This window comes from Mytilus californianus, unplaced genomic scaffold (assembly GCF_021869535.1).
Source record: "Mytilus californianus isolate M0D057914Y unplaced genomic scaffold, xbMytCali1.0.p SCAF_8, whole genome shotgun sequence".
Lineage (NCBI taxonomy): Eukaryota > Metazoa > Mollusca > Bivalvia > Mytilida > Mytilidae > Mytilus > Mytilus californianus.
The window spans coordinates 19,120,967-19,265,145 of NW_026262734.1; the positions used below are offsets into that span (position 1 = coordinate 19,120,967).

Here is a 144,179-nt window from a genome sequence, read left to right on the forward strand (position 1 = left end):
CTTTGTTTGTACTCTAAAGGATTGTCCCGGTTTAACTTGTCGACTTTTATCAATTGATCTTCAGTTGACGAATTATTATATCCCTGTTTTCGCAGATGCGTTTTTCATGCCAAGACATTGCTTCCGTTGAAAGTTTGCAAACATCCCATAGAGTAAATTACACGGATGATTAGTATTGACCATTTGGTACATGGCCGTGTTCTAAGCGACACGTACATGCAGGTCATAAATTAATTTGCTGAATGAAATCAAATCTTTATCTACTAATGGTTGCCGTAGGAGGTCCACCGGAGTTTTGAGCGAGGATTTCTTGGCATGTATTTCTTCTCTTCTTCTTTTGTAATATTCTTCTGTTGAGCAAATTCTTTTAACACGAATACCAAGTTCATAAGGTATAGCATTTTTGACAGAATTTGGATGGCTCGACGAAACATGTAAGTACTGATGCTTATATGTGGATTTTGTATAAAGATCTGTTTTTAGTGTTCCGTTTTTCTATGGCTACAAAAACATCTAGAAATTCAATTTTTTCAGTTGAATAACGCATTTCAGTTTGAATTCGCGGATGTTAACTATTGGACAATTTGCGAATTTTTTTAATTCTTATAAACCGTGTTCCCATATTTTCCAGATGTCATCAACATATCTTCAATATGAATACGGCTGTAAATTACTGTTTTGAAATACATTTTCTTCCCATTGTTCGAGATAAGTACAAGCATAGTTCTAACAGACTGAAGAAAATATTCCCCGATCCGCCTATCGTAGCGTTCAAACGCAACAATTACATAAAAGACATCTTAGTGCACAAGAATCATAATTTATTATTCTATAAACAGAGTAATGGCTGTGGACCATGCGGAAAAACATGCGGCATATATATATATATGTGTTTATGTATGCAAATGCATGTATACATGTATGTGAATGCATGTATCTGTAAATGTCTTAATATGTGTGTACATGTATGTATGTAACTATATGTATGAATGTATGCATATGTATGTGTGTATGCATGCATGTAGGTAGGAAAGTTATGTATGTATGTAAGTGAAACATAAAATTAGATTGGCAAGAAAAAGGGGGGGAGGTAAATGTATTGTAGAAAAAAAGAAATATTTTTATATAATGTACATCATGTATCCTATCTTATCTGTACATGCTTATAGAAGTCAACAAAGCTTTTGTACAATGGTATTAACTTCCATATGTCTAATGATTGTTTTCTTTTTTATGTGAAACTATAAGAATATATATATAAGTATAATAAGTACAATTGTAATGTTTACAAATATAAAGGTCACGGGTAGTTAAATTGGGGTCAAATTTGTAAATAAAGTTTCATGATAAGAGCTTATAAGAAACAAACAGTATCAAATGTAACTTACCATTCTTTATTATTATCCAACACTTCCAAAAACTTGTATAAATCCAAAGGTATAAAATAACAAAAAGTATCAGAAACAGTATGTCAGTAACCACGCTGTCTTTCACATACTTCACATGTTTCAAAATTTTATTAAAAGAATCGATAACGGATTTTTCTCCGTAAATCTCACGACACAGCGTCTGTAACATCTTTACTTCGATAAGATTTTATATGATATTATGATTATTTATAAAATAATTATAGAAAAATAGAAATGTATTAAAATGACTATGTATAAAATAAAATAAGTTTTACTGTATATTCTCCCTGGATATTCAGTAATAATTGTGTATAACAGGGATACTTGATGGAATGCTGTACATCAAGTATTTTGTTAAAACAGCAAAGAGTGCAATAAAGAATTTATGAATGTTAAAAAAAAATAAAGATATAGATGTATGCATTTTTTTTATGTTCAAGTAAGCACCGACTATTCATCTTTTGTGGGCGGGAGCATGTGTATTTTCTTACAATGTTGGATCAGGACAAACATATTTTTCGACTTAAATAGACATCAACGTTTTTTCAATAACAAGCTTATTATTTTTAATTTCATTGTTCTATTATTTCCTGTTCCCTATTTATTTCTTATGAAGGTTCCTTTACCCATTTTCATACCGGATGTAAAAATTAAAAATGTTTATGAAGAACTTCCACTACAACATTTGTTCAACACGTTTTGTTTCTGTGCATTGTCAAATATGACCTTTTAGTTTTTTGTAATTTTTGCATTTAAATTTTTTTGCAATTTTGGAAAAATTTTTATCTTGTGGAAATTTTTGCAAAATGTTATCCCGGTTGAAGAAGGGTGGGGTGTTATTAACTCCCGGGTAATTAACTAATCAGATTGCAGGATTCTTGCTGCATAAGAAATAATGAATTTTACCTGCAAATGTAATGCACCGAGTTGAAGTACATCCCATATCTCTTTTCATCCATACTGGTATAATTATGCATGCGTAGAAACGTTAAAAGCTAATGTTATAGAATACTTTTTAAAAAATGAATGTGGTATAGACAATGGTTTTAGATAAAATGACAATTCAAAAAGAGGGAATAAATATAACAGTATAGCTGTCTTTTGCACTAAAAGTTATCTTATCATGTTTTCACCACAGCTGGGAATTTTTTGAACTAACTCCTTTATTAACGGATTTAAATCTTTCTCCAAAATGATTGAAACGTTGTTTTTTAGTTAAATTGCACTCTCTCATTTTTTCTATAAATTGCATTTTTGGAAGCTGACACAAGGCTGAAGCTGCAATATCAGAAACAGAAAATTGCCATTAAAACAATAATTGCATAATATATTCTCTGGTAGATCAAATATTTGAACTCCGGGTGCTCAGTACACAGTCGAGGACCCATAATTTAATCCCTTTAGCCGTATGTTCATTAGTGTAGACTCATCGTTTAAACCTAAACTTATAATTCATATTTTGACAACTTTTCAACAATGTCAGGTGTGATTTTTTTTATCTTAAAAAAAACGAGGTACCAACGTGCCAAGGTTTTAATTATCTCTATTAAAATCTGAACTATTTTCCAAACGAAAGTTACAGAATTGAGCCGGGGTTAAAGTAATTCGGGAGAAGTAGATTGGAATCAGTTATTACGTAGACGGTGTTCGTTCTAATCGTAATCATGTTTATTGACCCTAACAACGATGAATGCACATCATATAAGGACGTTTTGGCATCATATCATGAAGTAAACCGAACCACATCACATAATGATACAAGCACATAATATAATAACAAAATCACATCATATATATATACAATATTAGTATAGCGTAGAAAAATGTAGAAAATATTTGTATGAGGCTGAGAAACAGGGGAAAATGCGAGGCTTTGCCGAGCTATTTTTCCCCTGTTTCGCGTCGAGTACAAATATTTTCTATATTTTTCTACACTACACTAATATTGTTTTTATCCTGTAATTTTGTTTATTTTGGTATTTTTTTAAACAATTCAACTATTTTTAAATTTGTAAATAGTTGTTCCCCCATTTGGGGCCATTTTGCATAGAGATCTTTCCTTCTAGTGTTTACCTGTGCAATAATAACATCCCACGTTGCAAATAGTTTTCATACAGTGGCGAAATGAATGAAATTTATGAAGAACAAGTATTTTTATTCAATATGAGTCGATAAATGTAGGGTTTTATGTAAAATAAAGGTACTTGTAACAATTGAAACAGTAACACATTTGTTTTGATCGAAACCTTCAGAAATCGATCAGTTCACACATTGAGCGTTGTTTGAGAACAGAAAGAAGTCGACAAATTATCATGATCAGACTGACAGACAACGGGAGCGGAGATAGCTGACGTTGCCACGGGTCCAGTAACTGTTGATGTCCTTCTAGTTAAGTTTGAATGTTCAGACTAAGTGTGTTGTGTGTATGGCACAACCACCATGTTTTCATCTGTTGTTGTATTGCTAAGAATGCTTGATATATTCGTTTGCTGCTTTTCAGAAATAGTGCTATAATTGTTAACAGAGGCAACATTCTTGTGTCCTGAAATTTGCATAATATCTGTTCCCTGAATATTATTTTGCCTTAGCTTTTGCACGAGATACTTTCTAGCACTGTAATTTGTGAGCCGTTTATTTTTGTCTAGATCCCCACTTTCTTTCATTGTTTTCACCATTGATCCTAGTTTTCTTTCCCCAAGCTTTTGTCTTAAAAACCAGACCTGTTGTCTTCCAGGGGAATGGTGCGTGTTGCAAAATAAAAGGGAGATTCTGGTGTACTAAACCGTCTCTTTGCAGCATACAAAGTATAGAAATTAAGTGGGTTACGGTATCCTGAGCTTTGATATATTTTAGGCGAAATCTCCCGTACATCTGATATGTTTTCTCCAGTTCTTGTTTTTGTCTGTCTTTCGTCTAACTCCAAATATTGAGAACCATCTGTGGATGTATTCATGGTTACATCTCCCCATCTGAAAAAATTATAACGCTGATTATATTTATTTGTTAAAATTTTTAGGGGTGGACTGTGCATCTTGGTGCAATGAAAAAGCCTTACTGTTTGAATTGTTTAACACTAGTCATTGTGGGGCCGTTTATAGCTTGCTGTTCGGTGTGAGCCAAGGCTCCTTGTTGAAGGCCGTACTTTGACCTATAATTGTTTACTTTTGATACATTGTGACTTTGATGCAGAGTTGCTCATTGGCGCTCATACCACATCTTCTTATCTATGATTAATCAGATTTTTTTTGTGCAAACTTGTTTTGCTGGACTATTTATCTGCAATCAGCCAAAAACTAGTTATACAACAGATGATTTTGTCCTACACATATTGTACTTTATAAATATAAAGTGTCAAGGTTATGTTTTTGCATGGTAAAATATGATATATATATGTTGTTTTTTGCTGTTGAAAATATGTGAGTATAAATTATCCGCAACCCATACATTTTTTTCTCGGTGTTTTTATATAGCTCATACAAAATAAATAATAGTTGTTTGGACAACTAACTGTACTTATATTACATATAAATATCTTCTGTTTGTAGCAATTTATAAGTCGGTTATATAGAAGTGTCACTTGTTTGCTTTGTGTTACAATGTGTACAGAGAATATACAATATATAATGTTTTTCATGTTCAAATTTATTTACAAACATTCATTGTTTTCAGATTTGGTGTGACGATGGCAGTGCAAGTAATATCACTTGGATTATACACTTTATAGTGTACTAAATACATAGGAAGCTAGCCATATTATGCTCAACAAGCAGGATTAGGAATTCTAGTATAGAAGAGAAGAATAATATGGGAAAATCATTTGATTTAATGTTCCACTATTATCAATATGTGCTTGTGTGATTTATCTATTTCCTGAATGATGAATGGATTGTATGTTTTCATTTCATATATTCAAAGGACAGCGATTCAGAAAAAAACACTGTGCGGGACAAATTTGCCATTCCAGAATTGGCAAATCTGACTTTGTCGGTTTACAAGATAACACAAATATTTTTTTGGCCAAGTGATAGATAATCAAAAACATTAAATTTCCCCATATGTCCCAACATGTCACTGTTGTCACTGTTGTCACCACAGCTGATTAAAAGTACATTTCCCATCGGAAATTTAAATTCCCATGGGAATACTAGAAGTTCCCATGGGAAAATTTAAAGTTCCCATCGGAAAAAGTAGTTTTCCCATGGGAATTTTAAAGTTCCCATCGGAACTACAATTTCCCATGGGAACATTAGTAGATAGTGTCTTCCAATGGGAAATTCTAAATTTCCCATGGGAATTTTTGTTCCCAAGGGAACTAATTTTTCTTCCCATGGGAACACAATTTTACCCTTGGGAACATTTATTCTTCCCATGGGAACATTAATTCTTCCCATGGGAAGAATTATTTTTCCAAGGGAAAATTACTTTTTCCTTTATTATTTTTTTCTTCGGAATTTGTAAAAGAGCTATGAAAAATCGCAATGAACTGACGGTTACTTATAACCATGTCTGTAGCAATTTAACAAAAATATCATTTGATAAAAAATTATATGTAATAACAATAAATTAAAGGTATTTCTATCATACTTTTCCATTCAAAAGTCCTTTATTATAATTGAATAATTAATAGAAACTCTACCGTCCTACCGTCCACCATTGTTTTCGATCAATAGCATCGTGCATTTCATGTAATATTGTTCGCTGAACTGTCAAGGATCAGAGCCATGTCTGTGTTTTTCAGAATTTAATTTAAGAATTAAAATTATAAATCTGTTTTAATCTTTATAGCTGGGAAATCGCGAACTGTGTTTAAGATTGTTTTATAGTTATTATCCTTGAATTTATGAAATTGACATCATAATTATTATTAATATACTTATTCTTTTTCATCTATATGCGTGTTTTTCACCACTAGAAAGATGTGCACTGATTTTTTTAAAAGTTCATTTCATTCATTCGGTCAAATGTCCTACTTCAATGTGTAACTCGTCTACAAAATAATCAGACTTTAATCTTTTATTTGGTTTCATTTTTCGCAAACACTTTTGCAAGTTTTGTTAGATTTGTCTTTTATGATCTCTCATGTAACTATCAAAGAGAATCCAGAGTTTTCCATTTACAAGGACGGGTCAGGATTAAGTACTTTATGGTATTATATACACTTGTATATTACCCGTACGGTAGGCTGTCTTCATGTAATTTATAGTTTAAAGGAATACGAATACTTTATTTCTCATATAACTTTAATTACTAGTTATAGAGAACATACACATAACTATAAGATACAATTATTACATGCATGTGTGAATGATACAAATAAATTAATTTGGAGGACTGACTTAATTTCACATAACTTTGATAAATTTACATAGTTTTTTTCTAATATTACAATATGTTGTGAGTTAAACAGTTGATCAAATTCATAGATATTAGGGTTTGTCCAACAGTAGTACAGTAAAAATGTCTTTCTTACTACTTTAAATGTTCCACAATTAATAATGAAATGGTACTCGTCACTAATGTCGTTTGAGTCACAGAGACGGCAGATTCTGTCTTCTATCTGTTAACCCTGCCACCTTATGAATTATTTTTGTGATTGCATACAGGTAAAAGAACTATTTGATTTTTGAATTTAAGATAATAGCTAATGATTTTTTGTACGAATAGAGAACCATTCGAAATAGTTTTAATTTGTAATTTAAAAAAAAAAATAAATTCTTCCTCACAAGGTAGGTGAAATGGTGTGTAAAATTTATTCTAAATTTGCGAAACTTGCATTACTGGCATATTCTAGGCAAGTTTTATACTTCTAAGTTTGAATATAGAGTTTGAATAAAGAGTCTAAACTTTTTTTCAAATATTGATACCCAACCAAATCTCTAGTAATCTTATCCATGTTTGATATATGCTTCTTTCAAGTGCGATTGATTGGGTATTAGTTTAAGGTAGGCGTGGTTTTAGGTAAATTTCGTCCGATCAGAGACATATATACACATATATATATGCGATAAACCTGTGTGCGCTGATGCGTTAAAACTGACGGCACGTGTAATACATCTGTTTATTGTAGTATTTCTTGTCTTGTGGTCAAATTTATCTGATATACAAGTTTTAAAGATGGAAATTTAAATTTGCTTTTTGAAAGATTATTTTAGCAGTGCCCCCAAGATACGGTCATAAAGTGTTTAAACAAAACTTTAAAAGAAGGATGCATATTATAGGGGACATATAATACATGTGTATTATATGTCTCGTATTATATATCTCTGATATTAACTATAACGTGTTTTGGAAAAAAATTAAGGGTCCGAGAATTTGAATTACGCAATTAGCGCATCTCGATCCCTTTCGATAAAATAGTAATGCATTAATGTTACATCGTTGATTTTTAATATTTAGGAGTGATTTGTGACAGTTATAAGTAGAGACATCTATACGCATTCTGGTTTAAGTTTACTATGAACACACTATAAATCTTTCTATCAAATATCAATCATTTTTGGGCAGACTTGATTTTTTTATTCGTAAAAAATATCTTGCGTTTCATTTCATTTGAATGCTTCAAAATAGTATAAGCCTGTATTGGTTTTTATTAGGGCCAATGAATCCCCTCCCCACCCCAAGTAAAATAATTGTATATTTATTTATGTTGTAACCCAAATTCACTAACAAGGAGTGTTTCCATAGATCGTACAAGGTATTTAACTTGATAAATCAAAATTAAAAAAAAAATTTCTCCGCTATATTTCAAGAAACGTTTTTTTTGGGATTGTTTACTTTAATCAAAACTGGCCAGGAAAAAAAAATCAGCATTATGTTCATAACATTGAAAGTTTAAGGTTAATTGTGTAATGATTTTTTTACCATTTCATTTATTTCAGCTTTCATTCACCGGGTTTATTTTCTTTTAGCGGTTTTAATCGTTTTATTTTGTTCAATAAATAATAGTAAAATTTACTTTCCATAATATATATTTGACTTCCTAAAAAACACTTGGAAATTAATTCTGAACAATGAATGTGTCACCATTTCGCTTTGTCGTCTGCCCAACTTAGTTTGGTCCTTAATATGCATGAAATACTTTCCACTGAACGTTAAACAAACGGCAACTATCCACCAAATTGCGATACCTCCGTTACATACCCGTAATTTTGACACATGCTTGGTACTATTCTTTGAACAAATTTCGTTTTGTAAGCCGATTTTGTCCCACATTTAAATTGTTTTGTCCAGTAGTATATTCCTTGTTTAAATGTTAAACTAAATCCTATAAAATTAATTTGGTGCATTGGTTCTCTGAAACACATTTTTTTTTTATTTGAGCGTGTCAACCCCCTCATGAAGTGATGGTTTCGGTTTGTATAAACATACAACAAAAGTCTATGTTGGAATAGTAAGTTATTGTTTCATTTTACATTTTTACAATTGTCATCAAATAAAATGTTACGCATGTTTTACTTAGCCATACGTTACTATTCGTCTCTGGTATGTAAAGTTTGTATTACGAAATTTAAATATGATATTTATATTCAAACTGAAGGATCTAAAATTTAAATGCATGATTTATGTAAAAACTAATGAGTACGGAGCGGGGGTATTGCACGAAGTCAGCCAGATTACCCGAATTAAATCCAAGCCTCCGAACTTGTATGATCACCTAATTCAAAATTTAGCTTGTCAGAGGAAAAAAAAAACGCTTAGGTTTAGGACTACAGTTGAAAAGTCGCATGTGCTAAAAATCCATGCAAAATAGTAAGATGTTCGTTCCTGAGCGTATTATGCACAAAGAAAGGGTTGTTATGTACTTTTGAACTTAGTAGGGTAGTATGGCTACCATGCACCTTCCTGTTATAACAGATACAAACGACGTGTACACACACAAATTAATTGGGCTAATTTGGTCTCTGCTGCATAGTTTATTTCATTGGCAATCATAGCCCACACTTTTCATCTTTAAAATTCACTTTGCATTAAATATCTAAATGAAATTACAAAGGAATAACTTGAAGTGTATACATGTATATGTAAAAAAAAAACCAACAGAAACCAACAGCAATATTTGACGAAGACGAAATTGATGATCAATGGAATTTTAACATATTACAATGCATGTCGAACCAGAACTTGAAATTGACAATAGGTATACATAGAACCGTCGCTTTTCCAAAGTATTGACGCTTAGTTTGAATTTCACGTGCTATTTCACAAGGTTCGCATTATAGTTATACATGTACAATATAACTAACAATTGTGAGGACGAATTTCCTAAACTGTTCTGGAACGTTCTAGTTGAAATATAAATCTGTGATTTTTCTATATTCATAACTTCGACGAAGCAAAGAAAGTTAGATATAGAACTGGACTGATATGCATAAAACGATATCCAATCGTAGTATTAATTTATCGTAGAACATGAAGAAAAATCCGTCCGTTCGGAACAAATGTCACACATTATTTTGGTACTTTATTTTCTATTTCAAACGGCCTTATTATATCGATTTCTATTGTGTACATTTCGTATGCAGCATGCATATTTTATTTATTCAATTGTAACGATCTCGAAATTCGCTATAACTTTAAATGTCCGAAATATTTGTTAACATTTGAAGCATGTAAGATTATAAATTTATATTTGTCAATAATCTTTTAAACTCTAAGCTTATGCAAACATCTTACAAGTTCGTTATGCAACTTTTATTCGGTCATATCAAATACACACACAATTCAATTGATTGATGGATTGATCACCTATCGTAATTCTCTTTGATGAATTAAATCACTTAATTAAATTATTTCTGTTTACAACATGACCCCAACAAACTGTGTTGTTATAGCAACTTTATTCGGTATTTAAAGAAAGATAAATTTATATTCAGGGACTCCGTTTGGATATGCCAACGAGAGCACACGAACTGCGTTCGGATTTTCCATCGCAATCATATATATTGTTTTTGGTTTAAATAACTAATTTGTAACACTGATGTTTTATATTTGGACTTTATTAAATGAATTTGGACTTTACCAATTTGTTTATATTAATTGTATTGAACTGCCGACTTGTGTGTGAATAAAGGGCTAGTACCCCGCATTGTGAATCGTTCCCATAGACGGGTTCCCACTCAAAGCCATTCCGACAATATTTATTAGAGAAAGTGATAAATACTTTCTCATAAATTGGTGGAGTATCGAATCGATCTGAGGAACCTCTTGCAATACAACAAGCGAGTGGCATAGTAGGTTCGGGCGCCTACTCGTTGTAACAATGGACTATTTATATCAAATATCAAGATCAAGATGTTCACATAACATGCACACATCGGCATGCTGATGGAACGTTAAACCGTGGCAACCCTACCGAGAATTTCAGAGAGTGAGATCTGTGGAATATGGGAATACTTCCAAATCAAAGGAACATAACCAATCTAGAAATCGTCGTCACAAATCTAAAGCACAGAAACTTCGGGATATGAAACGACTTGATCAGTATCGACAACAAAGGGAAATTATAAACGAATTACCGTTTTCGTCGATAACCAAGAGTGATCTAGATAAATCAGTTCCAAAATGCGATACTAAAACAGAACAGATCAACAAGTTAAAAAGAGAAAATGAGGATTTGAAGAAGACAATATTGGTGTTGACACCTGCAAACGGGAATATTACAGGAAACATCCTTGGCACTGATTCAAATTCAGATAACCAAAAATTAGAACTCGAAAGACTTTCAATTGCACTACAACATCACAAAGATATCGTTGATCAGTATATAGTGTATGCTTTAGACATGGAGGAATTAACTTCAAGCTTAAAGGATGAAAATGAATTATTAAAACAAAATCAAGGAAACCTTTCTTCGTTGGGACATTCGTCTTTCCAAAATCAGCAACTCCAAAATGACCTACAAAGTGTAACAGCGGAACTGAATAAAGCTATTCGAGTTACAAACTTTTGGAAAGATAATGCATTCCGGGAAAGTAAGCAGTGTAGTGATAAGTACACAGAGATATATGAACTTGAACAAGAAATATAACAACTAAAAAGTGACAAGTTTGGATTAACTAATGAACTCGCTACGTGGAAAATAACAAGATACAAATGATACAACAGAAACTATAAAGCCGAAGAAGTAACAACCATCAACATTTTCACCCGAGACAAGGACGATATCCACGATATTGAACTCTTAGTGAACATTTCATTTTACTATTACTCATTCAATGACTCAAATTTATAAATTCGGGACGAATTTTCTTGAAAAAGGGAATAGTTGTCACACATTATTTTGGTACATAATTTTCTATTTCAAACGGCCTTATTATATCGATTTCTATTGTGTACATTTCGTATGCAGCATGCATATTTTATTTATTCAATTGTAACGATCTCGAAATTCGCTATGACTTTAAATGTCCGAAATATTTGTTAACATTTGAAACATGTAAGATTATAAATTTATATTTGTCAATAACCTTTTAAACTCTAAGCTTATGCAAACATCTTACAAGTTCGTTATGCAACTTTTATTCGGTCATATCAAATACACACACAATTCAATTGATAGATGGATTGATCACCTATCGTAATTCTCTTTGATGAATTAAATCACTTAATTAAATTATTTCTGTTTACAACATGACCCCAACAAACTGTGTTGTTATAGCAACTTTATTCGGCATTTAAAGAAAGATAAATTTATATTTGGACTTTATTAAATGAATTTGGACTTTACCAATTTGTTTATATTAATTGTATTGAACTGCCGACTTGTGTGTGAATAAAGAGCTAGTACCCCGCATTGTGAATCGTTCCCATAGACGGGATCCCACTCAAAGCCATTCCGGCAATATTTATTAGAGAAAGTGATAAATACTTTCTCATACAAATCTTAACTTTAGTACCTTTATACATATACGGGCCCTGAATTTAAATCAGATCGGTTCTGGAGGTTTTTGTCTTATTTTCAAAATACATATTTTAAATTGTGACTATCTTCAGTTTCTTATCTTTTTATCTGTATAAACCAACGATCGACAAGAGCGTACATTTTTGTGAAATGAATATTTATATGTTTTAAAAGGCCAATGATTATTGACAAGTAGTACAAATTTACATTTTTCAAATTTTACAGATGGAATTATCTCAATAAATTGTTACTTCCTCAAATCTCTGGTAGGATACACCAAAAATGTATTTCATAAACAAGTGGTAGTAAAATTGACTACACGTATGAGATTAGTAGTGTATAGTATATCACTGTCGGACTCAAGATACAAAAAAATGTACACAAGATGTATATTATAACAGATAATTTTTAAATATAAAGTTCTAAATTACCGTATACTGCGCAGCAGTAAAAAGGTGCGTGAACCTGCAGTATGTGTAATAAGAGTTTTAAAGCCCGAAAGGAAATCGCTTGAATACCTGGAAGTGTCACCTCACAGTACCTCTGGCAATAATCCCTTTAGTCATTCTGATGGTCAAGTAAGGGAATTAAATAAAGGTATTATATACAGGCTGGGACTTAATAAGATTTTATATTGTATGATAGTCCCAGATAAAAAAAGTTATGAACAAATAAGATTATTGGAAATAATTTTACACGGAACACCGCTAGTTAATTGTGGCTTTAAACTATGAGAGAATCCATAAATGAAATTGCTCTAAATTAATTCCCCTATATTTACTTGTTTCATAAAGTTAGTTATGAAAAAAGTTTAAAAATGACAGATCAAAGTTATTCAAAAAATTAGAGAATTGATATTTAGAATTTGAAATTGATGGTGATATTTTATCTAGGACAATAAAGCGTTGATATTTATGAATTTGTGCTGTTTTATACAAAATGAACAAGATGCCAATTTTTCATTTTTTTGCGGAGTTTCTCTTTAACTTTTTAGACTATTATTGCTGTATTTTTTTTTGTTGTATTGTGCTATCATGATACTATATCAAAATTCATTATTATACAACGAATGAATAATATTCTCTAAAATGGCATTGCTAATTTCTCTTTTCGGTAAATTGACTGTTCTCTGGCGCTAAAACTTCCTACTGTTTTTGCTCAATGTCCTATTTATGCGCTAAAATAGTCTCCGACGTTGATAGTGATATGAGTAGTGAATTGAATATGAATACACATCTTAACGTTATTCAGTGTAAAATAAGTTGAAATCATCACACGGTATTGTTTAAACACATGAAACTCCTAGCCGGAATATGTACAAAATGTATAGATAAGGAAAATGCATACACATATAGAAAACTTAATGAATTGTTCAAGCACAGTGCAAGATTAAATGTTCTTGAAAAATTGAAGTATGCATTATTTATAAGCTAAATAATCTTGCTCGTATAAACTTAACATTTATTATACCAATTATGGAATATGCATATGTGTTTCGGGATAGTTGTACTCAACAAGATTATAATAATTTAGAACATGCTAAATAAGAAACAGGAGGAATAGTAACTGGGTTGCCGCCCGTGTGTGTCAGTCGGGAAGCTACATATTTAGAAACAGGCCGGAAATTGCTAGTAGACAGAAGAAAGTGAAGAAAGCGAAGAAAGCTCAATGTGTTACATTCTTTACATAACGAGACTGCCATTGATTATCTCTCCGATTTAATGCTCCCACTTGTTGGTCAAATTCAAATTATGATTTACGAAATAATAACAACTATGTATAGTACCATGCGTCATAGACTAGATATAACCAGAACATCTTTTTTCTCATCTAATACAATTGAATGGAAGTCAAAACCACAACATATGGACTTCCCGAAATATAAAAATAGCCACCCTTCTACTTTAGTTCTGGTGTTAGAAAACTTGATATTATTCATGGTTCAGAAATATGCGAAGCTCTTCAAATGCAGATCTGCACCGTGTTAATATTAAACTAAATCCCGTATGCAGTAGCCATGCGGTTAAGGATTGTATTCATATTTTTGTCGAGTGCCCATTTCAAAACGAAGCAAGAGAAATATTGTTTTTGATTTAAACAAAAAAAATGCTATACCAATTGAGCTTCTATTGGCTGATCACGGTGACTTGTATACATTTCAGCAAAGTAAAGCCAATTTTGAATCTGTTCAATCTCGTATCAGAATTACACAAAGATTCAGAACTTCACATACTATTAAAATTCTGAATTCCTACTTGCTCACACTTCACGCCATTTCATATTACAACAATATTATATTGCATTTTCGTGTTTGTTTATAGTTTGTATTACATGCATTCCTATTTTGTTTTTCGTCATTATCTTATATGTATATATTTTGTGTTTAAATTGTAAAAGGAGAGGTGTTATAACTTGTATTCAATCCCATTTGCTACAAAAAAACAAAACAAAAATAAGGTAACCGGAAATTAGTCACACACAAAAACACTCAAGTGAAAAGTAACAAACTTGTATAATTGGTACATGTACGTGTATATGTAAGAAAAACAGTCACAAAAATCAATAATCCATGTCAATGCTAAGTTTTTAAAACAATATAACAGAGACTAGTAATAGGACTTTAATTTACCATTTTCAGTTCTTGTAATTCATCTACATAAACTGCCTATACAGAATATAACACGGAAAGAATCAAAATGTTGAAATAAGTCGTCCGTAGAAATACCGCAAATGACCACCTCAATATTACGTACTAGGGACTTGATGGGATGATATAGTTGTCAAAAAGGACATATAATATAAAAGTAGACTATGTTAATATAAATAAATAAATAATTCCAAATTATATCATATCGTTAGTAATTACCATGATTACAGTGGTATTAAATGTTTTATCGACACGTGCCACACTCCATTGATTCAGATTGTCATCTGTGTGTAATCGATTGAAATTCATGTTCATTCAACCAGAACCCGTTAATTACGCACGTGTATACAGATTGTAGATGAATATATTATTTCAGCATGTTATAGTGTTTTTGTTTTATGGTACTTGTATTTTGTAAAGAAAACTCAAAATTTGTGGTATTTCTACGCACCGGAAAATTTAAAAAAAAAAAATTTTCCTATAAGTTCAATAATAAAAAAAAAAAGAATATTTTGTTATCACATCACACACGCACAACTTAATTAAAAAACTTACTTGTCCTTGCTTCATATTTTACTGGATAATCAGAGTTTAATGGAAGTTGCATGTTGAGTGCAACTTTAGATACGAAACCAAATTGACATTTTGTAGGAAACCTGCATACTGCAATAATTTAACATAAATCCTGCATTTTCAACAAATTTCAATTTTTCAAGGAGAAAAACAATCAAAAGGAAAACATGTTCCATAAATAAAATATCTGTTCCCATGGGAAGAAAAATTGTTCCCATAGAGAGTAAATTTTCCATCTAACAAATAAATGTTCCCACGGGAAGAAAAATCGTTCCCATGGGAAGATAAACTGTTCCCATCGGAAAAGGTGAATTCCCATGGGAACTTTTTGTTTTCTTCTTTTCCCATGGGAACTGTAAAGTTCCGATGGGAACTATAAAATTCCCATGGGAAAAGTACTTTTTCCGATGGGAACTTTAAATTTTCCCATGAGAACTTCTAATATTCCCATGGGAATTTTAAAATTTCCCATGGGAAATTTACTTTTAATCAGCTGTGGTGACAACAGTGACAACAGTGACATGTTGGGACATATGGGGAAATTTAATTTTTTTGATTATCTATCACTTGGCCAAAAAATATTTGTGTTATCTTGTAAACCGACAAAGTCAGATTTGCCAATTCTGGAATAGCAAATTTGCCCCGCACAGTGTTAAAAGATCTTCATGTATGGACAATACTGAACAAATGCATAGGGCAAATGTATATGCCATTTGGAAGCTAACATTTATACACATGATAAACATGTAAATGTTAAATAAAGGTAGGATGATAATGAATAATTATGATCGGATGATTAATAGTGGAATAATACATACAGGCATGACAGGAGGGAGTCTTAAAAGTGCGCAATATGTTTAAAGATTTTTTAAAATGACTGAAAAATAATCAGATGAAAGTTTTAATTGCACAGTGTTGTTGCTGTTAATATTTTTTTTTATCAAGTATTAAATCAAATATTCAATATATTGATTGTTTTTTGTGTACATTATACATTATGGAAAATGGCTAGACATATGTCACAAACCCTAGTGTATAGTGTTCTTGTACACCTCGAAGTTCAAAATGGACACAGTTGTTCAGCCAGATAATCCGTAGAAGGGATTCAGGACAGCTATCACCCAAGACATTTCTTTCATAGAGAATGTTGATTTCATCATCAGTTAATGGCTGTGCTCATAGGGGCTTATTACCTATTACCTTTGCCGTTCTGTTTAAGTACCTTCTGATTTGCTTTCAGAGATTCTCTGGTTAGTCTAAAAGCCTCATCTTGGTGCGTAGCTGATCCGGCAATTGAATGGCCAAATTTGTGTCTTTTCAGTTTCCTGTCAATACTACTGACTATTGATCTCAACGTAGATGGCTCATATTCCCCTCCATCTTTCTTACGAAGAATCAATAGGTAGTTGGCCAGCAAATGGTCCAATTCAACAGGTGGAATAGTATGGAATTCTCTGTTTTCATTTTTGGCTTTCAGAAATTTATTTAGAAGGGCAATATCTCGTACTGTTTTTGTTAAAGTGTTTTTATTTTGTTGGCCTTCAATAAATTGTCCAATATCATGTTTTGTCATGTCCATATATTGGGCGTCAAAATTAATGTGGATTTACCGATGCATTTTCTAATCTTTCAGAATGACTTTCCTCCTGAACTTGATTTGCAGTGGGGTTAGGATTTTCTGGCAAATCTTTTTTTTTTTTAACAACAAATAAATATTCTGTCAAATCTTGTTCATTTGGTCTATCTAACTGGGTGAGGGTATCCTGCAGGTCTGTATCCATCAAATCATCTTCATGTCAATTCAGCATAAGGTGACCAAATTAGTCTTAATTGAGGCATGTCAATATTATTTTCTTCAGAATCAGAGGACATGTTTGGTTTTAGCAGACGAATATAATTGCAGACGAAACATTTTTGCAGCAAGCAAAATTGAAGGAGACCCCCTTTTTTACAAAATGCATCTGTTCAACCACATTTTGTTGTTCATGGGATATGAATAATACAATTCAAAAAAAATGTTTGTTTTCTTTATTTATTGTTTACGACATTATTAGGCTGGTTCCTGAGTCGGAACGTTTTTCAATATAAAAAATGTTCCGTACCAGTCAACGATAGCGGCGTTTTGTTTACATAGTTTTCAATGGTCACGTAAGGTTGAGGTGATGAGAAAAATAATTCCGGTAGCGTGTGGGCGGGACCTAATACATAATTTGCATACTATACAAATAAAGCAAAAATTTGTTTGTACACCTGTTATTTGAACAATAGAAGGCTAATTACAGGATAAAAAGATGTTTGCACATAATATAAGGGAAAATGCACATCATATAAGCAGGGTTTAAGCTAGGATTTTGAGGGCTTTAGTCACTTTTGCGCGAGATAAAAATCAACATTATTTTGGGTAACAGCAAGGGACCAAGGATGTATTCATATTACTAGCTATACATCTTTGTCAGACTTTGAAAGACTAAGGCATCAATTTACTAGGCAATAATTGCATGATTTGACTGATGTGTCACTAAAATATGAAGATTAGAATATAAGATCTGAAAATCTAGTTCAAAATTATACTGCAATTAGTTTCAGGGGGCATTCCTGATCAACAAAAGTTTGGGTTCCTTTTCTTAAAACCAGGAATCACAGTATAAATGAACTTGTTGAACTTTGTAAGACTATTACACTGCATAATCATTATCCTTATAAAACGTTAAAATCGATATTTTGGATTAATTTCTATAAAGTTGGGACCATGGATTTGTACAAATTCACATGGAACGATTCTAATAACTGTAAATTGTAAATTAATCGAGAATAAATCACGTTTACTTTCGATTTTCAAATGAAATGTAACCGGAAGTGACAAGTAGATAATAAATTCAGAATGAATCCGGATTCATCTACGGATTGGTTCGTGTTTAAAAGAACTTTAGAAGGCAGGAAATTATCATTTTCTTATTTCAATTTGCTTAGTAAGAACTATATTTGTCTCTCATTTATTTTGGCACTAAATCTATTTCGTATTTTACGTTTTAGTGTCTATAGGAATACTTTCACGCATGCGCAGTATATCGTAAAAGAAGCACCTGTTTGACTCGTTGATGATGATGGAAGTTTTTAACGTGAAAACATTTCTGAACGTTTTGAATAAAGTTCTATCTTTTTAATCGAAATTGAAAGTTTTATATCAAAAATGACGAAAATACGACCATTTGACGAAACTACGTATTGAAATTAAAAAGCGAACTGTCCGGGGGAAAACAATTTTGTTCAAATGACGAAACTACGACAAACGAACTGCAAATTGTGGTCGTTGGCCTTGAGAAATATTGAAATTAAAATGCAGACTGACTAACTTAACTGGGGAAAATAATTAACCGGATTAGTGACCCATCCGATGCCGATAAGCGGATTAGCTGTAATCACAACTTTATAACACCTGTTGTAAATGTTAATTAGCTGAGGGCCATAAACTTATCAGAAACATGTAGACAGGTAGAATTATAGCATTTTCATGCGAAAATATTTTTACACTTTCCAAATTTAAGTGACGAAATTGATTTGAAATACTTTCGTCATTTTGAAAACAGTTTCGTAAATTACGAAAGTGACGAGCGCTAGCAAAATCACTGATATAAGGATACTTGCACATCATATAATGATACTTGCACATCATATAAGGATACTTGCACATCACATTTGGACATGATATAAGTATATTTGCGCATCATTTAAGTATATTTGCACATCACATAAGTATATTTGCACATGGTATAAGGATATTTGCACATTATATAATGTCAACTGGACACCATATAAAGGTGTTTGAACAGCACATAAAGACAAGTGCACATCATATAAAGGTAAAATCACATCATATAATGGCAAATGCACATCATGTAATGAAAATTGACATATTAAGACAGTTTTGACGTTCCGTAGTATGGAATGACACGACACATTATTCAAATGTTAAAAGTATTTTGTTTTTAATGTATAACCTAGCCGTATTTGGCACAACTTTTTGGAATTTTGGGTCATCAATGCTCTTCATCTTTAGGCCTGGCACCTTTGATAACTATTAGCTTGTCGTAATGTTCTATTTTATTGTTATTTTTGAGTGTTTCTCTGTCCTGTATGTTCTTCCATTTATTTGTATTGTAGTCCTGTCATGTAATGTTGTCATTTTAGTGTTATATTTAACATTGCCATTAAAGCGGGAGGTTTGGCTAGCCACAAAACCAGGTTCAACCCACCATTTTTTCTTAAAACGTCCTGTACCAAGTCAGGAAAATGGCTATTGTTATCTTATAGTTCGTTTCTCTGTGTGTTGCATTTTAGTGTTTCTGTTGCGTCTTTGTTCTCCTCTTATATTTGATGTTTTTCCCTCAGTTTTAGTTAGTAACCCGGATTTGTTTTTTCTCAATCGATTTATGAATTTCAAACAGCGGTATACTACTGTTGCCTTTATTTACAATAATTGTCTATACTACTTTACGTATATATCAACTAATAATAATGTTATATAGTACTAAACATAATATAAATATCTACATAAATGCTGTTGATTAACTAAATAGTTTTAAACATAAGATTTAATACTGGAAAGTGTTACATGTTCCATCATCGCTATTTGGGAATTCGAATGCTATATCGAATGGGGATAAGTTAATGATAAAGTTCCGGACCAAGTGTCAAGTTGGACCATATCCGTATGGTCATTGCCGTATGCGCATATACTCATATGGTCCGACCATACGCGTATGGTCCGAGTTATTAATACGATGAACGTTGAAAAGTAGCATTTACAGAAAATTGCCTAATGTATATGAATGACCCTTGAAGCAGTCATAAATTAAGAGTTTCTACTAAAATCGAAATTTTGACTTTTAATCATACGCTAGTCATTGTAACTTGTTTAATAAAATAAAGTGGTTTTACTCAGTTAGAACTGTAGTAAATGCATTTTTCTTATAAAATACAATATGTCGATTTTGACTTTCGAAAAGAACTTGAAGAAATATCTAAATGAACCGTTAAACAAGAAATTTCCTTTTGTCACAGGGACCTTCCTTTTATTCTGTATTCTGGAGTTTACATTTTTATGTAAATTAAAATGCCTTGTTTAATTAGGAAGCTAGCATTTATTTGAAAAATACTTATATGGTCAATACATACTCATATGGTCCGGCCCGTAATTAACCAACCGGTGTCTTCTGGCTATTTCTACATTTTGTATTTTATTATTCTGGCTATTCCTACATGGGAGATTATGGGAAGAACAATAGATGTTGTTATTGCAAAATATGTTGTTTTAGTCATTAGTGTCTAATTAGGTCACAGGCAACTTTAGCTGTGGAAATTAAATAAATTTGATGATCACGTGTTGTTGGACGAGAGGGACGCACATGGAGAAGCTCCCAAGGTTTTCACCGATTTTTCACAGACAGATATCTTATCTATCTTAGTGTATAGCACCCCTCACTCAATTCACTCACCAAATTTCTAGTCCTTCATTTCCCGCAGTTAAATTCATCCCGTGTGTATATTATCCCAATTTATTTATTTTTTTCTGCCACAACCCAGTAGCCGTGCTCCCGCCATTGGCCGCCATTGTGGTTTTTTTTTTTTTTTTTTTTTTTTTTTTTTTCCGGTACTTTTGACAATCTCCTTTTGTCATTTTGAATTAATTTATTGTATATTTATTATAAACTTAACTTACATGTAAAATTATTTGCATAAATTTTTCTCATAATCAATTCGTACATGTCGTTGAGTAAGATCATCAAATTTGGCAATAAAAGCCTAGTCCCAACTCAAGGCCGGAGAACCCATAGGCCGGTTATTCTAGCAGATAGCAAAGGCATTAAATTACAGAGCCAATTTGTACATACGCAGCAAAGTAATATAACTTGATGGTGTCAAAGAGGCACAACAATACAACACACTATCGTCTGGCTCAAAGCCAACCTAGATACCGAGATACAACTCATTGGGGATATTTGGCTATTCGTCTGGATCTGTACCTGCGATCTTACATCCATTGACAAAAACACCAGATACATCTCGCTCTCTTCTTTCGACAACACAGAAATAGTTCAGCAAATAATTCAAGGGTACAAATAAATCATCGAACTCCTGGCAAAATACCCTAACTGTAGAGTAACCTTCTTAGAAACACCCTTTTATTCTATTATCAATTGGAACACCAAGCAGCACCACAAAGATCCATCTGTATTCTCCGAACAAGAACACACGCTAGAGCAACAAGTGATAGCACTCAGCAAAGAAGTAAAGGCAATCAACACCTCTCTCCATTCACACTCTCCAGACTTCAACTACGATCTATACAGGACTTCAAACTGCAAAACTTCAAAACATAAAGGCTCCACAAAACACAGAAAATTCTTCAACGTTGCACTGTACCCGGACGGTATCCATCCAGATCCAGCATTAGCAAAAGCCTTCTGCAACAAATGTTTATAAACTGCTGGTCGTCTTAGTAATACCATACGTACATTTATAGTCTATTTTTCATACATATTTCTCTTATTAGATCTAAAATTAAATAAATACTTAAAGTTTACATTGTTTCAAGATCAAGAAATACTCAATGTACAAGCTGACCTCATTTTGGATCCCCTTCAAAGTCAACAATGTGTCACCACGGCAGAAATTCATGCTATTCCTACAGAGCATACTCAAAACTCTCAGAAGTCTATTCAAAAAACAAATTATCAAACAGCTACCATAAACAATATACAATCTCCGAATAGACCAGGGGTCATCAAATCAAATTCCCCTTTTCAGGACAACTGCCTCCAGGAAAAACCTCCAGAGCAAAAGAAACAAACAGAAATTCTGAAATTACTTGTAGAACCGAGAACATCAGACTAACTACATGTAATATTGAAGGGATAAAATCCAATACATCCTTTCTGCATTCGCTTCTCAACAACTCTCACATCATCTGTCTCCAAGAACACTTCCTCTGGGACTGTCAGTCAAACTTACTTCATAATCTTTTACCTGAATGGGAAAACCACACCAGATGTCATGACTCCAACGAACCACTAGATGGATTCAAACTTCCTAGAGGTCAAGCAGGAGTATCCATTCTCTGGCCCAAACTGTGGAACAATCATATAAAAAACTCCCAGATGGAAACGACAGAATAGTCGCTATTTTGTTAACTTCAAACTGGAATATCTGCTTAATTAACGCTTATATGCCAACTATGGAAACTGACTCACAGTATGAATACGGAGACTGTCTGGATATAATCCACGCAATTATAGAGAAATATCAATCAACTCATAAAATAATTGTATGTGGAGATCTAGAACTCTTTCTATTAGAAAGAAAAATAAACATGATCGGCTTCTGAAACAATTTGTTCAAGAAATGAATTTATCTACTGTTGGAAATTATGGAGAACAGAAAACTTTCTTCCACCACTCAGGGAAATCTTCTTCTCAAATTGACTAAATACTGACCACCAACAATGATATTTATAGTAATCATGAGATCTGGGAAAATACACCATATAACATTTCCTCGCATGTACCTGTCTCGATGCTCACTAGTATTGCTATCCCTCTGCTTGAAAAATATTCCATTCAAAATAAAAAAAACTGTTCACAGACTGAAATGGAATGAGATTGATGAAGAATTGTACCGTGATACTATCGCGGAAAATTTAATTGACATAAAGGAAGACAAATCAACTTTAGAGAACATTAAAACTCTTACAGGCATCCTATTAAAAGCTTTGCATCTGCTAAAAGGTTCAAAATGGAAAGCTTCACCAAAAGTCAGGAAACAGCTTAAAACCTGCAAACAGCTAAATGGAAAACTCTGGACAAGCCAGAAAATCATCAAAGCAAGCAAGACCTTAAAATTGAAAAAAAGAAACTCCGTAGTCAACAGAGACAAGAATATTCAACTGACAGGAGAAAACTATATGAGCAAATTATGGACAATCCTTCAACCGAACTTTTCTTCAAACTCATAAATTGAAATAAATCAAAATCAAAAACGGAAACATCTGGCATGGCGATCGACGGTGTACTTGACTTATCTACTCAAAATCAAAGCCGTGCCTTCGCTAACTACTACGAAGATCTCAGCCTCCCTAAAGAGAACTCATTTGAAAACTCATATCTGGAACTCTGCCAAATAAGACAAAAAATAGTTGAAGGAACATTCAGTCAGAATATGCCATCAATCGACCCATTCACAGGAAAGGAAGTAAAACAAGCAATTGAGTACTTAAACACAGAAAAATCATCAGACGAACAGGGAATCTGTGCTGAACACCTAAAATATGCGCAACATACCGTTGTACCAGCTCTGACAAAAATTTTCAATAAAATCTTGCAGGAAAGAAAAGTCCCAGTCGACTTTAAATCCGGAATCTTGACGCCTGACTTAAAGAAAGAAAAAAATCCATCTCTAGTTAATAGTTACCGTGGCATCACCGTGACTCCAGTACTGTCTAAATTACATGAATTCTGCATTCTTGGCAAACTCTTTATTAACTCTGGTACTGATTTACAATTCGGATTTACAGCAGGTCTTTGGCCACTCTTCGCAAGTCTCATTATCTCAGAATGAAAATGTGAGATAAGCAACGCATTATCCTTATATCTTGCTACTGTCGATGTTCAATCAGCGTTTGATGTCATTCAACATACCATTCTTCTTGACAAGTTTCTAGATCGTGGAACTCAACCAGATATTTTGTTACTAATCAAAGACTTTTATAGCGGACTTACCTCGAAAGTTAAATGGCAGGGAGAATTCAGTGAGAGCTTTAACATCCAACAGGGAGTTAGACCATCCAACAGGGAGTTAGACAAGGTGGTATTCTATCAACCCACCATACAAAATATTTGTTGAGGATCTACTTAAAGAACTGGAAGAAAACTCCCTAGGATTTATATTAGGCACAATATACTATGGAGCACCAACTTGTGCTGACGATGTAGCACTATTGAGCTCAGACCCAGAAGAACTACAGGTGATGCTTAACATCCTACAAAGATATGCAAAACAACATCAGTATACTATCCATCCAACTAAATCCAAAATTATCCACTACAAATCATCAAAAAATCCCGAGCCATATTCCTGGAGCATGTCAGGAAAAGTTATCTCTGCTTCAGAAGAAACGGTACATCTGGGTATAAAACGAACCCCTAGAAAAGAATGTGAAATTAACATAGAGGAACGTATCAAATCTGCAAGAAGAACCAAGTATGCTCTAATGAACTCAGGTCTGCATGGAACTAATGGGTTAAATCCAAAAATCTCCGTTACAATGTACAAAAGCTATGTATTGCCTAGACTTTTATATGGTTTGGAAGTCCTCACTCTTACCAAAGCTCAATTAAATGGAACTATTGGAAAAGTTTCACAAAGAAACTCTCAGATCCATACAATCATTCTCTAAAAGAACGGCTATTCCTGCCATTTTTCTACTACTTGGTGTTCTACCCGTCGAAGGAGAAATCCACAGAAAGAAACTGACTCTCTTACACGCAATTCTGTCATGTGACAACTCATTCTGTCATGTGACAACTCTAAATTAAAGGAAATTCTTAAAAGACAAATATCCGTCAATTGCAATAATCCTAAAAGCTTTTTCCATCAGTCAATTTTATTACTACAACAATACAATCTGCCAAACATTCTTGTCCAAAATAGAAAACTGCCTTCTAAAGTAGTATGGAAAAAAACCCTGAGATCCACAATCAATAAATACTGGACTTCTGAATTACAAGAAACAGCAGATACACAATCATCACTAAGATTCCTAAACACAACCATTTTAGAGATAGGAAATGTTCATCCCGTCTGGGAATACGCTTCACAAAATTTATTAGATGTCAGGAAAAGCATGACCAAAGCTCGTATGCTCACCGGTAATACTTAGTACAGGCTGATAAGTACAAATTAAGCCAATACAAGATAAATGCAACATGTCTGCTGTGCCATAAGGAGGACGAAGATCTAACGCACGTCTTAACCTTCTGTCCAACTTTAAGGGAAACTCGTATGCAGTATTTTCTTCCACTCAAAGATCTTATCACAAGTATCATAGGCTGCAAGAAATGGGAACAACTCTTCAACAGCAACCAAAACGTTACGGCACTTTTACTTGACTTTTCGGTGTTCTGCGATCTGCAAAACCTCAGCAAAACTCAAAAGATGAATATTGAGTCACTGACGAGAGACTTCTGTTACAAAATACACATCTGTCGTATACAGCGCTTCTAAAGAATTAAGAAATCAAGTGAAAACAAATTCAATTATGTAAAGTGAAAACAAATTCAATTATGTAAAGTGAAAACAAATTCAATTATGTGAATTCTAGGAGAGGATGTTATAGACAATGAACTTTTAGTATTTTATGTACTTAATCGCTCTCCACATATCTTAGAATACATATGTTAAATAAGATGGTTTTAGATTTTAAGTTTCCAAACATGTATATTTTCTAATCCCCTCTGAACATATCTGCATTCCCAATCGTTTTATTTTTTTATCTTGTATTATCACTATTTGTACAGAGCACGTCGACAGGACCAATGTGTTTTTGTTTTTGATTTCAAATCCATATCTTAAATTACTTTTAAAAACTAAGAAATTTACTTTCTTACCCATTTATGTAAATATTCCCTATTACCCATTAAGGGGTGTTCCTAAGATAGGAAGCTTATACATAAGAAAGAAGAAAGAAAGATAAAAATAATCATTTATATGAAATTTATGTAAAAAAATGGTTGTCTTTTTTGTATGGAAACATGTATCAAGTGTTATAATTAAGTGTTTCTAATATGGAATTTCTTTAAAATAATTTTTTTTTAAAGAAAAGGTAGTAAAAGCATTTATTAATCTGGAAAATAAAATTATTTAAAAGAAAAATTATTAACAGCATTTAAAAGTCTGGCAAAAACTATTTAAAAGAAAAGTTAGTTAAAGCATTTAATAGTAACCTATGGAACGCCAACACTGTCTTGTGATGACCATTTTCATTATATGATGTGCATTTACCTTTATATGATGTGCACTTGTCATTATATGATGTGCAAACACCTTTATATGATGTGCAAACATCCTTATATGATGTGCAAACATCCTTATATGATGTGCAAACATCATAAAATGATGTGCAAACATACTTATATGATGTGCAAACATACTTATATGATGTGCATATATACTTATATGATGTGCAAATATACTTATATGATGTGCAAATGTACTTAAATGATGTGCGAATGTACTTATATGATGTGCAAACATTCTTATATGATGTGCAAACATTCTTATATGATGTGCAAATGTACTTATATTATGTGCAAAGATCCTTATATGATGTGCAAATATACTTATATGATGTGCAGATATACTTATATGATGTGTACATATCATTATATGATGTGCAGTTACCATTATAGTATGTGCAACTATCTTTATATGATGTGGTTGTGTCATTCAATTATGTGCTTGTAATCTTATATGATGTGGTTTGGTTTACTTCATTATATGATATCGAAACGTCATTATATGATGTGCTTTCATCGTCGTTATGGTCAATGAACATGATTACGATTAGAATGATTACTGTCTACGTCATAACTGATTCCGATCTGCTTCTGTAAACTATAAACCCAGCTCAAATATGTGTCTATCGCTAGCGAGAGTGCAATTAATAGGAAAAATGAGACAATGCAATTTAACAAAATCAATGTTTCAAACATTTCGGAGGGAGATTAAGATCAATTAATACAGGAGCTAATTGGAGAAATTTGCGGCTGTGGCGAAAATATGATAAAACAAATTTTGAGGCTCTTTATAGCTTGCTATTTGGGTTAAGCAAATGCTACGTGTTGAAGGTCGTACTTTGACCTATGATTGTTTACTCTTACAAATCATGACTTGGATGGAGAGTTTTCGCATTGGCTCTCATACCACATCTTCTTATTTCTATTCATTGCAAAATGCACCATTGAACTCACAGTCAGTTTTAAAAATATTTCACAATAGCTATAAAATTATCTACTCGTGCATAATATGGCGAGATGGTTTGTCTCATAAAATGTTATTGAATAATATAAATGGTAAGATGTATAATGTAGTGTTACTCCTACAAAACCATACAAAGTCGGAAATATTTGTGATATGACGTATACATGTAGTGTTTTGTACTTCCTTAATTTGTCTTTGAAACAATCTTTTTTCCACAGAAAAAGCCAAAATATCCAAATTTGGAGACCGCATGCTTAGTCCACGTACTGCCCGCGAAATGCGAAATGGTCAGGTTGGGTAATGTTCACATATTTGTATATACAGATTGTGTATTTTCAACTTATTTTAATGGAGATTTTTTTAATTGCTAATGAAATTCTGTAACTTGAGTATGACAACAGATTTGGAGTGGCGTGAACGGTTTCTGAGATACAGAGGGGTTGATTCCTGGTGAAGTGTTTTGGATTTTATTTTTCATCTGATTAGATGGGATTTTTTTCATTGTGTACTCATTTTGATCCTTTTCGGTAATGTCAAAGGATTTTACGTAGTTCATACGGTTATTTAGTTAAAAAGAAAAAAAAAAAACACTGAAAATCACACTTTGCCACACTTTTTCAATTTAGGGTATTTGATATTTTTATTTTCCAGCAGAGATGAATGGGGTGATGCCCGTCTTTTGCATTATGTTCCTCGTTTTCGTCTCTTTAAAGAAAAAGAATTAAATGCATTAAACGTGTCCAAATCCTTACTGTGTCCACCTTATTACTGTGTCCACCTTATTACTGTGTCCACACTCTTTGTTTCAACACTTGCCCAATTGTTCCGCGCTTTCGCTGGCATCTTCTAGTAATTATAATTCGAAATACTTTGCTTGCTTGTGACAATGGTGTTCGACAAGGAGTAAACTTATCACCTTTTCTATTTTCTTTACTTTTGATTGACTAAAAAAAAAATCTTAGTGAGTAAAAATATTACAGGACTTAACAGAACTATACCAGAAGATCTGGAAAGAGAATTAGAAATATATCTTAAATTTGTTATACCTCCTGACTAAAGACTTTTGAAACCTCTCTCTCTTGTTTTGTATATATTGCAAAGTTATTATTGTTATCTCTGTACTGATGTCATACATTGACTTTATGAGAATAAAGATATAGATTTAGAGGCCATAATTATACCGGTATGGATGATTGATTGATTAATTTGTTGATTGATTTATATTTACCGCCACTTTCAACACTTTCATGCTATTTCGTGGCGGTGAGTTTATATTGGTGGAGGAAGCCGAAGTTCCCAGAGAGACCAGCCAACCTTCGTTTGGAAAACTGACAATTCTGGTCAATTAAGATAAGAGTCGAGCTTACCTGCCACATGCGGTATTCGAACTCACACACCTAAGTGTCGACAGACAAGTGATACAGTAGTTCGACTATTCACATCACTCGACCAGCGAGCGCCCATCTCTTTCATCCGAAATGCTTTAAAGGAGATATGGAATGAACTTCAACTCGGTGTTTTTCATTTGCTTTCAGCTTTTTATTATGTTTTCGTGCATATATTTCACAACTTCAATATAGATGGTTATGTATGGATGCTTGATGTGCAGCGGCAAATTGATATGCATATTCGTACAAGAACATGTTACAGCTATTTTCCTGATGTATGTAGTTTAAAGATTTGGTTGGCTTACTTGCTTTGTTTGTATAAATGTTTGTTCAAGCATTCAATAACATCATACAAGCTGAAACCCAGCCTATCTGTTGATTAGAATTGTAAATCTTAATTAAAATGCATAAGCAAACAGTTATAAAAACAAAGCAATCAAGCCAATCAAACCTTTAAACTACATGCATTAGGAAAATAGCTGTAATGTGATATGAATATTAACCCTGCTTTGTACTAGACCGACACCCTGAGCCGGATTTTTAACATGCTAGTTCACAAGGTAACTTTCCGAAGGAAGACATGTCACCTTACTCGGACAAATTCTTCTGATTCCGAGCCGACCAGCTTTTGCTCTTATTCCTTAATTTCGCGGGCTTAGCAGGGAAGCAGCAAATATCAATTTGAAAGTTTTTGGATTTGACCCGGCCGGGGTCGAACCCATGACCTCTCCCACTCTGTGCGAACATGCTACCACGAAAGCACCACCACATGCAGTAACCCGCAATATAAAAGGTTTTGTGGGAAGCCGCTCATTTTTTGGTGAGGGGGGGAGGGGGGGGCGGGGGTGGCGGGGGGTGGCAACATTTTTGGAAAATGTTTGATTCCAAATTTCTTGAAAGAGATTTTATATTTTCAGAAGGGGAGCGAAATAGTTTGTTTCCATTTTAAATCAGGGAAAAATAAAACAATAATGAAATTAAAAAAAAAATAAATACCCCCTTTTCCAAAGACCTACACATTTCAACCCCTACGGATTTTGAAGACATCGCCATAACATTATACCGCAAATCTATAACTATATAAAATTGAATGCACCTTTCCATTAAAAAAATGATGAAATTAAAGGCCCCTTTTATTTCTTCCTATCCCTCTTTTTGGGGTTACAAATGACTGGTCCCTTATATAATCCATTACCCTATCAAAGTCCGATTTTTTCCCATTCTTTTGTGTCTATCTTGAGAATATATAAAGAGAAACTCGAACAGCTAAAATAATCAGCAAGGCAAAATTTACATTAATGTACATACTAGAAATTCGTGTATTAACTTCTTATAGATTATTTTTTTTATGGTGTACAGAAATTGACAAATATAATGCCCTCCCTTGTTAAAATGAGCATAGAGCATGAAATAAAAGAATTGTTTCTTAAATTTAATAATTTTAACCGTATGTTCATTATTGCAGACTCCGTATGTTTATTATTTTAGACCAATCGATTAAAACAAAACGTTGCCATTCATATATTTTGACATTTTTCCAACAATATCAGGTGTGATTTTTTACATCTTAAAACGAGGTACTAATATGCCAAGGTTTATCTCTTTTTAAATCTCAACCATTTTTCAAACGACAGCTATAAATTTGAGCCTGATTAATTGTTACTCCGCAGAAGCAGATCAGAATCAGTTCTGACGTAGTGAGTAATCGCTTTAATCGTAATCATGTTCATTGACCATCAGGACGATGAATTCACATCATCATAATGATGTTTCGACATCATGATAATGATGTTCTGACATCATATAAAGATGTAAACCGAACCACACCATATAACGATGTTAGCACATAACATAAGGATAAGTTCACATCATATAAAGACATCTGTACATGATATAAGATAATTTGCACATCATATAAGACCATTTGCACATCATATAAGATAATTTGCACATCATATAATATAATTTGCACATCATATAATATAATTTGCACATCAGATAATGTCAAATTGTCATCATATAAAGGTGATTGCATATCGTATAAAGGTGCATCACATAATGCCATTTCTACATCGTATAAGGAAAGCATCACATAATATAAGGACTCAATCACATAACATAATGGAAAAAGCACATCATTTAATGAATTGTGGACATGATATAAAGATGTTTGCACCTCATATAAATGTGTTTGGACAGCATATAAGGACAACTTCACATCATATAATGACAAGTGTACATCATATAAGGATAAGTGCACATCATATAATGTCATTTGCACATCATATAAGGGTAAAATGACATCATATAATGGCAAATGAACATCATATAATGAGAAATGTCATAATAAGACAGTGTCGGCGTTCAATAGTAACCTACACTTTCAACTTTAGCTTCAAAGATTTAATTAATTTCATCATTTGAATAACAAATCATTTAGAAGGTTGGCATAGTAAACTGAAGAAGTTAGTCAATGCACCTCACCCAAACATCTTCAGCATGATCAAGTTGTTGAGACAAGAAGAAGCTCTCATGCTCTTATACTTATCCAATACAGGAAACGTGTTCCAAGAAAGAGAAAATACAGAGAAATAGATGACAGACTTTATGACGTCTTTACTCTAAATTCATTTGATGTTGGATGTGTACTGATTGATATTTTAGTCTTAGATGCATGATTTTTTTCTTAGTTGTTATTGGCTTTGAACTAGCTGTCAGTAACTGCGAGTACTCTCAGATCTGTACTAAACGACCGAAATATCGTCCTTCATCTAAAATAGATTGGAAACAGTGTCGTCAGGTTATTAAAGACGCTCTGTCTGTCTACTGTAATATTCGTATATCTCATTTTGAAAACAATTCTGAAATTAGTAATAGGATCCATGATATTCCCATTTCTAGAATAAAAAAATAAACTCCAAGAACTCGCAAAGCGGTTTGTGTTCGTACCGGCAGACAAAGCAGCAAATAATGTAGTGGTGGTGTGACGCATATACTACACGGAAGTTCTCCAAAACGAAATTACAAATTCATCTACATTCAGGTCCGTACGCTCCACAGAGAGTCAAATCTTAAACAAGCATATCACTGCCACTACCCAGCTTAAAGCCTCTTCCGAACATTTGACAGTCCCTACTATGTACTGGTTACCTAAACTGCACAAAAAACATTTAAATTCCGTTTCATCTCCGCATCTAGTAAGTGTTCTACTACCAATATATCAGTGCTTCTAACTACCTCCCTTACTACTATCAAAGAACTTGTTATTAACTTTTGTAATAAAGCTTATGAAAATAATGGTATTAATTATTTTTGGAGTGTTAAAAGTTCTTTAGAGGTTTTAGATAAAATATACATGCTTATGATGGTCCTTTTAAATCTGTTTACAGTTATGATTTTTCTACTCTCTATACTAAACTTCCACACAATCTTATCAAAAAAAAGTTTTCATATTTGATTAAATGGTCTTTTGAAAAATCTCATTATAAATTTATTTGCTGTAACTCGTTTAAAGCCTTTTTCTGTAACGAAAAAGGAAAGTATGCTAGATACACTTACTGGAAAAGTGAAGATATGATTGAAGCTTTAAATTTTCTCCTGGACAACATATATGTACGTTTCGGCGATAAAGTGTATCGACAGGTAGTAGGTATTCCTATGGGCACTAACTGCGCCCCTTTAATAGCAGATTTATTCCTGTATTGCTATGAATCTCAGTTTATGACCAAACTCAGTAAAGACACGTCATTGTTAGATTTGGTTGATACATTCAACAATACCTTCCGTTATCTAGATGATATTTTTTCGTTAAATAATCCAGAGTTCTCTAAATATACTACCGAAATTTACCCAAAAGAACTTACTTTAACTAAATCTAACATAAACAGCAGTAGTTGTCCTTTTCTAGATTAGGACATTTCAATCTCTAAAGGAAAACTCCATACTAAAATTTACGACAAAAGAGACGACTTTTCATTCCCTATTGTTAATTTTCCTTTTTTAGACGGCGATGTTCCTTTGGCTCCATCATACGGTGTTTATATATTCCAACTCGTTCGTTATGCACGTGTGTGTAGTGATGTCATAGATTTTAACGAACGTAATCAATGCATCACTGGTAAATTATTAAGTCAGAAATTTCGTTACCATAAATTACGTAAACTTTTACTAAATTCTTTCATAGATACAAAGATTTGATTAGTAAATTTGGCTGTACCTGTAGAAAACTGATTAAAAACGGTATTTCACATCCTAAATTTTACGTTAATATTGTACTTAAAGCGCAGAAATCACTATGTGATCCGTGTAAACCCATCGAACCTTTAAACAAACTTATTAGTAAAGGTTATCTTACCAATGTTGTAATTAGATCTTTGAACATAGTTTACATTGGCACTAATATCGATTTTGTCATCAGCAAGTTAAAACATAACTAAATTTGTATTCTTTTCAAACGGGACGTATAAAGACACACCCACGTTCATTTTGATCTATAAAGAGGTTAACTCCTAAATATCCTACTGCCTGTCGATACATTTATTTTTGGCATTGCAGAAGTCATGTATTCTTTGACTGTCTATGGCGTTAAAATACTAAATCCCTGGGATGTGTTTTAGTTGATTTTAGTCTCTGATGCATGATTTTGTATTATTAATTGTTTTTGGCTTTTAACTAGCTGTCAGTAACTGCGAGTACTCTCAAATCGTACTTTCATGTTTATTTGACATGTTGATACTAACTGTAATGCTTTTTTGTTATCTAATGTTATTCAGGGTTAACTCTGGTCTATATACCAGCTTTGATAAGTGTTTGGTATTACTATAAATTTTCACTTCTTCGTACTATGAACATCAAAATCATTTATTTTGTAAAAATATTTCCTTTTTCCATTTGAACTGTACACGTATACCTAACAACAAAATTATTTTCATTTACCTGTGTTTAAAGTAATTGCAAATGGCTGATATTTTTGTTCAAGCATATTGTTTTTCTTAAATTGTTTAACATTTCACAGCGGTATAACATGTTACTTTAATTATTCTTCCCTTAGTTTATCTATTTTGTATTTACATTGTATCATAGATCAAATTTATTTGTTCAGTGTATGTTCACTGTTGTTAATCTGTCATTTGATTGAGTTAAGCCATTTCAATTGATATTTTATAGTGTGTCTTTCTATGTTGTGATGTTACACTATTGTTTAAGATAAGGGTGAAAGTTTGGTACCATTAAAACGTTTAATCCCGCTGCAATTGTTTGCACCTGTCCTATGTCAGGAATCTGATGTTCAGTAGTTGTCGTTTGTTGATGTGGTTCATAAGTGTTTCTCGTTTCTCGTTTTTTATATAGATTTGACCGTTGGCTTTCCCGTTTGAATGGTTCTACACTAGTAATTTTTGGGGCCCTTTATAGCTTGCTGCTCGGTGTGAGCCAAGGCTCCGTGTTGAAGACCGTACTTTGACCTGTAATGGTTTACTTTTATAAAATTTTGATTTGGATGGAGAGTTGTCTCATTGGCACTCATACCACATCTTCTTATATCTATTTAGTGTCATTTTTTTGTGGGGATGTATAAGTACCCGTCAACGTCAACTCTGTGTTCTTGTTACATGTATTTCTATTTGTATCCATCTGATGAGTTCAGCCCTTTTCAACTTATTTTTATAGTTTGTTCTTATGTTGTACTGTTACACCACTGTCCCAGGTTAGGGAGAGGGTTGGCGCCACCGCCACATTCTGTATGGCCCTGTCCCAAGTCGGGAGCCTGTAATTCAGTGGTTGTCGTTTGTTGCCGTGTAACATATTTGTTTTTTGTTCATTATTTTGTACATAAATTAGGCCGTTAGTTTTCTCGTTTGAATTGTTTTACATTTGTCATTTTATTATTTTGAATATTATTTTCACAAAATGTGCTATGAAATTATTAAATAAAATATTGTTATAGAAACTATTCTTTTTCTTTATTTTCCACAAGATTTACCTGGATTTACCTTGGTTCACTAGCTTAGTATTGTTACAACATGATCCTACATAATCCCATTGTTTACATAAAAATTCTGGGAACTCCAACATAAAATCTTACTATTTTACCCATATTTTCAAAATGTAGGAATAGCCAGAATAAACCAACCAACCGAGTATATACTTAAGGCGTAAGATTCAAGATTCAAGATTCAATAGTTTATTTAAGTCTCGCCACATATATAACATATATATTATATACAGTAAAATACAGTTCAGATGAAGAAAAAAACAAGAATTATAAACAAGTTACAATGTATGTGCCATTCTTAAAAGAATTATCATAGACAATATTCATGATATCATTACAATATATACATTTACACAAATTATAAATCACATATTTTCATAAGAATTCTAATATTTTTAAATACAAGTTATCTATATATTATAGAATTTCTTCTTATTAAAATATTGTGGCAGGTTTTTGGCAACAATATTAAAAATCATATAACTGAATAAAAATATAAATTTAAATTCGTCAGCTAATTCCATAAAATCATTATTAAAAAGTGACACTACAGTGAACATATTTTGTCTTAAATCGTTATATAGAGGACATTTTAAAATCACATGATTTTCATCTTCTATTTCGTTAGTACAGTTAAAACAGGTTCGTTCATTAACTTCTTTTCTTTCATACCTACCAGTTTCAATTTTTAATGGTGCTACTCCACATCTAAATTTAGAAAACGCACTACAATACCGCAGTGGTAAATTCTGGTTCCAAATATGGTTCAATACAAAATGAAGACTTAAAAAGCTTATATGTTCTTAACTTATAACCTTATGATCGAAATACTCATATGTGCCAGAACAATACCATTACCAAACATATTTGTAATTATCTAACTTGCATCTGACTTAACGAAAACATTCTGTTTAGACCCTGTGTAAGACAACCTTTGTTTTATGAACGAAAAACAATTACTATTTAGCTGTAATTTATTTTAAAAGGTTATTTACCCAGGCGAAATTATTTATGATTTAACGAAAGATCTTGAAGGGAGCATATAGTTTCATAGAATAGATGACAACTTGGTCCAAAGACAAATCGAACAACTCGGACACATTTTAAGACAACTTGAGCCAGTTTGAAAGAGAGGTCAGACGATTTATTGACAATTGGACATTTTCGAAAAGTTGTTTACACTGACACTTACACCGACACCGATACCTACACTGACTATAAACATATAGGGACCGTATCAAAATGTCAAAACATATTGATTGAATGACGTCGTAAAACTTGGTTGCAGATATAAAAAAAAAATTCTGTCTTTCTTCTACAATTTTCTAATATAATTTTTTATTCGGAATCGGAGCTAGAAACTCCGAATGCGCTCATTAGTTTTTGATTATTTTAAATGAATTAATATTACATCTTTCTTTTTTAATTGTCTCCGTTTGCAACCATTCAAATGGAATACAGTGTTGCGGTAGAATACACAATTGGTGAATTGAATTGCTTTAAAGTATTAGGAACATAAGTAAAGTATCGTATTTCTTATTTCTTATAAAGCAAGCGTATATTAAATCAATGTAAATCAACAAGTCTTAGGATTTGTAATGGACGTTTCGGTGAGTCAAGTATGAAATAAAAATGGTTGTAGTGTAAAATTCTACTAAAAATAAAATGCCAAAAGTAATAAATAACTGCGAAAACATATAAACGAAATGCAAAAAGTAACAAAAACTTACAAAAATTACAACAAAAAACAAACCCAAAATTTTGAAAAAAAATTTAAAAAAAACTTTTGCAGAAATTCCCAAAAATAAAATTTCAAAACTCTTAACACAAAAATAAAATTTTGACACCCCCTCTCCCCTTACAAAATAACTCCCATATGTTTATTTAAGTTATATTTGACAACGCACAGCAACACCAGTGTTGAATTGTGAAGAGGAAGTTCTTCATAAGAATTTATCAATTTTATACCCATGTATAAAATTAGTTAAGGAAAGTTTCCTAAGAAATAATATAGAAATAAGGAGATGTGGTATGATTGCCAATGAGACAACTATTCACCAAAGTTCAAATGAAGTGTATGCCATCAATTATAGGCAACCGTACGTCCTTCAACAATGAGAAAAAAACCATTTCGTATGGTCGGCTATAAAAGGCCCAGACACGAAAAATTAAAATCAATTCAATTGAGAAAACTAACGGCCTAATTTATAACAAAACAGTTTACGAAAAACAAATATGACAGACATGAACCAAAGACAACCACTGAACTACAGGCTCCTGACTTGGGACAGGCACATAAAGAATGTGGCGAGGTTAAACATGTTTGTGAGCGTTTAACCCTCCCCCTAACCTGGGACAGTGGTGTAACAGTACAACATAAGATCAAACAAACGAATTCTTTTTCTTGGTGTTATCAGGGATGTATGGATTTACAATGCATTTTCAACACCGGTGTAAAATTCCGTACACCCCTGATTACAGCAAGATAACACATACTATCATCTATATATTTATACGTTCGGATTCACGCTATAAAATAAATGACACGTTCCTATTTCTCATTAAAGTTTTACTGATTGACACAAAGCCCCCCCCCCTTTTTTTACAAAGTACAATATTAAGATCGGCCAATTCTCAGCTACTAAGCGGAGCTAATAAAGCAGCAAATCATTCAAAAGAAATGTTTCATACAGTATTTAAAAAGTAAATTAGAAAAAATATGATATAAATGCCTGTGGTCATTGTACATATTAAGATGACCCCTACTCAAAAAGGTAACCTGTAGGCCTAGGTGTAGGTGTAAGCGTCGGTATCGGATAGTTTTCGAAAATGTCTATTAGGAAGCGATCTGGCCTATAGGAAACGAATATGTAATATAAGATATATCTGTTTATATGTTCATTACATTTCAAAATAATTTTTACTTTTTAATTTTTGACAGATGTACCTGTTCTTATGCCACTGTGTGTTCTAATAAATACATTAATTCAAACAGTCGTAAAAAAATAATCACCATTGACATTTTGTTTACCACACACAACATTAAGTTATTATTTAATTCAACCAGTTAATTCATTACTCGACAATCAAAAGCATTTTAACTTATTAATTACTTTCAACGAGATTATGAGATGACCATCCTAATTCACCTTGTTAGGCATAACATATAATTAAAGGATACAGAAACATAGTAAACCAAACAAGCTTATCAAAATGCCTCAAGCCAACGAGTTGCCACATCAAGTTCAGGGTTTTCCTTAGTAAACACTTAAGTTAAGGAAACTCCGCCCTTTTTACCTAAGTGGTATGCATAAAAAATCTTAAACTAAGTATTTCCTTAGGAAAATCTTAGTTGTTTAAAGTCACGCCCATAAAACTTAAGTGGTATGCATAAAACCCCTTATACTTAGAAAACGCCTAAGATTACACTTAAGTCTAAGGTACCTATAGTGCTACCTTAAATTTTCAAAAATAGTTAAAAATGAGTCGAAAGTATGCGTTTTCTGCATTTTCTGCAAAACATTTATATATTAGCTACAATTTGATCGGTTGAATTTTCAATTATTTAGTTCTATTCTTAAAATGTAGGGCAAATTTACAAAATCGGAAAGTTTTAAAATCCTACCCAGAAGCGGATTTAAGGGAGGGGGAAGGGAAATCCCTTTTGAGGGAACAATTTGGTTGGTTATTTAGGAAATCATTTGAGCTCTTAGTGCAGTCTGTGCCCCCCCCCCCCCCCCCCCCTTATGCAAATTTATGAATCCGCCACTACTACCCCATGCAGGGGCGGATCCAGCCATTTTCAAAAGGGGGGTTCCCAACTCAGGATAAAGGGGGGTTCAAACTATTATGGTCCGCATTCAAATTCATTGATCGTCAAAAAGGGGGATTTCAACCCGAGGAACCCCCCTCCCCACCCCGGGATCCGCCACTGCCATGGTATTCGAAGTTTATATAACGTATTTATGATAGTTTTTTTCATGTTCCCTTATATATTCAGTGATATATTGCTGTTAACGAAAATATTGCTAAGTACACTAAGATGATGATAATACCTTACCGTAAACATATGAATCTAATAATGTGTTTTAGTAAAGATTTTAGGACTTTTGAAAAATGCCCTTGTTTTTATATGGATTTGTGGAAAATTGATCCTACCACCCCCTTGGATTTTTTAGGGAAGTGATAAAAATGTTTATTTCACATCGAAATAGATTTTTTAAAACCCTAAAAGAAAATGTAAGCAGGAGTTCTGAAAGGGTGGACGGCAGCCCACAAGAAGCTGAACGATTATAGTAAAATTGTTCTTGAAAAAAAGTGCTATTAACTCATATGTAAGCACATGCTTACAATGCTACACTGGTGCTACGCCATTGAAACCTTTATCATATTTTGTTAGAGTTTAAATGATATTGTCATGATTGTTGTCTCTAGAAAATATAACATCCATGAAAGATGAATTAAAGATTATGTAGTGGTAAGTTTTGGAAACATCCAAACGTCAACCTTTTCTCTTATGCGTCAATTTTTCATCTGTTTCAAAATTGTACTATGTTACGTATTATTGAATTGTTTTATATACCGACATCAATTTAACCCAGCTCCGAATAAAAGCATGTATTGATCAATCAATGTAAATAATCATAACAAACTTTTACACAGATAATCAGTACATGCGATATATATATCATACGGTAATTAGAGAAAGGTTCCGAGTCAAGTATTCCTTAGTTAAGTGAAGACTTAAGTAAATTTATGCATACGACTTAAGATTTTTACTTAACTAAGGGAATTCTTAGTGAAATCTAAGTATTAGATACAATAGAAAGGTAACAAAGAAACAGGCCGGTAACAACCGTTGCCGGATAGTTTTTCTGCAAGAGTAGTCAGGTGAAGGTCCGAGGCGATAGCCGAGGACCTTGACCTGACTACAAGTGCAGAAAAACTATACGGCAGTTTGTTTCCGGCCTGTTTTTTTTGTTATTTGTTTTGTATCTGACTTGTACGACGTTTCAAGAAAGAAGTAGTTAATGTAAGTTACATTTTAAACACAACTTTTTTCCCTTTCCCTTCAGCCGAGAGTTTTTTTCTCAAGAAATTCAAGAATCTAATAATTGTATAAAAAAAGAACCATGTCAAGTAAAAGATGAATGTCGTACACATTAGAGACTTTTTAAAATGCATCTTCGCAAGTAAGTAATGTATAAAAAAGATTTCAGAGGTAAGCAAGCTAACATTTGATTTTTATTTGGGGAAAAACGGAAAAGGTGGTTGGGGGTTAAAATAAATTTAAAATAAACAGGCTTGATCCTTTTTTAGTTGAAAAAATCCAGGATTTGCCATTCCATTCCCCCATTCCCCCTTAAAAAATAATAAAAATCGTACGTTTGCTCCCAAATATATGAATTCAATATATATGAATTCAATAAATGAATTCAATAACAATATAAATGTATAAAAAGAATGAATTTTCTATTTCATTACACTGTAAAAATGGTGTTTAGAGTCTAAACATAATCCTAAACGCGAATTTTGTTCTCACTTGAGCACATGTTTAACCCTAAACATGTTCTACTTTGTGCAAATGTTTAGGTTTAGAACACCATAATACTGTCCCCTAAGAACATGTTTAACCCTAAACATGTTTAACCCTCTAGAACATGTTTAGCCTCTATGTGTTCCTTTCCTAAACATGTTTAACCTCCATCATGTTCCAATCCTAAACATATTTAGCCTCCATCATGTTCCCATCCTAAACACGTTTAGCCTCCTTTATGTTCCCATCCTAAACATGTTTAACGGGCATATTTGTTCTCTAGTACTGGTAGTAAATACTTGTGTGACAAGAGTCATCCCATCAATCATCAAAGACCATACAATTACTCCAAAACTGATCTACTGTCGGTGTCTAACATTACATTGGAATCTTTAGATGTGCAAGCAGTTGCAACCTGAAACAGATTAAAACAATCCACAAAGTATCATGTTTAAAATACCTCAATTTTAATTGTACAGAAAGTGTTGGTACACGCGTGTCATTTTCTGTCTGATTGCTTCAATACTATACACGTTTCATATAATTTATTACAAGAATTATAATTAAATGTGCTTTATTTCATCCTTTAAGATATGTATGTAGTTTTGATATGCAAACTGGGAAGACGTAAATGGGTTCAGAACCTTATCGATGTAAAATATTTGCTTAAATATAATTATACAATACGTTTATTTGCGATTCCTTTTATAAATAATTTAAAGAAAACGTGAATCCACATGTGTAGATTTAAAACGAATTTAAAATAGTATGCCTAGCTCCCCCTTTTTGTCAATATTGTATCTAACCTTGTGGTGTTTGAAATATCCTGTAAGGACACTCTCTAGCTTCACCTAATTACATTGTAATAGACAGTTATATTAGATAATACTTATCTGACATTTCCGTTGTCGCTTTTTGAACCTTCCATGACATGGATTGTTGGTCTTCTGCATCCCGGAATTTCAATTTTTCAAATGCATGATTATGTGCGCACACGTAATTCTGCTTCCTAATGTTTGTTGTGTTCTAAACCTAAACATGTTTAGGCAATTGTCATGTTTAGCTTATAGTTATATATAACTTCAAGTGTCTTGTGTTCTAACCCTAAACATGTTTAGAGGAATACGAGTATCACGTTTAACATTGAAGTGTTTAGAATTAGAACACTATCCTAAACATGTTTAGATCTAAACATGTGCTCAAAGTGTTCTATCTCTTAACTCCTTATTTACAGTGTAGTGAATGAAATGTTATGAAAAAATTGATTTTTTTCTTGTTATTAGATATGTATAGTCATATATTTTGGATTTAAAAAAAAAAAAAATTCATACTTATAGGTTTTTATATGTCTCTTATGGTGTTGATCAGGAGTTAACAAGTGTCACAATATGATCCAATCGCAGCTTACCGTCCAAAATTGGTGACATAAGTTGAATGATTTTCTTCAAGATTTGTTGCCTATTTGAACATGTGTTACACGGACACTTTTTATTTATTGGATCAATCGTGCATTGGTGAGTTGATAGGGATTTTATCTTTTGATTAGATTTGATTTTTTTTATATATATATTACTTGTCTTTTTTATTGAAATATAAACGTCGGTACTAGCATTTCTTTACTTTCAGCATTGTCCAGAATACTATTCATGTCCATATATTGAAAGAAAAAAAAATACAATATGATCCAATCGCAGCTTACCGTCCAAAATTGGTGACATAAGTTGAATGATTTTCTTCAAGATTTGTTGCCTATTTGAACATGTGTTACACGGACACTTTTTATTTATTGGATCAATCGTGCATTGGTGAGTTGATAGGGATTTTATCTTTTGATTAGAATTGATTTTTTTTATATATATATTTCCTGTCTTTTTTATTGAAATATAAACGTCGGTACTAGCATTTCTTTACTTTCAGCATTGTCCAGAATACTATTCATGTCCATATATTGAAAGAAAAAAAAATTACGGACCGACATTTAGCTTCAAAAGGGGGGTATGTTTTTTAAATATTTTAATAAAAAAGACAGGAAATATGTCGGTGAAACAAATAGTTCAAATCTAATTGAAATTTAAAGTGCCCATGAACTCACTGATCATGCACGAGTGATTCTATTCATAAAAAGTGTCCGTGTAACAACTAAAAAGTGTCCGTGTATCATATTAAAAGTGTCCGTGTATCATATAAAAAGTGTCCGTGTAACACCCGTTAATGTACTGTTTTTCTATAGCTCTGCTGGGGGCAAAGTCGTACAAGTCTAAGGAACACTTAAGTTAAGATGTTTTATGCATACGGGCCAAGATGGTCAGAAGGGAAACTGAAAACAAGAAAAACCAAGATAAAAAAAACAAACAAAAATCATACTAGTAAACGTGATACCATCAATCTATCAGATGGGTTCCGCTAAGTGACAAACGTTATAATCTAGAATGAACGCGGTTGATAGTTTATAAAAAATATTTGATCAAAAACCCTTTGCCTATTTTACATGCCGGCGACTATAGACGTATATTTTCAAGTGCATTCCAAGAAAGAGTTTGAGGAACTCAAAAAAAAAAAAGGATGACGTACATTTTGTATTTCAATAAGGCAACCTTTTGACTTTAGGATGACAGCTCTATGTTTAAATCTAAAATAGGGATCCCTCTGTTAATGGAGTTTTAATATAACAAGCATAATATAAAAGAACAGAGTTCCAATGACCGATGCTTTGATTTTGCGCCAATTGGCATTTCATTTGCGCTAATTGGCATTTCATTTGCGCCAAATAATCTTTCATTTGCCCCACAAACCATATTTCATTTGCGCCAATAATACATGTAAATACAGGTAAATAGTATAAAAAATAGTTTTATTCAAAAGAGACTTTTAATAATAACTTTAAAACACAGTTTTTGATTGCATAATAAAACATATTCATCCGAAGTCAGTCATCGTAACCATTATGAAAGCACTAGACACTAAATTAATACGTTCCTAATAAGAGACTTTTCTTAATAATGTTAAAACACAGTTCTGTTATAAATTAACGAGATCATAAAACCTAAAAGAAAGCACTATACACTTGAGTAAAAACCAAGAGTTAAACTTTGTTCTGACATAAGACCTGTAAGCAACGGCTCGGATGTACTCATTTACGCTGGATAACCTATATGTGTAGTAATATAAAAATACAGATTTATTTCCTGTATATACAAATAAGGAGATGTGGATTGATTGCCAATGAGACAACTATCCACCAAAGTTCAAATGAAGTGGATGGAAGCCATCATAGATAACCGTACGGCCTCCAAAAAACATTCCGCATAGTTGGCTATAAAGGGCTCCAACATGATAAATACGAAACAATCCAATTCTGAGAAGACTAACGGCCTATTTGTCTCAGAATTGACAATGTCCATCTTGACAACTCAAATATGTGAACACTATATAATTTTAAGCCTAAGTGACTCTCAGTTTTATATTAAAAAAATAGTATGAACTTACTTTGTTACCCAGGGAGAATACTTACAAAAAAATCTTATTCACGATGTAGCAATGAATATTTAAAACTTTTCCGTTATATGTTACCTGTAAAATGGCGCAAATGTAGTTTTAATTTTTTTGGCGCAAATGAAATTTAACATTGTGGAGCAAATGAAAGATTGAAATTTGCGCAAAGCCCCCAATGACCCCCGCGTTGCACATATTTTATATGTCCAAGGGCAATAAAATAAAAAACACCTTTGTATTGGTTCTGTAAAACGTTTAATAACTATCTTATAGAAATGATAGCTTGAGAGCAAATGCAATGCAATTTACGACATGATTAATTTTTCCAAGGGGCTAACCTCTTGGAACACGGATTTTCGAAAATATCCGAAACATTGCTGATATAAACCTTTGATATAAATTTCATAAAAATCTGGCAAAAAATTGTACACGTGAGAGCACTGAAAATGCAATTTTCCATGTCATTAATATGTTCAAGTTTGGGAAAAAATTTGTCTAAATCTCAGTAAAATGGATATTAATAGAAAAGTAAAGGAATTTCAATAGAAATGTATACATAGGATAATATCCGAAAACAGACTGCAAATAATGCATATGTCAAACGGAAAATGTCACTTGTGTGATGAAAATAATAATATTGCAATTCTTGAGCATTTACTTATCAATGTAACAATGGCTAGGCTCAAGCTAGCAGCCACTCCGCTAGCAGCCAGTTTTCAGATATGCCTATAAACCCAAAAGTTGCATAAGACTCAAATGTTTTTCTATACTATATATATAACGCTTTTTAGTTTAACAATCGAAGACACTATGAATGCGTTTTAGGGGTGGATCCAAGAATTTTGAAGGGGGAAAAGGGAGGGGGGGGGGGGAAATGGCAAAAAACGATATATAAATATATATATACCGCCGAATGGAGGGATACAAAAAATTGTTGGACGATTTTATGCAAAAAATAAGAAGATATTTTTCCGTTGGAAGAGGAGGGTGGCGTACGCCCTCCACGCCTAATCTGAATCCGCAACTGACATTTACATTTTCATTTCTTAATCAAGAATTAAAAGACATTTGTATATTTTATCAGCACACCGCGCTGCACGCGTTGAAAAAGTGAGACATAGATAAAAAAATATATACATAGTACACTGCAAGAGTGGAGAAATAAGGAAATACTTTTTTAAAACACAATGTTAAGCAGAATTTTTTTCGCAATTTAAATTGTAACCCTCAAAAACATGGAAATGTGGAATACAATTTTTGTTAAAAATCTTTAAAAAATATGATTTACCTCCCTTTAAAACTTACTACTTTAGAATAATTAAAATATTAGGTCTTCTTTGATGCGTAAAACTACAAATACTTGTATCATAAGGTGTCAAACATTTATTCATTAAATATTAATGATCATGTAACAAACAGTTACAGAAATTATATATAATTAAGCTAATTTCGGTTTCATTTTATGCCTATTTCATGAGACTCATTGTGAATATTCATGAAGTTCGAATAACATTTTCACAGCTTCGGAAACACATTCAGCATTTATCCACAAATGATATCAGAAGGAAAGGACTACTATCTATACCATTAAACGAGAAGACCTCATGTTGTGTGTCGCTTCTCTTCCTTCCACAATAAATTAATCATCATGCATCAGTGTCCTATAGGTACCATGCATAGTCGCATTTGTCATCCTCTCTTATGATTATTCAGTTTGGGTTATTTTGGGAGGAAAACGAAAATAAAGGCGTCCGGATATTGTTTCCGTCATCGGACGGACTTTTAAGTCATAGAAAAGACTTCCGTTTAGGACTGTTTTAGAATTACACATAATTTTCATAGGGGACAGGACAATTATTTTCGCGTTTTTCTGTATACTATGATCATACATATACTATAAATAAAGTGTATTTGCTATTTACTATCTATTCCAAGTTTACTATCCACGGCTGTCACTGATATATTATATAGAGAGTCTCTATATTATATATCAGTGACCACCGGTGGATAGTAAACTTGGAATTGATAGTAAAATAGCAAATACACTATATTTAAAGTATAGTTATGTTCATAGTATACAGAAAAACAGAAAACAAAAATTAACGGACTTTGGAATAAAAGGGGGAAGTCTAAAAAAAATTGTCCTGTCCCCAAGTACCAATGACTTTTGATACCTTTCCTGAAAAAAATGGAAAACAACACGTTTAATAATTTCATGCGTCCGAAGCGCTTTCCTGGATTTACCTTCATCTCCAGTCATGAATCTTTTACAAAAATTCATCCTACAACAGTTCACATACCTTCAATTACGCTCTTCGTTCTAGTTTACTTTTAATTCTGTTGGTGAATTTTAGTTAGTTTGAACTGAATATAAGCAATGAAATGAATAAGCTGTCATAGACAAAGCGAGAACTAAACATAACCCATCTTGTCGAAAACAGGATGAAATGAATATTCTATCCAAAATAAAGAATTATTGTGTACGAAATCGAAAGTAAATTTTTGCGCGGCTTTGCCGGCCTCAAAAATTACTATTGTGAAGCTAGCCGGCGATAACAGTCGGCACCTTTCTATCCAATCTGCAAAAATATTCATGAGCCTGCGATAATATTCATGAGATGACCTGGGTTCGATTAAGCGTTGTAAGGAAATGTCGTTTATTAGGATAAAATCATGTTTGCTGTTTATATTTGATATTGCTATAAATAACAATAAAATCTGAACACTATGGGTGTCTTCTTCGAGGTCTGCGTTTACTTAATCAATTATAAAAGGGGAACGCTTACGGAGAACCGATAATTACAAATATTTTTTCGGTAAATTATATAAAATGCCAATTGAAACATCAATGAATAGCCTTTTATATAAAAACATTAAGCTGAACCATAAATACAATCTACAGATGCTTCTCGGTAAAGACACGTTCCATATAGAATTACAAAATGGTTGTTATTAAATTCTCTTACATGCCGACGTGACATTTTTTACTGGTTTTGAATCACTTTCATAATTATACAGTACTCCTATTATAAACAATCGTTTTCGACCATATTTAACAGCTCAGACTAAAAGGTAAGACCAGGTACCCCTACCCTATGCTGACAAACTGGTACGGATAGGGCATAGGTTCTATGAGCCACTTTAAAGGCAACAACTGGTACCAACGTGAATAATATCTAGGTTTGGCCAGCCGACAGAGGTGAAGTTGGACTATGTGACATATCAGGATACAAGGACCCCCCCCCCCCCCAAACCACCAAACATGTTAACAAACTCTAAAGCAACACACCCTTCGTTTAATAGTGACAAGCTCGTATGGGTCAAGGGCATAAGTGCCCAGAGCCATGTTAGAGGCAATGTCTTCATCTTCTTCTTGTTTCATGGCCAACGTGGTGAATCTCTTAGTGTGGCCAGCCGGCAATAGTTAAGTCGAATTATGTGACATACCCGGTAACCCGACTCCCTCGCCCTATGCTGACACAATTAGTTTGACTTGCCAGCAATAGTTAAGTCAGAGTATGACATACTAGGTATCCCCACCCCATCCTTCGCCCAAAGCTGACAAGGTCTTAAGGGTCAAGGGCATAAGTCATAAGGGCCATTTTAGAGGCAATGTCTTCTTCTAATTCTTGTATCATGACTAACGTGAATACTATCTAGGTTTGGCCAGCCGACAGTAGTGAAGTTGGACTATGTGACATATCAGGATACAAGCCCCCCACCCCAACTACCACTCATGCTAACAAATACGTACGGGTCTAAAGCATACGTGCTATGGGCCTTTTTAAAGTTGGACAATGAGAGGTCCCCCTAATCCAATACTGAAAACTCGTACGGTTCTAGGCCATCGGTGCTATAGGCCATTTTAAAGGCAATGCATACATCTACTTCTGGTATCATGGTCAACGTGAATAATCTTTTAGTTTGTCCAGCCGGCAATAGTTAAATTGGACTATGTTACATATTAGGTGCCCCTTTTTATCCAATGATGACGAACTCGTACGAGTCTACGACATAAGTACTATGATGCATTTCAGAGGCAATATCTACCTCTGGTACCATGGCCAACGTGAAGAATGTCTTAGTTTGATCAGTTGGACAATAAGACATATCAGAAAACGGGAGCGATGAGGGATCGGTTTTTAATTAGATTGACCAGCTACCCCCACCCTATGCTGACAAACGTGTATGGGTCTAGGGCATAAGTGTTATAGACCATTTTTGAGGCAATGTCACCATCTACCTCTGGTAGTATTGATTTTAGAGAATAAAGTATTGTATGGTACCATGGCCAACGTGGAGTATCTTTTAGATTGGCCATCCACCAAAAGTTAAATCGGACTATGAGATATAACAAGTTCGCCCCATCCGATGCTGACAAACTCATACAGGTTTAGGGCATTAGTGCTCAGAACCATTTTAGAGGCAATGTCTACCTATATCTCTAGTAACATGGCCAACGTGGAGAATTTCTTCTTTTGGCCAGCCGGCAATAGTTAAGTTGGTCTATGTGATATATGGCAGGTAACCCCCATCACCCCCACCCCCCCTCTCCTTTTCACGATATGCTTGCAAATTGTACGGTTATAGTGCTTCAGTGCTATGAGCCATTTAAGAGGCACTGTCTTCTCCTTCCTCTGATATCATGGCCAACGAAGTGAATCTCTTAGTTTGGCCACCCGGCAATAGTTTACTCGGAATATGTGACATACATGGTACCCTAATTCACCCCATCCCTCACACTTATGCTGACAGGCTCGTATGGGTTATTATTTAGGGGCATACGTGCTAAAAGCCAATTTAGAGGCAATTTCTACTTCTACGTCTAGTTCCATTGCCAACGTGTCTTGGCCAGCCCGAAATAGTTAAGTTTGACTACGTGACATACCAGTATCCCCCTCATAACCATATGCTGACAATATCGTTCGGGTCTAGGGCATAAGTGCTATTGGCCATATTAGAGGCAATGTATGACTCTACCTCTAGTACCATGGCCAAAGTGGAGAATCTTTTATTTTTGCCAGCTGGCTCACTCTAGTTTGCTGACAAACTCATACGGGTCTAAGACATAAGTGCGAAAGGCCATTTTAGAGGCAATGTCTACCTGTACCTCTGGTACAAAGGCCAACTTGGAGAATTTCTTAGTTTGGTAGGCCTTCGATAGTCAAGATGGACTATGTGTTATATAGCAGGTACCCCCTCTTTTTAACCATATGCTGATAAAAGTGTACGGGTATAGGGCATCAGTGCTATGAGCCTTTTTTGAGGCAATGTCTTCTTCTACCTCTGGTATCATTACCAACTTAGAGAATATCTTAGTTTGGCCAGCCGGTCATAGACAAGTCGGACTATGTGACATACCAGGTACCCCCAACCCTATGTCGACAAGCTTGTACGGGTCTAGGGCATAAGTGCTATAGACCATCTAAGAAGTAATGTCACCCTTTGCCTCTTGTAGTATTGAATTTTAGATTAAAAAAGTATTGAATGATACAATGGCCAACATAGAGAATCTTTTAATTTGGCTTACTTGCAATACGTAAGTTAGACTATGTGACATTCCTTGTACCTCCCTTTTACCTGATGCTGACAAACTCGTATGGGTCTAGGGAATAAGTGCTTAAGGGCATTTCAGAGGCAATGTCTACCTATACCTCTTCCACTTCCTTTGGTATCATGGCCAACGTGGTGAATCTCTTAGTTTGGCATACTGAAAATAGTTATTTTTAACTATGTGACATATTAGGTACCCACAGCCCTATGCTGACAAACTGGTACGAGACTAGATCATACGTGCTAAAGACAATTTTAGGGCAATGTCTAATTTTACCTCTGCTACCATTGCCAACGAGAAGAATGTCTAAGTTTGGCCTGTCGCAATAGTTATTTGGAATATGTAACACACCAGGTACTCCTCACCCTATGGTGACAAATTCGTACGGGTCTAGGGCAGAAGTGCTATTGGCCATTTTAGAGGCAATGCCTACCTCTATCTCTGGTACCATGAGAAACGTGGAGAATGTCTTAGATTGGCCAGCCGGCTCATAATTACCAGACTTGGGAACTTAGTAATTTTCCAGCAAATTGAAGGAGGGTACAAGTTTTGTGTAATTACCTCGTCCTACAGTTTTCAAGCTAGTCTCCTGAAACTTTGCAGGACGTTTGTACATATATGGAAGCTATTATTGAATTGTTTGGGGATTTTTCTCTAATTTTTCAAGACATTGGAAATCATTCATTTTTCAGCAACATTTATTCAAATAATTGCAACCCGACCATTAAGGACTGTGACCTATTTTTACGAGGTAAATTTAGAGTGGTTAGGGGGTTATTTATGTCAGACATTGACCTATGTAGAAGACTTTCCGTTGGTTGTACCACCAGGGATTTTTCGTCAAGGAAGCCTGTGGCCTCGTGCAGATAATGAATTGCCGTAGAGAAATAAAAGGGAAGAGGCACAATGTCAGATCCCGATATAGGACCTCATTAGGTCACTGGCTTTCATTTGAACATAGTGCGAAACAAGAATTGCTATAGGGAACGATTTAAATTTAGGCCAAATACAGTTTGTCTGTAATGTCAGACCCCGATATTGGACATTCCTGGATTGTCCCAACTAGTCCTTTGTATGGTGTAGACCTTCCGTGAGTTGTTTGGGCATTTTGATCCAGGAAATAAAAGTTCACTGCCTTTGATTGGAATTTAGTGCATATAAAATAATATCAAAGAGGTTTTTTCCGGATTAAATTTAGGGCGAGTGACGGGGGTCAGTAATGTAAGACCCCGATATTGGGCATGTGGTGAAGACCTTCGGTGAGTTTTCTTACCTGGGCCTTTGTCCAGGAAACCTTAGGCCTCTCGTTTGCATTTATACCTTGTGGAGATCAAATGAAAGTATGGTCATAAGGATTTGTTTATGAGTTAGATTAAAGTTGGATGAGTCATACCTTGATATTGGATCCATGGTATAGACCTTCTGTGAATTGTCACCCTTGAGCTTTTTGGTCCAGGAAATATAGGGCTATTCGATTGTATTTGAACATTATAGTGCAGATGAAAGCATTGCCGTATTGATTTTTCTTTTACGAATGGAAATATGGTTGATAGGGTCAGTTATGTAATTCCGATATTCTATGTTCTATAGATTATATATGGTTTAGACATTCCGTGAAGTATCCTATCTGGGCTTCTTGATTAAATAATCCATAAACCATGCCTTTCATTTGCATCTAGGGCGTAAAAGGTATCCCACTAGACAATTTGATATAGAAAACTGTAGGCCACTAGCTTTTATTTGTACCATTTGTGAATAAAAAGCCTTATAGGATCGATTTTTTTTTGGGGGGGAGGGGGCGGTGGCATGGGGGAGGGGGGAGGGTTGAAATTAGGGTAGGTATGGGTTCAGGTATTTCATACCAAGATTTGAAACCAATACTGTAGACCTTCCTTTAGTTGTCTCGCCTAGGCCTTTTAGTCCAATAAATATTTGGCCTCTGTCTTTCATATGCGCCTAGGGCAAATAAAATTATGGACGTAGGAATCTTTTCACAGATTAAATTCAGGCTGTGAAAAGAGATACCATGATTAAAATTTTGTACGCCAGACCCGCGTTTCGTCTACAAAAGTCTCGTTAGTGACGCTCAAAATCAAAAAGTTTAAAATGGTAAATTAAAGTACAAAGTTGAAGAGCATTGAGGACCAAACAATTCCGAAAGGTTTTGCAAATACAGCTTATTTATAAGGTAGCCTATTCCTGAGGTAGAAATCCTTTTTTATAAAAGTTTAAAGTTTTGTTAATTTATGATTATGACCATATTTATCAATGATAATTCATATCAACCCACAGAGGTCATTAACGTCAGAACTCGATAATAGAAATGTGTTGTAGACCTTCCAAGAGTTGTGTCAAAATGTGCAATTTGACTCAAGAAACCGTAGGTCACTTGTTTGATTTTTATACTAGTGTGAATAAAAGCATTGACGTATGGAGTTAGATTTAGAGTAGCTTAGGGGTCTGTTATATCAGACCCCCATATTCAACATATAAGGTAGTCCTTGTGCGAGTCCTCATACCGGGACATTTTAGTCTAGGAAACCTGAAGTCATTGCCTTTAGGTGTCAGACCTAAAATTCACTCACTCCAATCTAGAACGTAAAAATAGCCCATTTCTTGAATAAAAATAGTGCTTTTGATGTCATTGTTTACTTAAACTGACCAATATATTTGCAGAAATGAAACTGTTGATGAAAGAAAAATATATATTGAGCCAAAATTTACTTGTCCATAAGTTTGCATTAAAAATTGAGGATTAACGCGCTCCATAGTATACTTATTCAAGATTTCCAGAAAACCAGGGGTTATTGACAGTAGTAGTTACTTTCGGAACGTTGGTATTTTACTACAAGACTTTAAAGAGAGGCGAAAGGGACATTCAAATTCATAAGTCAAAATAAACAGACAACGCCATGGCTAAAAAAGAAAAAGACAAACAGAAAACAACAGTAAACAAAACACAACATAGAAAACTAAAGACTAACCAACACGAACCCTACCAAAAATTAGGGGTGATCTCAGGAGCTCCGGAAGGGTAAGCAGATACTGCTCCATATGTGGCACCCGTCGTGTTGCTCATGTTGGAACCCAGTAATAAGTCTAATTCGGTAGGTCATATTCGGGGAAAGCGAGGACGGGATTGTAGTTATGACAATCGGAACATATCCGTTATCGGTTATCATCTGTGAATCGGATATTCCATACCGGTCAACCAACACGTGATGGCGTCCGTAAAATTTATGAAGGGATGACTTCAACTTCACCACTTGGAACTCTTGGTTTAGAAGTTTCCTTGTGAGTAGCAACCCTCTATCAAGGAAATCATGACAGGAAATACAAGCCCTGGAATATCGTATCAACTTGGAGATATATACTCCGTATGCAGGCGCTGCTGGATGAGTTGAACATGGATTGAAAATTAGCATGTAGAAAGGTGATACATGTACAATTCAAGATATAACTGGTTTCCATGAAGTTAATCTTAAGGTAAAATATTTCGAAAGCTGTGAAAATGGAAAAAAATGGTTGAATAGATGGGGATTTTGAATTGGTGGTCTGACATCTTTAATTTGCATCATGTGCGGATCAAAATATTGTCGTAAGAATCTTTTTAATTAAGTGATGGTAAGGGGTCAGTAATCTCAGACCCCGATTTGTAGCCTATGATGTGGATCTTCTGTTAGGAAACACATCTTGGCCTTTTGGTCGGTAAAACCTTATAGTCTATCTGTCATATGCTATAGTCAGGATAAAAGTACTGGAGTTGGGATCTTTTTCGAATTAGATTTAGACCATAGGAAGGAGGTAAGTATTATCAGACCTCGATATTGGATCTGTGGTGAGATCTATCGAGGGTTTTTTGCCCTGGGTATTTTGTTCCAGAAAACATTAGGCCAGTACTATACAATTGACAGTGTGGCTGCACAAAAACATAGCACTGGGTTTTAAAATATTAACCCGAAACATTAACCCTTAACCATTACAAATAATAGTCTAGTTCGAAAGAACAATTGACCTGGCATGAGAATGATTAAATTGAGAAATACAATAAAGACATGGCATTAAAAAATAAAATGGAAAGTGAGGGAAATTACAGAATTGGATGTAAAATTCTGACAGAGTAAAATTTTTAATTCTTAGGAATAGAAGAACTGAAAATTAATACAGTCTGGGCTTTCACTAGACTAGAAAAAAATAAAATGAATTTTTGGGAACCTATGTTAAAAGTAACGGTTTACAAATAAACCCTAAATCATAATAGGCTTATTTCCCCTCCTTGTTGATAAGTAACTGGTATCGGGGTAGGTATACAAAAATTATTAAATAAACTTTGAAATGATAAAAACAAATGTTTAGAGGCATGATAAAAATATATACAATAGCGAAATGGCATTAACAAAAAGAAGGATGCTGGATGTTGAAATAGTAAAACAGTTATTGCAAAGAAACAACTGCTTGAAAAAATTAAAAATTTAGAAAAAGCTCATATAATTGAACTGATTCAAACTAAACGGACAAAAAGGAAAGGAAAGGAAAAGACATACAGGGAACTTTAAAGGTGGACCCGGAAACAGAGAATGAAGGTTGTTAATGGAATGAAAAAGACTGCTTTGTTAAAAAGTGTTGTGGAGAAACCAGAAGAAACAAGGAACAATCGTAAGAGAAGTAGGAAACCCTAGGAAAAAACCTTGGATGGGTTATTTGCCTCAAGGACAATTAAACTCACAGTCTATATGAATTATGTGATTTTACATTGTATGATTGAAAAGATGGTTGGTGATAAGAAGGAAGAAGAAGAAGCTTAGTAATTATGCATTGCTGGACAAAGTATTCACAAAGGCGACCAACTTCAAAGATATGTTGAAAACGATGTGTAATAGCTTTGGAGAGAAATTTGCAAGTTGGACATAGGATAAAAGTGATGAGGCACTGAAAGAGGTGATTAGTATAAAATTTGATATCGGCAAATATAGATCCATTGACGGATCTCAATACTAAGTCTTACATAATTGGCTGGCAGACAATAAAGCGATCATGGATGTGAGAACCAGGACGAGCAATGTTTTGGCATCAATACACCACGAATAATAGACCGTTAAAGTCACGGCCGGGTGAACAAGTACCAGCGATGGGAGATGAGTTAACGTTGAAAGGATTGATTTCCCAGTGAATCTCAAGAACATTACCAAGTATGAGAAAAACAATCCAAATATATTCATCAACTTGAATGGTTTAGAAAAGAAAAGGATCTACCCACTGATGATATCGGACACTGCAAAAATGAGAACTGAATGTGGACTTGTTGACGATTGAGAAAGACGGATTGACACATTGCTTTGTGTACTTGTTTATTTTTTCATCGTGCTTTGTTTTTTGCCATGGCCTTTACAGTTTGTTTTCGACTTGTGAGTTTAAATGTCTCTTTGGTATCTTTCGCCTCTCTTTTAATCACTTCCAAAGTGACCCTATCCCAGCAAAAAGAGTAAGATAATAACAAGATAACTGTGAATGTTAAGATGCCTGATCAAGGGGCTTAACAAGATTTTAAAAACCACATGAGATCAATGAAGGTTCCATTATTTCGTAGTGTACGCAGAATTTGACTGCTTTACTGAGTGTCATGAAAATAGCGCAAACTACGTTCCTCTTTTATTGTACTTTCGTTTGTCGACGACGGTACGTAAATGACGTCGGCTTGGGCAGAAGTCGAAATAAGATGTTATCAAATGGTAAACTTGAACGACTGTATATTTTACATGTCTCGTATCGCCACTGCATTTTGGTGTCGTGAATGTTGGAAATGATGGATTCGAAGTTGAAAGCAGTACGGGCAGGACACAGAGGACAAGTGACAAGGTAACTAAAGAAATTTGAGGACATTGAAAAGAATTCGGACTTAGACAAAGATGAAGTGAAACTGATAGCGGATGCCATTGAACAGAAACAGAGGACTATCGTGGCATTAAATGAAAAGATACTGGATTCAACGTCGGAGGAGGATGTAGCGGAGGAAATACAAGAGTCTGATGAGTATATGTTTAATCAAGAGTCCAAGCTTCGGAAATTCGAAAAAAACTGTCAAACATTGATTCCTTGTCTCAAAATGTAAGAGTCGCATCAACGTCTTTAGATCCAAATGCAAACAGTTTTACGCCAACTTACCCGACGAATTCATCGCTTACCAATGACAATGTCATACACAGCAATGGAAATGGAATAAATGTACAAAAAACACATTTTGATAATTGCCGCTCCATGCTAAATACCCATCGTGACTTGCAGTCTACAAGTAATTTGTACAACCAAGGCTTTTCTTCGGTATCAAATAGCAGTCAAAACCACAGATTATCGAAACTAGATTTACCGCACTTTGATGGGGACATTTTACAATGGCAAACCTTTTAGGATTCTTATGAATCAACTATCCATTACAACAGTAATTTGACCGAGATACAGACATTAGGTTACCAGAAGGCCCAACTCTATGGTCACGTCGCCCAAACAATTGAAGGTTTCGCACTGACAAATGAAAATTACACCACAGCCATCAATTTACTCAAAGAGAGTTTTGGACAGCCCAATAAGATAATTCATACCTACATGATAGCGTTAATGTAGTACATCATCTCCCGAAAACTTGCACAAGCTGAAAATGTACTGGACAAAGACACCAAAACGAAAATACTTGGACTACGTTGGGATACAACAACAGACAAACTAGTCCGGAAGTAAATTGAACCAGGAAATCGGGAATATCACAAAGCGGGAGATTCTTAGCCAGTCTTCAGGGATTTACGATCCGTTAAGTCCTATTACTGTGTGAGCCAAACTGCTAATGCAAGATTTATAGAGACAGAAAAAGGACTGGGACAAACCTCTACCGTCGGAACTACAACATCTATGGATAAAACTTGCTAAATATTTAAAGATCTCAACAACTGGAGAACTGAGACACTATTTCACAAGCTCGTCAGTCAACATCGACCAAAATGAACTACATATTTTCGTCGATGCAAGTATGGGCGCATATGGAGCAGTAGCATATATTGGTAATGAAAGTAATTTAGCAGTAGTAATGGCAAATAATCGTGTAGCACCACTAAAGAAGTTGACTCTTCCACAACAAGAACTAATGGAAGCACTTATCGGCGCTCGCCTCGCTAGCCACATCAGGACAACCCTATCTAGCAAAAAAGTGGTATTTTGGTCAGACAGCCAAATTGTTCTACACTGGTTAAATACGTCGAGACAGTTAAAACGATTCGTTCAGAAAAGAATTGATGAGTAAAAAAAGTTGACTGCACAGGATGAGTGGAGATATTGTCCAACTAAAGAGAATCCAGCAGACTTACTGACTCGAGGAATGACTGCGAAACAGTTTTTATAGAACACACTCTTGTTTAACGGACCCGAATGGCTAACAGATGAGAAAAAATGGCCGACATGGAACTCACAAGTAGTACCGTATAATCATCCTTCGTAGAACACGACAACATGGACAACACACCAACAGAATAAAAAAACAGTCTAAAGGAAACAGGAATTGATATTATTATGAACATTACTCGGTACAGCACCTTATACAAAACGATCCGAGTGACCGCCTTTATTCTGAGATTTGTAGACAACTGTAAAATTCCAAAATCACAGAGAAAAACAGACAAGCTACTTGATACTAGTGAACTACAACAACTTGAAGTCACAGACCAGCAAAAGATTGTCACTCGTGAAACAGTTAAGATTATTTTTTTTATTCAAATGGAACTCTTCGTTGCGGTGGGAGGATTCACAAAGAACCACTGACAGAGACTGCTAGATTCCCTTATTTATTACCTATAGATTCCCCACTTACTCCATTGGTTGTACATGATGTACATGAAACATTGAAACATTCTGGTGTACTAGCTTCAGTAACTCAGATAAGACAAACATATTGGGATCCATGCATTCGCCAGTCCGCGAAGAAGGTTCTACACAAACGTATAACTTCCCGAAAAGTTAGCGGGAAACAACACAGAGAAACTGACCCGCCACCATTGCCGAAAATCAGATTGACAGAAGAATGAGTACGAGCGAATGAAAGAATTCACAAGTGGATACACGGACAATAATTTGTGAAAGTTAAAGTTAAATTCAGTGAAATCTAATATTGACAGTTTAAAGTTAATTTCACTTTCTGCCGTAACCATGGACATGTTTTGAGAATTATTTGATTTAAAGTCATTAATTGGTAACTGGGAATTTTTTTTTTTTATATAATTGTATTTATTTTCTTTGCGTGCCCGGATAATGTCGCGAAAATAGCGCGAACTACGTTCCTCTTTTATTATACTTTTGTTTGTTGACGTCGGTACGTCGTCTTGGGCGGAAGTCAAAATAAGATGTTATTAAATGGTTGACTTGAACGGCTGCATATTTTATGTCTTCATCGCCACTACACTGAAGACGTCAAGTCAAAAAATTGAGGGATCGAAGAGAAATCAAGCCAAAGACTTTGTAAAATAAATCAATGAACAGAAAGAGATCTCAGCCGCAGAAATCATGAGTCACTGGTGCCGAATGAATGACTGCATACCAGACATCAAACCCTACCAGAAGCACACACCGCTCGGAATTTGCTATATCATTAAGTGCTATGACGACAGGGTGTTAACTAGAGAACCACTTTGTTATACACATTGTACAATGCAGTGGACAAGATCTTTGTGAATAAACTTGAATAAGATTTTTTGGCGCTGTACCAGAAAGATAAATATCAAAAATCCAATGATATATTGACGGAGAATAAGCAACGGGTCTACAGTATAAGTGCTAAAGTCCATTTAGAGGTAATGCTTCCCTCTACCTCTGGTACTATGGCCAACAAGGAGAATATCTAAGTTTGGACAATCGGCAATAGTTATTGGACTACTAGTATGTTACACACCAGGTACCCCTCACACTAATTTTACAATTTCGTATGGGTCTAGTGCATAAGTGCTATTGGCCATTTTAGAGGCAATATCTACCTTTATCTCTGGTACAATGGGCATCGTGGAGAATATCTTAGATTAGCCAGCCGGCTCGTTAAAGATTCCAAGAACTTTCTTGTTGACCTTAGTCTAAACTTTGGATTTATGGTCAGTCGGGTAATTGGAGATCTCGTACCACTGAGAACATGTTTATATATGTATTTGTAAATGTCTGTGGTCTGAATATTGCAAACGAGACTTAGTATTGTGTGTGAAGCAGATCGTGGCTCGCGTTCGGTATTTGGTTTTTAGGTAGTCTTATTCATAATCAGTCATCAGTGTTTTTAGCAGGTCCAAAATCTCCAAACGTAGGTAGATTGGTTTGTCAAATATCAGCTTGGTTCGTGTCCTGTGGATTACAGCCAATAAATCATTAAATATGGTCCCTTTCTTGAATTTTGGGATGATTGCTAGTTTTAAAGCTTTCGTGTTGTTACGGATACCAACACGGTTCCGGATTTTGTCAATGATTTTGCAAACACTTTCATCATCCTATTGAATTCTTGTTTAAATGTTGCCATATGTTCGGCTCGGAGTTTCGTTTTCTTGTCAATGTAAGGTTTCAACCGTGGGCTTTGGTTGAACATGATCACTTTATGTAGATTCCTAAGTTTCAAACCCGTGGCCAGATATCTCTTTAAGTGCACATGATGCACCACATATGTTGTCTTGTTCTGAAGATTAGCTACTGGTTCTTGATTTGACTCCGTTCATTTACAAAGATTGTGGAGCCAGTAGACAATCATTAGGTAACCTTTCTTTTGCTATCATATCTCCATCGATTTCCTTAACAGGAAACGTGATGTCACAATCAATTACTTTTTATTTTCTGGGAACACCATTGATTAATCAAGGCAGTCTGTTGCGTGATATATATTCTTTGCGAAAAAATTAATCCATCGAACACAAAAGATGGTACATTTATTCAAACCTCAGCCAAGGTATGTAGTTTTCGACAAAGTAAAGGCCAGTAAAATTTGGTGACCATTCTTCGTGTAAATCTCATACATGTGGTCTTAGCAAATTAAAGTGTGTGTCTAATTTTTCCAGCTTATATTTTGAAATCCGAGTTTTACCGCAGTCCAGTATCATAAGAAAAACCCTTCTACTGCAAGTAACGCAATACACATTTATCATTGAGGCTGGCTAGGTAGTCGCGTATTCATGTTTACTGGGTAGTCGTGTCTACTGTAATACGTTTAATATAGCAAGCCCTTAGGCTAAGTTGGAATTCATCCGGATCAAGTGAAAATTTCTCTAAACACTTTCCGTACACTATGATTGGAACTTTCATTTATCTCATATGGTTTTTAAAATCTTTGTAGGTTCCTTGATCCGGCACCGTTACATTCGCAGTCATCTTTTTTTATAACAGTATTCTCTTTGCTAGGTTAGGGTCTGCTCTTTTTGTGATTAAAAGAGAGGCGAAAGATGCCAAAAGGATATTTTTAAAGGGTAAGCAAATCATGTTCCACATGTGACACCCGGCGTGTTACTCCTATAAAATATGTTCATTAACTATATCAAAATGAAAAGAAGATTTATGAGCTTGTTGAAAGCATGTTCTCGATGGGTAAAAAAAACTTAAATACATCGACAGAGTGATTGTTCAATTGAAACATACGACTGAATCTGAACGATCACGTAACACAGACGATGACAAAATAAGTGGTTAGCCTCATCAAAGTCCTTTTTCCCATACTAGGTACAAACGAAAGTTGGGGAACTAAGGTCTGCTTGAGAAAGAACATCCAGGGTGAAGAATCTCTTAGATTTTTTAGAATGGGTTCAAAGTTGGGGTCCGACCCCCTACCCCACCCTAACTTTAAAAGTTAATAAAAAATTTCCTACGGCAATACTTTTTTCCACACTAGGTGCAAATGAAAGTTGGGACCCTTAGGCACGCTTGACTAAAAAATCCAGGTGGGGTATAGCACGGATTTTTTTTAAAATTGGTCCAAAGTTGGGGTCCGACCCCCTACCCCACCCTAACTTTAAAAGCTAATAAAAAATTTCCTACGGCAATATTTTTTTCCACACTATGTGCAAATGAAAGTTGGGACCCTTAGGCATGCTTGACTAAAAAATCCAGGTGTGGTATAGCACGGATTTTTTTTTAATATTGGTAATTAGTAATATCCCTGCACACCATACTTTGATTACTAAAAATAAACCCTGCGTGTCATCAAAACTGCGCGAAACCCATTGTTATAGAAAGAGAATGATTCGCTAAAACAGATTTAGCTGACATGAAAGTATTTAAGTACGAACGCAACTATGAATTCTTGTAGCGTAGAAATATTGTTACTTTTTAGAAACTATTTTACAGGATGCCGAAAATATGGAAAGCTATTTCACACAATATCGAACAACAATTTTCTGATGGAAAAGTAAGAAAATTTTGCCAATATTTAAATAATTTCATTTTGTCAGTGTTGACAGTTGAAGTCTTAAAGCGTGCAGCACGATGTTGAAAGCACATAATACTGTTTTTAAAATATTGAACAGGAAATGAAATTTCAAAATTCATTGAATAATGTTTTCGACTGCTAAATTCAAGTTAAAACATGTATTGTTGTGGTTATATAAAACACTAACGTTTTAGTAAGTTTGAATCTTATGCAACTTTTGGGTTTATAGACATATCTGAAAACTGGCTGCTAGCGGAGTGGCTGCTAGCGAGTGGCTGCTAGCTTGAGTCTAGCGTAACAATGTTAAACCATTGATAGAAACAGTTGTCAGAAATTTACAACTTTGTAACTTAATTGATAACGAGGCACTCACTGAAAAAGATATTCTATTAGGAATCTGTACTGATAATTCCAATGATACAATTTTTAACGCAATAATAATATTTTATTTTGAATGGGCTATTTGGAAGATACGTAATAAAAGCAAATTCGATAAAATTAAACTGAATATGCAGTCTATACGGCTTTGCTGAAATTGCACATGAAAAACGAATTAAAACTACTCTTGCTACGCTCGGATATAATGTATATATGCAGAGCAAAAGTTGAACTCTTTATCGAAAAAATATAGGAAAATATACTTAGATCTACTGGTCTAAACTAAAGGTGTGTTCGATTCCATATGTAATAATCTTATTGTATCATTGGGTAAACTTGGTGAAAAGTATTTAGTTATTTTTGACAAAAAGAAAACTAATATTTTTATTGTAATCGATATTTGAATCTATGTTTGTGCATATTATGTATATTATATAAGTAAATTACCACATATATCATGCTTCATACTACTTTAGTACTTATATATTACAGTATAATTTCTAAATTTTGTCTATCACATGAATATTTTCCAATTCAAATTATAACTCTCATTTTTAACAATAAAATATACAGTTTTCAATGTTAAATCAACACATGGTAGTCAGTGAACCGGATTTGCGATAATGATTATCCGGTAAAAACAATTGTACTGGTTATTTAATATATGTATGTAAAACTTTTGGAGTTTAAACTCATTTGATTTTTCCCTGGTCAAGTGAGGCCGTTGAAAATACAGGGGTCCCTAAGTATGCGACCTGGGCTACTTAGGTATTTATATATCAGGAAATGTTTGAATAAAAATATTTGTTATCGTTAAAAAAAAGAAATATGTTCAAGAGGCAGAACTCTTTAAAAAATAATTGATCGGAACTGATTTTCAAACTTATCGGAAACATTGCTGATATAAACCTATGATATAAGTTTCATAAAAATATGGCAGGAATTGTACACATGAGAGCGCTAACAATACAATTTGCCATATAGTTAATATTTTTAAGGGCATACCTCTTTTAAAATTAGTTGATCGGCACTGATTTTCGGATTTGTCTGTGACACTGCTGATACATGTATGATGATAGGATATAAGTTTTATAAAAATCTGACAAGAATTGTACACGCGACAAGACAGGACGGACAGACGCACGGACGAATGGACAAACGACACAGATATTTTTATTTCATCTAAAAACTATACGCTCGGTATTTCTATGTCCCCGGCAACCCGTCTAATATTGGCTGATTGACGTTAGGCATGAATTTAAATCATAAAATATTTCTACTCTTTCAAAAGTGAAAAAAATAGATTCGGCGACATAATTAATTTTAAAGATCATTTAAGGCTTTTCCATTCGTTCATTTCATCTCGGATTATAAAATTATTGATATTGTAACCGCTCTGTTTCCTTTAACGTATGATATACTTTCAGAAATAACATCCCTTATTAATGCGACATAGTAATACAATTTATGCTTTCCATCTACAACCCAAACAAACCACCAGATGTTTAACATTCACTAGTATGAATCAACGAGTACCTCATGTATTTTACATTCTATTGGGCAATGCATAAATGAAAAGAGAAAGGTGAATTGTGAAATGTTTACTTATTGGGGACTTATTCAGAGTAAAAAATTTTCTCATATAAAATAACAGTATATACATTGTTCATATACATTTGTACAACAAGATAATAATGATTGAAAAATTTAAAACGATAATACAATAATACAGAATACAATAGCTTGGCCAAGTAAAGGGTCAACTAAGCCACATACAAATATTGAAATGTTAAGTGTAACATATGTACATAACATTCACAGATGAAGATGCTCACAACTTAAAACTGGCATATTATTTACAAAAAAACATTTGTAATGGACCACAACTGTAGATGAACATCTAACAAACATCAAAATAAACAAAATAAAGCTTACGGTGGTGAAAGCGGATGGAGGGAGCGAAAATTTATAAATTCAAACATAAAAGTCTTGGTTATAAATTATCGATCTGTAGATCAGCACGATATATTGTGTAGAAACTGAACAAAGGTCATCCAGCCAAAAGATCGTAATGCAGGACTTCCCGAAAGGTGTAAAAAAAAATTTGAATTTCAAATCAAATTATGATCTCTTTCGTCTGCATAAAAATAGTTAGTAAAATAACGTGCCTATACACACTGTATATATTTTTACAATCTTCTTTTTTAGTATATGTTGTTATATACTTTCAATTCTTATTTCATTTAATATTAGAATTTGACAATTGTTATTTCTTACTATAGATATAAATATGATAATTTGAAAGTCTCAAGTTTTGTTTACCACATCATCTTTATTCAAAAGTCAGGAGGTCTATGATTTTATATCCCATTTTTCATTCAAGTTTTGAATTTGCCCTAATGAAAACGAAGTACATTGACATTTTTCAATTTGATGACGTTGGTAGAAAACTGAAAACGTTGTCCACTTAATTTTGACAAATAACAAAAACTCAAAAACTTACAAGAAAAAATTTCATCCAAATGACGGTTTTTATTTTGTTTTATGAAAACAAAATAATTTTCAATTTTGATTTTTCTAAATAGATATGTCTATTTTTAGGTGACTCAAGGCCTATTAGATACAGTATTTGTGTCTTCTATGGAGAAAGCTATACCATTGACAGATTTGTTGACAGCTTTATTGAAAACAATATGAGTTTTGTTAAAAAGAAAATAAATACCAAAATTTGCTTTGAAAAAGCTTTAAAATTTGGACTACTGAAAAGACCAAGTACACATTTTTCTAATAAGATTGAATACAAAGGATAAGATTAAGCCATTTCGATCATTGTTCTTCAAAAGTTTCTTTCGTTTTCAACAAGTTCAAGAAAATCAGGTGTCGATAAATGTTGTCTGATAATGTAATGCTGCTTTTTCATATCGCCAAAATTTAAGGACATTGCTAATTTTATACTTTCGAAGTACACTGACTTTCATATTTTGGTATACATCGAGGAGTGAGCTGAGTCAATTCGGTATCCCTTGCTTGTTGGCTTACAGGATAAGAAATACTTTCTGATATATTAAAATGTTGAACATCTTCATATCCACTGCTTGACTCGTACGAGTCATTATCGTTACAATCTACTTGGCTCACAGGTATGTATCTAAAAATAAAACGAATGCTCATCCTAATTAACAAAATACAAAGAAACACACCCTCACACACCCCGGGGACCCACAAACAGTTCCTGATTGGCCAGTCCCTAACTATGTCAATGAAATCCGTAGTTTCATAGGCTTGGCATGATATGAAAAGAGATTTAACCTTGATTTTTAAGAAGAAGCATATCTGCGGACAAATTTATATTAAAAAGCATGAAATTTAAATGGAATAAAGAGGGTCAAAATGTATTTGAACATTTGGAGGAAGAGCTTAATTCTACACCTTTTTTAATGTACATTTTAAGGGGAAGGTCAATTCATTTTAGTCACAGATGCCAGAAGTCATGCAGTATACTGTAAAAGTCGTGCTTAGAAATTAAACACTTGTATTACATGTTTAGATCTAAACGTGCTTAGGATTGTGTTTAATTTCAAAACACATTTCTCAGTAAGCACATAATATCTAAACATGTCTTGAATTTAAACACTTTTACTGTGTTTAAAAATGAAAGTGTTTAGAAATTAAACACTTTTTTCTAAGCTAAACACAATTCTAAACACAATCCTAAACACATTGTACTGAGACACGTTTAAATCTAAACATGTAAAAAAAAGTGCACAAAAGATGTGCTTAGAAATGTGTTTAGGATCTAAACACCATTTTTACAGTGTAGGTGCAGCAGGGTAAAGAAAAAGGCGATTGTCTGTGCTAGTAGGATTTTAAGAGACTCACAACTGAACTATTGTACCATTAATTGGGAACTTTTGTCAAATATTACTTTTGTCAACTATTTTCGCTATTAATTGTTAGATCAGACTTTTAAAATTCGCACATAGCATGCTTCTTTTATTTAGTTGATGAATTTTAAACACCCTGAAGGCATCGTTGCTATGTGAATTTTTGCATTTGACACTTATAAGTATCTAAAAAAGGTACCAAGCATACGAATGCTGATGTTTTGATCAGACTACCTTAAAAGCTGTGTAAACGGCGTGAAGATTGTCCTGGGTGTGATACAAATCGAGCAAGTCTGTGTTGCTTAACCCAGTTGTATGTGTTCAAGCACCTCTTATACCTGAAACTAGTGACTGAAATTAAAAAAAAAAAACACCACTTTATAAATTATATGCGTCTGAAGCGCTATCTGGACTTACTTTCATCAGGAACGCACAAAACCAAAAATTCTAATGCTAAGGATTACTAACAGTGGAAGAGCTATATGACCAAAAAGGACCTAACATAGCTAAATCAATATAAGATCTACTGTGCGTGAGGAAGCTTAACAATTTAAGAAAGATTTATTATAAATCATGTCAGTACCGATATACGTGAAACTGAATTAAACTATATCCTATATCAAAGCTGCAAGTATATCGATGAAAATGAGTAAGAATTGCCTCAAATTTCAAATTGGTTTATAGTTTGGACAAATGAAAAGAATGTATCATGGCAGGTAAATGACCCTGACATTTCAAAATTTTAAAGAGCTGCTGAATCAGTTTGATCAAACTGCTAGTAAAAAACAAGATTCCGGTTGTGCATATGAAGTTAAGGACACATAACTTGTTGCACTTATAAAATGTTGTTTGGTTGTGAAATGGTTTACCCATTAGATATTATGGCAGAAAATTCTTCAAACCACCCATACACTGTGTCCAGTTGAATTTCAATTACTTCTTTAGTAAAACGTTTGTTATGGAAAACTTCAAAATCAAAAGCTACTAGAAAAAATATGACAAGGGACTTCAACCTAGACAGTATTATTCAAATCCCTACTTTAGAAATATTGCTGCCACATGGTAATTTCCTGAAATTGACGATGGAATACAGTCGAATGAATCTGACATTAAACCAGCTTCAGTTAATAATATGTTAGATCCTGATCACTTTGGTTAGGAAACAGATATTCCCGTTAATAGTTATTTAACTCCTCAAACCATGTGAAGGAACATTAAGTCACCGTTCATCATATCACCAAGCATCATGCAAATACAATGTTGCCAACTGTAAAGGCTAAAATGGTCAAACATAAAGAGTTCGCTAAACCAAAACATTGTTTGCCGCCCATTAATGAGGTAAAGTTCTGATTGTGATAGATGAGAAGTATGTATATGTAGATGCTTTGGAATAAATTCAATACAGGGAAGGTGTACCCAGTGACACGGAGTACGAGTTAAGGAAATAAGTGAGGAAGAAAGACTTTTCTATTTTGAATATTTGTTAAATAGATTTGCATCCTTTTATTTTTAGACAATCTCAATTTTTTTCAATGGTCTAGTTGAGGGGAATGTGGCGGTTAAATTTTCCATGTTTCAAAAAATATTTTCACGAAATTACACGCTGTCGGGTGCTTTTCATGTTTTAATACGACTTGAGAATATGTACGCTTTCCCATACTTTTACTCTAACTTGTGATCACCTTGTATTTTAGTCATTTAGTGATTTATATTTTCTAATTGAGAATATCTAATTCAAATATGGCCATGTTTTTTTTTGTATAGAGAAGTTCCGAGCTGTAATGCAGTATATGTCTAGATTTTTCAATCGAATGCGTTTAGAGACTTGGTTTGTTTTTATATTTTATAAATCGAGGCAAAACAAGTTTGAAAAAAAAACTACTTTCGTTTGTTGAAATTTTGTGTTATGAAATCTATTTGGATTTAATATATCTAGAAATATAAGTATACAAGCCCTATAATATTTTAAATCCTTTTTTTTTTCTTCCGAGAGCCATTGTCAGCACAAGACTTTTAATCAGGACTGTTTGCCCCGCGCCAGTTTCAGTATGACTGGACATTTCGGCTTAGATATTGAAACTGTGGCTTTTTTCTAAATGTGTCCGATCACATCTTGTTCTTCTTTACTTGGATTAGACCTTGTAACTAAATTAGTTTAGTATTTAATTACATTTCTTTTTTTATGAATAAGAAAAATTCCTAAAAATGAAATAAAAAGGGAAATATATTTTTGCCGTTTTTCCCCTTATATTGTGATTTTATAAGTTGTACTTGCAACTTGAAATGTACAATTTTGTTTTGTTTGACATGAGCATTTGTCTATATTGCAATATCTAACATGTCTGACTTTCGTTGAATTTTAATACCATGAGGATTCTGAGACCTAAGACCGAACTCTTGAAAACAACAACAGCTAATCTACGCTCTGTTTGTATGGTTAAATTTGTGAATATTGCATTAATAAGTATTTGGTCATTGTTTTAGGTTTTCCATGTTTGTCAGTAATCAATATGGTGTCTCATCAGATCAGAGCAAAATATGGTGTACATTAAACAAAATTTGTTATAAATTAAACCGACATCTTACGAAGACATAAAAGAATATCATCTAATATCAACCAACTGTTGAAACCGCTGAGGTTATATACAAAACAACGACACCTGACTATATTCTTTTTGTCAAAATTAAATCTATTCTGAAGAGTACAAACAATAACCCCAAAATAAAACAGGTCTGATGTTAAGAGTAGTCTTGGATCCAGACACAATACTCCCATTACCGTAAGCGGACTTATATTTTAACTGAAACTTGCGACATCGAAAACATTTCACCAGGACAAAGACATTTTATCCATAAGAGAAATAGGTTAAAATGGGTACGACTCGTGCGAATTGAATATCGCTTGATATCAACTTTATTATCGTTATTTTCTTTTTAAAATAATAGTAAGCTCATAAAAATCTCATTTATTACTATATTGAAATTTAATAACTCGAATTGACATCAGGCAATATCATATTCTCACTCTTTATTAAACCTATAAACATCTTTTAAATATCATTTTAAATATCAAATACTTTTCTTTAGAGGTAATTTGGTGAAATGAGATTCTACGTGTCGAGACTGATAAGCACAACAATATATTAATCGGACTCGGACTTCTCTTAAACTGAGTTTTACTGTGCGTACTGTTGTACGTTTGTTTTTTCTACATTGGCTAGAGGTATATGGGGAGGGTTGAGATCTCAAAAAACATGTTTAACCCCGCCGCTTTTTTGCGCTTGTCCCAAGTCAGGAGCCTCTGGCCTTTGTTAGTCTTGTATTATTTTTAATTTTAGTTTCTTGTGTATAATTTGGAGTTTAGTATGACGTCTATTATCACTGAACTAGTATACATATTTGTTAAGGGGCCAGCTGAAGGACGCCTCCGGGTGCGGGAGTTTCTCACCCATTGGTGGACTTCGGCTGTTGTCTGCTCTATGGTCGGGTTGTTGTCTCTTTGACACATTCCCCATTTCCATTCTCAATTTTATGTTATCATAATTTGATATCCTTATCAACTTACTGTCTTTCATTTGTTTGTTGCACAGGAGGAACCGTTTCTTCATCTAAAATTCAAAATATGACTTCACTGATATACCGTTAATTTGATAATGTTGACAACTAAAATCACAATAAAAATCATCTATGTATGCACATTGATATCTCATACAACAAATAGTTATTATAGAATTTCTCCTTAACTGGAGTTGCTTTTTTGTAGAGCGAAAGGGGCTCGCATAACAGACGCCTTTGTCACTAAGATATTGATGGACCTGATAATGAACCATCACGTTACTTTTACTACAAAAGGTTTGCTTGCGGTAATTACTTATTTTAAAATAAATTTGTAAAAACGCCGATATTTAATATTCTGCGTTACAGTAAAATAAAAAAATTCAAAATGAAACGATAACGTCCATTATCTTACTGGTTTCACCTTCAATCATCAAAGATAATGAAATTGTCATTGAAACCGTCGTTATGGACGACGTTTGATTGTTTTTATACCACGTTACTTTATCCCCGGCTTAGTATGGGCTCGAAAATGTTTATGCATTTCTTTTTCTTTTACTTTTTTTGGTCTCAGTTAATGCATGACGACTTTATATCGGGAAAAATTTGAATTGTGGATTTTGGTCTATGGCTCAGTTTCCTATATGTCCACTCCGATAACTTTTGGAGTTTTCTTGTTGACGTCTGTTGTGTGTGAACTGTAACTCATCTCCTTAGATTGCAAGTTTTTCCAATGTAATTTTCATTGCAGCCATTGCATCATTGCATGTTATTGCATATATATGTAAGACTCAGATCGACGTCCGGTCTCTAATCGACGTTCGTTCCTCAAATCGACGTCAAAATCTGAAGTGATAATAAACCAAATCGACGGCCAATTTTCTGCCCCTCTTCAATCTCCGGCGCAGAGTTCATATCCGTTCCATACATGCTCCGCAACACTGCACTTAATATGACCTCAGGTCATATTGAGTGTAGTGTTACGAAGTATTGAACGGAACGGATATGATCTTTGCGCCGGAGATTGGCCCCTCTTATCGACGTCTTTTTTGTTGTTCTCAAATCGACGTCCAATATTTGGATTCTCTAATCGACGTCCGTTTTATGGACTTGCCGCAATGACGTCATAGCTTTATTAAATAATAATGATAATAATTAATAATAATGTTTGATTTAAAGAGGGTTACAGAGTTAGCTATAAAACTAATTTTCCCTGACTGAGGCCCCCTGTCAGCTTTCAACGTGTCCATGCAGAAAAGTGTTATTCAGATAAAAGATAATAGAATATAGCTAGCTATTGGATGTATATACTATATATGGTTTTGTATATATATATTTTTTTAAATTAGGAATAATTGCATTGTAAACAATGTTAAGCTGATAAGAATTACTCAAAAATACTCCTAAAAAAAGATTTCTGCTATCACAAAAAATGACGTCGTTGATGGCTTCAATAATGGAACAAGACACACACTGTAAATAAAAGTGCTAAGAATCTGAACACTTTTTGAACGCACTTTTGTAATACTTCTGGAACGCGTGTTCTAAATATTAACATTGGTGTTCAAATTTTTAACATCATGTGTGCATCTTTCGAACATTATGTGTGTAATTCTGGAACGGATAGTGTGTACTCCTTGAACGCGTAGTGTTTGATTCTGGAACATGTCCTTGTGAGCAAAATTGTACGCCGTTACGCGTTCCAAGCCTGGTAACACTTCTGGAAAGCTAGGACTGTGTTCCAGAAATATGTGTTAATATCCTGAACGCATAGGGTGTACTACTGGAACACTTTTTTACATGTTACAGAAAAAAGTGTTCCATTATCTGAAACATTTTTTGTGGTCAAGTAAAAATTATAATTGAATAATTAAAAAAAAACTTTAATAGATTAAAAGAGGCAAAATGTAAAAAAGAATACAATGAGAAACGTTTCAAAATTACAAGTTGGACAAGTTAGAAAGACAACATTCGAAATAGCATTATAATTAAATTAACAAAAATGTGTCCAAATTTATATATAGTGCACATTTTTACATGTTCCATTCTTTGAAACATTCTTGTGGTCTTGTAAAAACAATAATCAAATTAATTAAAAAAACATCTTTAATTAAGTAAAAGAGGCAAAATTTAAAAAAAGTACAATACAATGTGAAACATTGAAGCAACTTCAAAATTACAAGTTAACAAGACAAGTTAGAAACATAACATATGATAACCAGTTTCGAAATTACACTATAATTTAATTGGCAAAATGTGTCTATATTTATTGCAGATTCTCTTCCTCACGTCGCCTATCTTTGTTGTTTTAATCATGAAAAAGCTTTGTCACATTAAAAATTATCATATTACAAAAAAATATCATATTACAAGAAAGTCTACTGGCTTATAAACTCATCGTTTGCAACCTCTAAAGTCAAGCACTGTCCTGCATTTCTTTACAAAAAACTCAGAGGTCTATGACTGATTCATCACCAATATTTTCCATAATCCACTGCCCTCATAGCACTTCAGATAGTCAATATCAAACATAAAATACCTTGTATATATGCTGCTAGTTATTGAGTCAGTTCTCATGTAACACTGCTATCTTTGCATACAAAACATAATTTAAGTCGCCTAAAATTGTTTTTGAGCTTCCCTTTTTAAGAGAATTCGTCTACTTTGGTTATGGCTACTCCTTAATCTTGTTATCCACCAACTGTAAGTTCTGAAATGTCAAATAAAAAGTGTATGAGTAAAAATATTATTGTTCATGTCGATAATTTTTTTTTATACTGTTTAATATTTTTTACTGTTTGATTTTTAAAGAGTGGTATATTTTCAAGTATCGGACTCTAATGTTCTATTGCTTTTTGAAATAAAGATGATAGGAAGTATACATCAAATTGACATAGGTATTTTATGCAAAATTTTTTCGTTAGATATGTCACTTAATTGACTACTAACATCTCAAGAAACTAATGATCATTTGCTTTAATCTATGATATTTCAAGTCCTGTTTTCAAAAAAATGCGTAGGAAATTCATCATTGATCTGTATACGTCTAATGCCACCATTTGATTATCAAAATACTTCCCTAGATTAAATTTGAAGTAAATTGTATATAGATTTCTGCTAAAATAGTTTTCTGATTCATTTCCACAAGTGTTTGTGAAGGTGCACATTTTATTGACAAATCTGCATGAACAAAACTCCAACTTGAAAATTGTAAGAAGTCAATGGGCACTCGTCAAATTCTTAAACTTACATAAAATACTTTTATGGTGATGGATAAGTAGCCATCTCCAAGGTTACAGGAACGCGAAATTTTCTATGAATTCTCCAGGTATGCACGTACAATTACCTCTAAGTGGTTATGTTTGTACCCTATAAAAGTAGCAAAGGAATACAATACAATATGAAGTGCATAATGGTGCACATTTGCTGAAATGAATTACTTAGAATTAAGTATTTAAGAATGAGAAAGCTATCAATACCATATTCATTAGAAAATTAAAATTATATGTCTTTTTACAACTTACTGTCTTGATATTGACTGTACTTGTATATGTGAACAAACCCTTATGCATTGTTTTTATTTTAATCTAACAAATGAACATCCTCAAAAGTGTGGATAATCGCCTAATCTAATTGTTGCTTTCTATACACATGATGTGCTTTATGTGCCTTGATTTTCCAGATGGCAATTTAGAACTTGTATATACCAATTGTGATTGATAGGGTAAATTAAAACGTCACGTGCTATTATTTACGCGGAAATGTTTGGAACACATGGTCACGCAGGGAAAATGATAAGTTGGAACGCATGATGTTCGAGACCAGAACGTTTTTACAATGGCAACGATATCATCAGCATTTACGTTTTAACATCGGTTAACAAATAAGAAAATAGGATCATTTTCATGTATTCTCACAAAGAACCTCCTAATTTCTTTGAACCAAATTATGGCATAACCACCACGTTACAAACGAATACACCTTATCGCTATTTGTCCGCCATTACTGGACATCACAAAGGTTCCCGTAAAATTTTGACGTCATAATAGAAAATATCTGACGCCACAATGGAAAAGTGATTGGTGTATGACGTCAAAAGTTCAAACGGGACAGATTTCCAAATAGCGATAAGGTGTATTGTTCTGTGTTCAAACAAAATGTTCTGTCAAAGGAGGAATTTGTTGATTAAATATTTAAAAAATAATTTTTTAAATTCGTAATGTATTATAAATTTAAAATAGATATACATACCTTCAAATCAAGTTTTGTTGCTAATTTTCTTCACTGACGTTTCCTCAATTCATAACAAGCGCGCTCAAAAAACAAACTTCCGGTACATTAATACGTCACGTGCTTTATTTAAACAGACATGTTTGGAACACATGGCGTTCAGAAAAAATGATTAGTTGGAACGCATCATGTTCGCGACCAGAACGCTTTTAAAATACCAACGATTTCATTATCATTTACGTATTGACATTGGTTAAAAAATTTACCCAAAGATCTTAAGTCTTTTGGAAAAAGATATATCTTAAAAATCGACCATTTCCACGCTTATAAATACGCTACTGTGACATGTTTCAAAGTTTATTTTACCCAACTATAATTTGGTTATGTGGATACAGCTAAAATACAGTTATCGTCAAATTATGATATTAACCATCCTTATTCATCGTCTTTTTGACTCTAAAGCTATGAAATATTATTTCACCCCCATTACAGTATTAGAACACTAAAGTGTTCAAATTCAGAACACTGTTCTTGAACATGTACGTTAAAAGACTGAACACAATGTGTTATACTTTTTAACGCTTGTGTTCAATGTGGAACACGAGTGTTAATAACCGAACATATTGTGTTTAAAATTGGAACGCGTCCGGACGCGTCAGGCGTCCGCAAAATTTACAGTGCAGTACCTAAAGAAGGATATGTTTTGAAGAGAAAAAAAAAAAAAAAAAAACGGAATAAGCAAAGATCCAAACGCCGAAACATGTTGGGTCGACATGTCGGTTGTTGACTTATTGTCATTTTCTAATGTTTGTCCTTTTATTTTTAAATAAGATATTAGAAAACAATTCGTTTCTTTATGCAGCTTTACATAAAGACAAAACGATACAGATGATATAAATAAAGATCAATCTAATAACAATAATACTACGTCGGATAGAAATCGACCTTATATGCAAATGAATATCAATACATCTGTCACCTATTTCGGGTTGAACAAATCTCAATGGAAAGTCTTTAACTGTTTGAAAATTGAGTTGTTATAAGAACCCTACAAAAGAGATTTTATTTCGTACTTGAATGTTCCAAAATCAATCAAAGTCTTATACATGTACATGTAAACGTGCAGTAATTTATTATCTATTAATTTTGGACATCGATTAGAAAAGACTACAATCGATTGGACGTTGTTTTGGCAATACATGATGTCACATTGGACGTCGATTAGAGGGTTACAATATTGGACACTGATTTGAGAATGTGACGTCAGATTTGGACGTCGATTTGAGGAACGGACGTCGATTAGAGACCGGACGTCGATCTGAGTCTAACATATATATTATTTCAAGACAGGAAAAATCAATCTCATATTTTTAGTTTAATAACAAGTACCACAGTTTGGTCTTCAACATCTTTTTTGTTTCAGAATAGTGTTGGCCAGTCAAATTTGGTTTTGGTACATAGTAATTTTTAAAGGCATATAATTTTCATTTACGGTTAATCGTATTTTAAAGTACAGTGTTCATTTTTCGATGTGTTTGAAGTATTTGGGAAATATTCCGAATAAGTTGATAATGTGCTGGGTTCTTAGAATCGAAAGACGATATATAAGGCATTACACGTCTTTTGTTATTTATATTCTATGGTTTTCTCATATCTTGTTTTTCAATTGATCTTGCATTCTCTTTTGCTCTATTTGTTAATTTTTTGGGATAATAACGACTTAGAAGGAAACATTATAGTTCGCTTAAACGTTTGAGTATATTACATCCAAAACAATGGTACATATGGTTCTTGCCAAATTGAGAAGTATATTGTTATAAGTGTGCCATGGCGGCATGAGTTACCCAAACAAATTTTGTTTTGTACCCGTAGGTTTGTAGTATATATAATATCGATTGATACTTTTCTGTAATTACATTTTACGAATACATCTAAAAAGAAAAATATGTCTTACTTTTTGCATTACCGTGAAAGTTATGTCTTTGTGTATAAGTTATTTTAGATACAGTCAAACTTTTGTAGTTAGTCGTTGTTTTTATTATGTACGTGTATATATTGAACTTGAATCTGCATCCACACAAGTAGAAGTATAAGAAAAAATAATTTTAAATGCACTATAAGTCCTTTAATTAATTTCCATTTTCCTCCGTAACCATTTACTTCATTTACATTGTTTCATCAATGATTATCACAGACTTGTGAAACCGGTTGGAGGAAAACGTAATTAATCAAAGCGCTTAAAGTGTATTTCGTGACAAGCAAAGGTAACACTACCATAGTGAAACTTGCTCTTTCGAGGATTGGATCTGGTGTAGTGGTAAGAACCCCTATCTTTACATGCTACGCGCATGATTGTCGAAGGATGTATAAAATGGTTGTAAGTTCGTCTCTCGAGAGATGACTTAAAAATCAAATATGTGTGTACAGACCATTTTTTGGGTGGATATATATGTTTCTTGCTTCTAGATAGTTGAACTGTTATATATCACTCTGTAGCATGTTTACTTGTACATTGTAATCCCTGAAAACTTACCCGTCATTGTTTTTCGACATATCACCACACAACTAACAGCTACTATAATTATAAAAATTAATATTCCAAATGATATCTGGAAATAAAGTGCGGATCCAAACTTTATACCTGTAATAAACATTTGAACGATAAATGACTTATTTCACCGGATTTGATATTGATCGTCATGAATATTGTGTTTTTATACTTATTAGTCCATTGTAATAACTTAAAAAATATAGTTCATTTATCAGTTTACCAATGAAAGGAAAAAAAATATATACTGAAGAAACGTGTCATTATATAAATGTATTCCAGACGCTACATTTTTTTTCTTTACAAATTTAAATTTTAAATCATGAACTTTTTATAGCTTCCTGTATATATTCCTTCAGGTAATCATCTATTCTGCGATTATTAATTAAGAAAGGAATTTGTTCCCGTTTTTCTCCAATTTTTTTTTTTTTTTTTTTTTGCTTTTACATTTTACTACGAACGGTTATTTGGCTAATATCACCAAGCGGGTTGTAAATCATAAATTATTGTTTTACTTAACACTTAGATTTTAATCAGTTGATCTTTGTCGAAACGTCTCCAGATGTGGCTACTATTTCGAACATTTGGTATTTTGAGGTGGATATTCGCATGAATTCCGCCATCTTTAAGTTGACTAAGAACGAGTTTTAAAGTATTTCAACAGCTCTTCCTTTTGTTTAAAGCTTAATGAATCTTTAGTCAAGTTTCTGTTATATCAGATGGATGGTCATTCAAGTGTTGTTAGTAATAATGCGTTCAATATTTGTGGCGAGCATGTAAAATAAACATGTAAAACTTTTATTATGGTATCTCAAACAATACTCATGTGTTATAATCTGCTCCGATCAATAGTTCTTTTTTAAACATTTCATCGTCGGCCATTGAATGCGCTAACTTCAGTACACACAAGTGTTTCGTGATTTCAGCAGCGGATATCAGGTCAGTTTAGTAGTGTTGTCATTTCCTGAATAAAATGAACATTCATTTCGCCCCCATCTGTTTGAATGAATGCTGTTGCCGATTATGTCTTTTAAAATCCGGAAATATTATTTCGTCGATTCCACTGATTGCTTAATTTAACTATTAAGTTGGTGTCAGTGTTATCAGTGAACTTAGCGCACCTCCGTAAGAATATAGACTTTTGTAATTTGTTTTGCCAGACTAACATTAGCAACTACAGCATTTAACAATATATGTGTGGTTCTCTGTATGAGTGAAGAGTTTGATTCTTTATTATTATCTATTTCTTTTGCTTGCGGTTTGTTAGATTCCTCTGAACTTTCATCCTTACTTCATAAGTTAGCGTAAAACCGTTTTTTACAATTTCTGCAGTTACCATGGGATTTATTAACAGTCACGTAGCTTATGGTGACCTCTGTTGTTGAAGAACAGTCTTTCTTACTTGAATACCTAAGCGCTTTAGCGGTTGTGACCTATGTGAAGCTGACAGATTAGTATTATTTCATGACAAAATGAGCATGGTTTTGTGTTTATTTTTATCTCAGAAAATAACTTTTCTTTAATGCTGATTTTGTGGGTGATTAAATTCATTTGTCAATAAGTTATAGATATTTCATATCTTTTAGATAGTTTTGCGGTGTTTCATATAAAATTATACCATAGCTTTTGTTGAAACCCCCGGCAATAACCTTGCCGAGGGGTTTCAACAAAAAAACTATGATATAATTTACGATTCACCGAAAAATTATTCCAAAAATATGGAATATCTGTTTTAACCTATCGCATCTTTTGCTGTTTAAAATTGTATATTTCAAATATTTTTGTTTGTTTACTTTAAAAATAATTTTGATAAGAATCAGTTAAATAACCCTTTTCGGGCCTTAGGTAGCACTCCACAGTTATAATATAAGATTAAAAATGAACCACAAAATATTTTATCATCTCCTATTCCTGGATTTCTAATACATTAACCTAACTGTTTGTGTTGTAGATGTGCATATGTATGTAATCAGTATCTGCCATAGATTTGATTTTCAAAAGTAAAAAGGGTGAAATATAATTCCTTCTATGTGTATCCATGGCAACATTCTGCATTTATTAACCATAAAATATTGCAAAAAGGGGGGTGAAAATGTCACATATCCCCCCAAAATTTGGATCAAACTAGAATTTCAATGCCAATGAGTGATACCTTTTTAGAAACTGGTGACATTAATCTTCCTAATAATCAAATAAAAAATGGGTGTCTTTCGCTTCATTTTTTCGTAAAATTTAATTACAAAGTTCGTGCGACAAAAAGTTGGAAAAAAACATTACAATAATTGCCGGACCAATGTATGGTATGTATATGTAAATACGGACTGTCATACAGAAAACAGCCTATATAACATACATTACATAATCTTGATGTTCATATAAACCCAATAGGAAGGCTATTTTAATCCTCAGCTATCCAAAAATGAATTTTATTGCACACTAGCTCTCATATTTGAAAAATTCACAGGGGCCAAAATGCGAAACTACACACCTAACTGTGGAGTGCTACCTTAAGATGAAATTTTCCCCCTCCTGCCTCAATTTTTAGTATATTTTCTGTGTTCTACTAGCTGTTACGATTAAAATGGTACCTTAGTTTTTAAAATTGGTCCAGTAATAAAGATTTTATGAAGGTTAGCAGTTGATGTTCAAACGCGACAAAAAGTGATTTAAAAATTAATGCCAGATCATAGTGAAAAACCTCAAGTCTGTCTCATTTTTGGGGTAAATTTCTAAAACTGTTCCCTTATTTCTGTTTAAAATCTTAAAATTACCTTAAAAGAGGAAAAATTGTACAATTTTTAGGTATTTGAAAGCACTCATAGGTCAATTTTGCTGTAAATAGCATACCAAACCTTGGTTTAGAAGCTCTCAAGCAGGGTATAAATTTCTAACAGTTCTGGCATCATTAAATTTAATTAATGCCAAATTATAATATAAAATCCTGCTAAAAATGTTTATTTGACTTATTCGCATTCAAAAATATAAAGCGATACATTCTGAGGATATCATATAAAGCGCAATCTTTGGTTACAAGGGCGAAGCTAATGGAGTACAAATTTAAGATCGCAACATGTCTAAGTGTCAAAATGTGTATCTTTGGTTGCTAAGGACAGTAAACAATAAAATAAACATGAATTGCAATCCTAGCAGATTTTTTACCTTCAGAACTAAAACAAGAACCTAAAAGACTAAAGATTTGTGGTCAAATTTATCTTTAAAAAGGCATTTCTGTGCTTTCTGGTGTGCCTTAAGATGAAATTTCCCCCCTCCTGCCTCAATCTTTAGTATATTTTCTGTGTTTTACTAGCTGTTACGATTAAAATGGTACCTTAGTTTTTAAAATTGGTCCAGTAATAAAGATTTTATGAAGGTTAGCAGTTGATGTTCAAACGCGACAAAAAGTGATTTAAAAATGAATGCCAGATCATAGGGAAAAACCTCAAGTCTGTCTCATTTTTGGGGTAAATTTCTAAAACATTTCCCTTATTTCTGTTTAAAATCTTAAAATTACCTTAAAAGAGGAAAAAGTGTACAATTTTTAGGTATTTGAAAGCACTCATAGGTCAATTTTGCTGTAAATAGCATACCAAACCTTGGTTTAGAAGCTCTCAAGCAGGGTATAAATTTCTAACAGTTCTGGCATCATTAAATTTAATTAATGCCAAATTATAATATAAAATCCTGCTAAAAATGTTTATTTGACTTATTCGCATTCAAAAATATAAAGCGATACATTCTGAGGATATCATATAAAGCGCAATCTTTGGTTACAAGGGCGAAGCTAATGGAGTACAAATTTAAGATCGCAACATGTCTAAGTGTCAAAATGTGTATCTTTGGTTGCTAAGGACAGTAAACAATAAAATAAACATGAATTGCAATCCTAGCAGATTTTTTACCTTCAGAACTAAAACAAGAACCTAAAAGACTAAAGATTTGTGGTCAAATTTATCTTTAAAAAGGCATTTCTGTGCTTTCTGGTGTGCCATAAGGTAGCACTCCACAGTTAGAATATAAGATTAAAAATGAACCACAAAATATTTTATCATCTCCTATTCCTGGATTTCTAATACATTAACCTAACTGTTTGTGTTGTACATGTGCATATGTATGTAATCAGTATCTTCCATAGATTTGATTTTCAAAAGTTAAAAGGGTGAAATATAATTCCTTCTATGTGTATCCATGGCAACATTCTGCATTTATTAACCATAAAATATTGCAAAAAGGGGGGTGAAAATGTCACATATCCCCCCCCCCCCCCCCAAATTTGGATCAAACTAGAATTTCAATGCCAATGAGTAATACCTTTTTAGAAACTGGTGACATTAATCTTCCTAATAATCAAATAAAAAATGGGTGTCTTTTGCCTCATTTTTTCGTAAAATTTAATTACAAAGTTCGTGCGACAAAAAGTTGGAAAAAAACATTACAATAATTGCCGGACCAATGTATGGTATGGATATGCAAATACGGACTGTCATACAGAAAACAGCCTATATTACATACATTACATAATCTTGATGTTCATATAAACCCAATAGGAAGGCTATTTTAATCCTCAGCTATCCAAAAATGAATTTTATTGCACACTAGCTCTCATATTTGAAAAATTCACAGGGGCCAAAATGCGAAACTACACACCTAACTGTGGAGTGCTACCTTAAGATGAAATTTTCCCCCTCCTGCCTCAATTTTTAGTATATTTTCTGTGTTCTACTAGCTGTTACGATTAAAATGGTACCTTAGTTTTTAAAATTGGTCCAGTAATAAAGATTTTATGAAGGTTAGCAGTTGATGTTTAAACGCGACAAAAAGTGATTTAAAAATGAATGCCAGATCATAGTGAAAAACCTCAAGTCTGTCTCATTTTTGGGGTAAATTTCTAAAACTTTTCCCTTATTTCTGTTTAAAATCTTAAAATTACCTTAAAAGAGGAAAAATTGTACAATTTTTAGGTATTTGAAAGCACTCATAGGTCAATTTTGCTGTAAATAGCATACCAAACCTTGGTTTAGAAGCTCTCAAGCAGGGTATAAATTTCTAACAGTTCTGGCATCATTAAATTTAATTAATGCCAAATTATAATATAAAATCCTGCTAAAAATGTTTATTTGACTTATTCGCATTCAAAAATATAAAGCGATACATTCTGAGGATATCATATAAAGCGCAATCTTTGGTTAAAAGGGCGAAACTAATGGAGTACAAATTTAAGATCGCAACATGTCTAAGTGTCAAAATGTGTATCTTTGGTTGCTAAGGACAGTAAACAATAAAATAAACATGAATTGCAATCCTAGCAGATTTTTTACCTTCAGAACTAAAACAAGAACCTAAAAGACTAAAGATTTGTGGTCAAATTTATCTTTAAAAAGGCATTTCTGTGCTTTCTGGTGTGCCTTAAGGTGAAATTTCCCCCCTCCTGCCTCAATCTTTAGTATATTTTCTGTGTTTTACTAGCTGTTACGATTAAAATGGTACCTTAGTTTTTAAAATTGGTCCAGTAATAAAGATTTTATGAAGGTTAGCAGTTGATGTTCAAACGCGACAAAAAGTGATTTAAAAATGAATGCCAGATCATAGGGAAAAACCTCAAGTCTGTCTCATTTTTGGGGTAAATTTCTAAAACATTTCCCTTATTTCTGTTTAAAATCTTAAAATTACCTTAAAAGAGGAAAAAGTGTACAATTTTTAGGTATTTGAAAGCACTCATAGGTCAATTTTGCTGTAAATAGCATACCAAACCTTGGTTTAGAAGCTCTCAAGCAGGGTATAAATTTCTAACAGTTCTGGCATCATTAAATTTAATTAATGCCAAATTATAATATAAAATCCTGCTAAAAATGTTTATTTGACTTATTCGCATTCAAAAATATAAAGCGATACATTCTGAGGATATCATATAAAGCGCAATCTTTGGTTACAAGGGCGAAGCTAATGGAGTACAAATTTAAGATCGCAACATGTCTAAGTGTCAAAATGTGTATCTTTGGTTGCTAAGGACAGTAAACAATAAAATAAACATGAATTGCAATCCTAGCAGATTTTTTACCTTCAGAACTAAAACAAGAACCTAAAAGACTAAAGATTTGTGGTCAAATTTATCTTTAAAAAGGCATTTCTGTGCTTTCTGGTGTGCCATAAGGTAGCACTCCACAGTTAGAATATAAGATTAAAAATGAACCACAAAATATTTTATCATCTCCTATTCCTGGATTTCTAATACATTAACCTAACTGTTTGTGTTGTACATGTGCATATGTATGTAATCAGTATCTTCCATAGATTTGATTTTCAAAAGTTAAAAGGGTGAAATATAATTCCTTCTATGTGTATCCATGGCAACATTCTGCATTTATTAACCATAAAATATTGCAAAAAGGGGGGTGAAAATGTCACATATCCCCCCCCCCCCCCCCCAAATTTGGATCAAACTAGAATTTCAATGCCAATGAGTAATACCTTTTTAGAAACTGGTGACATTAATCTTCCTAATAATCAAATAAAAAATGGGTGTCTTTTGCCTCATTTTTTCGTAAAATTTAATTACAAAGTTCGTGCGACAAAAAGTTGGAAAAAAACATTACAATAATTGCCGGACCAATGTATGGTATGGATATGCAAATACGGACTGTCATACAGAAAACAGCCTATATTACATACATTACATAATCTTGATGTTCATATAAACCCAATAGGAAGGCTATTTTAATCCTCAGCTATCCAAAAATGAATTTTATTGCACACTAGCTCTCATATTTGAAAAATTCACAGGGGCCAAAATGCGAAACTACACACCTAACTGTGGAGTGCTACCTTAAGATGAAATTTTCCCCCTCCTGCCTCAATTTTTAGTATATTTTCTGTGTTCTACTAGCTGTTACGATTAAAATGGTACCTTAGTTTTTAAAATTGGTCCAGTAATAAAGATTTTATGAAGGTTAGCAGTTGATGTTTAAACGCGACAAAAAGTGATTTAAAAATGAATGCCAGATCATAGTGAAAAACCTCAAGTCTGTCTCATTTTTGGGGTAAATTTCTAAAACTTTTCCCTTATTTCTGTTTAAAATCTTAAAATTACCTTAAAAGAGGAAAAAGTGTACAATTTTTAGGTATTTGAAAGCACTCATAGGTCAATTTTGCTGTAAATAGCATACCAAACCTTGGTTTAGAAGCTCTCAAGCAGGGTATAAATTTCTAACAGTTCTGGCATCATTAAATTTAATTAATGCCAAATTATAATATAAAATCCTGCTAAAAATGTTTATTTGACTTATTCGCATTCAAAAATATAAAGCGATACATTCTGAGGATATCATATAAAGCGCAATCTTTGGTTAAAAGGGCGAAACTAATGGAGTACAAATTTAAGATCGCAACATGTCTAAGTGTCAAAATGTGTATCTTTGGTTGCTAAGGACAGTAAACAATAAAATAAACATGAATTGCAATCCTAGCAGATTTTTTACCTTCAGAACTAAAACAAGAACCTAAAAGACTAAAGATTTGTGGTCAAATTTATCTTTAAAAAGGCATTTCTGTGCTTTCTGGTGTGCCTTAAGATGAAATTTTCCCCCTCCTGCCTCAATTTTTAGTATATTTTCTGTGTTTTACTAGCTGTTACGATTAAAATGGTACCTTAGTTTTTAAAATTGGTCCAGTAATAAAGATTTTATGAAGGTTAGCAGTTGATGTTCAAACGCGACAAAAAGTGATTTAAAAATGAATGCCAGATCATAGTGAAAAACCTCAAGTCTAGTCTGTCTCATTTTTGGGGTAAATTTCTAAAACTTTTCCCTTATTTCTGTTTAAAATCTTAAAATTACCTTAAAAGAGGAAAAATTGTACAATTTTTAGGTATTTGAAAGCACTCATAGGTCAATTTTGCTGTAAATAGCATACCAAACCTTGGTTTAGAAGCTCTCAAGCAGGGTATAAATTTCTAACAGTTCTGGCATCATTAAATTTAATTAATGCCAAATTATAATATAAAATCCTGCTAAAAATGTTTATTTGACTTATTCGCATTCAAAAATATAAAGCGATACATTCTGAGGATATCATATAAAGCGCAATCTTTGGTTACAAGGGCGAAGCTAATGGAGTACAAATTTAAGATTGCAACATGTCTAAGTGTCAAAATGTGTATCTTTGGTTGCTAAGGACAGTAAACAATAAAATAAACATGAATTGCAATCCTAGCAGATTTTTTACCTTCAGAACTAAAACAAGAACCTAAAAGACTAAAGATTTGTGGTCAAATTTATCTTTAAAAAGGCATTTCTGTGCTTTCTGGTGTGCCATAAGGTAGCACTCCACAGTTAGAATATAAGATTAAAAATGAACCACAAAATATTTTATCATCTCCTATTCCTGGATTTCTAATACATTAACCTAACTGTTTGTATTGTACATGTGCATATGTATGTAATCAGTATCTTCCATAGATTTGATTTTCAAAAGTTAAAAGGGTGAAATATAATTCTTTCTATGTGTATCCATGGCAACATTCTGCATTTATTAACCATAAAATATTGCAAAAAGATGGGTGAAAATGTCACATATCCCCCCCAAATTTGGATCAAACTAGAATTTCAATGCCAATGAGTAATACCTTTTTAGAAACTGGTGACATTAATCTTCCTAATAATCAAATAAAAAATGGGTGTCTTTTGCCTCATTTTTTCGTAAAATTTAATTACAAAGTTCGTGCGACAAAAAGTTGGAAAAAAACATTACAATAATTGCCGGACCAATGTATGGTATGGATATGCAAATACGGACTGTCATACAGAAAACAGCCTATATTACATACATTACATAATCTTGATGTTCATATAAATTTAAACCCAATAGGAAGGCTATTTTAATCCTCAGCTATCCAAAAATGAATTTCATTGCACACTAGCTCTCATATTTGAAAAATTCACAGGGGCCAAAATGCGAAACTACACACCTAACTGTGGAGTGCTACCTTAAGATGAAATTTTCCCCCTCCTGCCTCAATTTTTAGTATATTTTCTGTGTTCTACTAGCTGTTACGATTAAAATGGTACCTTAGTTTTTAAAATTGGTCCAGTAATAAAGATTTTATGAAGGTTAGCAGTTGATGTTTAAACGCGACAAAAAGTGATTTAAAAATGAATGCCAGATCATAGTGAAAAACCTCAAGTCTGTCTCATTTTTGGGGTAAATTTCTAAAACTTTTCCCTTATTTCTGTTTAAAATCTTAAAATTACCTTAAAAGAGGAAAAAGTGTACAATTTTTAGGTATTTGAAAGCACTCATAGGTCAATTTTGCTGTAAATAGCATACCAAACCTTGGTTTAGAAGCTCTCAAGCAGGGTATAAATTTCTAACAGTTCTGGCATCATTAAATTTAATTAATGCCAAATTATAATATAAAATCCTGCTAAAAATGTTTATTTGACTTATTCGCATTCAAAAATATAAAGCGATACATTCTGAGGATATCATATAAAGCGCAATCTTTGGTTACAAGGGCGAAACTAATGGAGTACAAATTTAAGATCGCAACATGTCTAAGTGTCAAAATGTGTATCTTTGGTTGCTAAGGACAGTAAACAATAAAATAAACATGAATTGCAATCCTAGCAGATTTTTTACCTTCAGAACTAAAACAAGAACCTAAAAGACTAAAGATTTGTGGTCAAATTTATCTTTAAAAAGGCATTTCTGTGCTTTCTGGTGTGCCTAAAGATGAAATTTTCCCCCTCCTGCCTCAATTTTTAGTATATTTTCTGTGTTCTACTAGCTGTTACGATTAAAATGGTACCTTAGTTTTTAAAATTGGTCCAGTAATAAAGATTTTATGAAGGTTAGCAGTTGATGTTTAAACGCGACAAAAAGTGATTTAAAAATGAATGCCAGATCATAGTGAAAACCCTCAAGTCTGTCTCATTTTTGGGGTAAATTTCTAAAACTTTTCCCTTATTTCTGTTTAAAATCTTAAAATTACCTTAAAAGAGGAAAAAGTGTACAATTTTTAGGTATTTGAAAGCACTCATAGGTCAATTTTGCTGTAAATAGCATACCAAACCTTGGTTTAGAAGCTCTCAAGCAGGGTATAAATTTCTAACAGTTCTGGCATCATTAAATTTAATTAATGCCAAATTATAATATAAAATCCTGCTAAAAATGTTTATTTGACTTATTCGCATTCAAAAATATAAAGCGATACATTCTGAGGATATCATATAAAGCGCAATCTTTGGTTACAAGGGCGAAACTAATGGAGTACAAATTTAAGATCGCAACATGTCTAAGTGTCAAAATGTGTATCTTTGGTTGCTAAGGACAGTAAACAATAAAATAAACATGAATTGCAATCCTAGCAGATTTTTTACCTTCAGAACTAAAACAAGAACCTAAAAGACTAAAGATTTGTGGTCAAATTTATCTTTAAAAAGGCATTTCTGTGCTTTCTGGTGTGCCTTAAGATGAAATTTTCCCCCTCCTGCCTCAATTTTTAGTATATTTTCTGTGTTCTACTAGCTGTTACGATTAAAATGGTACCTTAGTTTTTAAAATTGGTCCAGTAATTAAGATTTTATGAAGGTTAGCAGTTGATGTTCAAACGCGACAAAAAGTGATTTAAAAATGAATGCCAGATCCTAGTGAAAAACCTCAAGTCTAGTCTGTCTCATTTTTGGGGTAAATTTCTAAAACTTTTCCCTTTTTTCTGTTTAAAATCTTAAAATTACCTTAAAAGAGGAAAAATTGTACAATTTTTAGGTATTTGAAAGCACTCATAGGTCAATTTTGCTGTAAATAGCATACCAAACCTTGGTTTAGAAGCTCTCAAGCAGGGTATAAATTTCTAACAGTTCTGGCATCATTAAATTTAATTAATGCCAAATTATAATATAAAATCCTGCTAAAAATGTTTATTTGACTTATTCGCATTCAAAAATATAAAGCGATACATTCTGAGGATATCATATAAAGCGCAATCTTTGGTTACAAGGGCGAAGCTAATGGAGTACAAATTTAAGATTGCAACATGTCTAAGTGTCAAAATGTGTATCTTTGGTTGCTAAGGACAGTAAACAATAAAATAAACATGAATTGCAATCCTAGCAGATTTTTTACCTTCAGAACTAAAACAAGAACCTAAAAGACTAAAGATTTGTGGTCAAATTTATCTTTAAAAAGGCATTTCTGTGCTTTCTGGTGTGCCATAAGGTAGCACTCCACAGTTAGAATATAAGATTAAAAATGAACCACAAAATATTTTATCATCTCCTATTCCTGGATTTCTAATACATTAACCTAACTGTTTGTATTGTACATGTGCATATGTATGTAATCAGTATCTTCCATAGATTTGATTTTCAAAAGTTAAAAGGGTGAAATATAATTCCTTCTATGTGTATCCATGGCAACATTCTGCATTTATTAACCATAAAATATTGCAAAAAGATGGGTGAAAATGTCACATATCCCCCCCAAATTTGGATCAAACTAGAATTTCAATGCCAATGAGTAATACCTTTTTAGAAACTGGTGACATTAATCTTCCTAATAATCAAATAAAAAATGGGTGTCTTTTGCCTCATTTTTTCGTAAAATTTAATTACAAAGTTCGTGCGACAAAAAGTTGGAAAAAAACATTACAATAATTGCCGGACCAATGTATGGTATGGATATGCAAATACGGACTGTCATACAGAAAACAGCCTATATTACATACATTACATAATCTTGATGTTCATATAAATTTAAACCCAATAGGAAGGCTATTTTAATCCTCAGCTATCCAAAAATGAATTTCATTGCACACTAGCTCTCATATTTGAAAAATTCACAGGGGCCAAAATGCGAAACTACACACCTAACTGTGGAGTGCTACCTTAAGATGAAATTTTCCCCCTCCTGCCTCAATTTTTAGTATATTTTCTGTGTTCTACTAGCTGTTACGATTAAAATGGTACCTTAGTTTTTAAAATTGGTCCAGTAATAAAGATTTTATGAAGGTTAGCAGTTGATGTTCAAACGCGACAAAAAGTGATTTAAAAATGAATGCCAGATCATAGTGAAAAACCTCAAGTCTGTCTCATTTTTGGGGTAAATTTCTAAAACTTTTCCCTTATTTCTGTTTAAAATCTTAAAATTACCTTAAAAGAGGAAAAATTGTACAATTTTTAGGTATTTGAAAGCACTCATAGGTCAATTTTGCTGTAAATAGCATACCAAACCTTGGTTTAGAAGCTCTCAAGCAGGGTATAAATTTCTAACAGTTCTGGCATCATTAAATTTAATTAATGCCAAATTATAATATAAAATCCTGCTAAAAATGTTTATTTGATTTATTCGCATTCAAAAATATAAAGCGATACATTCTGAGGATATCATATAAAGCGCAATCTTTGGTTACAAGTGCGAAGCTAATGGAGTACAAATTTAAGATTGCAACATGTCTAAGTGTCAAAATGTGTATCTTTGGTTGCTAAGGACAGTAAACAATAAAATAAACATGAATTGCAATCCTAGCAGATTTTGTACCTTCAGAACTAAAACAAGAACCTAAAAGACTAAAGATTTGTGGTCAAATTTATCTTTAAAAAGGCATTTCTGTGCTTTCTGGTGTGCCATAAGGTAGCACTCCACAGTTAGAATATAAGATTAAAAATGAACCACAAAATATTTTATCATCTCCTATTCCTGGATTTCTAATACATTAACCTAACTGTTTGTGTTGTACATGTGCATATGTATGTAATCAGTATCTTCCATAGATTTGATTTTCAAAAGTTAAAAGGGTGAAATATAATTCCTTCTATGTGTATCCATGGCAACATTCTGCATTTATTAACCATAAAATATTGCAAAAAGGGGGGTGAAAATGTCACATACTCCCCCCAAATTTGGATCAAACTAGAATTTCAATGCCAATGAGTGATACCTTTTTAGAAACTGGTGACATTAATCTTCCTAATAATCAAATAAAAAATGGGTGTCTTTTGCCTCATTTTTTCGTAAAATTTAATTACAAAGTTCGTGCGACAAAAAGTTGGAAAAAAACATTACAATAATTGCCGGACCAATGTATGGTATGGATATGCAAATACGGACTGTCATACAGAAAACAGCCTATATTACATACATTACATAATCTTGATGTTCATATAAACCCAATAGGAAGGCTATTTTAATCCTCAGCTATCCAAAAATGAATTTTATTGCACACTAGCTCTCATATTTGAACAATTCACAGGGGCCAAAATGCGAAACTACACACCTAACTGTGGAGTGCTACCTTAAGATGAAATTTTCCCCCTCCTGCCTCAATTTTTAGTATATTTTCTGTGTTCTACTAGCTGTTACGATTAAAATGGTACCTTAGTTTTTAAAATTGGTCCAATAATAAAGATTTTATGAAGGTTAGCAGTTGATGTTCAAACGCGACAAAAAGTGATTTAAAAATGAATGCCAGATCATAGTGAAAAACCTCAAGTCTGTCTCATTTTTGGGGTAAATTTCTAAAACTTTTCCCTTATTTCTGTTTAAAATCTTAAAATTACCTTAAAAGAGGAAAAATTGTACAATTTTTAGGTATTTGAAAGCACTCATAGGTCAATTTTGCTGTAAATGGCATACCAAACCTTGGTTTAGAAGCTCTCAAGCAGGGTATAAATTTCTAACAGTTCTGGCATCATTAAATATAATTAATGCCAAATTATAATATAAAATCCTGCTAAAAATGTTTATTTGACTTATTCGCATTCAAAAATATAAAGCGATACACTCTGAGGATATCATATAAAGCGCAATCTTTGGTTACAAGGGCGAAGCTTATGGAGTACAAATTTAAGATCGCAACATGTCTAAGTGTCAAAATGTGTATCTTTGGTTGCTAAGGACAGTAAACAATAAAATAAACATGAATTGCAATCCTAGCAGATTTTTTACCTTCAGAACTAAAACAAGAACCTAAAAGACTAAAGATTTGTGGTCAAATTTATCTTTAAAAAGGCATTTCTGTGCTTTCTGGTGTGCCTTAAGATGAAATTTCCCCCCTCCTGCCTCAATTGTTAGTATATTTTCTGTGTTCTACTAGCTGTTACGATTAAAATGGTACCTTAGTTTTTAAAATTGGTCCAGTAATAAAGATTTTATGAAGGTTAGCAGTTGATGTTCAAACGCGACAAAAAGTGATTTAAAAATGAATGCCAGATCATAGTGAAAAACCTCAAGTCTAGTCTGTCTCATTTTTGGGGTAAATTTCTAAAACTTTTCCCTTATTTCTGTTTAAAATCTTAAAATTACCTTAAAAGAGGAAAAATTGTACAATTTTTAGGTATTTGAAAGCACTCATAGGTCAATTTTGCTGTAAATAGCATACCAAACCTTGGTTTAGAAGCTCTCAAGCAGGGCATAAATTTCTAACAGTTCTGGCATCATTAAATTTAATTAATGCCAAATTATAATATAAAATCCTGCTAAAAATGTTTATTTGACTTATTCGCATACAAAAATATAAAGCGATACATTCTGAGGATATCATATAAAGCGCAATCTTTGGTTACAAGGGCGAAACTAATGGAGTACAAATTTAAGATCGCAACATGTCTAAGTGTCAAAATGTGTATCTTTGGTTGCTAAGGACAGTAAACAATAAAATAAACATGAATTGCAATCCTAGCAGATTTTTTACCTTCAGAACTAAAACAAGAACCTAAAAGACTAAAGATTTGTGGTCAAATTTATCTTTAAAAAGGCATTTCTGTGCTTTCTGGTGTGCCTTAAGATGAAATTTCCCCCCTCCTGCCTCAATTTTTAGTATATTTTCTGTGTTCTACTAGCTGTTACGATTAAAATGGTACCTTAGTTTTTAAAATTGGTCCAGTAATAAAGATTTTATGAAGGTTAGCAGTTGATGTTCAAACGCGACAAAAAGTGATTTAAAAATGAATGCCAGATCATAGTGAAAAACCTCAAGTCTAGTCTGTCTCATTTTTGGAGTAAATTTCTAAAACTTTTCCCTTATTTCTGTTTAAAATCTTAAAATTACCTTAAAAGAGGAAAAATTGTACAATTTTTAGGTATTTGAAAGCACTCATAGGTCAATTTTACTGTAAATAGCATACCAAACCTTGGTTTAGAAGCTCTCAAGCAGGGTATAAATTTCTAACAGTTCTGGCATCATTAAATTTAATTAATGCCAAATTATAATATAAAATCCTGCTAAAAATGTTTATTTGACTTATTCGCATTCAAAAATATAAAGCGATACATTCTGAGGATATCATATAAAGCGCAATCTTTGGTTACAAGGGCGAAACTAATGGAGTACACATTTAAGATCGCAACATGTCTAAGTGTCAAAATGTGTATCTTTGGTTGCTAAGGACAGTAAACAATAAAATAAACATGAATTGCAATCCTAGCAGATTTTTTACCTTCAGAACTAAAACAAGAACCTAAAAGACTAAAGATTTGTGGTAAAATTTATCTTTAAAAAGGCATTTCTGTGCTTTCTGGTGTGCTTTAAGATGACATTTCCCCCCTCCTGCCTCAATTTTTAGTATATTTTCTGTGTTCTACTAGCTGTTACGATTAAAATGGTACCTTAGTTGTTAAAATTGGTCCAGTAATAAAGATTTTATGAAGGTTAGCAGTTGATGTTCAAACGCGACAAAAAGTGATTTAAAAATGAATGCCAGATCATAGTGAAAAACCTCAAGTCTAGTCTGTCTCATTTTTGGGGTAAATTTCTAAAACTTTTCCCTTATTTCTGTTTAAAATCTTAAAATTACCTTAAAAGAGGAAAAAGTGTACAATTTTTAGGTATTTGAAAGCACTCATAGGTCAATTTTGCTGTAAATAGCATACCAAACCTTGGTTTAGAAGCTCTCAAGCAGGGTATAAATTTCTAACAGTTCTGGCATCATTAAATTTAATTAATGCCAAATTATAATATAAAATCCTGCTAAAAATGTTTATTTGACTTATTCGCATTCAAAAATATAAAGCGATACATTCTGAGGATATCATATAAAGCGCAATCTTTGGTTACAAGGGCGAAACTAATGGAGTACAAATTTAAGATCGCAACATGTCTAAGTGTCAAAATGTGTATCTTTGGTTGCTAAGGACAGTAAACAATAAAATAAACATGAATTGCAATCCTAGCAGATTTTTTACCTTCAGAACTAAAACAAGAACCTAAAAGACTAAAGATTTGTGGTCAAATTTATCTTTAAAAAGGCATTTCTGTGCTTTCTGGTGTGCCTTAAGATGAAATTTCCCCCCTCCTGCCTCAATTTTTAGTATATTTTCTGTGTTCTACTAGCTGTTACGATTAAAATGGTACCTTAGTTTTTAAAATTGGTCCAGTAATAAAGATTTTATGAAGGTTAGCAGTTGATGTTCAAACGCGACAAAAAGTGATTTAAAAATGAATGCCAGATCATAGTGAAAAACCTCAAGTCTAGTCTGTCTCATTTTTGGAGTAAATTTCTAAAACTTTTCCCTTATTTCTGTTTAAAATCTTAAAATTACCTTAAAAGAGGAAAAATTGTACAATTTTTAGGTATTTGAAAGCACTCATAGGTCAATTTTGCTGTAAATAGCATACCAAACCTTGGTTTAGAAGCTCTCAAGCAGGGTATAAATTTCTAACAGTTCTGGCATCATTAAATTTAATTAATGCCAAATTATAATATAAAATCCTGCTAAAAATGTTTATTTGACTTATTCGCATTCAAAAATATAAAGCGATACATTCTGAGGATATCATATAAAGCGCAATCTTTGGTTACAAGGGCGAAACTAATGGAGTACAAATTTAAGATCGCAACATGTCTAAGTGTCAAAATGTGTATCTTTGGTTGCTAAGGACAGTAAACAATAAAATAAACATGAATTGCAATCCTAGCAGATTTTTTACCTTCAGAACTAAAACAAGAACCTAAAAGACTAAAGATTTGTGGTCAAATTTATCTTTAAAAAGGCATTTCTGTGCTTTCTGGTGTGCCTTAAGATGACATTTTCCCCCTCCTGCCTCAATTTTTAGTATATTTTCTGTGTTCTACTAGCTGTTACGATTAAAATGGTACCTTAGTTTTTAAAATTGGTCCAGTAATAAAGATTTTATGAAGGTTAGCAGTTGATGTTCAAACGCGACAAAAAGTGATTTAAAAATGAATGCCAGATCATAGTGAAAAACCTCAAGTCTGTCTCATTTTTGGGGTAAATTTCTAAAACTTTTCCCTTATTTCTGTTTAAAATCTTAAAATTACCTTAAAAGAGGAAAAATTGTACAATTTTTAGGTATTTGAAAGCACTCATAGGTCAATTTTGCTGTAAATAGCATACCAAACCTTGGTTTAGAAGCTCTCAAGCAGGGTATAAATTTCTAACAGTTCTGGCATCATTAAATTTAATTAATGCCAAATTATAATATAAAATCCTGCTAAAAATGTTTATTTGACTTATTCGCATTCAAAAATATAAAGCGATACATTCTGAGGATATCATATAAAGCGCAATCTTTGGTTACAAGGGCGAAACTAATGGAGTACAAATTTAAGATCGCAACATGTCTAAGTGTCAAAATGTGTATCTTTGGTTGCTAAGGACAGTAAACAATAAAATAAACATGAATTGCAATCCTAGCAGATTTTTTACCTTCAGAACTAAAATAAGAACCTAAAAGACTAAAGATTTGTGGTCAAATTTATCTTTAAAAAGGCATTTCTGTGCTTTCTGGTGTGCCATAAGGTAGCACTCCACAGTTAGAATATAAGATTAAAAATGAACCACAAAATATTTTATCATCTCCTATTCCTGGATTTCTAATACATTAACCTAACTGTTTGTGTTGTACATGTGCATATGTATGTAATCAGTATCTTCCATAGATTTGATTTTCAAAAGTTAAAAGGGTGAAATATAATTCCTTCTATGTGTATCCATGGCAACATTCTACATTTATTAACCATAAAATATTGCAAAAAGGGGGGTGAAAATGTCACATATCCCCCCCAAATTTGGATCAAACTAGAATTTCAATGCCAATGAGTAATACCTTTTTAGAAACTGGTGACATTAATCTTCCTAATAATCAAATAAAAAATGGGTGTCTTTTGCCTCATTTTTTCGTAAAATTTAATTACAAAGTTCGTGCGACAAAAAGTTGGAAAAAAACATTACAATAATTGCCGGACCAATGTATGGTATGGATATGCAAATACGGACTGTCATACAGAAAACAGCCTATATTACATACATCACATAATCTTGATGTTCATATAAACCCAATAGGAAGGCTATTTTAATCCTCAGCTATCCAAAAATGAATTTTATTGCACACTAGCTCTCATATTTGAAAAATTCACAGGGGCAAAAATGCGAAACTACACACCTAACTGTGGAGTGCTACCTTAAGATGAAATTTTCCCCCTCCTGCCTCAATTTTTAGTATATTTTCTGTGTTCTACTAGCTGTTACGATTAAAATGGTACCTTAGTTTTTAAAATTGGTCCAATAATAAAGATTTTATGAAGGTTAGCAGTTGATGTTCAAACGCGACAAAAAGTGATTTAAAAATGAATGCCAGATCATAGTGAAAAACCTCAAGTCTAGTCTGTCTCATTTTTGGGGTAAATTTCTAAAACTTTTCCCTTATTTCTGTTTAAAATCTTAAAATTACCTTAAAAGAGGAAAAATTGTACAATTTTTAGGTATTTGAAAGCACTCATAGGTCAATTTTGCTGTAAATAGCATACCAAACCTTGGTTTAGAAGCTCTCAAGCAGGGCATAAATTTCTAACAGTTCTGGCATCATTAAATTTAATTAATGCCAAATTATAATATAAAATCCTGCTAAAAATGTTTATTTGACTTATTCGCATACAAAAATATAAAGCGATACATTCTGAGGATATCATATAAAGCGCAATCTTTGGTTACAAGGGCGAAACTAATGGAGTACAAATTTAAGATCGCAACATGTCTAAGTGTCAAAATGTGTATCTTTGGTTGCTAAGGACAGTAAACAATAAAATAAACATGAATTGCAATCCTAGCAGATTTTTTACCTTCAGAACTAAAACAAGAACCTAAAAGACTAAAGATTTGTGGTCAAATTTATCTTTAAAAAGGCATTTCTGTGCTTTCTGGTGTGCCTTAAGATGAAATTTCCCCCCTCCTGCCTCAATTTTTAGTATATTTTCTGTGTTCTACTAGCTGTTACGATTAAAATGGTACCTTAGTTTTTAAAATTGGTCCAGTAATAAAGATTTTATGAAGGTTAGCAGTTGATGTTCAAACGCGACAAAAAGTGATTTAAAAATGAATGCCAGATCATAGTGAAAAACCTCAAGTCTAGTCTGTCTCATTTTTGGAGTAAATTTCTAAAACTTTTCCCTTATTTCTGTTTAAAATCTTAAAATTACCTTAAAAGAGGAAAAATTGTACAATTTTTAGGTATTTGAAAGCACTCATAGGTCAATTTTACTGTAAATAGCATACCAAACCTTGGTTTAGAAGCTCTCAAGCAGGGTATAAATTTCTAACAGTTCTGGCATCATTAAATTTAATTAATGCCAAATTATAATATAAAATCCTGCTAAAAATGTTTATTTGACTTATTCGCATTCAAAAATATAAAGCGATACATTCTGAGGATATCATATAAAGCGCAATCTTTGGTTACAAGGGCGAAACTAATGGAGTACACATTTAAGATCGCAACATGTCTAAGTGTCAAAATGTGTATCTTTGGTTGCTAAGGACAGTAAACAATAAAATAAACATGAATTGCAATCCTAGCAGATTTTTTACCTTCAGAACTAAAACAAGAACCTAAAAGACTAAAGATTTGTGGTCAAATTTATCTTTAAAAAGGCATTTCTGTGCTTTCTGGTGTGCCTTAAGATGACATTTTCCCCCTCCTGCCTCAATTTTTAGTATATTTTCTGTGTTCTACTAGCTGTTACGATTAAAATGGTACCTTAGTTTTTAAAATTGGTCCAGTAATAAAGATTTTATGAAGGTTAGCAGTTGATGTTCAAACGCGACAAAAAGTGATTTAAAAATGAATGCCAGATCATAGTGAAAAACCTCAAGTCTGTCTCATTTTTGGGGTAAATTTCTAAAACTTTTCCCTTATTTCTGTTTAAAATCTTAAAATTACCTTAAAAGAGGAAAAATTGTACAATTTTTAGGTATTTGAAAGCACTCATAGGTCAATTTTGCTGTAAATAGCATACCAAACCTTGGTTTAGAAGCTCTCAAGCAGGGTATAAATTTCTAACAGTTCTGGCATCATTAAATTTATTTAATGCCAAATTATAATATAAAATCCTGCTAAAAATGTTTATTTGACTTATTCGCATTCAAAAATATAAAGCGATACATTCTGAGGATATCATATAAAGCGCAATCTTTGGTTACAAGGGCGAAACTAATGGAGTACAAATTTAAGATCGCAACATGTCTAAGTGTCAAAATGTGTATCTTTGGTTGCTAAGGACAGTAAACAATAAAATAAACATGAATTGCAATCCTAGCAGATTTTTTACCTTCAGAACTAAAATAAGAACCTAAAAGACTAAAGATTTGTGGTCAAATTTATCTTTAAAAAGGCATTTCTGTGCTTTCTGGTGTGCCATAAGGTAGCACTCCACAGTTAGAATATAAGATTAAAAATGAACCACAAAATATTTTATCATCTCCTATTCCTGGATTTCTAATACATTAACCTAACTGTTTGTGTTGTACATGTGCATATGTATGTAATCAGTATCTTCCATAGATTTGATTTTCAAAAGTTAAAAGGGTGAAATATAATTCCTTCTATGTGTATCCATGGCAACATTCTACATTTATTAACCATAAAATATTGCAAAAAGGGGGATGAAAATGTCACATATCCCCCCCAAATTTGGATCAAACTAGAATTTCAATGCCAATGAGTAATACCTTTTTAGAAACTGGTGACATTAATCTTCCTAATAATCAAATAAAAAATGGGTGTCTTTTGCCTCATTTTTTCGTAAAATTTAATTACAAAGTTCGTGCGACAAAAAGTTGGAAAAAAACATTACAATAATTGCCGGACCAATGTATGGTATGGATATGCAAATACGGACTGTCATACAGAAAACAGCCTATATTACATACATCACATAATCTTGATGTTCATATAAACCCAATAGGAAGGCTATTTTAATCCTCAGCTATCCAAAAATGAATTTTATTGCACACTAGCTCTCATATTTGAAAAATTCACAGGGGCAAAAATGCGAAACTACACACCTAACTGTGGAGTGCTACCTTAAGATGAAATTTTCCCCCTCCTGCCTCAATTTTTAGTATATTTTCTGTGTTCTACTAGCTGTTACGATTAAAATGGTACCTTAGTTTTTAAAATTGGTCCAATAATAAAGATTTTATGAAGGTTAGCAGTTGATGTTCAAACGCGACAAAAAGTGATTTAAAAATGAATGCCAGATCATAGTGAAAAACCTCAAGTCTGTCTCATTTTTGGGGTAAATTTCTAAAACTTTTCCCTTATTTCTGTTTAAAATCTTAAAATTACCTTAAAAGAGGAAAAATTGTACAATTTTTAGGTATTTGAAAGCACTCATAGGTCAATTTTGCTGTAAATAGCATACCAAACCTTGGTTTAGAAGCTCTCAAGCAGGGTATAAATTTCTAACAGTTCTGGCATCATTAAATTTAATTAATGCCAAATTATAATATAAAATCCTGCTAAAAATGTTTATTTGACTTATTCGCATTCAAAAATATAAAGCGATACATTCTGAGGATATCATATAAAGCGCAATCTTTGGTTACAAGGGCGAAACTAATGGAGTACAAATTTAAGATCGCAACATGTCTAAGTGTCAAAATGTGTATCTTTGGTTGCTAAGGACAGTAAACAATAAAATAAACATGAATTGCAATCCTAGCAGATTTTTTACCTTCAGAACTAAAACAAGAACCTAAAAGACTAAAGATTTGTGGTCAAATTTATCTTTAAAAAGGCATTTCTGTGCTTTCTGGTGTGCCATAAGGTAGCACTCCACAGTTAGAATATAAGATTAAAAATGAACCACAAAATATTTTATCATCTCCTATTCCTGGATTTCTAATACATTAACCTAACTGTTTGTGTTGTACATGTGCATATGTATGTAATCAGTATCTTCCATAGATTTGATTTTCAAAAGTTAAAAGGGTGAAATATAATTCCTTCTATGTGTATCCATGGCAACATTCTGCATTTATTAACCATAAAATATTGCAAAAAGGGGGATGAAAATGTCACATATCCCCCCAAAATTTGGATCAAACTAGAATTTCAATGCCAATGAGTGATACCTTTTTAGAAACTGGTGACATTAATCTTCCTAATAATCAAATAAAAAATGGGTGTCTTTTGCCTCATTTTTTCGTAAAATTTAATTACAAAGTTCGTGCGACAAAAAGTTGGAAAAAAACATTACAATAATTGCCGGACCAATGTATGGTATGGATATGCAAATACGGACTGTCATACAGAAAACAGCCTATATTACATACATCACATAATCTTGATGTTCATATAAACCCAATAGGAAGGCTATTTTAATCCTCAGCTATCCAAAAATGAATTTTATTGCACACTAGCTCTCATATTTGAAAAATTCACAGGGGCCAAAATGCGAAACTACACACCTAACTGTGGAGTGCTACCTTAAGATGAAATTTTCCCCCTCCTGCCTCAATTTTTAGTATATTTTCTGTGTTCTACTAGCTGTTACGATTAAAATGGTACCTTAGTTTTTAAAATTGGTCCAATAATAAAGATTTTATGAAGGTTAGCAGTTGATGTTCAAACGCGACAAAAAGTGATTTAAAAATGAATGCCAGATCATAGTGAAAAACCTCAAGTCTGTCTCATTTTTGGGGTAAATTTCTAAAACTTTTCCCTTATTTCTGTTTAAAATCTTAAAATTACCTTAAAAGAGGAAAAATTGTACAATTTTTAGGTATTTGAAAGCACTCATAGGTCAATTTTGCTGTAAATAGCATACCAAACCTTGGTTTAGAAGCTCTCAAGCAGGGTATAAATTTCTAACAGTTCTGGCATCATTAAATTTAATTAATGCCAAATTATAATATAAAATCCTGCTAAAAATGTTTATTTGACTTATTCGCATTCAAAAATATAAAGCGATACATTCTGAGGATATCATATAAAGCGCAATCTTTGGTTACAAGGGCGAAACTAATGGAGTACAAATTTAAGATCGCAACATGTCTAAGTGTCAAAATGTGTATCTTTGGTTGCTAAGGACAGTAAACAATAAAATAAACATGAATTGCAATCCTAGCAGATTTTTTACCTTCAGAACTAAAACAAGAACCTAAAAGACTAAAGATTTGTGGTCAAATTTATCTTTAAAAAGGCATTTCTGTGCTTTCTGGTGTGCCATAAGGTAGCACTCCACAGTTAGAATATAAGATTAAAAATGAACCACAAAATATTTTATCATCTCCTATTCCTGGATTTCTAATACATTAACCTAACTGTTTGTGTTGTACATGTGCATATGTATGTAATCAGTATCTTCCATAGATTTGATTTTCAAAAGTTAAAAGGGTGAAATATAATTCCTTCTATGTGTATCCATGGCAACATTCTGCATTTATTAACCATAAAATATTGCAAAAAGGGGGATGAAAATGTCACATATCCCCCCAAAATTTGGATCAAACTAGAATTTCAATGCCAATGAGTGATACCTTTTTAGAAACTGGTGACATTAATCTTCCTAATAATCAAATAAAAAATGGGTGTCTTTTGCCTCATTTTTTCGTAAAATTTAATTACAAAGTTCGTGCGACAAAAAGTTGGAAAAAAACATTACAATAATTGCCGGACCAATGTATGGTATGGATATGCAAATACGGACTGTCATACAGAAAACAGCCTATATTACATACATCACATAATCTTGATGTTCATATAAACCCAATAGGAAGGCTATTTTAATCCTCAGCTATCCAAAAATGAATTTTATTGCACACTAGCTCTCATATTTGAAAAATTCACAGGGGCCAAAATGCGAAACTACACACCTAACTGTGGAGTGCTACCTTAAGATGAAATTTTCCCCCTCCTGCCTCAATTTTTAGTATATTTTCTGTGTTCTACTAGCTGTTACGATTAAAATGGTACCTTAGTTTTTAAAATTGGTCCAATAATAAAGATTTTATGAAGGTTAGCAGTTGATGTTCAAACGCGACAAAAAGTGATTTAAAAATGAATGCCAGATCATAGTGAAAAACCTCAAGTCTGTCTCATTTTTGGGGTAAATTTCTAAAACTTTTCCCTTATTTCTGTTTAAAATCTTAAAATTACCTTAAAAGAGGAAAAATTGTACAATTGTTAGGTATTTGAAAGCACTCATAGGTCAATTTTGCTGTAAATAGCATACCAAACCTTGGTTTAGAAGCTCTCAAGCAGGGTATAAATTTCTAACAGTTCTGGCATCATTAAATTTAATTAATGCCAAATTATAATATAAAATCCTGCTAAAAATGTTTATTTGACTTATTCGCATTCAAAAATATAAAGCGATACATTCTGAGGATATCATATAAAGCGCAATCTTTGGTTACAAGGGCGAAGCTAATGGAGTACAAATTTAAGATCGCAACATGTCTAAGTGTCAAAATGTGTATCTTTGGTTGCTAAGGACAGTAAACAATAAAAAAAACATGAATTGCAATCCTAGCAGATTTTTTACCTTCAGAACTAAAACAAGAACCTAAAAGACTAAAGATTTGTGGTCAAATTTATCTTTAAAAAGGCATTTCTGTGCTTTCTGGTGTGCCTTAAGATGACATTTTCCCCCTCCTGCCTCAATTTTTAGTATATTTTCTGTGTTCTACTAGCTGTTACGATTAAAATGGTACCTTAGTTTTTAAAATTGGTCCAATAATAAAGATTTTATGAAGGTTAGCAGTTGATGTTCAAACGCGACAAAAAGTGATTTAAAAATGAATGCCAGATCATAGTGAAAAACCTCAAGTCTGTCTCATTTTTGGGGTAAATTTCTAAAACTTTTCCCTTATTTCTGTTTAAAATCTTAAAATTACCTTAAAAGAGGAAAAATTGTACAATTGTTAGGTATTTGAAAGCACTCATAGGTCAATTTTGCTGTAAATAGCATACCAAACCTTGGTTTAGAAGCTCTCAAGCAGGGTATAAATTTCTAACAGTTCTGGCATCATTAAATTTAATTAATGCCAAATTATAATATAAAATCCTGCTAAAAATGTTTATTTGACTTATTCGCATTCAAAAATATAAAGCGATACATTCTGAGGATATCATATAAAGCGCAATCTTTGGTTACAAGGGCGAAGCTAATGGAGTACAAATTTAAGATCGCAACATGTCTAAGTGTCAAAATGTGTATCTTTGGTTGCTAAGGACAGTAAACAATAAAAAAAACATGAATTGCAATCCTAGCAGATTTTTTACCTTCAGAACTAAAACAAGAACCTAAAAGACTAAAGATTTGTGGTCAAATTTATCTTTAAAAAGGCATTTCTGTGCTTTCTGGTGTGCCTTAAGATGACATTTTCCCCCTCCTGCCTCAATTTTTAGTATATTTTCTGTGTTCTACTAGCTGTTACGATTAAAATGGTACCTTAGTTTTTAAAATTGGTCCAGTAATAAAGATTTTATGAAGGTTAGCAGTTGATGTTCAAACGCGACAAAAAGTGATTTAAAAATGAATGCCAGATCATAGTGAAAAACCTCAAGTCTGTCTCATTTTTGGGGTAAATTTCTAAAACTTTTCCCTTATTTCTGTTTAAAATCTTAAAATTACCTTAAAAGAGGAAAAATTGTACAATTTTTAGGTATTTGAAAGCACTCATAGGTCAATTTTGCTGTAAATAGCATACCAAACCTTGGTTTAGAAGCTCTCAAGCAGGGTATAAATTTCTAACAGTTCTGGCATCATTAAATTTAATTAATGCCAAATTATAATATAAAATCCTGCTAAAAATGTTTATTTGACTTATTCGCATTCAAAAATATAAAGCGATACATTCTGAGGATATCATATAAAGCGCAATCTTTGGTTACAAGGGCGAAACTAATGGAGTACAAATTTAAGATCGCAACATGTCTAAGTGTCAAAATGTGTATCTTTGGTTGCTAAGGACAGTAAACAATAAAATAAACATGAATTGCAATCCTAGCAGATTTTTTACCTTCAGAACTAAAACAAGAACCTAAAAGACTAAAGATTTGTGGTCAAATTTATCTTTAAAAAGGCATTTCTGTGCTTTCTGGTGTGCCATAAGGTAGCACTCCACAGTTAGAATATAAGATTAAAAATGAACCACAAAATATTTTATCATCTCCTATTCCTGGATTTCTAATACATTAACCTAACTGTTTGTGTTGTACATGTGCATATGTATGTAATCAGTATCTTCCATAGATTTGATTTTCAAAAGTTAAAAGGGTGAAATATAATTCCTTCTATGTGTATCCATGGCAACATTCTGCATTTATTAACCATAAAATATTGCAAAAAGGGGGATGAAAATGTCACATATCCCCCCAAAATTTGGATCAAACTAGAATTTCAATGCCAATGAGTGATACCTTTTTAGAAACTGGTGACATTAATCTTCCTAATAATCAAATAAAAAATGGGTGTCTTTTGCCTCATTTTTTCGTAAAATTTAATTACAAAGTTCGTGCGACAAAAAGTTGGAAAAAAACATTACAATAATTGCCGGACCAATGTATGGTATGGATATGCAAATACGGACTGTCATACAGAAAACAGCCTATATTACATACATTACATAATCTTGATGTTCATATAAACCCAATAGGAAGGCTATTTTAATCCTCAGCTATCCAAAAATGAATTTTATTGCACACTAGCTCTCATGTTTGAAAAATTCACAGGGGCCAAAATGCGAAACTACACACCTAACTGTGGAGTGCTACCTTACACACAAAGCTCCGCCTACTTTCTAAAATAAGAACGGGCTTCTGAAACAGCGGGAATGTCAGTTAGACTTGATATTTCGACGATGATGGATGCACGTTTACATTGGTGACGGATAACGTTACAGACGAAAAAATGTTGAAGGAATTAGATGTTCTGGATATGGACGCACGAGACTTCAGATTTTCAGATATTTTAAAACATTTCTGGAATCCCAGATTAAAAGTTGAACTGCAAAGGGTTAGTTTTTGTTATTTTATCAAAATGTTCAAAATATTTTAACTTTTTAATATTAATTTATAATTCTGGGGAAATTAATTTCACAAGAATCTTTCTGAGAGTTTGGATGAATCATTCCACGTTTTGATTTGTACCAGAAGCCCAAGTTGTACATTGATTAAAAGGGAATTCAAAATGTTCACGATTAAAATCACATGTTGACTATAGGTAATTTAAACAAAAAAAATAAGCTTCATTTAGAGTAACCAGACATTATCTAATTTTAACGGTCCAACATTGTTGTTATTACTTAAGCAACCTCGTTAAGTCCAGATGTCAGCAGTGTATAACAAATCGGATCCAGGATTTTGAAAAGGGGGGGATCTAACAAGCCAACATTTTAAATAATACTATGAAAAAGTCTATGCATTCACCGTTTATGAAGCTCCTTAAAAGGGATGTGCCCCCTGCCCCCCTTAAAAAAGTCCGCCTCGGCAAATTCAAACCTATGCATGAAGCTGTACAGTGGAGCCTATGGGGACACAACCCAAGTATTTTGATAACCGAAAATCAACGTATATTTCCAATATAATATATAAATCTTAACATATCTATACATTTTTTGAAACTTTATTTGTTTGTTCTAGGATCGAATTTTTGTTCATTTAAAAATATAGGACAACGTAGTTGGTGTACGTGGGTTCGATTCCCACCCTAGGCATTCATTTATATCGGCTGGTGCAAAGCGCGCAGTTTAGCATAGTGGCCCCGTACTGACTATGTTGTTCCTATGTAAAAAAATTCAGGAGGCCGCGGCCAGGTCTTGCTATCTTTCTTTTTCTTTTTCGAATACCATATACAACAAAACCAAGGTATAATTGTGAAAATTATACCATAGATAGCTATGGTATAATTTTCGGTTATTGAGATTTATACTCGGGTTGCATTCACATAGGTTCCATTGTACAGCTATAGGTTAATATAGCGATAGCGTCCGAGTATGTTCTATAATTAAAGTTTGCAATATTTCTGTGGGTAGCTTGTTAAGAATAAGTGGAACAAGAAGTGAACCATACGTGACATCCGTCCGTTCGAGTTACTCTACGTAAGTTTGTGTTTAGTTGTAATAACTGTCACGGCTAATTAATTACAAATAGACGGCAGCATTTCATGCAGAGCTAGCATTCGTGTTTGTATTATCGTATGGATCTGTCCCCACCGCTCTTGAAGCAATAAAATAGCGTTGCGAAGTTAGTGTTGGCCATAGAAACTCTTGATAGTATTTATAATACTCCGCCCAGTAGATATGACTTCAAGATGAATGTGGAATTTGTGTCGGAAGCCGTCTCATAAGAATCCAAAAAGTATTGCAAATTTGATATATACTCTTCATAAGTAGCTTTAACATTGGAAGGTTGTGGTAATGCCTAGTTGCATAAGAGGACGAACGTAAAAAGGACCGTGATACAGTGGGGTTGATGTAATTGCCTAATTGCTGCATTTGTGTGTACATGCGATGACGATGAAACATGCAGGCGGATCCATGGTCTGTATGAGTATATCAAAAAGGGTAACAGTATCCAAAAGGTAAAGGCCTTACTGTATTTCTTCTGATTATTATTCTTCCGCCAAACTTTGCCAAACTTTGACAAAATTTGCCTCCGTAATCGTAAGACATGGCACAATTAAGTTAACACTTTGTATCGGTGTCACAAATATCTATCTGGAACTCACTCGGTGAGTCGTAAAATTTGTTGGTCTGGAGTTATCTGCCCAAAACCTGAACCAATGGGGTCTTTTGCAATAAAATCTGGGACCAATGACCTTAACAAAGGTCATAAGGTTAAAAGGTCAAGGTCATGTCCTAGATAACGAATTTGTGTTTTGACCCTATTTTAAGGGTTGTATGTGTGTTTAAAAAGCTTTTCAATCCATTTTATGTCTTTTAAAACACATATTTTACGATATGAAAAGGAAAGACCTCTCAATTGTTCACGAATAATTGACATTTTAATTGCATCTTTGTGTCTTCTACGGTAGCTTGCTGTTGGAGATAGATAAATTTTTGCAAGTCTTAATTGTTTTGAAAACGTTACCGGAAAACTAAATTTTGGCAGATTTTAATAACTAATTTCGTGATAGAATAACACATATTTGTCACTTACCATTTAGTTTAACTTTGTCTCATATGATTATGGAAGTACATAGTCGTTTAACAGTAACAAACAAATTGATATTCTATTTTCCGTCATATATGTAGTATAAGTTGAACCTAGAACCTAGAAATTGATTTGAATTCAAAATATGGGATTTTATATTTTGCACAATTCTGTCCGTCGCTTTTGTATTCACTGCAATGTGTTCGTATATTTTTATTAGTAAATTATTTAACTTTTAAGGTCCAAATCTACAAATACAATAACTATATTAGTTGTGTACTCCACTGTTACGACGAGACGTTGTTATATAACGTGAATACAGCTATATTCAATCTTTGATTAAATTTGAAATAGAAAATTAAAAAAACAATATTTTGTTATCAATGCTTGTTCTTTTCAAAGCCCCTCCTTTTTTTTTAACAAAATATTGATTTAATGTTTATTGAAATTTTTCGAACAGTTTTTCATTTGCCTCTGTCTTTTTTATTTCTTGTTTACAATCGTTAATTGTTACATATAGATATATTCTAATTAGTAAAGTATCTGATGTTAAATACATCTGTGAACATCTCTTATTTAACATAGTCTTCCAGACAACCTTGTTGGCTATATTCTTTAAAAAGCTTCTACCGTCTATCGACTTTGGATTGATTTCTTAGTGTGTTTACAATAGTACTGGTATAAGGTCAGATCACCTGCATGATGGTGTGGATTTTTTTCAGAAATTCTCGATAACTTTGTTTACACGAGGGGAACGATGACACGTAGAGACCCGACCCTCCTCTTATACTGCTTTGCGCATGGAGAATAACCATGAGATGAATTGAAAAGATGGAAGGAGAAACATTTACAAGTAGCGCACTACCCACAGTGGGAACCATAATTGAAGTAATGTTGCATATAGTCAACTAAACATGTATCTTCACTATTCAAACGTACTTGTTTCTGTGCAGTTCAAAATTGTGTCGAACTGGAATATAGTAAGTGATAGAAGAGTACAAATCACTTTTACGTTTTGGTCACATTGGCTTATTTTCATGTCAGTTTTCCTAAGAAGTGATGCATCAAAGAACATTCCATTAGGCTTTGTGTCTAAGAAATTGTCCACCCAATTTTCATGCTACAGGAAAGGAGAAAACTGTTTTAAATATTGTACAATAAACAAATGCACCACCTTTATTTCTTTATAAAACAAGTGTTCTATTGTACAATATAATTATATTGTTTTTCGTTAATAAAGAAACTAATGATTGATGATTGTTGTTTGCTTGAGGTCCAGTGGCAAACATTTTATGCATAAACAGGATAAAGGATCATGTGGCTTGAAGAATTCTATTGACATTGTGGTGACACATGTATATCTGGAGCTTATTCATATGTCATTAATGGATAAATCTGTTCTCTCTACATATGACAGAACCATTACCACAAGCTTGAGCATCTGTATGTGACCAGTTAGAAAAGTCAGCTACTATACAACATATCTCTCTCCAGAGGCAGTCCAAATATTCATGCTATTCAGCTCAGACAACGTACCTTGGAGTTCATGCATTGATTGTTTTGATATTTTATTCTTTACATTTACTATCACGCAATATTTGCTTTTAGACGCTCAGCAAACAAAATCAATACATTGAAATATTTTATTTTTATTTTTGTTCATTTTGACTTAGAAACATTATAGTAATTACGATTCCATATCATAACTTAATGGATACAATTAAATTGTGTTTTATTAATTATGATAACTGCGTTTTTTATTATAATTTATAAATAAAAAAAAAAAATGAACATTTACCCCGATCTCAACCTTGCACTTAGGGATTGGGTACACATTGTGAAACTGGATCTGAAGGTTCAACTCTGTTTGCGTTTGGCCAAGGTTGAAACTAATATCGTTTTCAGAAGGTACCCCTGTAAACAATTAACCATATTTATTGAACTGTTATAATATATGTCTGAACTGTAATGTGTATTTCCTTGATACAAAGTAATTCGTTAGTCAAATGAAGGTATGGACAATTTGTTAATAATTCATAATTGTTTGACTAATAATTGTAAATATTTGAATTTGGCTCAATTTAATATTAAGTTAGGTTGAATACTTACCGTAGTCGTCTGTGTACATTTTATGCACCATGGTCAAAGTATGCACAAAACACATTGAAATGCAGTTTAATGTTATCAATTTATATTTGTCTTATAGGTTAGATAATACTTGATCATGTTTTATGAATATTTAAAGCCCGAGGCGAGATGATTTAATTCAACTTTTAGTGAAAAATATATCATCAAATTAACAATGATTAAAGAAACCAATTGAAAAACATTTCGCTAAAAAATACCAAAATAAATATAGCGTATGACATACCATATTTGAAGCTGAATTAAATGCACTAGCGTTGGAGGTATATAACCAATTTGACAATATTTTAATCTTTCAAAGACGAACTAAAACGTCGTCGGTACATGAAATCTGGTATTTATTGATTATGCATTTATATCGCAGTTGACTTCACAGAAACTACGTGAAAAATTAATCAACAAGTCACTACAACTTTTATATCCGTTTTATAATTTCAACATGACAGCAATTTAAAAAAAGCGACGATCTTCGGCAATCCGGGTTAACCCCTTCATTTTAATTTAATGTTTCTTGCATTGAATTTGATATCGTAAAAGAGAGGCAAAAAATACCAAAGGGAATGACAAACTGACAACGCCATGGCAACACAAAAGGAAAATGCCCAAAAGGACAGGCTTTAATTTCTTTATGAAATAAGCTTATTGTGCTAATTTCTAATCTGGGTAGAAATCTTGTTTTAATAATAAGAAAAAATAAGGTAAAATAATTGTACATAATTTACTTGTTTTCTAATCTAAGATTTATTTAGATTTGCAAGTGGCAAGTATAGTATTTGGAAAAATTCTTTATCAAGTAAGATAACCATTAGTGTGGTCTAATTTATGAGAAACGAAACAATATCGAATGTCCGAAGACAAAACAAAATACAGGTTTTATACCAGTTCGTAAGTTTTACGGACATCATCACGAGTTGGTTGACCGTTATGGAATATCAATTTCACAGATGATAGCGGATATGTTCCTGATGTCGTAACTACAATCCCGTCCCATTTTCCCAAATGTAACTTACCGAATTATACTTTTTACCGGGTTTGTACTAACAAGAGCAACACGACGGGTGCCACATGTAGAGCAGGATCTGCTTACCCTTCCGGAGCACCTGATATCACCCCAAGTTTTTGGTGGGGTTCGTGTTGCTCAGTCGTTAGTTTTCTATGTTTTGTTTTGTGTACTATTGTTTATCTGTTTGTCTTTTTCTTTTTTAGCCATGGCGTTGTCAGTTTATTTTCGACTTATGAGTTTGAATGTCCCTCTGGTATCTTTCACCTCTCTTTTTCCTCTAATTCACTACACATTTCACTTCACCAATTATGTGTAGCCAAACCCAACATTTCCAGGTTAAAAAGATTCAAATAGAAAGCATGTATGTTATGACTAGGATCTTTGCAGTTATATTTTATTTTTCATAGGGATTTGCTATGCAAGAAAACAAAAACAGACCATACCAATAAAATGTCGTGAATCTAATGTCAGCATCTGACGACTAGTTTCAAAATCCAAAGAACACCTATATTCACAGTTTACATCGTTCATCCCGAAATCCATTATGACTAGGGAAAAGTTGTAACATGGTCGATAGGCAACTTCGTAATATTTAGATGCGTTCGTAGAATGTCCATTTATCAACAATATGTTCTTGTTAAGACCACCATCCCATCTACGAGTTGCTTCACTGTCACAATTGTCTTTTTGTTCAACCATACAAGTCAGTGTTGCGCTGTCACCAAACACAACTGGAGTTTTCAGTACCCAATAAACTAAACAAACAACTATTAATTAACTGTGTATTGACATTCAGGTATTACAGATCAAATTTGTTCGTTCATTGTGTGTTAATTTAAGTTTTTTGATTGAGTTAAGCCTTCCAATTGATATTTTATAGTGTGTCTTTCTGTGTTGTGATGTTGTACTATTGTTTCAGAAAAGGGAGAAGGTTTGGTACCATTAAAACGTTTAATCCCGCTGCAAATGTTTGCACCTGTTCTAAGTCAGGAATCTGATGTACAGTAGTTGTCGTCTGTTTATGTAGTTCATACGTGTTTCTCGTTTCTCGTTTTTATATAGATTAGACCGTTGGTTTTCCCGTTTGAATGGTTTTACACTAGTAATTTTTGGGGCCCTTTATAGCTTGCTGTTCGGTGTGAGCGAATGCTCCGTGTTGAAGGCCGTACCTTGATCTATAATGGTTTACTTTTATTAATTGTTACTTGGATGGAGAGTTGTCTCATTGGCACTCATACCACATCTTCCTATATCTAACCAACACATGAATGAAGAATGTGTAAAAGAATGTAACAAGAAGCTGGTTACCATTTTCTGCTGTATAGTATGTAAAACAATCTTTTAAGAATTTATGATATTTTTAGTTATTCATTCTTTTAAATTTTTTCTTGGAATAATCTTGAGGTATATGTGTCACTGATGAGTCTTTTGTACACAAAACGCGCGTCTGGTGTACAAAATTTTAAGCCTGGTATCTATGATGAGTTTATTTCTATAACAAATCGCATCAATCTCTATATAGGCTAGGACGCATGTACATGTATACGTTCCAAGTTACTTTGCAGATTATATTAGACTGAACTCACTTCTTTTTTAAACGTCCGTAAAGTAATTGGTGTTTAATGCCACTTTCAACACTATTTTGCTATTTTGTAGCGGTCAGTTTTTATTGGTGGACGAAGCAAGAATGCCCGGAGGGAACTACCGACCTACGGTAGGAAAACTGACTGTCGATTAAGTTGGAGTCGAGCGTACCTGCTACGTGCTAGCTTCGAACTCACAACTTCAGGGTTGACAGGCAAATGGTACAGTTGTTTGACTACGTAGATACTCGACAACCGAGCCCTCCCCCTCGTACACTATGATTGATAAGTTGATTGCAATAAATAATGCCAACATAAGTATGATATTAATCTACCATATTACTTTGTTATCCATCATTTAGGATATCCCTGCTAAAATTATTATGAACGATTTATTATATGGACTTCCTTATGAATTCTTAAAATGTTTGTAAAACGCATTGGAATTTCTCTTCGCACATTCGTATTCCAAATTCGTTACAAGAACGCATATTCTGTTAATCTTAGACTTAAATAGTCTACTTTCATACTCCTTGTTGTATGTTTCAGATTACGCTAATTTAAGTTATTCTCATTAACTGTTTGTTAAGTAGTTTTTAGCTATAATGGCATGCAACATATAGGAGAATTTTCAGTGATTTTTCCTTATCATTTCGAAGTCAATTTGATACGCACTTCCGAAATATGCAAAGACATTAATATCTACGTTTCCTACTTACAGAGATGTTTCGGTTTGATTTTGGACTGATCGAAGTAAAATCACAAATTTTCATATTTCGATACTTTGCCAAACTTAGAAAAACGATATATCTTTACCTGCATTTTTGTTCCTTAGTTAATAGGCTTTTAATGAACTTATCATTTTAAAGGCAAAAAACAATTATTGTAAAATCAAGCATTTATCGGTGATAGAAAACGATGGACAGCAGTCTGTCCAACACAAATGCATGCAGAAAAAAATGTACCGTTGATTTTTTCTAGCTATTATGGTATAATATTCTCGAAGCTGTACACAATCAAATGCAATAGAAACAAGGATCTAATATGTGGTTGTATTTTTAGTTGTGCGAAAAGCCTCATTTTCGAATGCTGTAGACAGCATTTCTTTTGTTTGTAAACTCAACATCGTCATTAAACTTGTCACACACCGGCTGTATACCCTAATGTAGAACAGCACATGCAAATGCTGGCTATGTTTGACACGGGGTGGCGGTTTTGAAGTAGAGAAAAAGCGATCAAAGTAAGTAAAAGTATCAAAATTTCTATTTAAGAATTGTTAGCACCAAATTATGTGTTGCACAGAAGAAACCGAACCAGAATCCCTTTCCATCAAGCAGAAGCAGACGTTTTCAGTGCTTTTTTTGTCAAACACTTTTTTTTCCGTATGATTTATTTAGATATTAATTCCTATCATACAATTTAACCAAATGTCAGCTTCTTAGTCAAAATTAATTGGTTTAGAAGTTAATTTTTCATCGAAATCTAATGTGTCGCTCGGTGTGTCAATTTTGCGTCTCAAGGGGGTGAGGCATTTATTAAAACAAGGATAAATTTGTCTATAATTCGGTCTTTATCTGATAGGTTGTAATTCAAACTCACCCATTTTGTTAAGATGACTCATCACTAAATTAAAGTATTTCATTTGGCCGATATTTTTATTTTTGGAGTAATGTGCATTTTTAATGTTAGAAATAGAGAAAAAGTTTTAAAGTTTTATTGTTTTATACCTGAACATGATTTGCTTTCCTTTTCATTTACTATAATGGCCATGAATTCAAAGAAATCACGGCTATGGCCTAATGCTTTGTAACATGGAGCCAAAGCAGACCTCCGTATAAGATTTGGCCGAGGCCGAAGCCACCAACACCTAAACTTTATCAAATTTCTTCACCAGTTTTGTCTACAAAGCAAACGTGCACGCCGCAAAAAGGATTAATTTTACTCCGAAACATTTGCTTACTCACTCCACTGAAATACTCACTGGCATCAATATTTATATTCTTTTCCTTAAAGAAAGTATAAAGAAAGATCATGTTGGCATACATCTGTTTCTATGGTCATTATGTTGGCATACATCTGTTTCTATGGTTATTATATTGGCAAACATCTGTTTCTATGGTCATTATGTTGGTATACATCTGTTAATAGTGAAATGCAGCTGCATATTTTGATACTTGTATTATCTGTTATGATTATTCATACATATATTGTAGTATTGAGCTACATTATGCACGCCAACAAAGAAAAAAGGGAGTAAATATTGTCCAATAGAAATTTGTTTTTTTTTACAATTAATTTGGATACATGAAAGAAAATCAATCGCCAGATTATGTTCTTCTAGATTTTTAATTGCTATTTTGAAATCGTTTAAAATTGATGTGTCGTCTTCTTCAGGTCTCCTGATAGCGTTGTTGTCATTTGTGAATATAGATGCCGGTGAGTATTTCTATGGAGTGAGTAAGCCAATTCGTTTAAGAGTAAGCCCATTTTGCGACGTGCACGTGTGCTTTGTAGAAAAAACTGGTGAAGAAATTTGAAGAAGTTCAGGTGTTGGTGCTTCGACTTCGGGCAAATCTTAAATGAAGGTCTGCTCATCATTTGAGTTTGCTCCATGTTTTGGTGCATTACACCATATCCGTGACTTCTCCCTGACCATAATAGTAACTGACATGGAAAACAAATCATGTTCATGTATAAAACAAAATTCTTGGAGGCTTTTTCTCTGTTTCTAACATTAAAAGCACATTACTTAAAAAACTAAAGTATGGGACAATCAAAATACTTTAAGTTTGTGATGAGTCGTCTTTTGTCCCCTTTGCTTTGTCAATACTTTTGACTTATGCGATTTGAATGTCCCCCTGATATCTCACACCTGATTTGTAATGGCTACACGTACGTCGCGAAATTAATGCGTTCAATTTGGATGAGATAGTATCTTCCCATGCTACTGTATTATATGACCGTAAGTATATATTTTACAGCTATTCTAAATTGTACACGTTATAAAGTCATGTACATTCAACATCAAATATCATTACCTGCATTCGAAGCAGCAATTTCAACTATAACGATTAAGATGTTGAAAACCTGGTTCTTCATAGCTAGGAGAGTCTTTGAGCAAAATTGGGCAAAGTGCATTACCATTCTACCTAAAAGAATTAGTCATATCACATCAAATAACCAGATTATTTTGAAAATGACATCTTTACGTATTCTTTTTATTGATTCGAACATAACATTTCGAAAATGATATTTAGACCAGTGTCCAACAAAAAGACAAAATCAAAAGGCAGGACCTCAAAGTTTGAAATAAAACTCATCAAAGACACAAGGCTTATAATTCTGTACGGCAGACGCGAGTTTCGTCTACAAAAGTGACGATCGAATAAACAAGTTGAAGGTCAAAATCTATTGAAATCTCTCCGTCACTTTCAATGACATTGAATCTCCTAGTGAAGTATTATAGTACAAAAAATCCAGATGATTATAATAACTGTTTTGTCAAGGGACACTAAAAACATGACAGGTTAAGTAAATCAATTATCCCGTGTACACGTACACTGTAACAGTGTTACATCCAAGAGATATCGGTTGTTTATTTAAAGCATCCTATGGACACAAATAACCAAAACAACATACTAGTCTTCAGCAATAACAAATTGTCTATATAATATAACAATCTGTAGCTCACAAAATGATGTGAATAAATTAAACCGGGACTACACAGATTGCTATAAACACCTATTTATTTACATAACAAATCCATTACTATATGACGAAAACACCAATAAGGAGGTTCAAGACTTAAATCTTTTAAAAACTTATTAGACCAAAATCCGAGAGTAGCAATAACAGAATTCAATCACACAATACATTCAAAATATATATATGTATAAATCTAAGTGTGGTATTTCAGGTACAATCAATGTCATCAAGGAATAGAAAAAAAGGTTGACAGAGTACTATAAAGACCAATTGTTAAAATAAGCAATCGATATTATCTGCGTATAAAGAAAGCCTAAAATAGAACATAAGTAGGTCGCGTCGATAACCGATTTACTATTTAAAATCCTTGTAATGTTCACGTTAAGAGACGAGATGAATTTTAATAGTAATAACTTGATAATTTGTGTTGAAATATTTATTTACAGAAAAATTATTTCAATCCAATATTAAAAAAAACAAAACAAACATATCCTTGAAATGCAGCATGCACGAGTAATTTGATTGTGTTTGATTTCCTAAACGTCTCAGAAATGAAAAACTTACCTGGCGACGGCTTTACATGTACGAGTAAAATAACCTATAACCTACACACAATGATATGGTTCAATATGTCTTATTTTAGCCTCTGTATAACTTAATTTATTTCACTTTGCTGGGCGGGTTTTAACAGGTTCAGTCCATCTATAGACAAGTTTTTGGGATAAACTCATCAATGAAGTGTCCAATTATGTTCATTGGTCCGATTAAAATATGTAAACACTATTTGTGTTTTAGCAAAGTAAATAGTGAGACACAGCTGTTGATGAACATGTAAAAATGGCACATTGTGAAAATTGGAATATGAAAGTATAACTATGACGATGGCAGTTGCAAAATAGGCATATGTCGTTATTCTATAACGTTTTAATGTACTTTTTCTTCTGTTTACTCCGAATGCATATTTTGTTGTTGACAAAAGGAGGGGGGGGGGGGGGGGGGGGGAGGCATAGGGACAAGTTGCAAATGATACTTAGACCTTATTGATTTCCTTTTTTGAACAGCAAGAAGTTTTTTTTTTAAATTTCCTTAAAGATTTTAATTGATGCATAATTTTATTGAATGTAACAAAAGGAAATTAAACTTTGACACTTTGTAAAATTTTTCTTTTAACGGAGAGGAAAGTATCTTCTTGGTACGCTCTTCAATAATTAGTAATACAGAAATATTTACCCGAACTAGCAGATGTGTGTAAATCTACGAAGCGGTAGAACATGCACACGTAAATCGAGAATTTCTTTTTTTGAAAGCTGTATATTATGATCATATTTATGTATTATGTACCCTTTTCTTGTTTCAATGCTAAACATATGGAAATTTTATAAAAATGTCACAGCCTTTCCACTTGTACGCTTATATTTGATAAGTATGCACTAAATAGAGAGGGAATTACTGTATACAATGCAATGATATCACTAACACAAGTTTGTAAATAAAGATATCAGTTAAAACAAGTACAAATATGGACCAATTCAAGTATACCTTCAAGGGTGCGCTCGACATTAATGACGTAGCACGAGGTTATCTGTTTGGTCTTTAAAGGAGACGTGACAAGATTTTTTGTTTTTCTGTTTTTTTTGATAAATCAATAAATATTAGTCTTGAAACATGTTTCTTGCAATTTTGCTGGTCAAAACCTGACTAAACGGCATTTTTTAGGTCAAAGAATCCAGCGCTTGACATAATCAATGATGTTTAATTAGATAACGATCACGTGATTGTACTTACGTCACGGGCTCCCAGCTGAGAAAATGTCTCACACATGGGCGATGTTGATCACTTTTCTGCACAATTACAAAATAGACGGTATTGACAGCACTTTGCCCGCTTACTGACAAACTAAAGACAATTGACCTCATCAATTTGAGCCATTGTGTGAGGAAAATAACCTAGAAAAAGACATTAATTCTTCATGCGAAGAGTACAAAAACGACGATTTTTCAGACACTACCAATCGGCTTGTTACCATACATATGGGTTCGTCTGATGAACAAATTTAATAAAGCGCTTTCTGCTTTTGTTTTTGTTTTTAAATAAAACTACTTTTAATCATGATTGAAAGTATACATTTTTAATTATTGATGATCAAACGGTCCGTTTCTTCTCTGTTACGGCAATCTAATTAAAATATAGATCTCTGATTTCGTTATACTAAATATGAGATCTAAGGACTTCCCGTAAAAGGTTTCACTTCTGTGACCTTTTGTGACGTAAAATTTGACCCCAGAAAGAATTTATATCGACCAATCAAAATCGTCCTTATGAACGCGACTTCGGAATATTTTGAAGATGGGGACACAGAAATGGAAAGACGACTTAGAAAATTCATTAACTGAAATTTTGCCTCAGTACAAAGTTAAAAGAACTAAAATTTGAGCGGAGACAAATTTTTGAAACTATTTTGGAACACAAAGATTGCATGGTCACTCTTCCAACGGGCTATGGAAAGAGTTTACCATGTCAGATGCTGCTACCTTTTGCAAGGAAAATGAAGGAACTCGGTACAGACACTATATTCACTAGGACCGATGGTAAAATCGTGGTTATTTCACATTTTAACTTGTTTCCTTGTAATATGAACTGTGAATTTGATAGAAGTACATGCATTATAAGCCTTACAAAAGTAAAATACCTGAAAATAGGGATAAAGTTACATATCCCATACTAGCTCGTGCGTGCTATAGTGCTAATTCGTACAGAGTAGTATATATAGACTAAAGTCCTGTTTTAACTGTCCATCAATGAATGAATGTATGAATGAATAAATGATTGTGTAAATGATAGTAAATATAGTACACACAACATAGTACTAGTATATAGCTGTACTCTTCTGATAAATTGCTACGGTGACAAGAAATATTACTGTAATAGAAATAAGTAGATGTGGTATGAGTTCCAATGAGACAACTCTCCATCCAAGTCACAATGTGTAAAAAGTAAACCATTATAGGTCAAAGTAGGGCCTTCAACACAGGGCCTTGGCTCACACCGAACTGCAAGCTTTAAAGGGCTAAAAAAATGACTAGTGTAAAACAATTGAAACAGGAATCCAAAGGTCTAATCTATAAAAAAAAAAAAAAAAAAAAAAACGAGAAAAACTTATGAACCACATCAACAAACGACAACCACGGAACAACAGGTTCCTGACTTGGGACAGATTCAAACAAATGCAGCGAGTTTAAACGTTTTAACAGGCGTCAACCTTCACCCTAACCTGAAACAGTAGTATAAAAATAATGCTTTGTGAGAAAAATAACTACACGTACATGTATGTAAACCAGATGTCTGATCTGAAATTACAGTAAATAGTCTTGTCAAGCTCAAATGTATAACTTTAATTACATTTCGTTCGTAACATTACTAGTATATATAAATAATTTTTTTGGAAGACTTGTTTTTAAAAGTAATTATGCTCTTGACTGAAAGAATAATCTCTCTTTACTCTCAATACTTGATAAATAGAAGAACAAGGTAGAGGAGGCTATCTACAATGTATAACATTGCACATACATACCTGTACATGCTTATTAAATTGTTCAGAAAACAACCAACCATCAAACAAAATCGATAGGTATCATAAATTATTGCCTGGAAATGATGATGCTACACAAAAAGTAAAAATGTTAAATGAAATGAATTATACAAGGTTTAAGATTTGTGCATTGTTTCTGGTAATAAACACATACAAAAATGTGCAATTAGGGAGCAACCATTTAACTTCCCTTAAAGTTGAATGGTCGTTCCCTTATATAGTAGTATTGTGTGTGATAACTTTATTAGTCCATATACACAGACCATCAGATCTAGAGCAATTTATATACATGTAGCTAGAACTATACTTTGACAATATATATATATATTATATCAAGATACATGTATATATTGATTTAAATGGTGAATAATCTGGTAATCTAAATTAAATTTCCAGTTTAGCTGTATACACACTAAGAAACATCCAATTCCAGGTTGATACAAACTTATTTTTATGGAACAAATCAATTATGTAAATAATAGCTTTGTAAATACATGTATGAAATGAAGAAATCGTTTTATAGACAGAAGCGAGTTATGGGGGATATCCCCTTTGCAGCTTAGTACATCTACATGTATTCTATGGTCAATGCATAGCCTTTATATTAGTTTTTACATTGATTGATTGATTGATTGGTGTTTAACTCCACTTTAAGCACAAGTGTGCTATTTCCTGGCAATCAGTTTTTCTTGGTCTAGGAAGTTAGTACTACTGAAGAAGTGATGTATTTTAAAAATAAGAAGATGTGGTACGATTGCCAATGAGACAACCACACAACATAAGAGACCAAATGACACAGAAATTAACAACTATAGGTCACTGAAAGGCCTTCAACCTTGAGTAAAACCCATACTGCATAGTCAGCTGTAGAAGGCCCCGAAATGACAAATGTAAAACAATTTATGTACATAATAATAAACGAAAAGCAAATATATTTACAGCAACAAAGGACAACCGCTGAATTAAAGGCTCCTGATTTAGGGGACAGGAACATACAGAAATGAGTGGGGTTAAACTAGTTTGAAGGCGTGCCAACCCTCCCCTAACCTGGGACAGTGGTGTAACAAAACAATATACTCTGTACTTAGAGTTAAATTCGTGGTGTAATATTAATCATGAATATAGTTCATTCCTTCTGATGAACCTTCAGGAAATATGCTGGGAAAATTAGGATTTTTTTAACAAAATTTCTTTTAGAGTCATAGATCATAGACAATACTCTGTGAGTTGTAAAATTGTCTCACAGTAAAATAAATCTATAGCCATTCAAGACTTCATAATTGTTTGTACTATGGTAATTTACTATAAAAGTATAATATGTTGATGAATAATTATAAAAACATAATGAATGTTTAAATAAAAACGAGTCCTTAACCAATCCAAACAACTCAATACAATTCCTAAGATACAATTCTCCTTTTCTTGTTACAGCATATATCTTTAGAGATGTTTAAATATAAACGAGTCCTTAAGCAATCCAAATATCTCAATATTATCTCTAGGACATAATCTTCTATTTTTGTAACAGTATATATCTTCAGAGAATCAAAGTAAGATCTCATTATCTCATCCTTTAATACATACATTGAATATTTTCATTATCTTAAATATTTGAAATAGTGTTTAAATAAAAACGAGTCCTTAACCAATTCAAACATCTCAATACAATTCCTAAGGTACAATTCTCCTTTTCTTGTTACAGCATATATCTTCAGAGATGTTTAAATATAAACGAGTCCTTAAGCAATCCAAACAAAGTAAGATTTCATTATCTCATCCTTTAATACATACATTGTATATTTTCATATTCTTAAGGTAGATTCATGGTATACCGCCATCTTGGATTGTACTATCGCAGTACATTATCAGTCTAGTTATTTGCTCAAATCTGCAAATTTGTAGACAGATGTGATTTATTGATTAGACAGTTTATATATATGAAGAAAACTTGCTGATTTATTGCATTATTCAAAATATTTAAACAAATACCAAACATTTGTGTTTTAGAATACTTTTTTTCAACTAAGCAATTTCAGGGGAGATAACTCTTTTAGTAAAAAGAAATATACTGGACTGGTAGGGAAATTTTAAATTTTTACTTGTAGCAAGAAAACAAGTTCGGTGACACCATTTTTTCTTTTTATTATCTTAAAACATATTATAAAACCTATCTTCTTATAATCTATTTCAAAATTCTATCTCAATGGTTTCTTTTAATGCACAAAAATGTGTTTTTTCATGATCATTCTAACCAAATTTAGGCAATTTTCAACGACTCATAGCTTGAAAAATAGCACGATGACCCATCCTTTTTATTATATTTGTGAAAAGAGCATAGTAAAATCTTCATTTTGGCAAAGTATAAGAAAATTCTATCTCGGGAAACATATACCTATGATCTACCTTAAATATTTGAAATAGTCGGTCAATATTACTATTAGTTTCGCTTTGAACAAAACTATGTAGGCAAATACCTATTTTATTATTACTTCAATAATTCAATAATACACGCTTGGTGTATTGGTAAGACATAATTGATTTGATGATGTAGTTTTACCTGGTGTTTCGGTTAAGGTTTATATTACCTAGGCTTTATCCTCATCAGGTACCCTAGCCTTAATTCTTAAGTCTCGCCATTGTCAAAAAGTTGCTGACACGTGTTTATTTATGAGTTTGGAAAAACCCGAGATAAAAGAATCTCTGGTAGCCTAGTTCGATTATTTCATTCATAATAAGAATAAGACAGGAAGGAACAAGCTAAAATTAAAGAAAAGTAGAAAGATGGACAGTTCGCGTCCACCATTAAACCAAGAAGCACTCGCGATCGCTGCTAATGAAATGAACGACAGTGACTTCGATGATCTGGACATAACAGATCTAAATGACAGTACCGGATCACCACCCATAGATATTGCTTTTGAAGCTGTTAACCGAATAGAAGCGGTAATGAACTAGAGACTCAGCATAGCGAAAGCCAGAGAAGGACTGGTGTACTGCAAAACATCACATACTATGCCGCCCTTCTGTCACCTGAATATGAGATGCACCCCTGATCTGGGCAATGTTGAAATGAAGAATATGTTTAGGGGTCAAATGAAGAACATCACAGAAGAAACAAGAAATACATTCACGGACAGAATTATCCGAACATTAGACGGTTTCCTGGAAGAAAAAAAGGAAACAATAACAACTATAAGAAAAGAGGCAAAGGAAAAAAATGGAATAACAAGTAAAAGTGCGGGTACAGCAAGATCATGAATGTACAACAAATTAGGAGAACTGAAAGACCTAAATGACAGTAAGCTAGCCGAATTCAAAGCAGCAATCCGTTACAAACAATCCGAAAAACACAATGGACCATACGACCAAAGGAAAAGACACAGAGGCAATTCATATAATTACTAATTAGTGTTATAATACTATGGAAATTTGTTATCAGGTTGTCATTGGATTTTTCTATTTCATGTTTAATACAACAAGTGTTAATCTGTCATCTTAATTGGATTTTAATTTTCATAGTACCACTTCTACCACTCCTCAATACAGATAAGTGGAGTTATGCATGTTAATAAAGTATCAATATATTGGATAACATATGTTTACTTTCCAACCACTGACATAAAAGGTCAGCTGAGGTCAACATCATGATTTATTATTAAGTAGATGTACGATAAAATTTGTGCATTCAGTTTCCATTTGTCTGTGATTGCAGACAGCTGGTTTTTCCATTGTGGTTTGGCTTAGGCATAAAGGTTATACCTGTGATCGCAATTATAACTATCAGAACTGCAATCGTCAATATTAAGAATGACTCGCAGATTTATAAAGAAAGTAAAAACTGTTAAACAAAAAATAAGTAAACTCGAAAAGCACAGGTATATAAAGCTAAACAATCTGTATATAACTTAGCCAACTGTCAATTGACAGACGAACAATACATAGTTCTAGGTAAGGGTTTAAAATTTATACCTATGCCTAAGAATTGTAATATAGGCAGAACTGTAATTACAGACTTCAATGAATTTGCCAGAAAACATAGATGTCGTTTTCATTTTGGCAATACAGAAAGTCGGGGAATGCATCCGTTCCGACAGAAATCATTTTATGAACCAACACCTGCTTGCTTTGGACTTGAAAATTATCTAGATTTAACAAAGTTTGAATTATCTAATCTTGATTTACGAACTAACTACTACAATTTCACTAAAAAACAACAGCTACGATCTTTGAGAAACATGCATGATATTATTTTCTCTAAGAGCGACAAAGGAGGCGCAATTGTAATATCTAAAAAGGCACACTACATTCAAGAAGGGTTAAGGCAGTTAAATCCTATCCATTACACGGACATACAAGAACCTAATCTATTACTGATAAAAAATAATATACAAACACAAATCAGCAGGATGTTTGACAATGGTGAGATTGATTGGATAACTCTTGATTTTCTCCGTGGCTCATCGAAAGAGGGACCCAGATTGGGTCGTCTTTTTCTCCTTCCTAAACTTCACAAATTCAGTGAAGTTGTTATTCAAGGGATAAAAATACAAACGATGGCAGTAAATGAATTGCCCCCTTGCAGACCAATTATTTCTCAATGTAACTCTGTTAGCGTAAGGGTTCGCAAATCTATTGATTACTTTTTTGATACCTATATTTATAAGACAGACCAGTTACATTAAAGATAGTGGGGATTTCATAAATAAAATAGAAAATTTAAGGCCTGATCGGAATTGCCTGTTAATCTCTTTTGACTGCACCAGCATGTATACCAACAAGGAGTTCAATGAAATCATTCAATCTTTTGGACGGGCTTATAGCAGTGCAGTAAAAGAAGATTATTCGATAAAATTACCTAGCTGTGAAACAATTAAATCGTTAGTAGCCACAGTGTTGAAAAACAATTATTTTGAATTTAAATGACCGATACTTTGTACAGAAAATAGGCGCTAGTATGGGAAGTAAATGCAGCCCAGAAATTTGTGATATTAGAGCATTCGATGTTATCAATGCAATTATCGAAAAATATAAGTATAAAAATAAGATCTCATTTTAGAGAAGGTTTAGTGATGATGCGTTTATTATAACTCATTCATAACGAGAAGAGGTTGAGGAGTTCTTTAAAATAGCAAATGATCATCACTCCTTATTAAAGTTTACTTATGAAATTTCAAACGAAGACATTATTTTTCTCGATACAGTCGTACATAAAGGCATGAGGTTCAGGAACACCGGTATCTTTGATATAAAGAGCTACATCAAACCTACTAATACATTTCAATATTTAGACAGGACGTCTTTGCATAACCCAACAGTCTTCTTTGGATTTATAAAAGGGGAAGCTATTCGCCACCACCGAAACAACAGCAACACGCAGAATTTAAAAGATACAATTTGTAAATTCAAAGGCCATCTTAATCAAAGGGGATATAAGGAGCATGAAATACATCGTAACTGTGAATCGGCCCTCAATATCAAACGATCAGAGTTACTCCGCTTTAAACAAGAATCTGACAAGCAGATACCACTAGTATTTGTAACTAAATATCACTTTTCGTTGGGAAATATAAATAAAGCTTTGCGAAAACATTATAAAACACTACTTCGCAATGCGAAATGTAGGGAGCTATTTCCAAAACCGCCAATGGTGGCGTATAGTAGACATCGGAACTTAAAAATCAAAGCTAAGTACAACATGAAGGATTGGGTCAGGATCCCTGATGAAGCACCCACCCTTCATATGAGCCACGTAATATTGTAGAGTTTGTCCTATTCTGTACTGCAGAAACACGATGTGTTGGGTCCTGGAGAATATCCAAACGTGGCTGTTAGGTACTTTAAGACATTCAACAAAACGGACAGGAACATACAGAAATGAGTGGGGTTAAACTAGTTTGAAGGCGTGCCAACCCTCCCCTAACCTGGGACAGTGGTGTAACAGTACAATATACTATGTACTCAGAGTTAAATTCATGGTGTAATATTAATCATGAACATAGTTCATTCCTTCTGATGAACCTTCAGGAAATATGCTGGGAAAATGAGGATTTTTTTAACAAAATTTCTTTTAGAGTCATAGATCATAGACAATACTCTGTGAGTTGTAAAATTGCCACAGTAAAATAAATCTATAGCCTTTCAAGACTTCATAATTGTTTGTACTATGGTAATTTACTATAAAAGTATAATATGTTGATGAATAATTATAAAAAAAAAATAATAAAATGACATTAGATCCTTCTGAAATGAGAGTTGCATAATCCAAAATAGACTGTTTGATTGAATTAGCATTGTTTTGAACATTGTATGAATACATTGTGTATCTAGAATGATATTTCAGGAGCTGATCTTGTAGACATTCTTCCCTTGTCTATACAGCTTGAAAAGGAATCAGACACAATCATTTTGGGGAAATGAAAATTGAGTGTGTGTCACTGTGAGTAATTCAAAGAAATGGCCAGACACAGGCTCAGCTTTAGAATCTGTATCAACTGGAAGTAACAGCACTTTAATTGGAAAATTTAAAGAATAAGGATGTGAAATATGCATTTGGAAATGTTTGCAATTGGCCACCAAACAAATAGATATGCCAGGATATATAAATTGTTTGCTGACAATTTTCATATGATGTCTGTATAAATGCAAAGCTATAAAAGCCTCTTTCATTTATGTACTGCTACAATCGTATACAGATTTAAAACCAACAGACATTCTAAATATCTTTAGTAGCAGTGGAACCTAGTTATATATAGTCCAAGGCAGTCCATATTCCATATTTTCAACTCCTTATAATTATGAAGACATATTTGACAAATCTTATTTCCAACAGAAGTTTAAAAATTAGTTCTACATACATGTAAATACATGACCTATTGATCATCAAGAATGAAGGTGATTTAGGATTTAATATTCAAAGTAATGTTGTGGAGTATACAGTGAAGTGTTAAATCAAGCTCCCACCATAATAGCATTCTGCACATTGTGGATCATGTATGAATCAAGCTGTTTTACAAAAAGATTGTTGCTCGTCAGGTACATTGTACATGTTGAAAGTGCTATAAGTTTATTAAATAAAATGCAGTTCAGATTACAAATGTAGCTAGTAATAGATAAATTTCCTCCGTCTTTATTTTAACGGATAAACCAGATATATATAAAAAAAAAAATTGACAACTTTTCAGAAACCACTGATTTCTGAAAGTTAAGGTGCATAAACGTAAATCAATAAAGTGTAAAATTCTTTTTGTCAAATTACTATTAATATTTAACAATATGTTCTGGAACTGAAAACTACTACTCTGACTGCATGCACTTTAATCTTTCTTGTTCATTTTCCTCAGGATAAATGTACCTTTTATTTACTGACTATCACTACGAAGCTCATAAGGCAGTTTAATTCCTCCAAGGTCTACAGTTTTGTCTTCGAAGAATACAAGACATGAATGCTAATCGGATACGACATTTACTATTAAATTTTATATTTCAGAGGGTAGAAGTCCTGGATGTTTCCTACTTTAAATGTATAAAGAAACCTGATGTTTAGAAGATTCTGTCTAGTCTTATGTCCATTGTCCTTATCCTCATTTTCATGGTTCAGCGGCTCCTTAAAAAACTACATGTTTAGGGATATTATCAAGTGAATTTCTGGCATATACTGAGTAATAGAAGACTTTATTTGGTATACACATGTACATGTATGGGATCCAAGATTTACATGTGTCGTCAGACACGGTTCAAATTCTTTCTGATTTTTTTGTAAACTATAAGTCCTATCTATATACATGTACATGTATCTAAATATAACATTTCAGTATAAATACTAGGTAAAAAAATTTCAAACAAGTGCTGGTGTTCATGTTAACCCAACCTCATTTCACCTGTATATAAAGTAGTAGGTTAAAGTTTATATATGAACAATAAGAGATATTATACATGTATATATATACATGTATGTCAATAATGATGATGATGATGATGGATAGCTGCTCAATGTCCAGCAGCAAATTAATATGCACATTCAGGACGAGAATATACATGTATATTACTGTGATATGAATATTAACCCTGCTTTTTATAAGACCGACAGCAACTGAGTTAGCAAAAAATAATTGTCTATGCAATTTGTCAAGCTCTTATAAATTAAATGTCCTGTGTCTATAAAAGTAGTGAATAGATTTAGCATAACTATCTTATTCATTGCGTCTTTGACAATCATACATGTACATGTACCACATCTATTTTCATATAGATCTGTCATATATGCATTTAATACACAATTCTAAAAATTTCCAAAAACAAAAAGATATATGATATACAACATACATTGTATACATTGTACTAAAACAGGGTTCGTGGCTTGGGACAGGCACATGAAATGTAATTTGATTAAACTAGTTTTTGTGTTGTCTGAGACGTTCGTTGCAAAATGCGACACATAGGGATTAGAATCAGCATAACTGGGCAGCAGCATAAACTATTTGGATAAAGTTTGATATTTCAGAAGGAAGAAGACCTGGATGTTTTATACCTTGTACACAGATATATTTGTACCTTATGTTTAGTTACTAAGTTTCTATCCGTCAAATCTCTATTGTCCTTGACCTAATTTTTATGATTCAGTGACTGTTTGAATGAAAATTATGCTTTTGTTATCATGTGAAATACTCACTTATTATAGTCAAGCCTCTAACTCAGATTCTACAAGTAATATATAGGTCAACTATATTTGGTGTATGGAATGATTGTTATGTGTACATGTGTATGTCTGACTGGCAGTTGTCATCTGACCTTGACCTCTGTTGCATGGTTCAATAGACAATGTTTAGTTTTTGTGGTTTTATCTATTTCTCAGATTCTATAAAATTGAGAATGGAAATGGGGAATATGTCAAAGAGACAACAACCCGACCAAAGAGCAGACAACTGCCGAAGGCCACCAATGGGTATACCAATTAGGCCTCTACATTTGGTGTATGGAATGATTTTACGGTGCACATGTCTAACACTGGCAGTTTTGATCTAACCATGACCTTTTGATCATTAATGTTCATGATTAAATATATATCGACCACATTTATTTTTAAGGTTTTGGTCTATTTTTCAGATACTTGAAGCAATAGGGCCACTATATGTAGCATATGGAATGATAATAAGGTGTTCATGTCTGTCTGGCAAGTTTCATTTTTCATGCTAGGTTCATTTGTCAAAGCTAATTTTTTTTTTTTTAGTATATCAGATTAAGTATATGAAATGATTGGTATGTATTATACATGTTTGTTTAGAAGATTTCATATGAATGTGATCTCATTTTTATTTTGTCAATGGTAAGTTTTGATTTGGTCTGTTTTCCAAGTACTAAAAGTAATAGGACCACTAAATTTGGTGTATTGAATGCATGTAAGTCTGATTGAGAACTTTATCTTGCATGCACTACAAATTGCTCATAGTCTGAAAAGACCATATTTTGTACTCAACCAGTAAGGTCAATGGATATAGGAAGATGTGGTATGAGTGCTAATGAGACAACTCTCCATCCAAGTCAAAAATTATAAAGGTAAACCATTAAAGGTCAAAGTACGGTCTTCAAGCACAGAGTTTTTACTTGACATGACTCCACAGTACTTAACTGAACTTGACCTTTGTATAGACTTTACTTAATAAGTCTGACTGAGCTTGATAATCTTAGTATAGTCTGAATATGGTCTTGACCAATGCTCGACCAGCCTCTACTCAATCTTGTCCTTTAAATTTAGTCTCGACTAAGTCTGAATCAGCCCATCTATGTCAATTATATATTGATCATATAAAATGCCAGGTTATTTTGTAGTTTGGTTTATTGCTAGCTGCTGCTAATTTAAGAATTTAATTAATAGGTAAAAAAGCCAGAATTTTCAGTTCGGACTTAGTTCAGGTAGTCACCTTTAAAAATTTCTTTAACTTTTTCAAACAACTAGGATTTTTATAAAACTACAGCTATCTCAATAATGAGTCAACCGCCAAAAATCTTCAATGAGAAGAGACTGGTCAAGTAGTTGTCGAGACCATATTCAGACTATATCAAGTACTCAATTAGACTGATTGAGTAAAGTCTAGACCAAAGTTAAGTACAAAATGTACAATTAAATACTGTCATGATAATGTTGAGTCATGTCAAGTAAAGTCTATGCCTGACCTTACTGGTTGTGAACAAAATATGGTCTTTTCAGACTCAGTAGTTTATAGTGATGGTTCATTTGACCTTGATCTCATAATCATGAATAATGTTAGGTTTATATGATGCTTGTAGTGAAACCGTCATATAAAAGACTTTCAATATACATTTAATCATATGTAAAGCAGGCGAGACATATTAGCTTGTACACTCTTGTTAAAATATAGGTCTTAACCTCCCCATTTTTTTTTATCTAGATTGTAGGATTAATAAAAGATATTCATATAAGAAAAAATAAAAATTTTGTTCTATATATGAATTTTTGCTTGGATGTCTTTTTTTTAAGACAGGTGTCAAGCAAACGAGCAGTAAAAAACATCAATTATTATGACTATGATAGACTAAGATTGATTTTTGGTACATATGTATCCCCTACAGCATGGGAATGGTATAGGCAATATACATATAATATATCCCAGCCTACAACCTAGATTTTTTTTATTAGATACAAAATAAAAGAGTCCCCCCTTGACAGTTCACAAAAATTGGACAGTAAACCACCCCTCTACCAACAGAGATAAAGAAGTACTTCACCAGACAGAGCAGCTGATGTATGGAGGAAATTATTTATCTTCTAGGTAAGCCGAGGTGGATTAAAGGGGGAATTGTAAAGCTACATATACATGTATGGTTTATGCTTCAGACTTTTTACATGACTCATTCCAAACGATGCCTAGTTTGCATCCCCCTTTTTTTTAAATCCTTGATCCACGTCTGGCAGCCAATGGGAAGCGTCGTAAAAGTGTACAGTTTAAAAGTGTTTACTGTACTCTTAATTTCTACGATTACCGTTCGACCTCAAGTCATAAAAGCGTAAGGGGCCAATCTGAAAACAATGACAAACGGCACATATTTCAAATATTCATGGCTATAGTTTACTATTTATTCTCCTAATGTTTTGTATTAAATGTATGATGTTATTACAAAGAAAGAGATTTAAAAAAACTATTTCCAACTAATGTAATAATCGAAGCGACAAACAACTTAGTCCCATTATTTTTATTTTTGGAAACCCTCGGGAGCTTTCAATGAACCTCATTCACGTATATGTATCGCGTGTGCTGTTCAGATTCGATAACTAGAAATCTGATTGACTGAAAAAGTCACATGCAAAATCCTTCAGAAGTGAAAATATATACGGGACGTCCTTAGATCTCATATGTAGTATAACGAAATCAGAGATCTAGATTTTAGTTAGATTGTCTGTTACGGTAACATTATAAGTGTGCACCAAAAGCAGTAAAAGTCAAATTAGGCGTTCGCAAAGGGTGCCTTTTTAATTTAACTTTTTTTTTTGTTACGGGGGGACATTTGATAGGTATGAATTATCATAAAAAATTGTGCCTATATTTTGTTGGGTTGGAAACCATACATCACACTATTTCTGCAATGGAAGATTATTGCTGTCTCACATTTGAATAGACATATTTTTATTGCTTTGAAGAGTCAAATAACAATTTTATTACTTTTTCCCCCTGTTATGTCAACATGTATTGGAGGTTGTTGTTTAAGTAATTAAATTTTCACACCTATAGCAAACTTGACCAGATGAAAGGTAAGAAGGCACCTGTAGTGTGATTTAGTCACGTTGTAATGTTAATTACCTAGTTGTAAAACCATACAAATTAAAGAAAAATGTCTTATGTTGAAATAATTAATAATGTGATTCACTTCTAAAGTATGCAATTCCTACCAGACCCCAATAACCTAACTTCAAATTTAAGGAATTTCACAAAGTAAATCTAAATTCACATATTTCCACCCCTTTCTCCCAAATATCATTTAGCATTTAATTTGTTTATTGCTACCAGCAAAATGCTTGACTCCAGGAAAATTTTCACAACACATTAAATACTCTTTTTGATGTATGACAAAAACATTTCATTATATAAACATGTTGAATTTTTAATCGGGGCTGAGCATGAAAATGTATACATGTAATATACTTCAGTCTGGAAGAACATGAGTTATGTATTGGTTGTAATTGACTAGCTTACAGTAAGTGCTAGCACTCTTATTTCGGTGCTTTGTCTCTATTGTTTTTATGTTAGTGGTTTTTAACTAATTTTTACAGTTTGTTCTTATGTTCTGCTGTAAGACCATTGTCATACGTTAGGGGGGATAGGAGGGGGAGGGGGAGAAGCGCTAACAAACATGTAACCCCGCCACATTCTGTATGTGCCTGTCCCAAGTTAAGAGCCTGTAGATCAATGGTTTTCGTTGGTTCATGTATGTAATATTTGTTTATTTTGTTATAAATTAGGTCGTTAGTTTTCTCGTTTAAATTGTTTAACGTTTTTCATGATGAGGCTTTTTATAGCCAAATATACGGTATGGGGTTTTCTCATTGTTGAAGGCCGTACGGTTATACCAAACAATTGGTTCAAACGACCCTTTCTTCATTTATTACTAAGTTTCCATTTCAAAAAGAAATGGTTTTCATCATCTGATTCTTTGCCAACTAGATAGTTGTCAATAAATATATTCGATGTTCAATATAAGAATGTCAAAGATTTATGGTTCACATTCTCGTATCATTTCCTTGTTTACTTTTTATACTCTTTATGAAAATAATATATCTGTGTGTGTGGTTTGGAAGGGGATGGCTAAATTGATGAGAGTTACAAGCACAAAGCTGTTTTTGATATTTTCTTATGAAATTAGACTTACATGCATACAGGAATAATATTTTTCTATCTCAAGAAGTCAATTTAAAAAAATGTATACTGCAATAAACCTTTTTATATCTGCATAAAAAATAAGATCTGTAATCCATTTGCGTATAATCAGAACTGGTTGGGGTATTGAATCGGTGGTGCATAGGGTATTGTATGGCCGTACTACAGGTATTCATTAAACATCAGGTAGGCATACCTGTATTACTGTAACAATTATATACTCCTACTTCACCTGTGCCCTCGGCAATACCGACATCAAGGATCTACACAAAGTCAGAGCATATGAAGTAATATTGCGTAATAACTTTGTCTCATCAATCACCCATGTGGCGTGACACCTGCAGCTTACAACTTCAAACAAGACCTGAAATTGCAAAATTCAATCACCTGTACCGTACACCTGTGACCTATGATGAACTCATGGCACGTCACTCGAGACCCCAACTCTGGATTCCGTAGGAAAGTGAGCGGAACAAAGTGTAGTTTGGGGTTGGTAAAAAGTCCCATCTTCACGCCTTCATTCAAAGTCTGCGTGTCATTCGAAAAACAGAAAATATCATGTCACTATTCTTTTTAATTATATTGCTGAATCCATCGCCATCACATAAAATCGTTTTTTATCACTGTCATGCGTTTTGTTGGATAATAATCGAACATAAATTGCGCCATACCCTTTTGCCAATATGAATGATCGGAACCCGTGACGCAGTAGCCTCGTTCTGAGTTACATTCGGGATGGAAATATGCATATTTAACAGGTCGATAAATCTTTGCATTAAAATACATATTTTACCAAATATTTGACACTTATATTGTTATCGATGTATTTTTGGGGACGGTTATGTATAAATAAACATTTTCAAACTAAAATTGAAAATCGTGTCATGTCTCCTTTAGGGTTGTTTAGCAGTCTTTATTCTACTTCGTCACAATTTATCTCCCCATTACGCCACCTTATTTTACAATCACCCTGTAGTCTAATTATATACAAATAATAGAATCTGAAGCGAGATGATGTATCAAACACTTTTGCTTTATAAGTTTTCAAGACAGAATAGTCAACTCAAATACGACTGGAATAAAAAGGTGTAATTGACTTTCTCTTTTCGATGAAACAATTGCTCTTTTTGAGGATTTTTTCCCCAAAAACTATCATTCTCTTTCAAACTTAGAAAAATTGTAAAGTTCACAAGGCTCAAATGATCTCTTGATTGGTTGTATACAAGAATTAGTTTCATTGTCAGTGCAATGTTCATAATTGAATGAATATGTATTTACAAGAGCATACATGCCATGCAATGGCAACACTTACTATATACAAAATATGGCAAAAGATTGAAAGCAGAGAACAATGAAATAATATATAACTAACCAATAATATCCGATCTAGCTTTCCATGCATTCTTCAAATATGCACAGTGCTGAGTTGTAAGCGATCTAAAAGTAGCTTTCAACAAACAAGATAATTTAAAAGTATTCGTCCATGAACAATAATAACGTGGCAAAAAATATTCCTGATGAAGGTAAATCCAGAAAAGCGCCTCGGACGCATGAAATTTATGACGTTTTGTTTTCATTGTTTTATATGCTGGACATACCAATGCAAAATGAAATTCGTTCTCAACACATTGCATGCTGCAAGATACACATAAACGCAGCTCTCTTTGTATATCAGAACAACGATGAACTTCAAAATTTGGTTTCAATGTATTACTTCGTAGTTTTGAAAGAATGTGAACATCATTAATGTAGTTTAGATAATTCTAAAGACAAAAATCAATCTTTACATTTCCATTTAAACTTAATTTCTCACAATCATATATATATATATCTGCTGTCCATTTTAGCAGATATTGGTATTTAAAGCGTGTCTTTATAACATCAAACGGTGTATCAATATTATTCCGGTCAATCCAAATATAGTCCATTCCAAGACTAATTAAAAAAATCACGCACATTAGATGCCCAATTCATTTTATCTTGATTTGCATCGTCATATAAAATTTGATATACATCATATACAAAAGCTGTTTTATACATAACAATACGTAACCAATATTTTAAGATTAGTTGTTTTCTTAAAACATACATAGGTGAATGACCAAGCTCGCCACAAAAAAACTAAATCATGTAAATGTTATATATAGATTTTAATGGTGGTAGGCGTGTTTTTTCATTGAAGGAGGAAATCACTGAAATTTGAAGGTGGATGCGTTATATTGATTCAGAAAACACACAACAACATCCCAATCTAATATTAACATTTTAAACAAATTTAAAAATCTTTTAAATACCAATTACCTTTCACAAACATTGAAACAAGCACTATGTATCCCACCACCCGGGAAAAAATGGCGACCACTAGTAGATTTGACTTTGTCTTAGTCAATCAAGTGTTAGATTTTAGAGTAGTTACCTCTTATATATTTTTATTAACTTTTGAAGAATTCAAGCAGATTTTATCCATTGAACTTGACGTCCTGTACTTGCTATAATTTTATTTGCCTGCATATCCCGTTTTATTAGTAGCACTTGAGTCGTCGCATTCTTCTAAACAACGTTGTGAGCCTTGTCTATCTTACCTTTTAGAACCAAAGTTGATACTATTTTATTATAACAACCGTGTTTTATAATAATATTCGTGAGGCCCGGCAACGTCCAGCAGACAATAGTTTTTAAATTTTTATTCCAACAAGACATTTAGTTTTTAAAATAACTGTCGGGGTCATAAGTCATCTGGAAATACTTTATAGTAAATTTATATTGTTGGCTCAGGGTCGATCGTGACCACAACGTACCCTGACCTACTGGTTCCAATTTTCAACACATTCAGGACCTTCAATTTTCAACACATTCTGGAACTTCAGTTAATCTTCTCCACTTACCTCTCTCCGTACAGTGAAGTCTCTTATGTCCGAGAATAGATAAATCAAATATTTGAAAAAGAAATTCAAGGCGCCTTCAGGCATAAAACATCTCACACCAGTATTATTCTCTGATAGTTAGGGATTTTCTCTAGAGAAACAAGCGTTCTATCCAATGAAACAAAGTATAAAAACGTGGTTTAAATTTGATAGAATTTCAACACAAGGGTTGAAGCGGTTACGAAAAAACCCTGAGTCTCAAATTGGTCGTTTGGACAATATCTCGCTGTACGTTTGGCTTGTTACATGTGACTTGACATCTTATAACAAAACATGCATAGCTCTTGGGTCAGAAAACAACGATAAAGTAGAACGAATAGTTGCAAATTTTCAAGAAATCTGTTCTTTATGCACTTAATATCCTGGATGCCAACTAAATTTTTGGTGACTCCGGTATATTCCATTTATGAATGGAATGAAAAAGCTTGTCCAAAAAACCCTAACGACCAACTTATCGAACAGGTACATATACTAAATTAACATATAAAACTATCAATACTTCTTTAAGAACAGCTGCACCATACTAGATGTCAACACACACATATGAACATCAGGATTGATAGAGATCTAGATAAGAAAGGCTTTATAGTTGGCTTACTTATCAGATCTAGAATTACAGCTAATGATATCCCGAGCTACACATTGTCTGTATACTATACATCATGCTCACTGCTCGTGAATGGGAGGGACACAAAGAGATTTTTTACTATTGATCTACCAGAAATACACAGGACAACTAACCAGGTGATCTTAAATGGCACCAAAGTTGATCTCCAATCTCTCAATACACATCTAAAATAAAATTACAAAAACATGCTCAAGGAAAGACAAAAATCTGTATCAATACACTCTGACCCAAGTAAAATAGACCAAGAAATTGCTAAAATAGATCCAGCTAAATGTATAAAATGTAGACGTAATGTCCAAACGAAAGGTGTGTACTGCTCAGCTGGTGAACACGGGTTCACTACAGATGCGCTCGACTGAAGAACGCTGATATTAGTGAAATAGAAGATGATAGCACTAATTAAAACTATAGATGTATCAGTTGTGCAGACTCAATTTCAGACCAACACAGTCAGTTATCAGGAATCAAAGGTGTTGAACAGACAATTGCTAATCATGAACAATGCTTACACTCAGCCAGATATATCCTGTTAGAAAAGATCCAAATATTATGTGCTGTATTCGATATTAGAATAAGTGACAACTCTGCGAATTGTGAAATGTGTTCAAAAACCTTTCATATGACCTGTTTTGCCACTAACCGTCTATCAGGAGAAGATGAAAATAACACTTCTAATGACACAAACATTTGTTTAAATTGTACCAACGTGATTGATCAACAACTTCAATCCGGCATTTCCGATTCCCAAAACTCAAGTCATATACAATCTGACTATGAGGATCAGTTAATAAAACTAGAAGATTCTTTTACCAGAAACAGTCAATCACCATCTTACTAAAGTACCAACATACCGATCAATCACCAACCATAGATTTCCAACAACAACTACCACCACAATTTGACATCAATCGTCAAAATCCGACCGTACACCCAAAAAGTATTCCACTGAACCACCTGAATACTATGAGCAGCAATAAAGACAATAGAAGTTATGTAACTAACGATGGTGGCATCAATAGAACTTAATCTGGACAAACTATCTCTTAGTCACCGCCATCATATATGACACAAGTAAAATACCAAGCTTTTACCTCCCCTGGTACTCGGGCAGCTCCAAAAACTAATCAGAAGATAGCATATATGCACCCAAGGTACAGTGGTACATTACCATCTACCTTACATACCAAGATGTACAAGGAACCTTTCTCCATGAAGGATCATGGTCAACATACTTAGCAGGGTATACAACAAAGTAGCAACAAACCTTATAACTTGAGAACTTACCATTTTTTTGGACTCAACCAACCTCAATACAACCGGATGTTGCATTACCGAGCGGTGATCAGAATTCTTGCACAGAACAAAGTAAAAGCAAGAAGTTCAACATTTTATCTTTTAACTGTAAGAATTTAAAAACCAGCAGTAACTTTATAAGAGACATGAAACAGGAAATAGATATATATTTTTGATACAAGAACACTGGTTGTGTCACTGTTCACTGTTCATACTGAAATTGTGGGTAGTGGCAAAGCCGTAGACTCAGATGACCCAACATCAGCCTCGTATATGGCAAGTGGATACGGTTGGGGTAGCAATATAATAGAATAAATCGATTGATAAATACATGAAGCCAATTTTGGATGGTTAAAATCGTATACAATGCGTTGAGTTGTTGATCAACAAGCCAGTTATTATAATGTCAGTATAGTTACCAACTAAATCAACAACCGACAGTAAAATTATCTTGTATGACTGTATTGACCAGCATTATGAAAAAGTCCAAAAATACAAAGGGACGCATGAAATAGCGATCGGTGGAAACTTTAACGAAGACATTGTCAAACATACAAATAATTCCAAACGCAAAAATGTACTTCTTGAATTGATGAAAGAATTAAGTTGACAACACACCACAAAGGACCAACTTTTATTAACACATCTGGTGCAGATATATCCGAGGTACACAATAATCATGATGACTACAAAATATTGTCCGCATCAATTTAAAGTGCCAGAATTTTCCTCTTCGTACTCATAATATTGAACCGTAACTAAAGACAGTGGTTTTCATATTTCAGGATTGTTTGTATAACAAAACTATTTGACCACATCATCCAACACTGACATAACTGCATGATTATATGTGTACTTTATAAAATGAAAAGTATGAGAAGGCATCATCTGGGAATAATATACTGACTGACTGAGTGTTGGTATATTATGTCGGTTGATTGATTGGTTGTTGGTAGTTAAACGTCCAGAATCAAATATTTCATTAATGTTCAGGACGAGTTTATTTTTTTAGACGTTCCTCTAGATATCATTTATAATCGGTAAAGATGAATCTGAAGACATTTACGAGATGGTTCATACCTAAACAACACCTTATATATTAGGACACGATACATTTTTCGTTTGTACATTTCGTTATAAACAGAATCGTAAATCCAAGGCAAACAAGGTGAATTACGATGACAAATCCATGTAATGCATAAAATTATATTAAGGAAGAGACTGTAAAAGATGGGGAACGCAGAAACGTAAACAATGATGTTTATATTCCAACATATACAAATATTTTTCAATGCGTTGAATAACTTTTCTATCCCCCTTCCAATTAAAAAAATCTTTCCTTTCTTTTATGATAGCTGCAAGTATATATGTCAATCAACAAGTGTGAAATTTTATAGCCATTATTTCATGTGTATAAGAATATAAAATAAAAAAAAGAAATGTTTAATGTGTATAATATCTGAGACTACTATAACACATGTTATAGTAGTCTCAGATAATATGTATTAAGAGTCACTAACGAGTATAGTAATTTGCTGTACTAGGAAAAAAGAACAACATGACTATTATTTACATAATAAAAGCTCTGGTCTAATATGAAAAGTCTTAAACACGGCGATCTGTCATAAGCAGTTCTGTCCTCAGATCTGGTCAGTAGCAGACCTACCTACAGGTCTGGTCTTGGGCAGACCTGTCCTCAGGACTGGTCAATAGCAGACTTGTCCACAGGTGTGGTTTGGAGCAGACTTGTCAATAGGTCTGCAGCAGTCCAAAAAAAGCAGACCTAGGTCTTGTCTACCATCGATTTGCTTCTCTGCTTAACATTTCTTAAGTTAACTTGGAAAGCAGTCAAAAAGTCTGCTTCAAGTTACCTTTTGTACAGGTTAGGACTGCACTCATCTGTAGTAATGTAGATATTATTTAAACGGTTTAGGGGGTGACGAGAAAGCTCTTGATCATTTTTGAGAAAGTCGGTTTTTTGTGTGTGTAAGAATTTCCTGTTTAAGTGTAGCAACATTCAAAAGTAAAAGTAGGAATTTACGATTTTTCTGTTTTCCATTGCTTTGATATTGTTTGCACCAGTAAACTTCATCTATTTTGATTTTTTGGTTTTTTTCAAATTCAACTTAGTCAGTTTCAATCATAAGTCTTTTCAAGCTGATAAATGTGCTTCGGGGTAGTTGTAACTCATTTATAGAAGCTCTTTGTCGTATAGGTTAGAAAATTCTTGGTCATGTTCATTAAACATGACCAAGTATTGTCTGACCAATTTAGAACATATTCACACCTTCGAGTGATATTACAAAATTATACTATCCCATTGTAAGAATCAAAACATTAATATGAGTTCACTATTTATAATTAAGTGTTAAAATGATTAATAAAAGGAATGTACATCATATGTAATGGTAATTTCAATGGATGGAATGAAATAGTACGGATATAGTTTTGTGAGGACAAAAAGGATAAAATGTTCTACGTCAGGTAAAATTTAATACTTATATTTCTTCCTTTTAAAACGCACACAATGTTATATAAATCAGCTTTATGAAATTTGTATATTTTTTGATAATTATACAACTCACTCAATGATTATTAAAATTACGACCATTCAACATCAGATGCTTACTTTTTATTGATGAATGTACATATATTGTTTTTTCCCTTTGCTTTATATATCTACAGTCATTTTTTTCTTTGAAAAAACATTAACTCTAAGGCCTGGTATAAAATTTATATTATATGTTATTTTACCTACACCTTTGCCCCCATTTGAATTTGTTTGTTTTGTTCCATATATGTACCATTATAAACGTTTGTGATATTCAAAATATTTTTATAATTCTATTCTCTTTTATCTGTGATTATTAGGCTCTTTTCCTATAGAAATTGCCTCTGGGGATTGTACACTTCATTAGAGTAGTTATAAAGAGTTCACTTTCATAATTAATCTACAATGACAAGTCATTCATGTGTAACATTTCATAGTGCATGGAAAGCCATCTACTATGAAATTAGAAGAAAAAAATACCTGCTTTTCTATTGGACGAGAAGGGATGAGTATGTTCTAATTGAACCTATACAATAGGATAATCTCTTATTAAGAACATGATTTACAGTCATTCTTCACAATTAAAAAACATCAAATCCTACAATTTTGTTAGTCGAGACCACTTTGCTATATTCTAAATTAACCAATGGAATACAACTTAATTATAACATGAGGGTTCATCTTAATTTTGATTATTTATTATCTTTTTATTATATCAACCTCCTCCAAAACAAAAACAAAATTTCAATGAAAAAAATAAAATATAAAAAAATACACATCGAAAAGGAAAAAAAAAATCCAAGCAATTAAAATCCAATTTCGTTTATATACAAAACAAATTGACACTACCTTTTTTTTTTATTTACTTCAGACCAGAAAGTAATATATCAATAGAGACATACAACATTTATTTAAAAAAATGTCACTTCAAATATAAAGCACTGATTCTTCTCTTGCCACAACGTTCAAATATCATCCTTGTAGATATGCATTTATGAAAGCCCTTTTAAACAGTTGTTTGTTAATACTTTACACTCTAACGTGTTGAAATAGTATCTTTTACATGAACTGCACCATTCTGGCGTTACAAGTACTAAATTAAACAATGTCTGAGTATGTGGGTCGATCCAATTCAGTCCAGCTTAGTGTAGAGACAGACTCTGGTCATTCAGAGAATTTTTACTTGATTTTTTACCTTAATAAGTGTCGACTTAAGCTAGTCTGTCAATCGTTTCTTCGACTCCGACATTGACATGCAAGTGTCAAAAACAAATCCAAGAAATACAATATTGTTGTAGCCCTTTAGTAACTAAAGCTAGAATAAGTTAATGAAATGTTTACAAGAATTTACGGAAGAAGAACATTCATAACATAAACTTATGTTTCAATTATCTTCATTTAATATTTTTTGAAAGGTAAATAGGTAAGACAGATGAGTCTGAACTTCTCTTGTCCAGAGGAAAAACCTATGTTTGGGTAATTTTGCTTGGCTACTTTTTGCACAGTCACATTCGAACAAATACATGAAAACGGGAAAGCGTTTTTATGACATCTCCTTTATTCGGAGCGTGCCACATACATTGTTCGTAAAATAACATTGTGCAAAATAATTGTAGTGTTTTATGAATGCAGCTTCAGAGAAAAGGTTGTTAAATGATTTTTGGTTCTCAATTCATACTAATTATATAACACTTGAATTGATATTTTTAAATACTAGTAAACTGTACTTCAGTTTTTATTTTATTTTTCAATTGATACACAATTAAATCAATTTCTATAAATATTTTGGCAAACATCCATAATAAACTCCACTTTTGGAACCATTTCACGAGTCATATTTCCGTTTCCAGATATATGATATTTATTTTCATTGTCACAATTTAATATATAAAAAACACTTCCTTCCAGTTATAAAAAAGTGCCAAATTAGACAGGATGTGTATTTGTAGATTGAAACAATCTAAGGCATAACGATGTTTCATGTTTATATACCACTATTTGTTGTAAATTGTATATTTTACGTTGGTGAGTACTTTTATTCAAATTTTAAAGATAATGATAACGTTAATTAATTCACCCGATTGTTTGTGTGCCTTTCGGTTATATCTTATACGTAAACAGACAGAATAAGATGCTTTTTATCTTACCTCCTATACATTTCTAGGAATATCATTTGGTTGAAAACGACCGCGTGGAGACCGTGTATATTTCATATGGGGTTAGTAGGCGTGGTTTATTTTAGTACACTGTTAGTTGTGGTGTTACGTCCTTTTATAAAAACAACATGAAGTTGAAGACAAATACCAATGAAACGTTTCGCCCAAACAGCAGATGAAGAAATTGATGATGAACGACTGAAAATAAATGAAAAACACACATTCAACAAGCTAATAAGTTGTATTTTGTTGGCATTTGTTTTTGTATAGAACAATAGACGGAGGTTCTTAATTTTGACACTAAATCACTTTGATAGGCCACTAGTCTACATTACGATAGTCGATAAGATAAATTCGTTACACAGTGTGCTAGTGACCTAATACAATATATATGGGGTCAGTAAATTCCATATGGAGATTCGAGCTTCGCTTTCGCCCTACATGGAATTTACTGACCACATATATATCGTATTAGGTCTCTAGCACACTATGCAACTAATAGTACACATGAATTTGTAATTGATTTTTTTTTAAATGATCAGTTATTTCCCCGAACATATTATTTGACTCCTTTCCTTTTGAATTTTAAGCCGGACTTGTAATCTATAATTGCAAGCGAGTGTAATTGATAACATATTTTTAAGTAATCGAAAGTAATCTGCAACTGTTAAAATTGTCGGTTACTGTAAATCGTAATTTAATCGATTACAACACACACCATGATGTAATCGTCGATTACTTGTCCATTACATTTCGATTAATTAGTTTATGTGCTCGCGTTTATAAGGTTTTAGTTTTTCTATGTAGTGTTGGGTGGACTTGGTTGTTTTTTGTTGTTATATTTAGTTTCGTTTTGCCATGGCTTTTTTTAGTTTCTCTTCGACCTCTGAGTTTTGCTTGTTCCTTTGGTATCTGTCGAGTATTTTTTCAACCATGGACAAAAGATAACTAATTGAGATTAAAAAAAAAGTAGTATAAAAACTCGTCAAAGATAGCAGAATAGTTGGTGCGCGTTTCGTCTTAATGTTACTCATCAGTTGCACTTGAATGAAAACAGTTGAAAGGCTCATTAAAGTGCAACGTTGAAGAGCAGTAAAATCGAAAATCCCGCCACCCCAAACAATTGTACTAGATATGGCCCAGGCAATCTATGATGATTATGATTGATGTTTTTTTGTCCAGTGGAAAAGTAATTAATAAATGAAAATTTAGAACGAGAACATGATAATGTAAGAATAATATGAACTCTGCTTTGTACTAGATTGACACGCTGAGGCGGATTGTTAAGGTGCTATTTCACAAGGTAACTGTAACAGTCCAAAGGAAGACATCATATCAGTACATATTATTGTGACTCAATCTTTGCTTTATTTCTTAAATATAACGTACTTAGCGGAAAACCGCAAATACCAATGTTCAAGTCAATGGTTTGAATCTATGTCCAAGGGTTCAAAACCTAAGTGTCTCGATTAATTTAACATCAATAAACAGTGAAGTTACCAACAAATGAACATAAAGATGACTACTGGGAAAGAGGAAACGTCCACTAGCAGTAGCGTCAACAACGTGGTTGTACACACTGATCAAAGATAATTCAAATAAAGCATTATGCTAGTTTTCATAATACGAAACTTCTCTTGACAATGATAAAAACATTCCAAAACTTTCCAAATTAACAGTACACAGCAAGGTATGACAGATTCTTTCGTCTTCTACATAAATCAATTGATTGAACAAATCACGATTAAAGTTGTTTTTATCATTATTGTGTTATTTCCCTTTGAAAAACTGAAACAACACGCTAGCATTTGGACCCATTGAATATCAGTTCTTCAAAAGTTAATAACATACCACATTCATCTCATCAAAACAGAAAAAAAGAATGTATTTTATAGTATAACAAGGACATATTTCTTACAAAATGTTATCGAAGGTAAGTGTGCGACAATCTATCATATTGCAGTAGTAAAATAAGGTTTCAAATTAGTGACGTCTTCAGCGACAAAAAATGTTTTGAAATCGTTCTTCAATGTCCATAAACAAAAATATTTTATTACGTGATTACTTTTGTATAATAAAAAAAATCCTTCGTGCTAAAGTCAATACAATAACCTTACATATAAACCTTACCAAAAGGCTACTTAAATGTAGAGAACAACATAGCTGGACATGAAACACGAATCTTGAAACTTTTTTTGTGAAGTAAATCAAATAAGAAGCCAGATTAATTTAACAAAAAGGCATATTTTTTTTATTTTAAACTCGAAAATTCAGTTGGATTATAAAAGCCGAAAAACAAAACTCGAAGAAATGGTATGAAATGTATACGGAACGATTTATGGTAGGTTGAAAAGGTACCATCTTATGATATCATTCCCGGAGGCGAATTATAGGATAGGATTCCGTTTTAACATATTTCTTTTAAGTTGAGACACCAATATATCATATTGGTCAGCCAATTTGTTATGACATCTGTTTAACTATTGTTGTGTCGTTTTCAATCGTTCTACCTCATTAAACGCTAGAGTTATTATGTTGTAAGTCACACTCCTTTAGCACATACTTACAACTTCTCGTCAAATCAAATTGCTTGAATTTTCCTTCTAATTTTCATAGTACATACCTTTTCCCTGTACTAAGTAACTATATAGAAATAAGAAGATGTGGTATGAGTGCCAATGCATGAATGGCCACAAAGGTAAGGTTTCATTGTATCGTAATAAAGATATTAAAACAAAAATTGCCACTGGCTATTTTGGAATAAAATGCTGTGTCCCGAATAAAAAAAAAGTTTGTACTTAGTTTTCACATTCATTTTTATATACCCTGCTATTAAAATCTTTGGTTTCAAAAAGATTTTTGATAATTGCAAGGTTTTTTCATTTAAAAAAAGAAAAACAAAAATGGTCCTGAATATCTTGATTTGAGTACTATACTATCTCTAACTGTGGTAATTTATCAACCATGCAATGACTTTGTTCGCAAAAAAGTTTGTACTATGGAACTTTGTGAATGAAAATTATTAGTTTTAGTTTTACTAAATATACCTTTTCATAGACTAACCCATACGTAAATAATATCTACGTATATGGTATCCCTATAAATGGGAAGTTGTCAATGAGCACATTTAAGTCGATATGTTTGTCATACATATTTTAGTTTGTCGTCCATCTAAATACAAAAGAAGTTCTAGACATGACGCAGACAATCTAGTTTGTTTCTACATATAAGACAATGATAATCCCTTTCTCTTACAAACTTAGAATATTGTAAAGTGCTGAAGGCTCAAATAATGGTTTTAATCAAGAATTCGTTTCATTGTCAGTGCAATGCTAATAATTAATGCATGATCTAATTTTTATGCAATAGAAAAACAAAGGATATGGAGTATCCATCCATGACACAAAATCAGTACATGCACAGCAAAAAACACACAAAAAGCAAAGGGACAGAGCTTTTATTGCAATTCATTTGTGGACATCTAGGTCGTTGTTATATAGGGACCCTCTTATAAAATTGGTAATTTTAAATGTGTTTTAGACATTAGATGACACAACAAATACGATAGGAATGGTAGAAATTGTATATGTTTCCTAATTGTTAGTATGAATGTAAATCATGTACTTTAAAGTGAGGAATTGTCTTTTTGTTTATTTACAGTACAACTTTATGAATTCTAAATTTTAGTTACAACACAGCCAATATTTGATTCCAGCTGTTTACACGAAATAAGGTTTCATTGAGTGAGGTAATAAACTAGAACTTAAATGCTCAAATAAAATGCCGTTTATATCAAAGGCAAAGGTTAGTTTAACCTCCTGTTTTAATTGTATCGGAATATTTGAAAATACTTAAGTACATTTTTACTATTTAGATTTTTTTGGTAAGTTTAACTATTAAATATTAATCACAAAATTTAATTCTTTCAAGCTCATAAATGTGCTTCGGGCAGTTGTTAGTCATCTAGAGAAATTCGTTGTTTTGAACTGTTAGGAGGCCTAAACAATAGGATAATGCCTGACTAAAAACATGATTTACATTCAATCTTCACAATCAACACACATCAAATCCTACAATTTCATTGGTCGAGAGCACTTTGCTATGTTCTAAAGTATTCTTATTATATGTTCATTGGGTGCTCGTTTAATCAATAACAGAACTTTACAGTTTGTATGAACTCTACTTCATTTGAACATTAGATCGTGTCAGCCATTAAGGATATCGTTTCAAAAGTGATTGATTTTTAATGATGTTGTTCAGAATTTTGACGGTATTAATTTTATTATATTTGTTTATAGAATCAATGTGATTTTTGACTCATGCTGTAAGAATTTTCGGGACCAACAATAAGAAATTGTTATCACCGATTTCGATATTAACGAAAAACATTGATAAGGGAGAATATATACTCGATCTTGCAAACGAGTATGAGGAATGCAAGACTTAGTGTAGATTGTGGAAAAGTCAAGTTTTGATATGGTTGGGAAATTCTAAGAATGTTTAAAGATTTTTGCGTTGATCTTTAGTAATTTTTTTAAGAACTCAGGTCTGAAGTAAACCCTTGATGATTAACCACATCACAATTCATTTTTGTTAAGTTATCGACATCAATTACAATTACCGGGGTAATTCCCACGTATTTGATAAGACATTTAAATAATGGCATGGTAGAAATTTCTTAGTCCGACCTACAGAATGATATGAATGACCTCCAATATTTACGGAACTGTGGAAATAAAAACATTTGTTATTTTAAGAAAAACGTGTATGTTGTACCAACAGTTTTAC

General features: G+C 32.9%; 1 protein-coding gene across 1 annotated transcript; it reads right to left on the bottom strand.

The window, feature by feature from the left end:
- Positions 1-42,761: 42,761 nt before the first annotated feature.
- On the bottom strand, positions 42,762-112,802 carry LOC127711934 (uncharacterized). Its single transcript, XM_052218091.1, has 7 exons — positions 112,697-112,802; positions 108,519-108,830; positions 106,726-106,841; positions 105,867-106,047; positions 75,527-75,634; positions 68,774-68,816; positions 42,762-42,795 (listed from the first exon to the last, which is right to left on the bottom strand). Exons 1-7 carry the CDS (start codon positions 112,800-112,802, stop codon positions 42,762-42,764), a joined length of 900 nt encoding a protein of 299 aa, XP_052074051.1.
- Between the last annotated feature and the right edge of the window lie 31,377 nt (positions 112,803-144,179).

Coding starts and splice junctions, on each gene's coding strand:
- LOC127711934 (XM_052218091.1), bottom strand. CDS start 112,802: ATGGTAATGCACTTTGCCCAATTTTGCTCAAAGACTCTCCTAGCTATG. Junction 106,842..108,518: donor AGATTCACGACATTTTATTG/GTATGGTCTGTT, acceptor AATTGTTTACAG/GGGTACCTTCTGAAAACGAT. Junction 68,817..75,526: donor ATGTCGAAAAACAATGACGG/GTAAGTTTTCAG, acceptor TTTGAATTTTAG/ATGAAGAAACGGTTCCTCCT.